The sequence below is a fragment of the Lemur catta genome, chromosome 4 (genome assembly GCF_020740605.2).
Source record: "Lemur catta isolate mLemCat1 chromosome 4, mLemCat1.pri, whole genome shotgun sequence".
NCBI classification, from domain to species: Eukaryota; Metazoa; Chordata; class Mammalia; order Primates; family Lemuridae; genus Lemur; species Lemur catta.
Window position 1 is genome coordinate 54,467,513 of NC_059131.1, and position 144,179 is coordinate 54,611,691.

General features: G+C 43.3%; 1 protein-coding gene across 2 annotated transcripts; it reads right to left on the reverse strand.

Moving 5' to 3' along the window:
* Positions 1-10,233: 10,233 nt before the first annotated feature.
* On the reverse strand, positions 10,234-110,341 carry TGFA (transforming growth factor alpha). Of its 2 annotated transcripts, none has more exons than XM_045549809.1 (6): positions 110,062-110,341; positions 74,337-74,390; positions 26,243-26,363; positions 14,826-14,975; positions 12,317-12,426; positions 10,234-11,491 (listed from the first exon to the last, which is right to left on the reverse strand). In XM_045549809.1, the coding sequence occupies exons 1-6, from the start codon at positions 110,099-110,101 to the stop codon at positions 11,484-11,486; spliced, it is 483 nt and encodes a 160-aa protein (XP_045405765.1). In that variant the 5' UTR covers positions 110,102-110,341; the 3' UTR covers positions 10,234-11,483. The 2 variants fall into 2 exon arrangements, with proteins under 2 accessions (XP_045405765.1, XP_045405766.1); XM_045549810.1 differs by having other exon boundaries at positions 26,243-26,360; positions 110,062-110,334.
* Positions 110,342-144,179: the final 33,838 nt, after the last annotated feature.

Genomic DNA, 144,179 nt, shown 5'->3' on the forward strand with positions numbered 1-144,179 from the left:
AAAAATAAAAATAAAGAATATGAATAGCAATTCAGAGAAGAGGAAATCCATATGGCCAATTATCACATTGCAAGAGCCTCATTATTGTCAGGAAAATACAAATTAAAACAACATTGATAAAATTTTTCACATATCAGACCATGTAAATATAAAAAATGATGAGCTGAAATAAAAAAAAAATTCAGTCCATTTCTTCAGTTCAATGATTTTTCCATTTGAATGTTTTTCCTTCTTTCATAATGGTGTTTTTAGTTGTCATTTTTGTTTTAGTAATAGCTTTATTGAGATATAGTTTATGTGCTGTAAAATTCCCCCTTGTAAAGTATACAATTCAGCATTGTATAGTTTACTCACAAAGTTGTATAACCATCACCACTACTTAATTTTAGAACATTTTCAACATCCCTCAAAGAAACCGTGTACCCATTAGCACTGTAGTCCCTGACCCCGGTGCTGCAGAGCTCCGCCGCTCTCCCCCCCTTGCCCCTGTCCGTGCAAAAAATTGTCTTCCATGAAATTTAGGAAGGGGGGGGTGGGCTGCCACACAGCAAGAGATGAGCGGCGAGCGAAGCTTCATCTATATTTACAGTTGCTCCCCATCGCTGGCATCACTGCCTGAGCTCCGCCTCCCCCCATCCCCCTTCCGTGTAAAAATTGTCTTCCATGAAACCAGTCCCTGGTGCCAAAAAGGTTGGGGACCACTGCATTGGCAGATACCCTCTTTCCCTTTCCATCAGCTCCTGGCAACTGATAATCTATGGATTTGCCTATTCTGGATAATTTAGGTAAGTAGAATCATACAATGTGTGGTCTATTGTGACTGGCTTCTTTTACATAGCATAAAAGTTTTAAGCTTCATCCATGTCATAGCATGTAACAATACTTCATTCCACATTCTGTACCACATTTAAAAAATCTATTCATCAGTTGATAGAAATTTGGGTTGTTTCTACTTTTTTAGCTATTATGAATAAAGCTTCTACGAATGTTTGCATGGAAATTTTTGTGTGGACATACATTTTCATTTTCTTGTGTATATACCTAGAAGAATTCTGAGTCATATAGTAACTTTATGCTTAATCATTTGAGGAACTGCTAAACCACTTCCAAAGTGGCTGTATCATTTTACGTTCCCACCAGCAATACATGAGAGTTCCAATTCTTCCACATCCTCATCAACACTTGTTATTATCTGACTTTTTTTTGCTTACCGATTTTTTATTACTATAAACAACGCTGCTATAAATATGTATTGAATGGTGGTACACATTTGCAAGAGCTTCCTAGGAGCAGGTACCTAAAGTTGAAGCTTAGAAATTGTTGAGTCACATGGTACATGTATCTTCAAGTTGTATTATCTGACTTTTTGATTCTAGCCATCCTAGTGGGTGTGAAGTGGTATCTTGTGCTTTTGATTTGCCTTTCTCAGGTAACTAATGATGTTGAGTGCCTTTTCATAAGCTTGTTGACCTTTTGTATTAATATATCTTTGGAGAAATGTCTATTCAAATCCTTTGCCCATTTGAAAATTGGGTTATTTGTCTTTTTATTGTTGAGTTATGGGTTCTTTATGTATTTTAGAGTACGGTCTCTTATTGGATATATGATTTGAAAATATTTTCTCCCATTCTGTGGATTGTCTTTCCCTTTTTTGATGGTGTTCTTTGAAGCTCAAAGACTTTACTTTTGATGAAGCCCAATTTACCTATTTTTTCTTTAGTGTTGAATTTAAGAACCATTGGCTAACCCAAGGTCACAAAGATTTACTCCTATGTTTTCCTCTAAGAATTTTATAGTTCTAGCTCTTATATTGAGGTCTATGTTCTATTTTGAGTTATTAATATATATGGTATGAGATAGGTGTCCAATTTCGTTCTTTTGCATGTGACTATCCAGTTGTCTCAAACCATTTCTTGAACAAGAATATTCTTTTCCCATAGCTAGTCTTGGCACCTTTGTCAGAGATCTGTTAGCTGTAGATGTATGGCTTTATTTCTGGACTTTCAATTCTATTCCATTGATCTATTGTTTAGATCAATTTTGTCTGTTCTTGTGCCAATGCCACACTGCCTTGATTCTCACTGCTTTGTAGTAAGTTTTGAGATTAGGAACTGTGAGTCCTCCTACTTTATTCTTTTTCAAGATTGCTTTGGCTACTCTAGCTCCTTGGCAATTTCATATGAATTTTAGAATCAGCTTGGTAGTTTCTACAAAGAAGCCAGGTGGGATACAGATTGCTTTGAGTCCGTAATCAATTTAGGAAGTACTGCCATCTTAACAATGTCAAGTCTTCCAATCCATGAATATGGGATATTTTTTATTTATTTAGATCTTCTTTAGTTTCTCTCAATAGTTTTTTTCATAGTTGTCTAAGTTTTGCACTTGTTTTGTTAAATTTACTCCTAAGTATTTAATTATTTTTGTTACTGTTATGAATAGAATTGTTTTCTTAATTTTATTTCTGGATTGTTCATTGCAAGTGTATAGAAAAACAACTGATTTTTAAAGTATTAATCTTGTATCCTGAAACATTGCTGAACTCATTTAATAGTTCTGATCTATTTATTTGTAGATTCCTTAGAATTTTCTGTATATAAGATCATGTAATCTGTGAATAGAGATCCTTTCCAATCTGGATACTCTCATTTTTTTTTCATGCCTAATTGCCCTGGCTGGAACCTCCAGTACAATGTTGAACAGAAGTGATGAGGATAGTCATCCTTGTCTTGTTATTGATCTTAGAGAGAAAGTACCTGGTCTTTTCACCATTAAGTATAATGTTAGATGTGGGGTTTTCACAGATGCTCTTTATTAGACTGAGAAAGATTTCTTCTCTTCCTAGCTTGTTGAGTGTGTTTTTGATAACGAGAAGGTGTTGGATTTTTGTCAAATGCTTTTCCTCAGTCTATTGAGAAGATCATGTGGTTTCTGTTTTTTTTCCTATTCATATGATGGTTTACATTAATTGATTTTTAGGTGCTAAAACCACCTTGCATCCCTGGGGTTAATTTCTCTATGTCATGGTTATAATTCTTACAGGTTGCTGGATTCAGTTTGCCAGTATTTTGTTGAGAAATTTTGCATCCATATTCATAAGAGATATTGGTCTTTAGTTTTTTTTTTTGGGTGATGACACATAACTTTATATGAATTATGATGAGTGGGGGAAGGAGGAAAAGAGGAAAGGAAAGAAAATTATCCAGTGAACTAATTTAGGCCTAAAGTCTTCTAAGCAAAGGAAGATTGTATTAGACAAATTTCTCAGACTTTTCCCTGGTTAGAGTGGCCTCCTGCCTGCTTAAATTTTCTGCTTGTTGTAGGGTTACTTTTGCTGATTTTGTTTTTAGTGTAAATTGGTCATTTCAACGAGATTTAAAAGTTACTAAGATAATTGATTAGCATTCCTTTAAAATTAAAAATACTATTTGTTGTCACATGCTTTATCATTTCTGAGTTTTGGAGTTCTTTATGCTCTTCATTTTTCTTGTTTGGATTTACCTGAAGTTTTTTTTTTTTTTTTTTTTAAGGAAAGTGGTCTTAAGTTTATTTATTGATTCCAATGTTTTTCCATTATTTATTATTTTTTTCTTTTTCTTTCTTTAGATATTTTGTTCTTTTTGTAAATTATTGCATTGAACACTTAGTTATTTTGTTTGTTCTTTGGTTAATTTAATTTAATAACAAAGATGATTTTACTTCTGAGTATCAACTTGGCTACAGCATATAAATTTTGATATGCAATCTTTTTTTAGAGATGGTTTGTAGTTATATTTACTATTTCTTTTTCTTGCCTAATTGCCCTGGCTAGAACCTCCAATACCATGTTGAATAGAAGTGGTGAGAGTAGACATATACCACTTATTTCTCTTCTTGCCAAAATTATGTCTTTTCTTAACAAAAACATTAAGTTGTTGCTGTTATTTTTGTAGTTATATTCATATGATTAACTTCTTGTTTCAGTATATTGTCTTTTGAGAATGTGAATTGTACATTTTTGGGGGGTTACCGTTAAGGTTTTCTCTATTTGAAAGTACAAGGCTTTGTGAAAAAAAGGTTGCATCCAAATTTTAAGATATGCCTTTTATCCTACATCACTATTTTAAACAGTCATTCAAGGAAACACCTCAGTTACAGATTAAATGCCTTGGAGATTGTTTATGACCTTTCAAAGCTCAACTCAGAAACTATTGCATTGGAATTGAGTGCTTAATATGCCTTTGGTGGAGTTACATCATTTGCATTTTCTTTCCCAGAAGGAAATAACCTGGTGTACACCTGAGCATACATTGGGAGAGTAAGGCTTGGATGTGGCCATAATTAAACCCTGTAAAGAGCAGCCAATCATGTTCAATTTAGAGATCTTTACAGTATACTCATATATTCTTAAGTAGGTAGAAGAAGGTCACAGAATATTTAGAATATAGTTCTGATCCAGTTGAAGACAGCATTACATCAACATGTAGAGGATGGAGGAGATGAAAATGACAGCCTATACTCTGTGCCAGATACTGTTATAAGCTTTACAAAATTTGCATGTTTAATCCCCACAACCACTCTAAGTATCCCCATTTTACAGTGCAGGAAACAGAGGTGCATAGACATCAAATAACTCCTCCAAAGCCACACAGCTAATAAGTGATCAAGCTGGGATTTGAGCCTAGGCAGGCTGCCTTCCAAGTTGTGCTGTCACCAGTAAGCTACCCTGCAGTGAAAATCTATGGCAGAAGAGTGGTCAGAAGACTACTTGGCTTCGGGGGAGACTACTAGAGAGCTCTGGTGTCCCTTCCTGCATTCCTACTTTTCCACCTACATTATCAAGAGGGAAACAGGAAGATTTTCAGACTGCATGTGGGAGGAGGGCTGGGAAAGTATCTGGGTTAGATTGGTCACCGTATTTTTAACATTTCCTCTTTTGCTTCAAAGGCTGGGAGCAAAGCCATGGAAGCTCCAACCACGGACTGTAAACACTTTCCCTGAGCAAGGCACACTTCTACCTTCAGGGCATGTCTCCCTTCCAGTTTTTTTTATTTTTTTGTTTTTCCCCATGTCAATAGAGATGGGCATTCCTTCCAGTTTTGTCCCTGGAAATAAGCTAAATGTCCATGGGCATAAATGTTTCTCTGCTTTCTAAACAGTATCTTACCTGTTAGGAAGGCTCCACACTCTGTGTTCATTTTTGCTTTATAATTTCTGAAACTATGTTTTTAGGTACATACAAATTTTTATGTATTTTTATATCTTCCTGGTGAATTTAACCTTTTATCGTTGTGAAACGCCTTGAAGTCTACTTTATCTTATGTGACTACAACTACACTAGCTTTCTTTCTGTTGGTATTTTTATAGTCTATATTTTTTCTATCTTTCTACCTTCAATTTTTCTGTATCCTTATTTTTAAGGTGCATTTCTTATAAGAAGTATATGTTAGGTTTTTTTTTCTTTTAAAAAAATCAAATGTTTGAATTTTAATTGGAATTTTTAGTTTACACTTAATTACCAATTTATTTGGGTTTAAATCTCTCATTTGTCCCACTTTTTAAATGTTTTTTTCTTTCCTTTTTTGCCTTATTTTGGAGTATTATTTTTCCATCCCTCTTTTTAGCTTATTATTTATACATTATTTTACTTTTATTTTAATGGTTATCCTAGAGATTACAACATGCATACTTGAGTTATTAAGGTCTAGTATAAATTAATAGGCTTCCCACTTTCCAGACAATGCAAGAGGTCTTTGAACACTTTAACTCTATTTGCTCATCTCCCTTCCCTAGTGTATGAGTTATTGCTGTTGGGTATTTTCATTCTTTATGTTTTATACTCCACAAGACATTATTGTTTTCATTGCTTTATTCAGGCAATACTCATTTGCAGTTATTTTTTCTGACACTCCTATTTCTTTCTGCATCTCATGTGTGATAGCGTTCCTGCCTGAAGAGCACCCTTTAGTGTAACTTGTAGTGTGAAGCTGCTGCTGCTGAATTCTCACCTTTTGTTTGGCTGCAAAAATGTCTTTATTTTTGTATTAATTTAGGATATTTTCAGTGGATATAGAATTTAGGTGCAAAAGTCCTTAAGAAAATCCCAATGAATAGAATCCACCCGGAGGGATTTTTAAATGTTGCTAGAGATTCTGTCCCATGTATCCGAATTCCTCATTGATCTGGAGTGAGTGATAATACCCCAGTGGAACAGGCATTGTTAGACCCAGCTTCTGTGACTATAGGCAAGTTACCCCGATTGCTAGAGGTGAAAGACTATGACAGAAGCCTCAGGGCCTGCTGGGAGTAGCAAGTCCTGCAAAGAGCAATTGTGGAATGGGATTCAGGAGATAGGGGAGAAAGGGTGCTGGTGCTGGAATTCCACATGGCTGCAGGGCAGGAGCTCTGAGCCAGAGAGGAGGCAAGGCTAGGGCCACACTCAAATGCCCCCAGACAGGGCCAGGCATGAGTCAGGGCAACCAGGAAAAATAGGAGTCTGAAATTTGGGCCAATGAGACCCAAAAAGGCTGGATCAAAACAGTCAAGAACATGGATTTCAAGTTTTCAAATGCAAGTCACCTGGAAAAATGAGGAAAAGTCTGGCTTGACTCAAAAGTTCATAGTTTCTTTTCCTGGGATGGGTCCTCCACACCCCAGACAGGCCAGTGCACCTAACTAGGACCAGGGACAGCCACTGGACCCTGGTTCTGGCAGGCAGGCAGTCTTGGCAGCAGGAAGGCTTAGAAATTGGGGAGGAAAAAAATGGAGACAAGTGAAAAATCCCACAGATTAGAAATAAGGCCTGGAGATGTCCCTGAAGACTGAACAGGGTCATGAGGGGAAGATCAGGGATGTGCAGGTCTCTTCCTCTCTTAAAAGGTGGGGAAACGTTTTATTGAGGGCCAGGCACCAGGCCAGGGAACTCAGGACAAAGTGCTGCCTGGATTTCCATCTTTCTGTAAGTTAGGCTAACCCTGAGGCCTTTGGGGCCTGGACAATAGGTCCACATGCTCATCCCTTGCTACAAAAAACTGAACCTTCTTTGGGGACCAAGATTTCACGCCATTCAGCAACTATGTCACTCTTCACTTCTTCTCCATTAGCTCTTCATACATTGCACATGTGAGGCCCACACGAGTTAGAAGTATAGAGGCTTTCCTATGGGCTTGTAAGACCCGGGCTGACAGTTTCAGAACAATTTCTTACAGTTAGAGACTGGGCAGTGGGCAATAGGAGTGGGTGAGCCTGGGGTGGGTGGGGGTATGGTGGGAGGATAAAAACTATATCCTTACACTAATTTGTCCCTTCACTGAGCCCTGTAGCACAGTGGTTCTCCAATTTGAGCATGTGTCAGAATCACCTGGAGTGCAGAGGGGGTTTGGGGCACCCCTAGAGTTTAGTAGGTCTGGGCCGGGGCCCAAAGGTTTGCATTCCTAACAAGTTCCCAGGGGATACTGATGCTGCAGGTCTGGAACCACATGTTGAGAACCACAGCTGTTAACATACACTCTCCACTTTATAATTTCACGGTTTGCATTTTGTCTAGAAAGAGTCCAGAGTTACTCTCTGCATGTCAGTTTGTCTTCCCAGACAGATCTCAATTCCTTTGGGGCAGGGATTGTGTGTTATATATTTTCCTCCAGATCAATTAGCATTGTTGGACACATAGTAGATTAAATACTTCTGCACTGGGAAGAATTTCAGAGGCTTTGATTTCTTTAAGCAGATAGGGATCAACTATGATTAGTTTTAGGATTTCCACATTTTGCAAAAGTTCATCTAATCTTTCCTCATCATTCACATTTGCAGAGAAAAATCTTCATTTGCTTCAGCAGTATCGAAATCTCATTAAAGAAAAACTCTAGTCTTGATTTAGGAAAAGAAGAGTTCATTCCTTCATCCTTCCAAACAAGGTACAGTACAACTGAACAACAAAATGCACATTACTGAAAAAAAAACTGCATCTATTATTGCTCACTACTCTTTAAGTGTAATCCAGATATTAAGGTAAAGAACTGCTAATCACATTAACATATTACAGAAATCAAAATTAACTTACTACACAAAATAAATTAAAACATTAAATATTAACCTTTTCAGTGCAACATATACAGAAGTCAGAGTAATGAGTTCTAAAAAAAACATCCAGTTTGTTATAATAAAGATAATGAAAAGCTGAACATTTCAGTAAGTTGTTACATTAGGAAAAGGGCTTCAGTCCTCTGTGTTTGTGTGTGTATGTGTGTGTGTGCGTGCACGCACCAGTAGATATTTCAGAAGCCTGATACAACCAATGGCTAGAGAGAATAGGTCTACATTAGAGCATTAAAAACATGTGTTTGTCTTGTTTCTGTGATGTCCCCTTGGTCCTAGGCTTTTAAGTCATTCCACCTTCCTTGGCTGGGCAAGTTGGGAGAGATCAAAGTCTGGAAGCTACTAAGAGGTAGGGGGTCTCCCGAGCAGTGTTGGATCCTCGTTGTCCATCCCTGCCAAATTGCCTGAAGAACAACTGGTGGCCAATGTGCCCTGAGACACCTGGCTCGGAGATACCAGGCAGTTTTCTATACCCACAAAGCACAGTCTCTCAAGAAGTTCCAGAACCACAAATTCTCCTCCCTCCCCAATGTGGGTGGGTGTCAATCCCACCTCCTCCTCCTCTCTCAGGTAAAAGGACTCTAGAGCCATTCTGCCCCCCCTCTTTCACTGGGATACAACAGCAAGCTCATCCCCTGCTCGGTTCCACGCGTGTCCAGCGGGGCCCTGTCTTCTAGACCAGGGTTGGCTGCTGTCTGTCTGTCTAAGAAGAAGAAAATGTTTCCTACCAGTATGCTTTAAAAAGTTGGAGCCTGTGGAGTAGTGGGAAAATCCAGGCTCCATAACAGATTTGGAAGCCTTTTTTTAAATGGGGGCTTTCATTGTCTCCTGAGCTGCTGGAAACAGTGTGGCTGCTTACAGGTCAGGTCTCCAGGAAGACTCTCGTTGTAGTGAGCACAGCTTTAAAAGGGGCAAGGAAAAACAGAGAAGACGTAGAGGTGGATCAGAAGATGCATTTGTAACCTGAAAAGGGACGATTTTTACAGCTAGCCAACGAATGAGCACCGCCATGAAGTGGCAGAGGAAGCCAACGTTTGCCAGTCATTTGATTTCTAAAGGAGAAATCAGCAGAGAAGTGAGGCTCTCCTAGCCTGGGGTGTGGACAACGGTCCAACCAGGCCTGCCTGGACCTCTGCTTTCAACCCTTCTCAGACCTGCTGGTTTACAAAGGACTCAGAAGGCACTTCTAGGGAGGCGTGTGCTTGAGCCCATTCACTCCACGGGTGCACAGGCACAGGGAAGGAGGCACCAGCAGCCGGGACTTGCTGGACCTGAGAACCAGAACGTTCCCAGACACAAAATCTGAAGTTCTCACAGGGAACCTCCGCTTCCACCGTCTGTCCATCCTCATCTTGTGCCTCTGCAGTCTCCTGAAAGCCAGTTGCTGATGATGGGGGTCTAAAAACCAGTGTCAACTGATTGGTCTCTGAGTAGGAAGCTACAGCCAAGCCTTAGCCCACGTATCTGTTGCTGTAGGACCAGCTCAATGAATGGAAACTTACACCTACTTTAATAGTTAAAAAACCCTAGAGCTGTGTAAACTACATTGCTCGGGGCCAGCTCTGAGCAGATCTGATTTCTGCATGCAGTGCTTCAGGCATGGCATCATTAAATCAGAGTGCCGAAGTTAAGACAGGGGCTACATAACTGTCTCAGTTATAAGAAATAAAGAGAAAATGCATAGAAATAATTCTTCCAGAGCAGAGAAGATTAGGCAGAAGACAAAATTTTCTGACAGAAATTTCAAGCCCATCTGATGTATTTTAAATGCCCCTTTCACGTTGTGATGAGCTAGCTGCACTGAAGGGTTAATGGGTGGAAATCTTTCACTTTTCAAGTATTAGTAAATAAAGAGTTTCCTCACACAAGGAGTTTATACGTTAATTTCGTTGTTATTCTGTTTCCAAATTTTAATGAACATCCCTAGGGACGCACTGCCCATCTTATTTGACACGATCCAGGGCCTCCTGCAGGCAGACCCAATGGGTCAGAACGTACCCGGATGCTCAGGAGAACAATTTCTCCTCTTCTTGAGGGAAAAGCGAGACCCACACGGTGGAGATGGCTTGTTAGAGGTTTTGTTACTAAAATTAGCAACCTGAATGGAAAAGAAAAAAAAAAATCACTGGAATATTTCTCTTAATGCTTGAAAATAAATAGGAAAGTTAAATTTCTCCTTTTAAAAATAAAGCAACAAGCCAACCGAGCAACAAAATGGAAAATAAATGACTGACTGGTCCGTCTTTAATGAACTTGGCCTCAAATGCCCACGGCTCCTTGCTAAGGCTCTACTTCTCCCACTCAAGTACTAACCAGGCCCGACCCTGCTTAGCTTCCGAGATCAGACGAGACTGAGCGTGTTCAGGGTGGTATGGCCATAGACAATTTCTAACATCCTCTCAGAGAGCTCATGAGGAAGTAAATCCATTTAATCACTGAGCAGTATAGCAAGTATTGTGTTTATACTGTGCAGACACACACAGGCACTCTCTTCCTCTCTCCCCCAACAGAGGGGACAGACCCCTGCTACTGGATTTGCTAACTTCTCTGCCAGAATGGATCAGGGCATTTGCCTGCTTTATGTCTTAAATGGCATGACCTCTGAACCCCCATCTTTGCTCCTATCAGTAACTCCTCCTTTGGTTCCATCTCCACACCCCCGGAAGGCTTTTCCAAAGCCTGATCCGTGTCAAAGAGGCCAGACATTTGTAATCAGTATAGCAGTACATACGTCATTAATGTAGATGTCTGACTTAAGAGATTAAAAATAAAACCATTCTCCATCTAATAAATAAGAAATTATCTCTGAGGGTGGCAACAGCACGGGACGGTCTTCAACATCACGTGTCCGTGGAAGATGCTAGGCTGGCTGAGGGTCCTGTGGCCAGAGGACATGGCTCGTCTTGAAGTTGGTGCCTTCATGTAACAATAGGCAGTTTCTCCTTCTCCACTTTCTTCCCCGATATGCAGATGAGAGAAAACGGTAACAACTACAGAAATCTCCCATGTTGGGCAGGATTCTGTTGTGGGGAGGTGTCCCATGAGAAAGAAATACAGCCCGGAATCCGTGACTGGCGGAAGACAGCTGCATACACCTGGACTCAGACACCAACCGACGCACACACCTTATCTAGGTAAACAGGAGGCCACCTCTTTGCAGTTCTTTTTTGACCAGTCTTTAAATTGTGGCCCACTGATGGCTCCTCTAGGTCACACCAAATAACCCCAAGCAGACAGAGTTCTTGACAGAGTTTGAAAGGCCCAGAGAAGACAAAAAGGTTGTGCGGGCGATCACAGGCGGAGTAGGGAAGGTCTGCCAGCACGTCCAGGCCCCTCTGGCGGTCCTGTCCTCAAGAAGGCCTTTCTTCATTGGGCTGCCACAGCCCCCCGGCCAAGCTCCTCCTCTGGGCTCTTCAGACCACTGGCAGGAAGGAAAAACAGGTTAAAAATTATGGGCCAGCCCCCAGCCATGTTGGGAAAACAAGTGTGGGACAGAGACTTGGAGATGGCATCAGCCGATGTCACCAAGTTCTCTGGGGCAGTTAGGCTCATGTTCAACTCCTGCTGCTTTAACCTCAGGGTCCACAACTTCTGACATTGTGCTTTCAGTGCCAGAGGAAGCCAGAAAGGCTGACTGACAGTGAACGGGCTGGACCAGAAGGAAGCGGGTGGGGAGATGCACCCTTCTGTGAGGGCCTCAGTTCAACTTAGCCTGTGCCCAGTTCCCTGGTAAGGGGTGGCGTGGTGGGCAGCTCATGAACTGGTTCAGGGCTCTGGCGGCAGAAGAGCCTCCCCTAAAGCCATTCAAGAGTGGACCCCTTTATTTTTCAATGGATGGGCCCTTAAGGGTATTATCCTCTGTGGCTGTCGTGGTGAGGCAGCATGGACTGGGTCCTCAGCTCCCGAGTCTGCCTAGCCTGGCATCTTCCTACCCTGGCCCTTGGTCCCTTCTGTGGTTCCTCTGGACGTGTGGAGGGGAGTGCCCAGGCCCAGGAGTGAAGCGCTGCTGACGTGCTCCAGCAGGGCTCCTGGCTGAGCAGCCCCAGTTCACCCGTGAGCCCTGCCACCAGCAAGGATAACAGAGCTCCCCTCTAAGTAAAACCCACCTTAGAATAACCTAGACCCAACCTGGTAGAATAAAATAGCCTCTTCCTGCTTCATCCTCCAGGAACTTATGTCCCCACTTGGGGAAGGTGACTGTTTTCTCCACCCAACAGTGTCTTCCAAAGGAGAAAAGGCCCCTTACCTGTTTCTGAGTGGCAGCAAGTGGTCCTTCCCTTCAGGAGGGCGCTGGGCTTCTCGTGCCGGCAGACAAGGGCCCGGCACCACTCACAGTGTTTCCGGACCTGGCAGCAGCTGTAGAGACAGAAGACACAGTCTGGGCAGGAGCCTGGCAGGAGGGTCTGGCTGGCACAGCATCCGCCCCAGGGGCCTGCTGGGCAGCTGGGAGTCCTAAAACAGCCTTCCCATGGGGCCTCCAGAGGGACAGGTGCTGTAGGGGGCTGATGGCCTTGTAGGGTGGTGGCCCTGTGGCGCAGACGCTGGCCAACAACAAAAGCTCCTGTTGGCTGCCCCAAAATACCAGCTCCATTTCTTAGGCCAACCTGGCTGCAGCGTCCCCAGCTGTCAGAGAGGACTGGCCACCACCCTGCTGCTTTCTCTATAAAGAACCAGGTGGGTAATTCCACAAACATAGTAATGGCTTCAGAACTGGGCTAAAGCAGCCACCTCAGGCTGGCAGGTCTGTGAGCATTTAGGAAGAGGTTATTTATCAGGTATTTCCAGTAGCAAAGCAGGGAATTGGATGGGCTGAACTGACCCACGGAAAAATGAGTGAGTCACAGATCTCAATGGCTTTGAATCCTTCTTTGAGGACTAAAATGCTCTAGCTTTGGGACATCCAATCTCTCTGTAAACCTGTATTGCTAGAGTCCCGAAGCATCAAGGTTATGAAGGCTCCTGCCTCCCTCTGTGGGCAGGAATGGACAGTTTTCAAGGTTAGCATAAAAAAAAATCCCCATTGATTCTAGAGCCATTCATGACTGCTTTCTTGCAGCCAGCTAGCCAGGTACACCTGGCCCAGTGACTTCCCATGCAGGAGGATCCCAGGGGATCAAGGCCTTCAGATCCCTACAGGATGGGATAAGCTGGTCCCAACTGGAACTCCACGACTCTGGAGAGCCCCAAGCCCAGGCAACCAGCAGCTTGGCAGGGCTGAGGGCTTAGTCTCTGGCTCATGGATTATGAATCTGGTCTCTGGCAGGGACTGGCTGCCTTCCTGAGAATGAGAGATGCTGTCTAGGTGTATAGATCATACCTGTCTCCAGAAAGTCTGTAAATTAGCTTTTAGGTTTCTCTGGGGAGGCCCACTTGGGCTTTCCTAAGTCTTGCTCCTAAGTCTCTGGGACCCTCCTGGCCACAGAAACAGGACTATGGAAGGGTGGGTGAGCGCACCCAGCTAGTTGGCCATGGGAGGCGAGGCCGGTGGCCCTCTAGCTTGTTCCTGCTCCTCTAGGGAGGGTCCTTCTGAGCGGCAGAGGCCTTGCTATGCCCCAGCCTGAGCCAGGGCTGCCTTCTTCCTGCAAACACACTTTCCTAAGACCCCTGGGAGTGGAATGGATACTGCGTGGGCAGGGAGGTGGGGCCGGGCCAGTTCAGACCGCATTCCTCACCATTTACTGCTGGCCTGGCCAGAGGGGTGTGAGCAGGCTGTGGCTACTGTCAACCGTCTGGGGCTCTAAGGGATGCCCCATTTATTACCAGAACCAGGGGCATGTGCTTCATTCAGATGTCCCAATAGCAACAAACCAACAGGACAGTCTCTTATTTATCTGTCTGAATCTTAGGCAACCTCCCTCAGAGGGTTTAAGTCTGGCTTCCTGCATCGACATGTAGCTGCTTACTCCAGCCCGTGCCAGAGTGGCCCATCCGCTGTCTCCACCATAACTTAATCTACACTGAACTGGGCGGCAGCCTCTGACTGTTCTGTGAATTCCTGGTGCATATCCAATTAGGTTTAAATCCTCTAAGAGCTTGCTGTGCGACTTAGACTTCAGATATTCCCAGGGAATAAACCTGGCATAGTGCCACAGGCTGGGACTACGGCACAGTATTCCCAGAATGTCTGACCCTGCAGAGCAGTCCAGGCAGGAGACGTGGGAAAGGTAACGGGGCTAAGACACATCTGAAAAGGGCTCCTCTCAGTCCAGGGCTCAGGAAGGCTTCCTGGAAGATGCCAACGGAAATTGAGTTTTGGAGGATGAGGAGGGGCAGAGAAGAGGAGAAAGGCGAAGAGCTGTGCAGAGGGATGGCCATTAGCTTGTAACAGTAGCGACAGTGGCTCCCAATGTGGCTTTAGGATTTGCGAAGTGTTTTCTGCAGAGAGCACTTCTGCTACTGCCCAAAGGAGGCTGGGAGCTGTTTCTGGTTCTCTCTTGAGCACCTGCCCATTTCATCACTATTCTTAAGGCTCCAACTCAACGGTGGAGGAAAAGAGCATGCCTGTTGCTGTACACTGGCTTCTGGAAGTACGTGAAGCCACTGCTGGGGACCTGCCCAGGATGCATGAGGCCTTTACACAGCTTGGCTGCCATGACATGCCAAGAGGCATCAAAGTTCCTCTTAGCTTTGCTGATGCTGCTCAGACATCCCAGCAGTAAGCTGTGCCGAGGTGGCCCTGTTATCTAGATTGCAGTAGGTGTCCCTGGTAGGGCAGTCAGGCAGGGGACCTGACCTTAGGGACAGTCAATACTCACTGTATCAGCACACATGCAATGATGAGGACAGCCAGGGCCACGATGGAGACCACCACCAAGGCGGTGATGGCCTGCTTCTTCTGGCTGGCAGCCACCACGGCCAGGAGGTCCGCGTGCTCACAACGTGCACCCACGTACCCAGAATGGCAGCTGGGGAAAAAAGGAATGTCAGTGCACTCTCTCGACAGAAGGCCTTGTCCCTGACACCCCATGGAGGGCCGGGCTGGAGGGACCTAGAGCTTGCAGGAAAAGCCCAAAGGTGCCCTGCCATCTTTTGCTATTGGAGGCAAAGGTGTCAGCAAAATACTTCCTATTCCCTGCCATAGGCACTGCTTGCTTGGAGAAGGAGAGAGAAGCTAGTCACTCTCGTCGCCTGGACGAAAGCTCCATGGTTCCTGCTACTATGGGGGAATAAAGACAGCAGCTGTGTTCATGCCATGAACTTCATTTTGGCAGTTCATAAAAACCTGGGTTATTTTTAAATCAAATGTGCATTTTCAGAATTTCCGATGACGACAAAAAGAAAACATGCTAAATCATTTGGAGACATAGGCTGTGGTTTGCTTTTTCATCTTCTTCATCATGTGTTTTTAGCTCTGCAAGTATTTACCAGGTGGCCTAGTGTGCAGGGAACCTCCTGGAGTAGACGACAGGAGGTTAAATCCAGCACCACTGCTTGGTCACTGTGGGACTGGAGAAGTCACTGCACTCCTGTGAACCCTCACCTCCAACAATACCTGGCCCACCTCCACTCCAGGCTTAGTAAAGGCACAAGCAAGGTCATGCTTGAACGTATGTGTAGCCTGTAAAGTGCTGTGCCAATACCAGGTGACATTATTCCTGGTACTGCTGCTGCTCAGAGATTCTTTGGCATCAATAACAGCCTCCTGCTATGCACAAGTGACTCTCACTTGATGGTGCTTCAGGACGTGCCCTGGCCAGAAGGAAGTGCTGGTCATTTTCTTTCACAGGCTTTTTTCCCTCCCAAGCATATGATTCTTCTCAATAGAAAATACTTAGCTTAGACACTGGTCCCTTTGGTATGGGGTGGCATTCTTTATTGCCAATAAAAATGTTTGATCACCATCTCTTTCTCAGGTGGGGTCACCTTCCCATAGAGGATGTCCTCAAGGGACAGCCCTGTATCACATGCTGGATTTAAAATTTTGTTTTGTTTCTCCCTGCCCCCCAAGATGTGGCAATGATAGCTAAAGGCCTCTGAAGAACAAGGAAAACTGAAAGGGGATTAAGGTCCTGGTGTGCCTGCTGTCGTGGGGGCTGGCGGGGCTGGCCCCAGAGGCATTGCATTTGTGACTCCCCTAACCCTGTGCCCCTGGGCTGCCAGACCCGGGATGTCAGAGGGGACCAGGAGCCATGGAAAAACATGGTATTTTTTCCTGGAGCATAGATTTTGCCCAATGTTAACACAATTTAAACATTCTAGTGTTAAAGGAATAGGTATTGTATAGGTTTAAGATTTATGGCAAAGAGGGAATGCTAAAAAAACAGCTGCTCAAGGCTACAGTCTGGGATGTCAGGGTGGACAAGCTTTCTGTCTGTAATGCTGCTTAATGGAAAAGTGTTTCACTAACGCTTTTTATTCCAAAGCCCAATTGCTATATACCACGATTAAAGGTATTTTTTAGTTTGAATTCAGGCACTTGATCTTCTGTCAAGGGTTATTTTATGTTGAACGTGTGTTTTCTCATTTAATCCTTGCACAGAAAAGTCAAATCATTTATTTGCCTGAGCACACCCTGCTAGGGACTAGAGACAAATTCGTACCCGCGTCTGCTGACCCCGCGGTCTGGGCTCTCTCGTTCACCAGGCTGCTGCCCCTGCACACTACACAGGGACGGGGGTGAGAAGGTCACAGATTGAGCTCTTTATCCAATCTGGCTTTTGTTTAGCCTCTAATCTTGAAAGGGTAAAAGATTTGAGAGTCTTAGGTTTAGCAAGGTGCAAAGGCTTTGCAGTCTTTGGTAAGTAAGGAAGCCCAGGAGGGCCAACTAGGATAAAAAATGCCACATAGGCTTCTCTACAGACCTGGGCAGAAGAGAACAGGCCCTGGATGGGGGAGGAACAAAGTAGAAAGGGGGCTGGGGATCCCTAGTAACAGGACTTTTCTGGAAAAAGGATCAGATCATATAGTCTGAATAATGACACCAACTATGCTGACTGAGGGTTTGTGGGACAGGGCCAAGATTTGTTTTTTGTTTTTATTTGGTTCGATTTTAATAACAAAATTTCATGAAGTCAAAAGCTGAGAAACAACCCACCTGGCCCTTTCCCATGAGGGGGAAGCTGACAGGGGACTAGACTGGAGGCTGAGAGGTGGTAAGTAATGGGCTTCCTCAAGTTCTCACCCTGACCCAGATGGCTCCCCCACCTTCCAGAGGGGCCACCTGAGTTGTGGGCTTGCTCCATGTGATATTTGACACCCTTTCCCTGCAGGGCCCTAATCCACCCCTTGCACTTCATCTCCTACCATCTATTTCAGCCAATCCAAGTTGTCACCCCCACCACTAGCCCAGTGTTAAATACGCTACACCTAGCAAAGTGCCTGGCACCCAGACCACAGGGGACACACCTGCAGAACAAATGAACGACTACCCTTCACTCGACCACCTCAAATCTTGCTGTCTTCTCCGCCTGGAATATTATTCCTCCTTTCCTACTTAGACTCCATTTCAAGGACCACATCCTCCCAAAAGATGTAATTTACAGAATTGTTCATTCATTTTTGTCACTGGTCCATCTACTTTCCATAGCTCACTCAATGGGTCTCCCTAACCTCGCTGCCTCCTTTGAACACTGGCAGGACTACACCTGTCTCTCCGAGGCCTCTTCTTTGCCCAGCCTTTTGCTCCTGCAGGGCAGGGCCGAGCTCTACAAAAACCTCTGGTCAACCACGGAACAGAATGGGGCTGGTGCCTGAGCTTGGGAGTGCATTGTTAGGTTTCTAACCAGGAGTTGCAGCCAGGCCAATAGGCCTTCCCGGTAGAAGGTGTTAGGACTGCTTCCTCCTGGGCAAGAGTAGCATGATGAGGATTCGCAGAGATCTTTTGTGAAAGGCCCAGGGTCTAGGAAGGCCAGCACCTCATGACAATTTCACACAGCTTGAAATATTCCTACTTTAACCAGCAAGCCCTGGAAGAGAAGGATTCTAACGCCTCACCTACCACATGGTTCTGAAAACTCTATGAATTAACAAATCAATATTGGGGACCCTAAGAAATCCCACTTAAATAAAACAGCATCAGCCCAGCACTAATTATAATACATAACATCTATTGCAGGCACTAGGTAAACTCCTAAAGAGTTCTCTTTTAATCTCAATAATCACAACTGATATGTGAGGTTGGGGCTATTATATACCTTGTTTTACAGATAAGGAAACAAAAGTTTTTAGAGGCTTAGAAACTAACAATCTCACCCATTAAGGCTACCTTTCTAGGTTAATGCTAGCTGGTTTGGAAGATACCCTGGGCTAATGATTCAATGAAAAACACAAACCAGATGAGACGAAGGAAAGATGGGCTGCTGACCATCCCACAGAAGGTTCCCTGCTGTCTGTGTGGCAAGGAGCAAAGGTGCCCCCAGACGGTGCCATCTTAACTCACCCAAGGAGATAACCTCCAGGGCTGGGTCACACTTTGCTGACTTTCCATGTTTTTCCTGCCAGAGGAGTATTTGCCATTCATGCATGCTGGGCCCTGCACAACCAGCCCTGCCTCAAAACCACCCTGCCAGAGGTCCCAGCCCTTAAAGGGAAAGTCTTCATGCCAAGAAAGCCTCTCTGTCACCCTAATGTCACAGCTGCAAATACTCAAATCCCAGTCCCACCAAGTTAGGGAGCCCACCACGCTTCTGCATGAAAGCTTCCCCCAGTGGGGAGGCTCAGGAGACTCCGGGTCATGGCCTAGCTGAGCTCCCGGAACAGCACATCTTAGCCCCAAGCAGCCCAGTGGGTCTCGACTGCAGCTGAGACCTCCCAGATCAAACTCTCCCTGAAAATGGAGCCTGGGTATTTTAAAGAAAGGGCCAAAGGTGATTCTGATGAAGCCAGAGTTGAGGACATCATGAAGTTTCTAACGGTGAAACCAACGATTCTCAACCTTGGCTGCCCATTGGAATTGCCTGGGGGAGCTTTCAAGAAAATTGATATTCAGGCCACACCCTAGATCCACTAATTCAGAATCTCTGGGAGTAAATCCTGGATATTAGTATTTTTAAAGCTCCCAGATGATTCCACCGGGCAGCCGGAATTGAGAGGTCCTTTCTCTTCCTAATCATTTATAATAATGGAGATGCTTCTCAGTTGTGTCCTTATGAGAGAGGAAAAAGAGAAAGAAAAGGTTTGGTGACTTTTCTTTTCACTTCCCAAGCATCTACTAATATTAGACTTAATAATGCCAATTATTTTCGGCACAAGTCACAGAAGGAGGGGGAAGAGTCACCTTATCTGGCTGCAAATGAATTACTCTTGACTCTGCTGCTGTCTCCTGTCTCTCAGGTAGGTGCCAGTTCCCACCTGGCTGCACATTAGAATCACCTGGGAAGCTCCAGAAAGTGACAAGGCCAAGGCACACCCTGGAGATGCCCATCCAATTGGTCTGGGCACCCAGGTGATTCTAACATGAAGGTAGGTGGGAACCACTGGAGGAGGTGTGGGGAAGCAAGAACCAACAAATTCAGAATCTGCCACATCCGCATCCCCTCTGTCCCTCTTCCTTAAACCTCTGGGCAGTGGCTGTAAAGTGGCAGATGCTGCCCCTCTCCCCCAAACCTTTGGGCAGTGGCTGTAAAGTGGGCCCCCTCATATCAGATGCTGCAGAAGTGGGAGATGTTGCATTCCCATTTACGAAAGAATCTAAACAACATAGGAGTTATTTTATCATAAAGGGGAATGGGAAATATGTAAGGCTGAATATTTTCTTGTATCGTTTGACCATTTAATTTCATCTGAGTGGGTTTTGTGATCCAGTGATTGGTTCAGAACACAAGGTTCTGGAATGCTGTTTTATCTTCATAATTCTGAAAATGAGGCTCCAGAATCACCTTCAGGCTGTTTTCCCAAAATAAGAACAAAAATAGACAGACATGCAAGAGAAAGAAAGGAAGGAATGTAATAGCGCAGGAGGGATCAGGAGCTTGTCTGAGTTGCAAAAGGAACCACCCAGGCTGGAGATAAAGTCAAGTGCTCCAGACAGGTGGGCCCTCGGAGGCCTTTCCATTTTTGTTACTGGTTAAGTCTGGAGGTTGCTTTGGTGCTTTTCTTAGGAGCAAACCTTGTGGCTGTAGGCTTCTCCCATTTTAACAAGAATGATGAAATTGTCTGTGAGATACCTTTCCCCTCTGCCAGGGACTGGGTCTTCCCTCAGTCCCTCTCTCACCTGGTTCACAGTCCCATGGTTTCTTCATTTTTTTACCTTAAGAAAAAATTTCCCCAACTATTTCTAAGCAAATTAGAAGGTACATAAATTATAATAAGGCAGGAAGAAAAAGAAAAAAGCCCACACTGTTGTACCCCCTCACCTCAAATGGCAGCCCTATTGACATGTTTTCTTCCACACTATTTCTATGTAGTTTTTAACATAGTTAAGACATGGCATTAAAATTTTGTTTTTTACAATTTTGTATCAATTTCTTATTTAATATCTCTTCACCATTTAACTATGTCATTAGAAAACACTGCAAAAATCATTTTAAATGGTTGCACAGATTTAATTTATGTACCACAGTTTGCTTGACTAAACCCTTACCATTTAGGCTATATCCACTTTTGATATCATAACTAATGCCAAGTAATTGTTATGCACACATCTTTGTTTGCATCTGAGATTATTTCCTTAGGACAGGGTCCCCAAAGTAGACAAAACATGGCACAGACGCTGCAGCCAAATTGTCATGGGTTCAAATTCCATTTTTACTGCCTGTGTGACCTTGAACAAATTACTTAACCTCTCTGTGCCAGATTCAGCATCTTTAAAATGCAACAGTAATTAAGACCTACCTCATAGAGTTATGAGCATTAAATGAATCTTGCAAAGTGCAATAAACTGTGCCTGACACAACTGGTTACATAAGGACTAAAAATGTAAATTAAAATATGGGAGCATTTTTAAGGCCATGTTATCTTCATAAGCAGTGATGTACTCCCAGGCAGGAGGCTAGCACCCTGATTTTTAGCCAAGTCTTTGGCATAGGTCCTAAGATCAAGTCTTTAATATGAGGGTCAAGGACCAAATTGAACTAGTTTTAGAAATATATTTTATACCAACTTGCTGTCAACATGAAGAAATCCCAGAGGGCTGGGGTGGGAGTGGGTGCACTAGGCCCAAAGGCACACACATGGGGTTTACCCCTTCTTGGCCTTTTGCCAAGTCCTATAACCTTCCGCTCCAGGGGCTGGGGAGGAGTGGGCTGGAGCAAGGGCTTCCTTTGCAGCTTTGATCCAAGCATCTCATGAGACAGCATTGGGTTCTGTGGTCTGTCCTACTTTCATACTCCTTTCAGCAGGACGTTACAATGTCCCTCAGCTGCAGTGACAGCAGCCACATCAGCAAACACTTGAGCTCTTAAGCTCTGCTGGGAACTGGGCTTGAATGTTCTCCAGTGCTGTCTAGTAGAACTTTCTGTGAGATGATAGAGTCTATATCTGGGCAGTCAAATACAGTACTAGCCACCTCGAGTCACTCGGTGCTTAAAATGTGGCTAGTGCAACTGAGAAACTAAATTTTAATCAACTAAATCAATTGATGTAAATAGCCCCACATGTCTAGTGGCTCTTGTCTTAAAAGCAATTGCTCTATATGCCTTATTGTTGCTGGGTCCTCATTACAATCCTATGAAGGATTAGCACACAAAAAGTTTTGTGTATATAGTTTTGTACACAAAGAAATCGAGGCTCAATGGGGCTAAGTCACTTGCATGAGAGACTGCGGGATTCTACCACAATCCATGCCTTTAGCTGCCAAGTTATCCTGTCTGGTGTGTGACCCTCACTATCTGCTTCTGGTGGGTGTAGGGGGAGAGGAAGACATGTACTTTCTCCAGACGTGGATGGAAGTGATGTCGTGCATCTTAAACCCTGCCTCTGCACCTGAGGACTGTTGAGATGATAGTAGATCTACATAAAGTGGCTCAAGTACCAACAAGAAAACCACCCCCCCATCCTGACCTCTTGGTCGCACGGGCAGCCTGCTTGGGCACCGATGGTGGTCAGGTCTCTCCGGGTGTTTAAGTCTGCTCGGATTCCACTGGAATGTCCTGTGGCCAGGGCCATGTGGAATGTTTTCCTTGGCTGACAGCAAATTGTTTTCACACTTTGCTGTGGGAAAGTTGTCAGGGAGTTCAGTCACCAGGGAGCATTTTGGACAGGTGAGAAACTTCAAACTTGTTGCCTACACTAGAACCCTTAAAACTTGTCACCTGTCTGGCTTCCTTTACCTGTTTTCTTTTGTTTGAAGGCTTCCACAGGCGGCAGATCAGCAGTTTGAGGAATCTGCCTCAGGGAAAAGGTGATGCTGGCATCCTAACCTTGCCTTTCTATAGCTTGGCTGTCTTTGGAAATTCTTTCCCCATTTGTTTCTGATGTGGCCAGGTACTGGGGGTGTGGGGTGGGGGGTTTATTAGAGGGAGCCGTAATACACAATCTAGGGTTCATCTGAAACATAAATATTTAAGAATAATTTTCACTACCTTTGTTATTTGTTTTCATTTTTTTTCTTCCCCTCATTTTATAGTGTGAGATGTCATTTTAGGTTCTCTGGAAACCTAAAGACTACTGCTCTTATGGAAGACAAAGTTGAATGACAATGTTTTAGAAAGAGCTCCCTCTCTCGAGACTCTAATCTTGGCTCCCTGTGGGTTTTCTTTATAAGGCCATGACACATGGGGCCTTACCTCAAGGAATGTCAGTTTTATTGACCAGAATGTGTGCGTGTCAGCTCCCCAAAGCTGGGGCGGTTCATAGCAGCAGGGACAGAATGTTCTGCTTTCTCTGCACAGACTCGGAGTTTCTGGTCTAATGGGAATTAATGAATCAGAACATTCTTCTAGGTGCTGCAAATATGAAAAGGTATAAGGTGTGGTCCTGTCTGCCCAGAGCTCACGAGCCAGTATGGGGATAAGAGAGGGTGGGATGGCACTTCACCCTTGGCCCCCCACTACCCTGTCCTGTCAGCATTAGAGGGGCGTGCAGAGGACCCTGTCTAGGGGCTGAGCACACTTGAGCCCTCAGGGGTCATGCAGGCAGCTGAAGCGAGCCAGGCAGGCTAGTGTGAGCAAAACAGCTGTGGCAACAGGTGGCCGGGGACCAACATCTTGCTTTGGTGTCAGGGCATAGCGGGGACAGGTGGAGAATGGAGAGCCACAAAAGGCAAGCCCCGTCTGGGGTGGTAGAGTGGGAACACCTGAGTCCCAGAGGAGTGGCTGCGTTTGGGAATTCAGGCCCGTTGCTGCCATTGTCCTGTGTAGTCAAGAGAGGCTGGTCATCTGCATGGCAATGTGGAACCTGCCTTCTAAAATATGGACGACGACTTAAAGCCATGAAAGAGCAATGTGGGACATGTTCTACTGCCACATAAAACATGGGGCTGAATACTGCCCCGAGCCACTGAGATTCAGTGGGGAAACTGAGGTAAAAAGGCAGTAATTGCTGGCATGGCTGTGCCTCCCCCAGGTAGTCAGCTTTTCCAGATGTGAGGGGGTCTTGGCTGTCTCTGTAGACCCCACACTTGGCCCCCAGGAAAAACTTAAGAGTGTGAGGACAGGACTGAATTTGGGAATGACCCCACCTTTCTCTGGAGGAAGGTATAGCTGCAGGGGATGATGCCAACACCTTTGTTGGAAACAAAAGAGCTTAGTGATTTGAGGCAAATTTTTCCAGGCTAAGGCAGAGCATCCTCTGGGCAGTAGCTGACAGCTTGGGTTCTGGGTTTGGGGTGATCAGACTGAACCCCACCTCTGCCAGTCCCTAGCTCTGGGACTCTGGGCACGTTGCTTCATTTCTTTCTCCTTCACACAATAGGGCAATAATCCCCCTGAGTGTGGAGCTGTGAGGACTCCATGAGTTACCAGATGCAGAGTGCTGGGGACCATGCCTGGCACAAACTGAGCTTTTATTGTGAACTTTCTATTAATAGTCAGATTTATAATGTGGGTGGGGGGAGACATCTACGAAAATGTAATGGTGTGTGAATGTGATGGAGAATTATCTCCCTTGGACCAAGAGCAGGGCTTGGGACCCAGACTGAGCACAACCGAAGGGCAGCTGCCCACCCCCAGCTCTTAGAGGGTTTCCAGCAGCCGAGGCAGGTCTCAGCCACAGATACGGTGATTGCCCAGCTTGCCTGGTGGCCCAGGCTCCCCTGATCTGGTGGGGAGGGCACGTGAGGAGGAAAACTGAGTTTCTGACCTACTTTTGATCAGAACCAGGTACAGACTTGCCCTGTCTCTCTAAAGAGGGTCGTCCCAACTCATAGCCCGGCACACACTGAGGCCCTGCATGCCTGACTCTGGCCCAGCACTGGGCACAGCTGGTGGGGACAGTGCCTCCTGCCCCTGTTCAGGGAGGCCTCCTGACATCTGGGTCAAGAGGCCAAACTTCCTTTAGGGCCAGCGTTTTTCCACAATGACCAGGGCACTAATGAAAACAATCCCATCAGTCCCTCAGGGGCCCCTAATATGTTAACTATTAATTATTAATAAGAATGATAATCATGAATAATGACAGCATCTGTCATCCTCATGCTTTGTTTTTACAGAGTGGGGAGGCCTCTCATCGGAGAGAGACTCTTAGCTCTGCAGACATTCCCAGGAGGAAGGTGGCCAGCGGCCTCTCCCTCTTCCTCGCCAGGTGAGGCTCAGAGGCACCCAAGGGCCCCGCCCAGGCTCAGGCAGGGGCACAGCAGGCAGAGGGGGGCCCCGCCCCCCATCTCTGACTATAGCAGGCTCTCCCGGTCCCCAGGCTGTCCTGGGCAGACGCATCTGATACGCTTAAGCATCATGGTTAAGAACTCAGCCACAGGACCCAAGAGGCTGGGTTTGAATCCAAGCTCTGCCACACGGCCTGGACACAACCTGTGCTTGCCTCACGGGGTCATTATGAGGAAGGAATGCGTAAATGCATAGATTGTGTCTGAAACAGTGCCTGATGTGAAGCAAAACCTTAAGAAATGCTAGTTTTTATTAACATTTAGTATTACTTACTGGTACTATTAGGTTGCACCATATGAAATTGCTGACTTTCAACCATTTTTGACCTATAAACATAGCAATTTCATATGGTTCAGTGGTTCTTAACCGGGGGTGATTTTGCCCTGCAGGGGACATTTGATAATGTCTGGAGACATTGTTGACTGTCACGACCAGGGGTGGTGGTGCTACTGGCATCTGGTGGGTAGAGGCCAGGACTACTGCTAGTGCCCCTCAATGCACGGGTTGGCCCCCACAACAGAAACACTGGCTCCAAATGTCAATAGTGCCAAGGCTGAGTACAGGCCCACCTGATAGTATTCTAGTATGGATAGGTTGTGTCAAAATACCTCTTTCTAAAACTTACCAGGCTCCCACTACCTAGAGAAGAAAGGCTCACTTCCAGCAGGCTCTGGCCTCCAACTTGTCTCCTCCCTGTCTCCCTGTTGTGGCCACACTGACCTCTAACAGCAGGTTCTTGGTCTGGAAAACCTCTCTGCTCTCCTACTAGTCAAACCCTAACACCTGCTTGGGGAAGCTTTCTTCCAGGGCTTTCCTCCCCCACGCTGGCTGGCCATGGCAATCACCATGGCTCTTACCTAATGTGATTCTCGGGTCCCACTCCTGCAAATTCTGATCCCGCAGGTCAGGATGGGGCTAAGCAATACTTTAAGAAACTGCCAGGAGGCTGATACTTGGCCAGGTGTGGAAACCACCATGCCCTAGTGGGCATCTTTATTTTTAAGTTGCTCCTTATTCCGTGAACACTGTGCACACTGGCCCTTTGCATGCATTTTGAGCTCATTTTACTATCAATAGCCGGACTGCAAAGATGCTGGAGGGCAAAGACCTCATCTTATCGACTCTGGGCCGTGCAAAGGCATCCAGCCCCATGCCTTGCTTTCCAGGAATTCTAAGTAGTCAATTAAACTCTAAACCAGAAATGTTCAGATTTTGCTGAACCCAGGAGTCACCTGAGATGAATGTTAAAAATAGAGTCTCAGGCTCCAACTTCCAGGGGTTTTGCCTCAGTGGCCCCGGAACCTGGATTTTTAGCTAGCTGGTTTTAAAACAGGTATCTGTCAGCCTGCTGTTCTGATCCTCCAACATGTCTGGCTCCAGGGGTCTCTGGCAAGCCTTGTGGAGGTAAATGCTCTTTTAACTGGATGCTGGACCACCCCCAGCCCCAGAACTCCAGGAGACCAGGGGATACTTACACACATGCTGGCTTGTCCTCCTGCACCAGAAACCTGCAGGTTCCATGGAAACAGAACTGCGTGTGGGAATCTGGGCACTCGTTAAAATGAGACACCACTGCTGCGGCCATGGGCGGGTCTGCTGGGGAGAGGAAAGACACCGGGCTCAGATCCAGGCACAGCGGCCACATGCACTCCTGTGGCCCCCACCCCTCCTGTCAAGAAGGTGGAGCCTCTGATGTCGGGGACTTCTGGTCCCCACCTGCATACCCCTTCCTCTGCTCTCACTTCCTAACTGCCAAGACCGGAGCTCCTGCCTTGAGTGATTTCTGGCTTCTTTGGTTTTTTGTTTTTATAGACAACAAAACAATCTGTGTAAAAGAATAGTGTAATTCAAAGATACCAGAGCAACTTTACTATTTCAACCCAAGAGCTACCTAATTTTCCTTTTGCAAAGTGACAGGGATCATTTTTGAAAGATAGCCTTCATAAAGTTTGTTTTCAAAGAAACCAGAAGAAAGGAAATAGAGTATTTTGTAACCATTAAATGAGTGCAGAGGCAGAATACTTATGATATACTGTAAGTGACATAGATGGGTTTCCAATACGGTCTGTATAGTGTGATTCCACTTTACTAAAAGACACAAATAGAAGTCTAGATATGAAGAGGTCCGGGAGGGATATACACTAAAATGGCAGCAGGGCTTCTCCCAGGTGGTGGGATTAGGAGTGATAAGGCTATAAAGATTGCTTAAAGCTCAGAAATCCATGTGAGGGTGGCACAGTCTGTCTCCAGAAAGCCATGAGGGGGATAGAGCAAAACGGGCAGAGTCGGGGCTGAGTCGTGTCCTCCACATAGACCTGGCGCCATAACTCTTGTGAGCTTGTGGTGGACACCAAACCTTGAGGGTTTTCCTTCCTTGGCCTTCAGATAGGAATAAAAATAGCCAATGTAGGAGCACTGGAGTGCACAGCACACCAACAGAGCTGCTGCCCAGCAGAAAAGGCATCACTTTGGACTGATTTTATTCCACTCCCACAGCCTCCTTTTGTCCAGATAGCACTGCAGGGCAGTAGGTAGCTGTCTCCAGATGGCACCATCGAGGCAGTTTCCATCGCTTCTTACAACAGGTCCTCTTACGCTTGTGTTTTGGGTAGTTGAGGAGTGGGTCTTTCCCACCTAGCTTCTGGGGCAAAAACTTGTTCTTGGAGCTCTTGCTCTTTGAGAAAGGGCAGAACATTTCATATTGTGGGGTTTTAGACCACCACTAAATATTAAACTCCTGTTGCTGTCTACTCATGAATTGCTTCTAGAAGTACCATCATTTTAGAAGTCCCATAATTCCAGTGGAAAAAGCAGAGGCTAAAAATACAACAGAATCCTTGATGAGGATGGAGGGAGAGTGTGTAGTGGTTAAAAGCATGGGCTTTGGAGTCAGAGAGACACGGGTTTGCGTCCTGCCACCTGGCTGAAGCAGCTGGCCTCCCCTAGCCTGCTTCTGTGTCCACAAGATGGGGAGTCCCACCCCTGTTCCTGGGTACTCAGAGGTGCAGTGAAGTAATGCTTGTTAAGTACTGCACTCAGCGAATTGGTCCATAGCACTCAGCTGTTAGCTCTCCTACTATCACTGACAATCCCAAGATACGAATGAATCCCCCATGTGATAAGACCACTGTAGTATGTGATCCCCCATAAATTCAGTGACGTGTAACTAAAAGTCCAAGTGTCCCCTTCAGCCCCTAATGAGTTACTTTCTTCCACACATGAGGACAAGCAGAGAAGCCCAAAGCCAGGGGGATGTCAACCTGGGGCTGCCGGGTTCTCTGTGGAGCAGCAGCTTCCAGGACTGCCCGGCTGATTACAGTTCCCTGCGAGTCCCGGGCCTGGGTGCCTGATGAACAGGCTCGGTCACTGGCTAACAGTGGACACTGGCATGCTGAATTGGGACCGGAAGGGTCTGGTGCAGTTCGCATCGCTGGCTTCTCTGTGCTCCCTGAACTCATCAAGGAGCAAACACGGAGAGACGCAGGGGCTAGAAGCTGTGGATCTAATTTGATTTAGATGTTCAAAAGGCTTTTGATAAGCTGCACAAAAGGCCATTTACACCACCACCTCTAAGTGGCCAGAGGAAGTCCCTTGTCAGTGCTTTGAGCTGGGCTCCTCCAAGTGTGGGCTGCGGACAGACAGCTTCACATCCCCAGGAGCTTGTCAGAAAGCCCAGGTCACGTGCCCCAGCCCAGATCTACGGAATCAGGATGTTTGAGCTGGGGTCCAGGAAGCTGTGTGCGAGCTCTCCAGGTGATTTTCTAAAAATCAGGTTTATTGAGATAGAATTGCTATACAGTGACGCTCGCCCTGTAGCGGATTCTGAAGCACACTAATGTTGGAGATGCACGGGCCTGCGCTACACGGGACACAAAGGACAGAGACTAACAGCCTCTTGGATCCCATAGGGGATCCTTTATGGAGCCAGTCATCTTCCAGCTTTTCAAACTCATGTGCTATTCAAAAGCCTTAAATCTGCTGAAATTCTTTGTGGTGAAGTATCAGGTCAACAGAAATACATTAAAAGAAAAACAACAACAACAACAAAAACCCTGGACCTGTCTTTTGGGAACACTTCTCTCCAAAACTGATTGGTGAGGAGTGGACTCAATGCCATGGGCTCATTTCACCTCTACAGATGGACACTTTGCCTCTTTTGTAAACTCAGAGGAGGCAGGAGGTGTTATAAAAATAGGTAGCATAAGAAGGGGATGCCAATGAGAAAGAAGTGTGTGTAGAAGAGAGGGAGGGAGACAGAGACGGCAGGGGCGGTGTTGAGAGAGAGATGGGAGTAGGGGGAGAAAGGGAGAAGAGGGAGGGATCCAGAGGAAGAAACAGGGAGAGACAGAGGCAGTCAGGGAGAGAAGAAGGAGAGATCAGGGCAAAGGAAAATCAGGGTAAGGAGTAGCAGAGAGCAAAGAAGTCAGGTGTCAGGTTGATACAGAAGGACTTGCATCAGACAGGCATGTACACATGTTAAAGCTGAGTGGTAAATCTAGCTCGGTGCCTCCTAGCAGTCTAAGCAAGGATTCATGAGGTTTGTTAGGTAGAAACATATCCGTTCAGCACATGCAGGACAGGCTCCACTTTCCCTAAGTCTATGGTCAGAGAGCAACTTCTCTTTTGCAGGTGTTTTTGAAGGGGACTTCATGTGCTATGGCAAGTAACATCTTGAACGATCTCCCAAATCCCAAAGAAGCATCTGCCAATGTAAACTGTCTGTGTCCTTCACTTCACACAGCTCACTAAGAAGTCAGAAGAGTCTAGGCTTGAAGAAACTCCATGCCACGGTAACAGTGAGGGCAGATGACACGTGGTGCTTCTGTTCTTTGCATTCAGAGACCAGGGTGAAAATGAGGAGTCGATGCTCAGAATGCAGCTGCTGGGCCTCCGTCACCCCACCTGTCCGCCTCAACCCGAAGGCACAGAGGGGACTGAAGGGAGCTCATGCTAGTGGACTATTACAATCATTAAAAGATTGTTTATTTAAAAAAAACACCACTTTTTCCTAGTTAAAAGTGTGATACATTCACTTTCAAAACTTTTTTGAAAGCTCCACACATTTCCTAACCACAAAAGTGATACATTTTGGGAAACTTTTTGAAAATAACAAAAATAAATAAATGGTACTTGAATAAATTAAAAAGCTTCTGCACAGCAAAGGAAATAATCAACAACGTAAATAGACAACCTATAGAATGGGAGAAAACATTCCCAAACTATACATCTGGGTAAAGGGCTAATACCTAGAATCTACAAAGAACTCAAACAAATCAGCAAGAAAAAAGATCAAAAAAACCCAAACAACCCCATTAAATAGTGGGCAAAGACATAAACAGAAGTTTCTCAAAAGAAGATAGACAAATGGCCAACAAACATATGAAGAAATGCTCAATATCACTAATCATCAGGGAAATGCAAATTATTAATAAAACCACAATGAGATATCACCTTACCAATGTCAGAATGGCCATTATCAAAAAGTCAAAAAAACCAATAGATGCTGGTGTGGATGCAGAGAGAAGGAACGCTTATATACTGCTGGCGGGACTTCAAATTAGTACAACCTCTATGGAAAACAGTATGGAGAGTTCTCAGAGAAATAAATGTAGATTTATCATTTGATCTAGCATTCCCACTATTAAGTATCTACCTGAGGGAAAAGAAGTCATTTTATCAAAAAGACAGTTGCACTCGAATGTTTATTGCAGCACAATTCATAATTGCAAAGATGTGGCAATGACCTAAGTGCCCATTTATTCATGAGTAGATTAAGAAAATGTGGTATACATATACCATGGAGTACTACTTGGCCATAAAAAGGAATGAAATAATGTCTTTTGCGGCAACTTGGGTGGAATTGGAAACCATTATCCTAAGCAAAGTGTCTCAGGAATGGAAAACCAAACACCACATGTGCTCTCTAGTAATTGGGAGCTAATTGATGGGTACCTATGGGCACAAAAAGATGTAAAGGTCATTGGAAATCAAGACGGAGGGCGGGGAAGGGGGGAGGGGTAAAAACCTACATATCAGGTATAATGAAGACTATTCAGGTAATGGGTACACTAAAAGCCCTGACTTAAGCATTATAAAAGGTATCCATGTAACAAAAACATTTGTATCCTCTTAATATTTTGAAACATAAAAAAAGAAGATACCAATATATAAGTACTATCTTAGAGAATAAAACCTACCTTTAAGCCACCATTTAGGGAGAAACACGTAAGTATACATTGCACAAGAACAAGCATATAAGCTTACTGTTTCTATTCTGTTACATGCATTCTCCCCTCACCCCATGTAATCACAAGCGTCTTAAAAACAAGCGATTTAGTTTGAGCCTCTTTGCACAGGGTCTGTCCTGGCCCCCGACCCAGAGAAGTTCAATGTGTACAGTGTGCAGGATGGGTCCTGCTTCCACTAGCATATTCAGCAGCTTTGGAGCTTGTCCCAGGTTTTCAAATAGGGGATGCGATTCAAACTTGAGAACTAAGTGGCCAGCGAAGAGTGGGCCAAACAACAGTCTCAAGGGTGAGCCACACTGCAGCCATGCTGTAATTCCTGTGCACCCTGTGGGTGAGCCAGAATGAGGGGAGGCATCGGGCTTGCCCGTCCCTAGGGTGCAGTGCAAGCCTCGTGGGCTAATGTACTTTGCTAAAGCCCCGTGCAAAATGTGAGGCCTGCAACGTGTGAGGGAGGAGTAATTGCTGTTCTTGTTTGGGGCCCTTAAAGGTGTTTGTCTCAGATTCCACCAGATGCAGCAAAGAACACCCCCAACACCACAGCATGGTCAGCCCTGACAGACAAGGCTACTCCTACTGACGTTCAGGAGGAAAGGCGCTTTGGGGAGGGGAGAGGCGGAGGAGCCACTTACTGAGTGCTTGCTAGGTGCCAGGTGCTTTCCTTACATTGTCTCAGAATGGAGGCAGGACAGGTGGCCACGCAGGGCAGGGATCTGCTCAGCACCATCTCCTCATGGGGGGTAAAACTGCCTCTAATTATTTTTATAAAAATGAGCATTATAAGGAAAACCCCAAATTCCCAGCATCTTCCCCAAGAATGAGTCTCTCAGCTTCTCTTGGTCTCTGAGTCTGTATCTCCTTTTCTTCTCTTCTGGCTTTTCTCTCTCATCCTGTTCCTTCTCTCCGTTCCTCTACTCTCTTTCCCTCTTTATTTTTTCTTTCGTCTCTTTCTGAAAACTCAAGAAAATAGCAAGTGAAGGAAGGAAAGGCCAAAATCACTTAGAAGAGGAAGGCAGTGAAGGCCTCCCCGAGACGCCACTGGAGGGAAGAGAAGGGCTGGCTCCGGCCCCCAGGGCCCTGGATCGTCTCCTCCAGGCACCGAGTCTGATTAGCACTCAGGGCTGATAGGAAAAGCAAATGTTCCAGTTTTCAGAACAGACGTCATATCAAGCCCACCAGCAGCTGGAGTTTCAAAGCTGCTCAGTTCCTGTTGCCATGAAATTTATGAGAGGCCGCTCCAACGTGTTAGCCCAACACACATCTTGCAGACACCACTGTTCTCGGGGGAAGCTGTGAAAGCTTTGCCCAGAGACCACAGACCCACTAATAGGGCCTGGAGCCCAGCCCCACTCACAGGAAGAAGGTCTGGAATAGTAATCTAGGGGCAAGGAAATCCCAGATTCAATTCACAGGAGGGGTCTCTGCAGTTCAGAGAAGCCAGGGGGGTGGCCATCTGGATAGCTCCTTCCAACTGCCCTGCTCCCAGGGGAGGAGCGTCCATACCCATGAGGACAATCAGCCCCTGGAAAAGCAGCTCTAATTGGACTTCATGCCACGCTGGTCAAGTGAACCGGCTGAGGCTGTGGCTCTTAACTCTCTTCCCCAGATGTCCAAAGTTGTGAACACGTTTGCCCGTTGCAAGGCTTAAGTCATTTATAGCCGTCTCGTAACTTTCTCAAATATCATGGCTAACTTTCTGACAATTTAATAATGACGTCTCGCTTTTCAGTAGGAACTTTCAGTCAAGGCTTTTGACGTGGGACTGAATATTTTCTCTTCAGACACTACAATGGCAAAGCCAACAAATATTTCTTGGACATCTAGGAGAAAAGGCAGTAGACCGAGTGAAGACGGGAGTGAGCCGGCAGCTCCCTGCCAAGAGAGGGAGGGTATCAATCTGAGAGGCGCACTCAAAACTCCCAGGACCTAGCACCTCCATTTACCCTAAGACCAGGATGGAGTCACTGCAGTTCTGGGCTGGGAGGCCCGCTGCAGGGCGGCAGCAGGCCCAGTTTCGAGGGATGGAACCCCAAGTTCAGGGGCGATGCGTGACCCTGCAAACTCAGCCATGGGGTGAAGGGGAGGCTGACAGGGGGGCTTACGCTGGGATGGCAGAAGTGCTAAGCCAGGGCTTCGAGAAGCAAACGGTCTAGAACTCAGGTGCCTGTCCAGATGGATGTTGGTGAGCAGGACATGTATGTATGCGGGGTCGTGAAATAATAATTCTTAGAATTTTTGTAAATGATCCCAACAAGAAAGGGCACTGTCAGCATTTAGTGTGGCAATGCTATTGACTTTTACCAGAGAGCAGTGACCCATCAAGGGAGGTAACTGACAGGGGCATTTCCTGAGCCTGTGTGAGTGGGCAGAGGGACAAGGGAGTTCTCAAACAAGCAGTGGAGGTCAGCAGAGTACAGGAAGCCATCCCGGTCACATTTTCAGCAGGAGTGGGAAATTTGTCGTATTTGCAAGCGCTACTGACTCATGTGGGGAACTCAGTTATGCCGCCTTTGGGGTTTGTGTGTGGTGGTGGAGATGATAATCACACAACTCCTTCGCTACTAAAACCAAGAACAGTGAGTATCTTTTAAATAGTAGATATAAAATAGTTTGAAAACAGAGTTTAGCTTCACATTGGAGAGAGAAGGGGCATTCATTTAGTTAAGCAACAGAAGAGAGAAAAGTAACTGGAAGTGGTGCTGCAACTCCTCTAGCCGTTCCACTTGATGGGCAGGGTGGGGGAGGACAGAGCCACTTTTGTCACTACTATCCCCAACCGCGAGATACTGAGAGAACGCCTGTACTTAAAAGAGAACATATTTTTCCTATACATAATCCCCGAACATAGATTTGTTGATTCTTCAGCAATCTTTCTCAACACTGGCTAATTTCAACTCTATTTGATTTTTACCTTTACCTGATTTTCAAGTAGCTTTAGACCCTGCCTACCCTTCCACCCCACTTATGGGAGGGGACACTGTATTATCTTACTAAACCTCAAAACCACCCAATGGGGTAGGCATTACTAGTCTCTATTTTTCAGATGAGGAAACTAATCTAAAGCTTAGATAGCCTTAATGGACACATAGCTAGAAAATACTAGAACTGGAATTTTATCTCAGTTTTCTCTGATTTTCAGAGATGGAAGAGCTGTAGAAAATTAGGATGGTATTCAAAGTCCAGTAAGACAAATCCTGAGAAGGTGCATGATGGAAATCTACATATCATGCTGGCAGTGAGGAAGGGGAATATTTCACTTGTGAAGCAGCTTCTACCAATCAGAAAGGGGCACTTTTAGGAGAAACAAGAGGAAGTATTACTTTATTTGGGGGAGGTATGGGGAACTATACATATGGAACTTATTATTCCCATGAGGCAGTAGTGACTGAAAATATAGACACAAAAGAGATTTCTGCGCTTCCAGGGATGATGGTTACTGAGGAGTAGCTGGAAGTAGGGTGGGGGCTGGTGCACAAGATGCTGCCCTGCCTTCCACTAAGCACGTCCCCAACCAGAGCCCAGACCTCTGGGCTACACAGCGCTCACACCCAAGAGACCAGGGGCCTCTGGCTCAGAGGAGGGCTCCTGAATTGCTTTTGCAGCTTTAAACAAGATGCCGCAGAGGAACCTAAGGGAACATCTGAGCCATTTGCATTCCCTCTGATCATTTCCCCCTTTGGGCAAAACCCAAGGGGCATTGGAGGTGATGGAACCAAATTCAAAGAAAGATATTGGTAAAGAAGCAGACAACTTGTTCCCTACTTTCCTACAGAGATACTTGCTATTAATAACACAGCAGCCGTGTGTGTGTGTGTGTGTGTGTGTGTGTGTGTGTGTGTGTGTGTGTTGGGAAAACAGATAAGCAGTCAGACAGAGCCACCAGTAGTATCTGACCCCAGAGGAGTTCATTCTGCTTATGCTTATTTTGAAGGCAGAGGCAGAATCTGCATCACTTATGGTACTTTTTTCTATTATCAGGTAACACAAACATAGAAATACTTTGCCAGGTTTCTATTCCATCCTAAGGACCTGGGGTTAGAGTTTTTAACCCAATTGTGGATTTTCTAAGCTTGGACTATAATGATGATGATGATGATGGCAACTTATTATTAATAGCAGCTAATGATATTATTAATAGCAGCTACTAACTGCAAGTGCTAGGCCCAGCATTTTACAGAGAAAATTCTATTTAGTACTCACTAAAATCCTGTCAGGGAGCCGTTACTACCTCAGTCTCCCAGACGAGGAAAATGGAGCTGAGGGAGGTTAAGGCTGTTCAACGCGCTCCGTCAGTAAATGGCAGAGCTGAAACCAGACTTCACTGCTACTTTACAGTGTGTGTGTGTTAAGAAACCCTTGCGGGCAGCTTCTGCACTCAAGACGACTCTTTCATTTGGAGAATAAACAAATCAGGAAGTACTGGGAAGTTTTGAGAGATATTTTAGAATTAAAAAGGCTAGAGTCCCAAGGCCAGTGGGTTTAATTAGCGAAGAGGCTTTAGGAATCGAAAATAAAACCTCGGCGAAATCATACGAAGGGTGGGCTAAAACCGGAGTCTGTGTGTATCCTTGTAAAGATGCACAACACACCTATGTCAGTGTGGCCTCTTACTGCACCCCAACTCCTGCAGGAACCCTACCGCCTCCCCCAGAAAGTGTGAGGAGAGGGGAGGCAGGTGTGAGGTTGCCAGTCTGCATTTCAAACTTGTCATGGATTAGGATGAGATGGAAACAGAAGGGAAATGCACTGGACAAAGACGATTCCCTTCCCCGCTAAGCACCTCTTCTTGTGGCCCTGTTTCTCCAGCCCCTACCTCACTCCTTCTAGCCCTACCTTGAGCCTTAGTAATTTTAAGCAAAAAAGCAATTAAGAAAATTGCAGGTCATGATTTTGCTTTGAAGATTGAAAGCTAAACCTCTCCTTTCTCTTGTAATATTTAATAATTTGATTTTAAAGAGAGAGAGCATTTCTTTCTTTCATATCTTCAAACCAGAAAGCCCCTTATTCTAATTACATCCTCTTGGGTGTCAACCAGCATTGAAAATAGTTCTCTTGCAATTTCCATTCACAAAGTAAACAAGGGTATCTATGTTTGGCTCTCATCAGCCGCTTTGAATCAGAATGTGAATGGCCCTGGGAACCACAGCCCAGTCCTGCTGGATGGGGAATTCTGGTTTGGCTTTGTTGGAGGAATAGCCCCGTTGGAGCCCAGGGCTACCTGCCTTTGCAGTCTCTGTGTGCCTCTATTCTCCTTATAAATATCAAAATTGTTAGTTAAAATAGTTGGCAGGAAACCCTCAATCCACCCTTAGGAAAAAATGCTTCCTCTTGTTGAGTCTTTGAACCATAATCCCTTCAAACCCTCCATACTATGTACATGTAAGCACTGCCCTCATGATTGTTTTTCTATAACATTTCATGTCCTCAGAACTGTGACAGATGCCTTTTTCATCTGCAGCTTGGGTGGAGGCAGCCTGGGTGGATGAAGAAAACTCATTTTAAGTGAGGAAGCTGAGGCATATGGAGGTAAATTTAAGGCAAAGCTCAACTGTCTTAAAAATGTAGAAGTGATTCTGTAGTGGAGACTTTGTCTCATGACACAAATGTGGCTCTTTCCTTTTGCATTTGAGTTTTACACTGATGATTTTTGGTTGCCCTTAGACAAAAGCCCTTCAATCAAGATTATATTCTGGAGGAAACACACTGAGATGTTAAGAGAGCAGTGGGAATATGGGCAATTGCTTTTAAAAATAATTTTCCAAATTTCATAAAATGAGCATTTTAGAGTTTAAAAACAAATGTTATTTAAAATTAAAACCTCACTACATTATAAACATAAAGTTTAAACGATTTTTCTTTTTAGTGATTTATCCACAAATAGAACTGTCATGTTATAGAAGACTCTCTGTTAGGAGTCTGGATTTGAATCTGCACAAGAAAAATCATGTTACTGTCTCATATTTTATCTTGAAAAGGGAATGAGGAGGGAGACAAAATATTTAGAGAAGACAGAAGATGCTCAGATGAAAGATGTTTGGTAAGAGATGATCTCAGGCTTGTCCTCTCAGGCCAGAAACCTCATACACACACACACACTATAAACTACAACAAAATCCCAGAAGAGTACAGCATATTTGATCCATTCCATTTCCAACCACGACACTTATGTCATTTTTTTTTTTCTTCTTTTTTTTCTTGAAAGAGCTCAGCAGAGAAACTGCTCTCTGAAGGAGGCAGGGAATATGACAAGGATAAAGTCTGGGCATGCAGACTACATTCCCCAGCCTTCCTTGCAGTTAGGTGTGACCATATAACCAGGTTACAGCCAATGGATCTGAGCAGAAGTGATAGCTTCACTTCCAGGCTTGGTCCATACAAACCTCCCTGTGTGATCTCCCTTTCTCTTTCCCAACCGCTGGATGAACGGAGAGACTTCCCCAAGGACGCCAAGGAGGAGGGAGGAGCCACAGGATGGAAGGAGCCTGGGTCCTTGAATAACCACATGGAAAGAAGTCTGCAGGGCCGAGAATACCTGCACAGCCTTTGACATGGGCACGAAATAAACATTTAGGGCTTATCTGTTACAGCAGAGAGTGTTACCCCAACGCCAAGCCTGAAGTCTGAACAGTGTTTGGGGGTTGCTTAGAGAATTTCTCATGTGGAAGAAATCCTCATAAATCATATCCTTTTCTTTCTCCCATTGTCTCTTCTGGGAACCTCACCCAAACACCAACACTTAAAACATGAAGTCAGTCTGCCCCTGATTAGAAGCCTTCACTTTTAAACCCTGCTTTAGCTTAAGGTCTGTCTTATCCATTCTCCATCCTGGAGGGGTCAGGTCAACCCTCACAAACCTCTACAGTGGTGGTAACAGTATTTTGGGGTGAGGAGTGACCTGTTCTTGCTCTGAATGTTTATGAGATTGGTTTTGTAACTGAGCAACGTACTGATGGAGCAAACTCTAAGTCTTAAAACAAAACAAAAAATAAAGCAGTACAGCCACAGTTGACAGCAGGCAGGGCATAGCTGTTTTGATAGAAATGACACAGCTGATGTAAATTTACTATGTTCTCAAAAATCCTCTGGACAGAAATCACCAAGGCAGGACAGCATGATAACTACTATTATATTAATATGTCAGTCTTCTTGACACAGAAGATGGGTGCCCTACAATTTCTCCAAATAGCCATGATCATGTATTTCACCAGCTGCAAAATCTTAAATTAATGCCACAAGAAAAAGAAATACAGATCACCATGGCCCAGAAGATCTTGATCAGATCTCATTATCACTGGGGGCTTCTCATCTGTCTTATATGTTTTACTGGTAATGTGTTACGCATCAAACAACTTTTTATAGCAGCTCCCACAAAGGGTTTTATAATTTGTTATTTGAAAGGTAACACATGTTCTTTGCAGAAATTTTAGAAATTACAAAAATCCAGAGATGGGTGCTGTGACTCACAACTATAATCCCAGAGATTCAGGAGGCTGAGGCAGGAGGATTGCTTGAGGTTAGGAGTTTGAGACCAGCCTGGGCAACATAGCAAGACCCCATCTCTATTAAAAAAATAAAAATAAAATAAAAAACAAACACAAAAATCCTAAGAAAATTACTTGCCATCTTATCACTAATAACCTGTTTTTACAAAACATTTTACAAGTGATTATTTTCCGTAGTTTTCCTTTTGTTTGCATAAAAGATCATGTTTCTGTAACCTCTTTTCCCTTGTAGTGATTTAAAATATATGTACTTTCTTTTAAATTTATTGTTGGTTTAAATTTTTAAAAAATCTAACTTATTTTCTATAATTATCAAGGTTAGGAATGAAATCTGATGTTCCATTAGGTAACAGATTTAGCATACTTTTACTTCCTTCTTGTTCTCAGTTACCAGTTTTTATTACTACACTCTGATTTCATACCCCTATTTTATATGTAACTTCTATTAAAATCATTTTGACATCTGTACTAGTGTAACTAAATTGACAACAGTTACTTGGACACATTGTCACTGTTTTTCTATACTACGTTGTTCCCATTTTGGGGCTTTTTATCTTGATATAGTTGTTAGCTAGCTGAAGAGGATCTTTAGACATTGTTTACAGGAAGGGCACATGAGAAGTATGTCCACATAATGAACTATTATATGTCTGAGAACATCCTTCTATGTTCTCATTCATGTTCACAGCTTTACATATGACAACTTGGGTTACAATCTCTAGACCCCAGAGACCTCCCACTACTGACTTCTGGTTGTGGTTAATGAGAAACCTGAAGCTAGATTTACTGTCTTCCTTTGTAAGTAACCTGCTTTTATTTTCACCTCGATGTTTATAACACTTTTTCTTTGTAATGAAAACTAGTTCAATTTACACTGTAGTTAATACTTTCAGTTTTAATCTTTTTGAGTTTAAGAAAGTTCCGTTTAATTATTCTTTGATAATTAAGTCAACCTTAGTTTGCTTTCTTTTCTTCTTTTGGAATTATTATCTACATATTGGATCACCTAGTTCTGTTTTCCAGATGTCTTTTTTTCTCATTATTTTTGCCTTTGTGTCCTTCTGAGTTCTGGGAGAAATTTCCCAGCTTTTTTTTTTTTTTTTTTTTATTTCACTGATTTGATTCATTGTCATCTCCAATCTGCTCATTACTGCATGGTAGATTCAAAATTGGTGGCCATATTCTTTCATCTCCTTGCAGCTGTTTCTTGTTTCATAGATGCAACGTCAGCTTCAGTCTTGAAGACAAAAATTAGAGATTACCCAACATCTTTGCCCATTTTTTAGGAGTAGAGACATTCATTGAAATTCTTCAAGCATCTTTTCCATCTTCAAGATACAGTGAATCTGGTCATGTGGCTGGCAATTTCTTGCATTATCTTTACAGAGAAAGATCTACTTTTCCTAGCATGATGGAGAATTAAGGTGGGTTCCATCACAGACTGTGTCCCTATTTAATATTTTGGGCCCAGATAAAGGCATATATCAAACAGCTAAGAAATCTGTTTGGTAGAAGCAGGAAAGAATAGGTGCAGCAAAGAGTTTTGTCTTTGGGCCAGAAACTTTTGTTTTTTCCCCTGTGTTTGCCAGGCACCCACGCCATGCCAGGCATGAGGGCTGAGTTCATCACTCAGTGTGGCCTTAACTGTGTCCCTTCTTGAGGCACTAACAGGCTCCAGCCCCATTGCCCATGGCCTGCCTTCACCCCCATACTTTGGCCTTCCGATGTCGGGCAGTTGGGGTGATTCTGCTCATGACAATCCCATCTTCCAGAGGAGTGGTTTCTGGACTAGAGTATGATGGCTCCTGTCTGCACATTCACTACATTCACTCACAGAAATTCTTCAGAGCTTCTAGTATTGACAGGAGTTTAGAAATAATAGTTTCATATTCCACTGATCATTCATCTCAATGAGTGTCCAAGGGCAGATCAGGCAAAGGAGGACTGAAAGTGGTATGCTCTAGTTTTCCTTCATCTTATAGACATTTTCTACATTATGTGCACAATGGTGACCACTATAACAGTGATTTACCACCCACTGGCCACTTAAAAAGTCTCCCCCGGAGGCTATTTTAAAATGAGCGCACTCTCAGTTCTCCCCATGGGAATCCCCTGCAAAGTGTCAGCAAGTACTTCTGCACACTCAAAGAATAGACTGGTTTCCACCGGTGGGTGTCTGAGCCTTACCTGGCCAACATCCCCCAGAGCTGCAACCCCATCCCTCTCTCCAAGGTCTGCCAGGACTGCCAGTGAGAGAAACTTGGTGCCAATGTTCCTGCCCCTGCCATGATCTAAAGGCTCATAAAAAAGTTGGGAATTCCTGGTTTAAATCCCATGGGCTAAGTGTAAAGCAACCACCTTGGAGCTTTGTTCTTAAAAGGAGAAATATTAGGGGATTCCAGAAACACCAGGGTCATTTTACCTCTTAATAGTATCTCTAAGCCACACTGGTTCAGAAACAAAGACCCCATGTTTCAATGAAAAATTTCTTTTCCATCAAAAGCAATAGAAATGAAGCCTGAAAGAGTCCCATTTCACAAAATTGTTCCCTACTCCAGAAATGAAATATCACAGTGTAGGAGGCGATATAGCTAACTTTCTAGCCAGCCCAGAGCCCTTCCCCTCCATGCAGTGTCCCTGAGAGGGTCACCCAGCCTGTGCTCGACTCCCCCAGTGTACGGGAGCTCATTACCCGCTAAGGTGGCTCATTCGCTTTGGGGCAGTTGTTAGGAGGTTTTTCCTTAAACCACACTGATGTTGCCCTTCCCGAAACTCCTGTCAATTGCTTTGAATTCTGTCTTTGGAAGTTACATAGAATGAGTCTGCCTCTTCTACACAGCAGTCCTTTCATGTATCTGCAGTCAGCCACCAAACCTCCTCTGAGTCTTTGTGGTCCTAAACTCCCCCTGACAGCCAGCCTCCAAGATGGCTCCCAACGATCCCCACCTCCTGGAATCCACAGCCTTGTGAAGTCCCCTCCCACTCTGTCTCAGGGACCACCAGGATACGGATAGTGTGTGGCCTCAGAGACTAGGTCATAAAAGGCACTGTAACTTCTTCTGCCCTGTTGTCTCTTTCTCTCTCTCGGATCACTCACTTTGGAGTAAGCCGGCCGCCAGGTCACCAGAACACTCCATGGAGGGGTCCGTGTAGCAAGACCGAGGCCTCCAGCCAACAGCTCTGTGAGTGAGCCATTCTCCAGCCCCAGTCAAGCCTTCAGATGACAGTGCAGCTTGACAGCAACATCAACGAGGGACCCTGACCCAGAACCTCCCAGATAAGCCACTTCTGAATTTCTCTCAGAACATGTATGAGATAATAAATGTTTATTGATTTCAGCTACTAAATTTTAGGATAATTTGTTACATAGCAATAAATAATTAATATACTGTTGGAGTTCTTATAAATGTTCTTTGAGCAAGTGAGTCTGTCAGCCTTTTACCTCAGGACAAATCCTGACATTTTTTTAGTGCCCTTCTTAAAATAGTCCACTACAGAGTAACGACGACAACAAAAACAATTACCAAATGCTTTGAGTCTTGGCCTCTGTGCTAAGGAATTCACATCTACTATTTAAGTTAATTCTTATAAAAGCCTTGTGACATAGGTTCTACCCATTTTACAGATGAGGAATACAAGTTTAGAGAGATTTAGGGCCTTGCCCCAAAACATAGGGCTAGGCAGAGGTAGAGGGGAAATCCAAAACCAGGCAGTGTGACCCCAGAGCCCTTGCCCTAAAGCTCTGGGCTATGGGAACAGCATACAGTAGAAAAAGCATCTCCCATGGCCTGATTTCTACACTAACATAACTTAAATCTCCATCAGTTTTAACTCGCAGCCCTGGAATGCTGTTGGATTATATAAGATTATGGTCAACGAAGGCCTCTTGCTGTCAAACTTAGCCTCATATCCTTCATAATTAAATCATTATTCTTAACCTAAATATTGTTAAATGTGTCACTGTTCAACTTAATTTGGTTGGTTGGCTTTGATCCATCATCCTAACTCAATACTTTTTTTCTCCTTCTGAGTCTTTATTCTGTCATCCAATACTTCAGCTATCATTCTAGGCATTGTGTCACCTCTAAATTTGATAAATTTGCCTTGCATGCCTTCCTTTGACTTGCTCATAAAATTCTCAACAGGAAAGGAGGATGAATCCTGCTGGTACAACCTGGAGGGCCCCTTCCAGGTCAACATGAATACATCAGCTAATGTTTTCTGAAGATGCCCTGGTTAAAAACTTCCTGCCCTTCCCAAAAGCTTGGTATAGGGGATATCTGGGAATCCATTCATTTAAGGAGGTCACTGTCATTGTTCCATCTTACCAATTAACCAACTGGGAATTCTTGTAAATTATATTTCTCCATTTTGTCCAACTGAATACTTTGATTTCGTCTTGTGTCTTACTGAAATCAAATTGTATTATCTTGATAGCATTATTCTCGTGGCATTTCCCTTATCAGTCCTAAAACACTAAAAAAGAAGTAAAGTTATTCTGCTGTGACTCATTTTTGGTAGATTCATTCAAGAGCCCACGTTTTCATTCTCTATCTGCTGTAATAATTTGGTCTAGAATTTTTCCGGGAGCATCACGTTTTATCATCTATATTCGAAACAATCTTCAGGCAGTTTTCATAAAGTCAGAAACATTTTTGTCTTTTTCCACTCTCTGAGCAACTTTTACATTTGCTACTATTTTTTTTCTTAAAAATCACCAACAGGGATGGAATGATTTTTGCTACAAGTTTCCTGAAGTATTATTCATCTGCACCCTTGAAAAGTAAATTCATTTGTGGCATAAATGGTCTTTTACTAGGATCCTCACTCAGCCTTCAATTTCTTATTTACTATGTTTGTCTTATTCTTCATCTTGACAGAAAATATAAGAGCAAAATTCTGTCAATATTAGTCTTTCTTCTTGTTCTGTATTAACCTTCTTCTACCTCCACAAGAAATGGACTTATTCCTACCTTTTTTTACCTGTCTGTTCCCAAATATGGGTTTAGAAAGCTCTTTTTGTGTGTGGCTGATAGCCATGTGGGCAAGCCTTAGCCTGTCCTTCAGTTTTCCTGACATTCTCATAGACATCTGCCACCTAGGAGGCACCAACAGGCTTGTTCACACAACAAAGTTTCCTTCCATACCGTTCTTTGTCACCTCTTTTGACATGTCCTTTTTTTGGTCTTCCTTGCATAACTTATTAGATGGTGTATGGAGAATTCTCTGTAGCTGCACTTGGGCTCTTTAAGTCTTTCCCCTCTTTACTTTCTCATGCACCCCCTGACCATGAACTGAGAACTACTATGAGCCTCCTAATCCCCACAGGCCATATTCCCCTTGGGAATCCTACTTATGGGATCACATCTGGTTTTTCTCTGAACTTTTGGATTTCCTGAAGTTGAACTATGCCTAGTGTTTCCTTCTTTCACTTCTATAAACTTAAAAATAGCACATATAGATACCAACTTGTTATCCTTTCCGGTCGAGACTACGTTCACAGAAGCAGGTGTCCCTGTTGTCTTCTTTGCCTTCTGACTAATACCACAACCAACAGGTATGTGAAGAATTTTTCAGGTGTTCAATTTGTGGCATGCTGAGATTTCCAGAAAAGGTACCGATCTGAAGTTTGCTGTCAAGTCACATTCTATTCTTATAACTACTTTGTCATCAGGATCCAGACCATATTAATTTCTTGGATAAGCCACCTATCCATAGAACTGATCCAAGATGATATTACTTTTGATAGTCCCTTCTTTTTATCTTGAATCAGATGTCCATGTTCTGTTGGGCACATTGTTGATTTGAGGCAAACATTTCTCCACTTCCTACCAGCACCCAAATTTTCTTTTAGGGAATTACTTCTCCCTCCACAGGTTTACACAGGCTTATCATCACGATCAGATGTCCTATCCTCCCTATATCCTCTCTCCCTGGAATAGGAATCTTGAGCAGACAGACAAAAAGATAACGCCGATGGAGTTTGTGCACTCCAACTGTGGCATGTTGAGCATTTCTGCCCTGAAATGCAATCTGCAATTCCTGATTCCTGGCTCCCTAGAATCACCCAGGTTACCGTTCATTTCTAAGTGTGATTTTCCAGCTTTTCTGCTGATTCTGTGGGCTCCCAATAGCCTTCCAAAAAGGTTGCTTTTGTTCAGATTAACTGGAATTGATTACTGCAACCAAAGGACCCTGGTTGATGTACTGAGGACAAGTACTCTTCTTCCAGTGACTTGTCATAATGCTGTTTCTTCTCGCCAATTCTCCAGTGCCCACAGGATCATGGAATCACCCACTCAACTCACTGGAACCAACTATATACTTCAGTTTTTCAAAAATGTTTCCTTAACAAGCCTGCAAGGCAGCAACTAGGTTAAAATTCCCAATCTACTCACTGCCCCTAAAGTGAGCTCTGGGTCTGTAGTTATCCGAGGTCCTAAGTACTGTTTACCGGAATGCTGGGGTCCGCATCATTACTGCTCCTCTTTCTCAACTCAAGCTTACCCTTGCTAAATTGATCAGCATAACTTCACAGCCCCTATTCGTGTTTTGTGAAATTGAAAAATAAATCCAACATCATATCTAGGGACTGAGAATCAACTCATGCTGCTTAAGTTTTCAAACTATTCCTGCCACCTTCCCCACAGCATCTGGCAGTCCCTCCCGTTTCTGTCGTAGGACATATCGATCAGCTCGGTGGCTCTTTTGCCAAACATGTACTTATTTCCCTATCTTGTTCACTACAGTCCATCTCTTGCTGAAATTCTTATAGATGTGAGTCATATCCACACATTATGTTTACGCAGGCAACCAGCCCATTTTGGTGGCTGTCTGTGGTGGCCGTTCTCCATCATGTCTCAGACGGACAGTCAAGACAGACCAGATGCTCACTAATTAGCTACACTGGGGGCAACACCATACTCTTCAGCAGGAAGTCACAATTCACAACTATATTGTTTCCTCCTGGAATTGAGGACTTCTAGAATCATCTATGCTCCCGGGTGTCAAGATGATGGCATTTGAAAGACAAAAAACTCACATATTGGGTATCTTAATGAATGTGTACTGAATATATTTTTCCTAGCCTGCCAAATCAGGAAGTCATTGCTTTCTATTGCCCACTGGAGCAGATGTTTCCCCCATGTACCCACCTATGAGATGCTTCCTGCATATGAAGAACGTCTATATTTTGCCTCCAGCCAACATGGCAAAAACGCCCTGTGTAGAGCTAGATGGAGAAACAATGAGCATTCTGATTTATTCCACAGTGGCCCTTAAGGGAAGGAGGGCACTGGAAACAAAAGCAGGATATTTTGCCTCCTTTGATCCTTGTCTGGATAATTTTAGGGTATATTCCTCTTGGTTGTACAAGACTGCAAGGGCCTAAGCTGTCTCTCAAAAACATCTAAGCAAATTCCACCCAGATTCTTACAATTGCACCCCCTGCTTTTATTTGTTTCTTGTTTTTAATAACTTTTGAAATCTCAAAGTAACATATGTTCAAGGCAGAAAACTTGAGAGAACAGAAAAGCACAAAGAAAGAAAAAACCCCAATAATCTGAAAGCCCACTATTCACAGATAACCCCTGTTAAAACTCTGAAATATAACATTTGTCTTTATTCTATGCCCCACTATGGCCCCAAAAGGGAATAAAATGATACTATTAATGAACAACCTGTAGTACAACACTCAACAGTATTATACTACAACCTGTAGCATAATACTCAATAGTATTGTACTATAGGTTGAGTAACCCTTATCTTAAATGCTTGGCCAGAAGTGTTTCAGATTTTGGATTTTTTTGGATTTTAGAATATTTATGTATACATAACAACATATCTTGGGGAGGGAACAAAAGTCTAATCAAGAAATCCACTTGTTTCATATATACCTTTTATCTTAAAGGTAATTTTATACAATACTTTAAATAATTTTGTGCATGAAACAAAGTGTTGACTGCGACCCATCACATGAGGTCAGGTGTGGAACTTAGTGGACACTTGTGGTGTCATGTTGGCACTCAAGGAGTTTCAGATTTTGAAACATTTTGGGTTTTAGATTTTTGGATTAGGGATGCTCAGCTGGTACAAGCTAATCTTTGATGGCTGAAATTTTCCACTAGTATATTTTATTTCACCAATCTTTTCATTGGGCATTGTGATAGCTTCCCAATATCTCACTTTTGTAAAGTGATATGTGGAACTGAACACATCCTTCTAAATCTTTGTTCATGGATATTTATGATTATTTTCTTGGGAGTAGAATGTGGCAAAGGAATGCTCATTTCTAAGACTATTGAGATGTATTGTCGAGCTGCATTCCAGGACATTTGTGACAATTTGCACTCCCCTGAGGAGATGAGTGTTGCTTCATAACCTTCCCAACACCAGATATTATCTTTCATTTCCCTCTTTGCCAGTTTTATGGAGATTTAGGGGAATCTCTTATATGTTAATTGTATTTTCTTGAATGCTTACGATGTGGGATATTTTTTCATATGATTAATAACATTTGTATCTCAACTCTGGTTAGCTGTTTATATTTTGCCTATTTTTCTATTGATATGTTCTTGTTTATTTGTAATCGCTCTTTAATATTAAGAATAACAACTCTATATCCTGTTATATATATTGCAAGTAATTTGTGGTTTATGTCTTCATTTTGTTTATACAGAAGTCACCTTGACATTAGAGACCTTCCCTTCCTTAAGAATATATAAATATTTACCTCTGCTTCCTTCTACTATTTTATTGTTTAAATTTAATTCTAGACCACCTATAATTTATTTTAGTGTATAGTGTGTACTTTATTATTTTCTAAACAGCCAACCGATTATGCCCACATCATCTATTGAATAGTTTATCATTTCTTTATTGATTTGAAATATTACCTTTATCATACACTAAGTACTTACTATCTGATATTTCTACTTTGTTCCATTGAGATTCTATTTCTGCACCAATAAATAAATGTCAAGGGATTTATTTATTATAACTGTAATAAACCGTGTAACAGGATTTACTATTTGGCAGTACAAATTTGTCATCTTCCCTTGCTCTACCCCCTTTTAAAAAACAGTTTGAATATTTTCACCTGTTTATTTTTTCCAGATGAACTTTAGAATCATTTAAAAGTTCTCTCCCCCATATTCAAATCTTTTGGAGACTGACATTATAAATTAACTTAGAGATAACGAGCCCATTTACAATAAACGAGTTTTTCTAGTCACAGATGTGCTATGCTTCTCCATTTATTCAGATTTCTGCTGTGTACCCTGCAGTAAAGTTCCATGGAAGTCCTGCACACAGCCACCACTGCTGGAACCATCCCTGATAGAAACAGAAAATGCCTCCAGCCACCATGGCCTGCTGCAATACCACACACTCTTGGCCATAGGGGTGTGCCAGGGCTGGAAGGATGGCAACACAAAGGACCCCGAGTTGGCAGCCTGGGTCCTAGTGGTGGCTCTGTCACAACTGTTCTTGATGACTTTGGCCAAATCCCTCCCTTCCCTGGATCTCAGTTCACTCCTCTGTAAGATGAGGGGTTTGGTCTCCAGAGCCAAGTTTCCTTTCAGATGAAAATTCTGATTCTATCACAAAAGGAGATAGTGGATGGGAGAGTCCTTTGAGGAGGATGGAGCCCCAGAGAAATTCGAGCATCATGTCTATTATCAATGGAATGCTTAGGTGCTGAAGGGGTAAAGAATAAAGGGGTGATTGTTTAAACACAGCTAGTTGAATCTGAGAAAACTTAGAGACAGTGAACTTGAACATGGGGTCTTGAAAGGCACAACAGATATGTGGACTCAGTCTCCCCATGTGGAATGTGGGGGCAAAGCTGCAGAGGCAGGCTGGACGGGAGGGGGAAGATTAGATCTGATATGGCTGGAGCAGGGACCAGGGTAGAGTCTTGACTAGAGAGCAGTGAGGATGCAGGGAAACGGAGCTTGAGCACATTTTTATACGTCTGTTTCTTTGAGCTCCATCTTGGGTGGCAGCCGTTACAGAATCCACCCCCTCAAAAGAGAGAGGGCTTAGTCAAGAAAGTCCAGACCAGTCCTTGGCTCAAAGGATGATCAAAAAATCCAGGTAAATTAACTTGGGGGTCTTGGCCTTGACTTAGACCTTTCCAGGAGTTGAGGAGGCATGGGAAGTACGGAGTAAGATGTTCTGTCCTTGCTCAGGAGGACGGTTCAGGGTACGAAGACTTTCTGTGAAGGGCCAGGTATGTGAGGCAAGGGCAGGAGCTGCCCGTTCATTCCAGGCCCCCACGAGGGGCTCAGACAGGCCGTGCACCCAGAGCCACGCCAGGGTGGCAGATCCTCGGTGGGCGCTTGCGGGCACACGCATTCTGACACTCTGTACCGCCCTCCTGCTCTCGGGGAGAAGGCGCCTGGCTCCAAGGCCAAGGGCAGAGGCTCCCTGGGCAGGTGAGCACCTTCTCCCACCAGCTGTTAGAGAAAGGTGGGCGTTGGAATGCTGCTCTGAGGCACCCTGGCCTCTCTCAACCTGGTGTTTCACACACCCAATCCTTAACCTCATTCTTCGCCCATTTCATTCCCCTTCCCACGCAGTGTTTACTGAAATCTCTCCTCCCCACCAGACAAAGCACGAGACCAGGATTCCCTAGGCTGCCTGGGGAATGTTCCCATAACTGGCAAGCTGCTGGGTAGAGAACCATGGGGTTGCCATCCTGTACCACCCACTTAAGGCAGAGAGACCCCAAACCCCACCCTGGGGGTCACTGATGTTCTCAGGGACAAGAAAATCATCAGGTAATGTCGGAGAAAGAGTGGCTTTTCCTTTGGGGCTTACAAAAGAAAAAACAAAAAAATCCTTACAGGAAAAGAAAGACAAAGGCTCTGGTAGCTTTGCTATTTGTTTACAGAGCAGTCAAGGGACAAGCGAGAACCTGTGTGGCATTTTATATTCACTGTGTCTACAATCCAGTGTCTGGCTCTGTGTTCTCTTCTATAGTCTAGGATCTTGCTGCTCAAAGTGTGGTACACAGATGAGTAGCACTGGCGCTGCCTGTGAGCGCGTTAAAAATGCAGAATGTCAGGCCTCACCCCGGAGCTGCTGAATCCCAACCTGCATTTACCCAGATGCCTAGGAGAGTCCTGTGCACACTGCAGGCTGAGATGTCCTACTCTGGGACATTGCTTTTCAGTCTCAGCTGCACATTGGAGTCACCCTGGAAAAGTACCCGTGCCAGGGTCCACCCCCACACGCAGAGATAATGATTTAATTGTTCTGGGGTGCAGCCAGGACAATGCGATTTTTTTTTAAACTCCCCAGGTGATTCTAATATGCAGCAAAGTTTGAGAACCATTGGTCTAGTATACATAGAAATGGATTAACAGGAAAAATGAGAAATCTCTTCCTGGACTATACATAGAATCACAGAAGGTTTGCAAATAACTATAGTAAAATTCATTGAGAATAAACTGAACATATAACCACCAATCTGATGTCTTTACCATATAGCGTCAATAAATGATGTATTTGGGAAGAGAAAAAGAGAAACATTGAATTGTACTATCCAGTGAAGTTAAAAGATAACACGTTCTCTCTCCCATCCTCTTTCCACCCTGTGACCAGTGAGGAAAAAAAACCCGTTTTCATATAATAATTTTCAAACCATGGCAAATGGTGCTTCAGCCTTTTTAGCACAATTTTATTTTTGCATTGGAAATTTTGGTCTGATAATGCTCTTTGCACTACAGTTACATAAGCACAGTGGAAGTTCTTGTGTTCGCCTGTAGAATACAGAGTTTCCTTTTACTCACATACTCCTTTAATGTAGTTGGACATCAATCTTTCTAGCTTAGAAAGGAGGTTTTATTTCACTGCCAGGGGATAGAACTTCCAAAAAACACAAATGTCTTTCAGCATCATGTTGAGTAAATAATCAAGGGGGTATGAATTGGTCTCTCTCTAACTTCCTGTCTTATTTTGCTTTCAACTCATAGGTGAGCTATGAAAAGACATTTGCCCTAACGTTCCAGCCGCCTAGTCAGGACGTCAGCCCCAAAGACAAGTCTCTGCTTACGGTGCTTCCCATGTTTGCATGTGTATCTGGTCCTGGACTCTGTTAACAAAAATCAAAGTGCAGATATGTCTGTGGACCAGTTAGCACCTTTCCTTTCAATTCAAGCCATTCATAAAATTGACTTAGGAATATACAAAGTGACTCTTGGTTCAGGTTCCCCAGTCAGATCAGGTTTTATATATGCTATGACCATATTCAGTGGGAATTGACAGCAGAAAAACAGTCAATATTTTGTATTCTGAGGCCACGGAGTTCACACACCCACCTACTCACTCTTAATTAACTCCTACAGAAGGCACTGTTAGCTCCCACGGTTGTACCAGAAACTCAGTAAGTTCACTGAGAATGGGGCTGAGGACAATGGGCTGAGATCCTGGATGTGCCTCTTTCAGGCTACTCAGCAACCAGGTGAGCAGTGTCAGGAATGGGGCTGGAGTAGGGTCCCCCAGGACAAAACCATGGTAAGGCAGGGCAACGACAAGGTGTTGGGAGGTTGGCCCAGACCAGTGGCTTTCAGTTCAGTCAAGTGCAGGGGACCAACAACCCTCCTGACTTGAACCAAATTTTCTAGTTGGCAAGATCCAGAAGTCATGTCCACTATGCACGTGCAAAGGAAACTCACTCTGCTCAAGATGGCTCCACCAAAGCCCACCTGTGCTTCCATGAGTCTCCTTGGATTGTGAAGTGGCCTATGGGAAACTTTGTTTTTAAAAAAGTTCATTCCCTTCATCTTCTTGAAAATTCAAAAAGAAGAAAAGTATACACTGTGAAAAGTCTGCCTCTCTCCCTGTCCCCAGACAGCCAGACTCCCTTCCAGAGACAGTGGCACACAGAGTCTCATGCACATGACCATTGACGCTGCCTTCTTTCTCAGAAGGGCTGTTCTTTGCTGAGTGAAGGGCCCTCTTTGGTCTCCTCTGGCTCCCTAAGGAAAGGTTCACATACAGCTTCCCTGCCATGTGGAAGCTTCCATGCCTCTGTCAGTTTCCTGTACTCGTCCCTTGGGAAGTCCTAGGGCACCACTCCATACAGCATGGAGTAAGAGTGCATAAAACTCAGTAAATGAGCCACACGAGGGTGCATCTCTAGCTTCTTGTAGGTGGGACCTTCAGTTCCACAATTTTTTTTCCTACCAAATATTAACTGAGCTCTTTCCTTATGCAGGAAAACTTGCTAGATGTTGCAGAAGAAAAAAACCACGAGCAGGTCATACCTTACTTTTATAGGATCTTAGACCTGGGTGAGGTTAGCACCCACACTCCAACTTACAGTGATACAAGGGACAGAAAAAATTATTAAGAAGGGAAGACGTGGGAGAGGGCAAGACTACAGACAAAATCTTTGAACCCAACACAGCAAGGGGCTGGGAAGGGGAAGAAGAGAGAGGGAGCTGGTCCCATACTGATTTGAGCCACTCCATAGCCCTGTAAGTGCACCCTAACAGGTACCTGAATGTGGCATTTCCTTTCCCACACCTGGCCGAGGTAGAGCCAAGAGGAGAGGATTCTAGAGCAGGCATTAATGGGCTGTCTTGGATCATGGTCAGTGGAGCATGGCCCTGGCATCTTCTCAGCCAGGCTGTGGTCCCTGGAGATCAGGCGTGGACAAGCTGAGTGGCACATGCCCTATTTCTCACCATCACCAGACAAATGGGTATTATTTTCCCATTTCATAGACAAGTAAACTGACTCAGAGAGATTAAGTGACTTGTCTAAAGGTGTTCTGCTGGTTGGCAGCAGGGCCATGTCAGGGACCCAGGACTGCCTGGATTTGTTTTTTCTCTCACTGTGCTAGGCTGTTTTGTTCACCTTGGTGTTCCTTGATATCCCTTTTGATTACTGAACTGAATTTGCATCCAGTAGGGGGCTTTCCATATTCTCATCTTTAACTTCAAAACTCAGGTTCCATTTCACAACCTTTCTACACGTTAGTGTGACAAGGTATAACCATGACCCCTTGGTGTTTCTCAATCACTGATTGTGCTTCAAATGTGCTCTGAAAAACAAAGGTGTCTTTCACGTTATTCCCTGATAAAAAACAACTTTACTTTTGGTATGAATGCTAAGTTCCATAGCAATTTGTTTCCAATGGTTATAAGATTAATTCATTTTCATTTTTAAATGTAGCCTTCATTCCTTATAGGCACATACACGAATTTGAAAACTACATGTATATATTTATCTTTTTAATATATTCAAACTCAAACAGCAATGAATACTGACTATAGTTCTTGTGCTCATATGTATTAACAGAAGAAAGGATGTGCATGATATTAATAAAACTCAATGCCCGTGTACTACGTTATTAAACATGCCACACACTCTGTAGTATCAAGTGGTAACCCTGACCATTAACATTTCAGTTTCCTTCAGCAACGCTGACTGTTGCTTTCTGTGGGCCAGAGAGCAGACAGCACGTGCGCACACAGAATAAAGCCCACCTCCCCTTCTGGGCCAGTGACTATGGAAACCCGAGCTGTTCCACTGCATGGCCTTGATATGAGCCTACAGCCTCAAACTTCTCCTTCTGTATGTGCGAAACCTTGCAGTGATTTGGAGTAGGAGTCTGAGTAGGAGGGATCGTCTAGGAAATCCTTCTAGAAAGATCTAGGACCACCATGAAAGGCTCTGTGGGGCCTATGTGCCCAATTTCAGGTGCCTGTTGGCACCCATTTGTCGTGGTTCTCGGAGGGCGTCTAACCTGTGTACGCCTTCGTTTGCCTTCACGGCACTCACCAAATGTCCCAGGATCCTCCGTAAGAGAACACAGCACTCACCCAAGAACACACCCCAAAAAGGAAAATGCTAACAATAGCGTAGCCAGCTTCCAAAACAAACAAACTAAAATCTACTCCTCAGCCTCACCCTTACTTATCAGTGTCATAACAACGATGTAGCTAATGAGGGCAAACAAATGCTTAAGGAGGAACAGAACTTTAGAGCAAGGAGAGAACCTCAGGGGCGAAGAAAATGAGATCTAGAGAGGTGACTTCCTAAGATTGTGACGAGAACCCGGGTCTCTGAACTTCTCACTCAAGACCAACCAATGTATCACTATGTTATTCATTAGTACAAACTTGACTTTCCCTCTTTTTCCAAACGTTTTAGTTTCCTATTGCTGCTATAACAGATTACCATGAACTTAGTGACTTAGAACCACCCAAATTTATTACCTTATAGTTCTGGCGGTTGGAAGTCTGAAATGAGTCTTCTGGGGCTAAAACCCAAGGTGTTATCACCCTCAGGGCTGGTTTCTCCTGGAGAATGTAGGAACAGTCTCTTCCAGCTTCCAGAGTCTGCCTAAATCCTTTGGCTTGGGGCTAAATCACATCTCCTACATTGACTTTGACCTTCTTCCCTCCTCTTATGAGGGCCCTTGTGATTACACTGGACCCGCCCAGAGAACCCAGGATATTCTCTACATTTCAAGGTCCTTAATCTCATCTGCAAAGTCCCTTTTGCCATGTAAAGTAACATATTCACAGTTGCTGGGGATTAGGAGGACATCTTTAGGGGGACCATGTTCAGCCTACCTCCCCAAACAAAAAAATTTCCTTCTGCTGGGTCAATCATCTGTTTGTTGTCTGTAGAAAAATATTTTCAAGTTTGATGTCTCTTTTAAAATGCAAAACTAGGCAGAGCAGTAGGAAGAGGAAATCTACACTTTCTGTTCACACAATTATAATTTACGGGCCAACAGAAGTAGAAATTCAAGCAGATGACTATGTCCAACAGAACTACAAAAACCTAAGCAAGTATAAAATGTCAAAACTGAAAATAAGAAATTTGGCCCCAAACTCAAAGTAACTTGAAAGATATGGGCTGGGTGCGGTGGCTCATGCCTGTAACCTTAGCACTTTGGGCGGCCAAGGCGGGAGATTCACTTGAGACCAGGAGTTTGAGACCAGCCTGAGCAACATAGCAAGACCCCATCTCTACAAAAAATAGAATAAATTATCCGGGTGTAGTGGCACACACTGGTAGTCCCAGCTACTCTGGAGGCTGAGGATTGATTGAGCTCAGGAGTTTGAGGTTGTAGTGAGCTATGATGATGCCACTGTACTCTAGCCTGGCCAACAGAGCAAGACCCTGTCTCAAAACAAACAAAACAAGAAACCCAAATGAAAAGAAAACAAAAGATACAAACTTGAAAAACTTCCATCAAAATGGAAAAAAACTCCAACCACCCGAAAACAATAAACCACCAAATGCATCATTGCCATTTGCATGTATGCCTCATTCCCTCTCAGCCAGCGACTTGAGCACAGGATGTTCCATGTGGTCTGGTGACAGCGACACAGGCCCTGCTCATCCATTCCAAAGCAATTCTTACCTGCCCCAGCAACTCTTATCGTATCAGCGCTTGGAGTTTTCCTGATAAATATCTTGCTGTAATGAACACTCTCATAGCTAAGTCTTGACACAAATCCACTTATGCTTATTTTCTTAGGATAAATTCTTAGAAATGATATTTCTAGGTCAGTGGGTAAGCACGGCTTAGTTTATAGACTTATAATGAATATTACCAAATGGCTCTTATAACAGTTGTAATATTTACACACCCAACAGTGAGTCTCTATTCTTTTTTTTTTTTATTGGCCCAATACATGCATAGAGAGTCTCCATTCTTATCTGCTTTGTACACCTACACTTATTTTTATCTTCACTAATTTGATCAATGAAAATGATGTCTCACATTAATTTGCATTTTTTTGATGACTAACAAGGCTGGACATCTTTTCAATGTTTATTGGCCATATGTATTAGATAGTTGTCCTTTTGTTACTTGCCTGTTCAAATAATTTGCTCATTCTCTTACTGGTGTGTTTCTGGTACTAGTTTGTAAGAGTACTTTATATATTAAGGATATAAATCCTCTTTAGGATTCAAATATTGGCAAATACTGCCTATGGATTCTCTTTATAGTGGTTTTTTTTCTGTTGGTGTTCAGAAAATTATAATTGTTTTTATTTTTAAATTTCAGAATATTATGGGGGTAAAAACATTTTGGTTACATATACTGCCTTTGCACCTCCCAAGCCAGAGCTACAAGCATGCCCATCCCCTTGACATTGCGCTCCGTACCCATTTGTTGTGTGAATTTACCCATCTGCTCTCCCCCCTCCCACCTGCCCGACACCTGATGGATATTACTTCCATGTGTGCACATAAGTGTTGATCAGTTAGTACCAATTTGATGGTGAGTGCATGTGGTGCTTGTTTTTCCATTCTTGTGATACTTCACTTAGTAGAATGGGCTCTAGCTCCATCCAGGATAATATAAGAGGTGCTAGTTCACCTTGTTTTTTATGGCTGAGTAGTACTCCATGGTATACATATACCACATTGTATTAACCCACTCATGTATTGATGGGCACTTAGGTTGCTTCCACATAGAAAATTATTTTTATGTATTTTCCTTTATGGTTTCTGTCTTCAATGTTTTGATTGGCCTTCATGTTTTATAAGCTATATAAATATTCACTTATATTTTCTTGTAAACATTTTATGCTTCCATTTTTTAAATATTTCAATCAGCTAGAACTTATTTTAGCATGTCATTATGTTTTTATATCTAAATTTGTTTCTTTTTAAGTGTTTAGCCTAACATCTCAGAATCATTTGTGACATGATCCACTCTGTCCCTACGGATGTAAAATACCACTTTGCTCACCTGTCAATTTGTTGTATATAATTAGGTCTCTTTGGAGCTTCTCGTGCTGGCTCACAAATGTACCTATTCTTGTGCCAGTGTTGTAATGTTTTAATTATTTCAGCTTTTTAATGTTTATTAATATTTGATGGTACAAATCCCTCTACATTTTTAATCAGCATTTCTTTAGAATCAGTAAGTTCTCCTTATTCATTATGATCCCATGGAAAGAGTAACTAGAACTGCCTTAGATTTCTAAAGTAATAATGGAAATGTTACGTATTAAATAGATTCTGACACATCTTTCAAAGATTACTCCTAGTTAATCCATAGTCTATATTTTATAACTACTGTGAAGGTCTTCTTCTCTGGTGTATTTTTTATTGTTGCTATGATTATTGTTATTTTGGGGGGATTTTTTTCCCCCTTAAATTTTTAAGTATGCAGTATAGTATTGTTAACGACAAGCACATGTGTTGCACAGATCACTAGAACTTTTTCATCCTGCATAACTGGAACTTTATACCCATTGAACAATAATTCCCCATTCTTCTCCCTACTCAGTATATTTTTAATTGGTTACTGATTATTTATAGGAAAATTACTATTTTCTTACTTGTGCCCTACTGGATACTCTTGTTATTTATAATAGACATTCTGGTGGTTTGTGTGTGTTTTCTTGGTACATAATTATGTAGCTAGGAGAAACAGTGACTTATCTCCTTTGCAATGAGAATTTCCTAAACACTGAGCAGCCTGGTTAGTGCAGAAATCTCAGCAACGCTGCACAGCTGCTGCTGCACCCACACGTGTGAACCTTGAAGTTCCTGCGACTGGGGGAAGGAGGTGTTACCAGAGCATCCTCATTGTTGTCTGGAGCTTGGCCGTGCTTTCCAGTTGCTGCCATAATTATTTTTATTGTTTTCCAACACCTAGACTTTAAGATGTACATTACTTCTCAAATAAGAATCGTCCACAATCCTCATGCTCAAGGCAGATCTCTATAGCTCCCTCCCAAATATGCTTCTCCCAGAACACTTCCTTGTTACAACCAAGTTCTTTCGCAGAAAACAGTAGGAAAGGACCTATTTCAAAGGCCATGGACAAAATTTTGAGCAACAGGAGAAAACAAAATACCTCCTATCAATATACCTATGGAGATATAAAAAAACGGCAAACACTAAAGACTGAACCACAACCTCAGACCCGACTGTGGCATGAACTTTCACAGGCAGGTAGACCTGAGATCAAATCTTGGCTCTTGGCCGGGCACGGTGGCTCATGCCTGTAATCCTAGCCCTCTGGGAGGCCGAGGCGGGTGGATCGCTCGAGGTCAAGAGTTCGAGACCAGCCTGAGCAAGACCCTGTCTCTACTAAAAATAGAAATAAATTATCTGGACAACTAAAAAAATATACATATAGAAAAAATTAGCCGGGCATGGTGGCACATGCCTGTAGTCCCAGCTACTCGGGAGGCTGAGGCAGTAGGATCGCTTAAGCCCAGGAGTTTGAGGTTGCTGTGAGCTAGGATGATGCCACAGCACTCACTCTAGCCTGGGCAACAAAGTGAGACTCTGTCTCAAAAAAAAAAAAAAAAAAAAAAATCTTGGCTCTTTGTCATTTACTAATTCTGTCCTTGGGCAAGTCACTGAAACTCCTTGGGCCTCAATTTCCCATAGCATCCACAGGGAATGTTAAAAAGAAGCAATGAGTGATACAAAGCACTTAGTAAGGTGCATAATAGTCCTTCCTTCCTTCCTTCACTCACTCAACAAAATATCAAGTGCCTTCTCCGTGTCATGCACTGCACTGGGCACCGGGGATACATTAATGAACTAGACAGACGAGGTCCCTGCCCTCAAGGAACTTAAGTCCAATGAGGGAGGCAGGCAAATGACAGGTAAATAAACAAATCGCAGTCATTACAGACAGAACTGAGTGCTAGGAAGGAAATGCATGGAAAGCAGGGGGGACATCTCTGAGATGGCTGAGATGGCGAGGCACATCCAGACCCCAAGGACATGAATGAGTCAGCCATGGGAAAAACTGAGGGAAGAGCATTCCAGGCAGAAGGAAGAGCAAGTACAATAGCCTAGAGGTTAGACACATCTGGGAAAAAGAAATGAGGCCCGGGGGAGTTAAAGAGCAGGAGGTGAGGGGGAAAGAGGTGGGAGCGACAGATGGAGAGGGAGGGTGATGCTCTCTGTATCTGACAGAGCCTTGCAGGGCAAGAGAGAGCTTGGGTTTTACTCCGAGAGCACGTTACTATGGCAGTTGTTCTCGTAGGTGTTGTTGATGTGGGAGATACGGTACTGGGCTTGCCATTTAAACCAGAAGCTTGCATATATTTCCAACTATTTCCTTTGCAACAGAATATACCACAGAGACCTTACCTTTGGAGGCTCATTTTAAGATTGCTAAGCTTTTCTGTTGAATTCAGCAAATCTCTAATGTTTACACCAGGACTAACACCAGACACAACATAATAGAAAGCATCTATCTACTGCACTTACTATGTGGGAGGTGCTAAGAAAACCCTGCTCGAGTGACCACCCTGCCTATAAGAAGCTAAGCCCCCTGAGTATTTTCTCCTTTGGGCACCACAGCCAGCCCTGCCAACTCCTGATTAAGAACCAGGTGTGGAAAGGAGGCTCAGGCCACCAGCTTTTGGAAAGGCTGTGGTGACCTGTAATCTGCTGCTTGACATAAAACCTCCACTGCCAAGAACCTTGGCCCTATCAGCTGAGTTTGACCAGTAAGAATCATTTTGAAGGATCTATTTCACAGCCGTCCAGGCTGAAGGATTCTTTCCGTCATTTTTAAAGTCAACTCATATCAAATGCACAAATCTGTATTTACATAAAAGGTGTTATGTTTATTTACTGACGTATCCTTGCATTGTTCTGCCTTGAAAATTGTTAGGCACAAGAGGAAAAATAATTAAAAACAGCTTATTCCAGCATTAACTCAGCTCTGCCAATGAAAGAAGGCTGACATGGTATTTTTATAACCAAAGAAAACTGACTTTTGGTGCAATTTCCAGCTTACAGAATGGTAGCATTCCAAAAGCTTGTTTGCAAATCAGCTGGTGAGATCTCAGAATCCAAAGGAAATGGAATATTATAAATAGTGGGTGCGAGTGCTAGACCAGCTCACAAGAGCTGATCTTACCTATTGCACACTTCCCTTTCAAATAGCATGCTGCTGAATCTGCCATTCCTAACAATACCACGAGGGATGACGTGTTGGGCACAAGTATTCTGAGAATATGGATTCCCTACGGTGCTCAAGCCATCAGCAAGCAGGCACGGGGCTCCCCCAGGGCCAGAGCACGCACTGCCTTTCCTGGCACAGAACTGGGGTGTCAGGTGAAGACGAGGCCACAGGAAGTGGCTGGAGACTGGGTTGCAGAGGACCAGAGGTGGGAGGCACAGGTCTCAGGTTGAATGGAAAGTGAGAGGAACGGGGTCTGGGGTAGAGAGGATGGCAGGATAAAACCTCTAGGCTAAGGGTTTTGGAACAAGCTGGAGGAAGGAAAAGAAAAATCAAGACAAGGAAGGAGTTTTTTCCTTCTCTTCTCTTCCTTTTATCACCAAGTGGAGGGGAGGAGAGGGAGAAGGGACCACACATTTACTGACTATAAAAGGAGCAGGTACAAAGCGTGGCAGATGCTACCCTTCCACCCTGGCTTTGTGTGGGGGAAGGAGATCACCTCCTAGGTATGTGTCAGCTTGCACAGATCCAGTTCGTATAAAAGTCCACAACTGCCAACGTACCATGGCTGATATTTGTTCCATACTATAGTTGACAAATACTTTCACATTTCTTTGATCTTCACTGCCATCAACGAATATGCAAAGCAAGACAGTGCGTATTAGAATCAGGATTTAAGGGTGTTCTTCTTCTTCACACGGGTGGTTTTTAACCCTAGCTGCATACTGGAATCCCCGGGGGAGATATACAAAATACTGAGGCCTGGACTCCACCCCCAGACCATGTAAATTAGAATCTCTGGGGTGGGGTCAGGGTATTGGTGTTTTTAAAACTCCCTGGGTAATTCTAATGTGAAGCCAAGGTTGAGAACTCCTGTCCTACCCAATGGTGCCCAAAGATAGGGTGAATATGAATTACCAAGGGAGATAAAAATGTAGACTTCCAGGCCCCACCTCAGAGATTTGTGTTCAGCTTGTGCAGCAGACATTGCTACTGCTTGCTAACATGCTTACCTCTACTTCTAGGGATGCAGAAAGCTTGGTGTCCCCCATCCCCTTGGAGTTAGGTACAGCCATATGAGTTGGTTCAGGCAATGAAATGTGAGCATTGTAAAGTGACACATATCTGGGCGGGAGCATCCCACTCTGGTCCTAGACCTTACATCCACTTGCTGACAGGGAGGTCCGATTTGAACTATCAGTTTCTCTGGAGAATCACCGAGGGCACAGCAGACATCAAGTGAGCAAGAACTAAACTTGCTATTAAGCAAAGGATATTTTGTCACTGCAGCAACACTCAATAGTTGAGTTCCTTACACAGGCTTCCGCGTAACCCTTTATCAGATGCATGGTTTGCACATACATTCTCCCATTCCATAGGGCGTCTTTTCATTCTACTGATTTGTTTCCTTAGCTATGCAGAAGCTTTTCAGTTTGATGTAATCCTATTTGTCTATTTTTGCTTCTGTTGCCTGTGCTTTTGAGGTCTTACCCAAAAAAATCATTGCCCACAACAATGTTAGGAAGCTTTTCCCTTTGTTTTCTGCTAGCAGTTTCACAGTTTCAGGTCTTACGTTTAAGTCTTTAATCCATTTTGAGTTAATTTTTGTTTATAGTGTGAGATTAAGGTCTTAAGTATGTGAAAATGCACGTATCAATTAGATTGATTTAGCCATTCCTCAATGTATACACATATCAAAACATGTTGTACATCATAGATATATATAAAATTATTTTTCAATTAAACAAAAAATTTTAAAGTGCTATTTGCTAGCAAAAAAAAAAAATTTTTTTTTTTTTTTGCTTCTCCAGGCAGCCTTCTTCAGTGTCCTCAGGCAGAGGACAGCTCGCACCCAGCCCTTCCTAACACCAATTTGTTTATAACTCTGGTTAATTCAAGTAGTCATTTAATTCAGGTAACGGTTTACACTTCTACTCCTACCTCCACCACTTAAAAGAGCCTGAGGGCAGCGACTGTCCCTTGTTCATCTCTGATGTCCAGTACAGCCCTCTGTAGTAAGCCCTCCTGTTCAGTCATAAAAATACTTAAAAAGAGACCAGTCATGGTGGCTCACGCCCGCAATCCAGCACTTGGGGAGGCTGAGGTCAGGAGTTTCAGACCAGCCTGGGCAACAAAGAATGTTGTGGCATGTGCCTGTAGTCCCAGCTACCCTCACGCCACTGTACTCCAGCCTGGGCAACAGAATGAGACCTTATCTCTTAAAAACAAAAAAACACAACTTAAAAAGAAGGAATGTCAACTTAAATTGGGCCAAAGAGCCCTTCGGTATAATATCATCCTTTTTCTCCGGAGGACCAAAGACCTTTTTCTTTTTTGAAAAGATCGGTTTTTTTCCCCAGGTTGTCTGCTAGATGGTTAAGAATTTAATCCCAAATAGCTCTAGTTCCTCAATTAGCTATACTCTCCATGTAATGATCTAATTATTTTTCCACCTTTATGCATTTCTAACCTGTACTCCCACTTCAATTCTTACAGCATTAGCATCATCAAAAGGGGAATTAGGAGTGAACTTTTCTCACATAAATTGCTATGAATAGTCCCCACCCGTGATCATCAACCTCTCCCTGAACCCTACTCTCAAGTGAGAACAACCCGTTTGTATCTCAAACAATGGCGTGGCCGTGCTGTTTCCACCTCTGTGCTCGTGTGGCAGGTGCCGGGAGCTGGCTGGGGAGCTGAGATCTGTCGTCTTCCCCTTCCCTCCCTCCTGTGCCGTGGCTTCTCTGGCCATCAGCCTTTCCGCCCCGTCTCCCTGGTGGTTCTCTTCAATTTCTCTCTGTTCCTCCTGAATCTTGCTGCTAGGAATAGGGTGCAACATTCCACATCCCCCGCAAAGACGGTGGACCACTGAGGACGCAGACTGCGTTCCTCTGCTTTGGGTACCACAATTCTAAAACAAAGTTTAATTTTTTGGCATCTACTGGAATAGCAGGTTCCATAATGCCACTTCCTAACAGGCAAAGTGGGGCTCCCCCATTCCTTAAGTGTCAAAGGGGTACTCCTTAGCATTGAGTTATGCGATTTACCCTGTCAAGGGCCTTTACAAGTTTAAACTCTAGTCACATCACTGCCACCAATTGGCTCAGGCCATCTTGGCAGTTCAGATACCATCTCTTACCTGTATGCTCTTGTTTTCTCACTTTCCATCTTTGTAAGTCTAAATGAAAAGATTTATACAACAAATACTTACATAGGACATACCTGGCCCTGTTCTAAGCACTTTACATATATCATCTTATTTAATTCTCATGACTAGCCTGTGAGACAGGTTCTGTTGTCATCTTGGCTTTACAGATGGAGGAAGTGAGGCACAGAGGGGCTAAGTAACTCACCTAAATCATAGTCCCCAAGGGGCATAGTTAAGATCTGAGCCCAGGCTGCCTGGCTCCTGACTTTAACTACTGTGCTAGCAAAATACTTGTGGTTTTTATTTTTATGTACCTTTTCATCAAGCCAAATTCAAGTGATAAAAAAGTATAGTTCCCTTACCTGCTAATGAGAAGTGGAAATCAAATAAAGCGAAAGCTCTAACCTAGAGACCACCTCCACTGGCCATATACCTAATGAGGCCAGCAAATGGGAGCACAGAGCACATGATAAGGCTAAAGGGTGGGAGGTCTGTGTTTTTATCCCCCTGACTTTGTGACTTGCAGTCCTATAGGTTTCATCCCCTGTGCTTCATAAGCCTATTAACACAGTCATCTTAAATAGATTTATTAAAGAATCTTTCAGGAAACACCTATCCGTGATCAGATCTAGGCAAAAACACTTAAAAGGATTTAGACACTCAGAACAAAGTCCATCACAGGAACTGAGTCAGTCTTTGTTGATGGAAGAATATATAAAGGAAGATTCCATGGTTTTGTGATAAGATAAATAAAAGCTTACATATGCACATGCGTGCACACACAGGTACACTCACAGGTACACAGGTATACATATGCACACATGTGTACATACATACTAGGTCTGGAAAGTATGCAGCCACTGTTAATATAACGAGAACATGCTACATGGCTGCATACTTTCCAGACAGCCCTCGTACATGTAATTATACACACACATACTTTAAGATGTATGTCTAATTTTTAATGAAACAGAGGATTAAAAACCCAAGAAAGTAATTCCCAATCTGTCTTAGAGAAGCGGAAGAAAGAGTCACAGAGTTCTTCAATGCAAAGTGTTTGTAAATCTCCCCTCAGATAATATTTGTGGTCTGAATGAGATATGTGTGCGTCTCTGTGAGTATATTTTTAAAGCACAGTGGTGAAGAGCTTACAACTCTGCAGCTAGTTACCTGGGTTCAAATCCCAGCTCTGCCACTTTCTAATTATGTGACCTTGGGCAAGTCACTTAACTTCTCTGTGCCTCAATTTTGCCAATTTTAAGATGGAGCTCATAATAATACCTTCTTAGAGTTGTTGTAGGAATTAAACGGGGATATAGAACAGTGCCCAGCATATAGTGAGTACTCTGTGTTAGTTCATATTATCATTGTGTGACCCTATTGTGGTTGATAAAATATAAATTCATTTTAAAGTGTTACTGGGTTCTCATAGCAGCTTTTAGCCATTATGTATATTAGTTCATTTAATATAATTTAATACTAAAGGTACAACTACTATCTGTGGGGCTGCACACACTTTTGATGTTAAAAATGGATCTTTATTTTGAAAAAGGTTGGGAAGTACTGATCAAGGGTTAAATCCTTGGGAAAATGCCCACAATGACAATTCCAATCTGGTTATCATTTGGTCAGATGTGCATCTAGGTTTCTAGAGCCTTTCACCATGCTGGGCTGTGTTTATTTAACAGGAGATCAGGTGGAAAGCCTGCTAGAAACAGAATTTTATAGAGTGTTCTTTCCACAGGCTGTTACGGGCTTCATAATTATATTTCTATTTGTCATCCCTCAGAGCACCAGGAAGGTTCATTTGTGGCAAATGTCACAGCAATCTGTGACATCTTCCACTTTCAAGATCTCAGAAATACCTTCCTAGACCTTCCAAGCAAGGCAGGGAGCGATGCTCATTACATTCCAAGCCCCCAAAAGTCAAGATGAAAAATGACCCAGAAAGAGGGATTCCTCCTCAAGCTGCTAAGTGACAAATGCGAAGAAAAAACTCAGGCTAAGTTGCACCAGCGTGTGAGCAGAGTCGAGACACTCCATTCCATTCATCTTATCCGTTTTCCCCTGTGTTTTGGTATTTAGGAAACATTTTAGTCAAAGCAACCTGGTGTTAAAATGGCCAGATATGTGAAGTCAATTGGGCCATACCTTTCAAGACAGGAAACTAAGAAGGGAGATTCTGGATGAATCTGTAAAACAGTTGCAGAGTCGGCTAAAGGGGCCATCCAGGCTGGGCTAGAGTAAAACAGCTGAAGGTCTCTTCAGCAGTAAATAACCAGGTGCCCCAGGCTGATCCTCACACACAGAAACCTGAGGAGTGGGCTTGTGCTCTTGGAAAACAAAGCTGACGTTTCATCTTAAAGCTGCTGTGTTCATCATTTCATCACAATGAGGCTAATGAGAAAGAGGATGTTTGAGGTGATGGCTCAAGTTCTGAGGTTTTTGACTTCTCTTTACCAAAGTCCTGGCAAGTGCCAGAAAGTCAGCCCTGGGACACACCATTTCACGGACTCCCAGAATCCAGCACTGCCCAGCTGAGGGGGAGCAGGAGCTCCAGGGATGGCACAGTGCTGTCACCTTGAGGTGACAGCATCTCAGCCTCCAAGGATATGTGCCACTCAGGAAGATGGAGCTCATCTTCCCCTTGAGCTCCAACAAAACGTGGTTGAGGACTAAAAATGCAGATTTCTGGGTTGCATGCTGGTAGGGGCCCAGGAATCTGCATTTTAACACAGTAGGATGACTGCTATGTACATTGAAGTATGCGAACCACTGCCTCAGGGCTTGACTCCAGGTGATAAACAGCCCCATAAAGACACAGGTTTGCTTTACAACATATACATCACCAGTAAGGGTAGTAACAGTAGCAGCTAACACTTAGAGTAGCTTCCATGTGTGCCGTTTCAAGTGCTTTATATATAGTAAGCTCTTAATCCCCACAACCACCCTATGAGTAGGTCCCATTTTACAGATAAGTCAAGGCACAGAAAAGTTGAGTAACTTGCCCAAGGTCTCACAGCTTCTAAGTAGTAGAGGTGGAATTTGAACTCAGCCTGTCTAGTTCCAGAGTGTTTACATTTGAGAGACTGACCCCAGGGCTGGAAGCCCAGAAAGGCCCAACTTGTCTGTTGAAACCTAGAAGTATCAAGTACTTAAAATTTCTGCAAAGTGGATCTTGATTTAGGAGCCACAGGGCTACTGAAGAAGAGTTGAATGAGCATCCCCTGAACTCTGAAGTAAATTAGTGGCTGTTGGGGCCAACCTATCCAGACAACAAGGTCCCTGGGAGGCTGCTGCGCAGGGGAGCGAGGCCTGGGTGCCACGCTGCAGAGATTAGGGTGGCCCTCATGTGAGGCCAGCGTGGCAGGTCCCCATGCTCCAGAAACAGCAGCACTGCATGAGCCTCAGTGACAGCTGCAGCCACTGGACAGCAAGACTGACAAACAGCACATGGCCACTGCCTCCTCTTTCTTTCTAGACACTGTGCGAAAACAGGAAAGTACGAAGCAAATGAAAATCACTTATATTCTCATTAACCAGAGAAAATTAATGTTAACACTATACCATATGTGCCCTGTATTCTTGCATCTGTGTGTATAGTTTACAGATTTGAGTTATAACATTCAATTTTATATACTATTTTTTCTATGTACACAGTGTGCATTTTCCCATATCATTAAACATTCCTAATCAAAATGATTTTAAAGAGATTATATAGTAGCCTATCTAGCTGCTGTTCTAGAACTATTTTCCTCTTGCTGACATCTAAATTGACTCCTTTTCACTACAATGGATAGTAATGCGACATCTGATTATTTTTGTAAAATGGATTCCCTAAAAGTTCAATTATTGGGTCATAAGGCATTCATAATTTTAAAGTTCTTGCCACTAATACAATGGAATTAAGTTCACCTCTAATGCTGAGCTATTTCTCAGAAAGGTTATGCCAATATCCACACCCATCAGCAACATATGTAGCTGTCTCATGCCACACACGCTAGTGTCCAGTATCGCCAGTCTTTAAAATATGCCGATATGATAGTTTAAGAGATCATATTACATCTATCTTTTCCAGGGAAATATAAGGTCCTTGAGAACAGGGCCTTTGTTTTGATCAGGGCCTGGCACATAATAAGTGCTCACTAAATATTTGTTGATGGAATGAATGATTCAAAGACTCAGTCTGGACTAGGGATGCTGTTCTTTGTCACCTCCAGGTCTATTGAGGAACTCTGCCTTGCCCAAGGCCTAGGCTGCCCTCTGGCACCTCCTTTGCCTGTAGCCTTCCCTTCCCAAACCAACCACAGCTGCTGACGCCACTCAGCCAAAAAAGACAAATCAATCTGATTCTCTCACACTGTGAGCTCAGAGGCATGGAAATGGAATGAGCTGGTATGAGAATTATCCTCATGGTAGGTACAGAGTAAATGGCCACAGACGGCCACAGCTGAGACCCCTGCAGTCACTCTGACTCCTGCACTGCTCGGGGCCTGGCTGGGCAGCGTTTCCTTGGATTCTCTGAGGGCTGACTCCTTAAGAGCAACCCCCTGTTACCTAGGCTGCTGTGTGGTCGGCTTCTGTTCTTGCAACACAAGGTGCCTGCCAGAGATACCCTCTTTGCCAACTTAACAGATAACAGCCACAGGCCAGAAAAGTGATTGATCAGACAGAACACTGACCCAGCACCAAACTGAGCAAGAGGCAATATAACAAAGAGAATGTAAAGTATGTGGTTTGGAACTAGATTAAAAATGGAAGTCTGAATACGGCAAGAGTGCTGTTTTCTTCAAAGAAATCCATCATGATAGATCATGGCTTTGTCTGTGCTTCTGATTTCCCTTTGAGATGTCAAAATCACCAACATTATCTGCTTGACCTGATGGCCTCTGAAGGCAGGGCTCATGTTTAATTCTCATGTGCACCTCCAAGGCTGAACACAATGCCTATATGAGGTAGTACCTACGTGTGTATCAAATAAGTGTTTAAAACTAAAAGTGGGAGAACACTAAGGCTTCTATAGGCCTAGATTTTTAAAAATCCACAAGTTTTGTCATTTGCCTTGTTTCCTTCAAAGATGGTAGAGGCTTTCTTAACTGAGCTCTACTTCAACCAAGCCCCTGACTTACCCAATCCCATACTCTCCATTCCTTTGCTAAAGTATACACCTTGCCCTCAGCATGCAAAAGCTCAGTTAGTTGGCTACTCTAGTTTACCGGCCTATGCTGTTCTAACCACTTAGCCTGTATATTTACCAAGAGGTCACTTGTATTTGTTCCCAAACCTGTTTATGTCAGTTGTACTCATTTCTGTATTTACGTAATTTAATTACATATTATGTAAATTAATGAAATATCTGTGCATAAGGAAAGAGCTGTTGTTTCCATAAGTTGAGTGTTCTGGAAAGACTTGATGAGGATGAGTACGATAAAAGAACTGCTGTCAAATTAGGGGTGGACCAGACAACTATAAAAGACGAGGGGTGTTTGTGTAGGGGAAACGTACAGGTCTAGAGAGATTTATGGCACTTACTCTGCAAGCATCTAAGCTCTTACTTATGAAGAAATCAAATCTGGAAATTATAAAGCTGTAGTCCCCAACCCCTGGGCCATGGCCCAGTACCGGTCCAGGCCTGTTAAGAAAACAGCCATGCATCCCCGCCTGGCTCCGTCCCTCCCACCCACTGCCCGCCCTCACTCCCATTTGTGGAAAAATTGTCTTCCATGAAACCGGTTGCTGGTGCCCAAAAGGTTGGGGACCACTGTTCTATGGATGCAATATGGACATAATTTATGCAAGTAAAATGATGCAGAATGCGAACATATGAATCTATTAAAAACTAAAACAAGAGTATCATGAAATGGTACCTGTCCTTCCTCCATGCAATTCGCTCTGAAATTTTCTATTCTAAGCTATTCAATCTCATTTTTTAAAAACATTGGTCATGACCCACTCAAGTGATTTTGAAACTCAGAGTTTGATAAGACACGAACTCAATGCCACTCTTTCATCTTATTGATGGGAGAACTGAGGTTCAGGAAGATTTAGTCAATGTGTCAGAATCACGATTCTTGATTCCATATCCTGTGTTCTGTCTACCACCCTGAGCAGCCTTTGCTCAAAAAGCAACAGACCCAGCACAATTTCCTTTGCAAAAAGCAGAAGGTGAAATGAGCAAGTGAATGACAAGCATAAATTCTAAAGAGGAAAGGAAGAATCTCTCATTCTTTCTTAAGGCTCTTGTAAGCATTTGCGAAAGCAAGCACATGCAGGTGTATGCGGTTTTATCCCCAAACTAAGGCACACCACATCTCTCCTGTTATAGACACATATTTGGAGCAGGTGAACCATGTACCTGGGTACAACACGTGAGCCTTCTAATTTTAGAATGACTTCAGCTCCACGTGGGAAAACTCTAGACAATGGAATGGGGAAGCAGTTTGCAGTTCTGAAAAGCTTTTGTTAAGTGACAGGAGCAAAAACCAGATCCTGCACTTGCTGGGTGACGCACGTTCTACCTGTTTTCCAAACAAGTAAAGGCTTCAAAGACTTTTCGTGATAATATGATCTGCCCTCCCTTTGTGCACCTCCAGCCCAATCTTGCCACCTCAACATATTTAAGCCCAGGGTCCCCACCAAGATCTGACCACCATCTCCCCAAGCCAGATGATAATGGTGACATTCCCCCTGAATAACCCTACTGTGAATTTTCCATGTTCTTTCATCATCACCTCTGAAAAGTCTCCCAGACACTAAATTAAGCAAGCCTTCAAACACGCCCCGATTCCAGGTGGGTGCCATTACACACAGGCAAGGGGAAGGAGCAGAAGTTCAGAGGTTTAAAGACACCCTGGGCCCCCAGATCATGCAAGGCAGATAGCAGAAGGAAGCCTGAGGCCTGGCTCCCAGGTGCCTGAGCAAGGCCCTCACCACACCCCCTCAGTCATTAGAGTGAGTCTCATGAAAATATGAGAACCAGATGGGCAGCCTGGGAACTGTGCAACATTTCTGAGGGTTAAGCAAGCAGCCACCCAACAACTTTTCAAGCAGGGTGCATTCTGTCCCTTTTAAGGGGCATTAAAAAGTGCCTTTTGAAGATAGGTCATAACTCCTTCCTTGGGAGGGTGTGACACGTTCTGAGCTGTAGGCGCTGCCTCCCTTACCCTGCCTCTAGCTAATGTTTCTCTGTGTGCTTTACAAATTGACAACCAACCAGATAAAAATGCTGTCTCAAACCCCAGACTGTTGAGTTTACTCCCATAGCAATTATTTTCTAAATCATGCACTAACAATCAGCTGAGGTTGCCAATATCATCATGACGCTCTCCCTATGGCTTCCCATGTTGTCTTCTCACCTGTGTGGTGGGCTCCCTGAGGGGAAGGCAGAGAAGGCCTATTTCTTTGTATAGTTCTAGCAACCAGAATGTTCAAACCTGAATGTGAAATAGCATCTAGTTCAGGAGACTCAAATACGTGGCAGTCACACCACCACTTCCCTACCCTGGGCCCACAACAGGCATCTTCAATTGACCTCTGCGGTACTTCCCAAAAGCCTGAAGGTAGCCTGATGTCCTTCGCAGCACAGCTCTCCAAGTTATCTCTACCAATCTATCAGAGTTGGCCACATGAAAACTCTTATAGGCCCAACAGATGAGCAAACTAATTCAAACAGGAACCAGATGAGCAACTTGCACAGGGACTTAAAAAAACTGAAGCCAAGTGGGCCCAATGTCCAGGATTCCTGACACCTAGCCTAAGACCCTCCACTGTTCCATCCAAAGTAGATGTCTGAGAAGCATTTACTGATGACCACACCAGTTTCCTATGACTCTGGCATCATCTACCCTCCATATTTGGGGATCTAAGAGAAAGGAAGAAAGGAAGAAACCCCAACAAGGCAGGCCAAGGCCAACTGTCAAGCAATAAGAACATGGACTTTTTTTTTCAAAATGCACAAGAGAGCCACATGGGTTTGGCCCCATGATCTTTCAAGACCACATGCCTCCCCTGATTGGCACACAGAATTTGCAATTTTCTCTCCATGACGTTCCATTAAGATGTCAGGGCTTCACCTGTGTATTCCTAGCCCGCCTTGCTCCAATGCTGTCATTAAGGAATGTATCAAAACTTCTCTTACACCCATCTTTAGTTCTCATTCTGGTCAACTCTTAGAATGAAAAGACTTGCATATTGATGTCATGGTAAAGCCCTTATAGCATTTTCCCTACAATTACCCATCTCTATACATAGATGGTGTAGACAGTTGTCTACCATTTTACGTGGTTCTGGATGGTTTGGTGTTGGGATTTAGTAAACGAGCCCAGCAACATGCAGAGACTAAGGAGTTAGGGGCACTCAGATCTGAGAGTCATTTTGCACATAAATGAATACGTTTTATGAAAACTGTTCACCTGAAAAGGAATAAGTAGAAAGCAATATATGAAAAAATTAAAGTACGTGTAAATTAAAATGAAGTGCCACAAAATTAAGTACAGCATCATCTACTGTCAATATTTGAGGATATAACAAAAATGAATTATTGTTGCCTTTGTTGATGTGGTAATGGAATTGTGGTTATGTTTTTAAAAGTCGTTATCTGTTAGGTACACCTATTGAAGTGTTACGAGTGAAATGTGCTTTGCTTTAAAATACCTCAGCACAGGGAAAAATAAAAAGGGTGAGGGAAATAGATGAAAGGAAAATGACAGAGTGAAGCTGATTGTCAAAGCTGGGTGATGGGTATTCAGGGATTGGTTTTGCTATTACTTCTCTCCTAGAAATGGAGATGTCTATTAATATAATACAATGTTAGCAGATCATTTTGCTTATTAAATTAGCCATGAGTTAGACACACATGCACCCTTGCTCCAGCGCCAGGTAGGGAGTGTGGCTGGTGGGGGTTGATCCCCAGTCTGAGCTGTGCCCACTACAGGATTTCAGCCCCGTCTGGTGAGGACAGAATGGGTGGGGTGGGGTGGTGAGGCCTGAGCAGTCTTCCAGAAGATAGGAAGGTCACCCTAAAGGAAGAGACAGTTAAGCAAACAAGCCCAATTCGGTCACAAAGCCCGAGACTTTGGAGGGATGACTTAAATGCGGTCATCACCATTTAGACTTTTCTCTTTACCCAGCCCTCTCTGGGTTCATGTCTGGGTTTCACGGGGCAGGGCAGAGAGTAAGTAAAAATGGAAAGAGCTATGTTATTAATCTCTAAGACACCAGAGCACAAGTTTGGTAGCTAAGTGACCCATCAAACTGAGAGCAACACAGAGGTTGGGGGCAGCCCACCTCCCTTCTCCACAGACTGGCAGCCAACTCTGGACATTAGAGGTTGTGGCCCTGCCTCTGCTCCCATGCACCATGTCAGGCCGTAGAGCGGCACTCAGCCAGGTACAGGCTAATGTGCAACACAGCAGGGGCTCAGCTGAGGTATTCTGACCACACGTCATGAGGGAAAGTAAATCTCAGTTACTTGTTGACGTTAGAGACAGTCCCATATGAGGAAGTCCAGAAAGGAAAGATGGAACAGAGGTTGGTCACTACTGCGGCAAGGACAGCAGTTTTCTGGACAAATGTATCAGGTCTGCCTAGGACAGCCTGGGAAACCCCAAAGGGCCTAGGCAGGAGCCGCACCAGGTCTCTACGGAAAGAGGCTCATGTACAACATCCCTTACTGAGGCTTTTCTTGTGCATACAAATGGATGGAGACTTGGAGGAGGGAGTGGAATAACCAGGAGTACCCCCTGCCCTGTGGGTGGCAGCATCAGCACTTGCCATCATTGCAACTTGTCACCTAAAAGAGACTCAGTAGAGAACCTTGGCTACCGGGTCCTACAGTAAGGACCAGGAGGGGCTGGAGGGAGGCCTCTGCCAGAGAGCCGGGGACCCAGCGATGGAGACCTGGGGACAGGCCTCCACCTCACCCATCTGGCCTAACATCAAGGCCTTCATGCCCCAGTTCCACCCAGTTTGGCCTAGAAGAGAACAGGAAGGCCAGGGAAAACATAGGAAGCATCTCAATCCATGGAGATGTCTGGAGATAATAGTGACAAGTATCAGAACAAATGGTAACCCCCAGTTGGCCCAGGGTCCAGGTTCTCTCAAATGATATCCAGTGTGCAAGTGCTGCTGCAGTATCAGTACCTTCCAGTGTTTGGGCAGGTCACCAGAGGTCTTTCTGTAGGAGGGTCTGAAGATGCACCTGGGGGCGAGTGCATCCTAGGGAAGCGGGTTGGGCAATTCTGAGAACAGCATGGTGAAGTCACTAAACTATCCTCCCCTTCCCCACACATCCATATCTGAGCCCTCTGTGGTGTGGGAGGTAATTTAATGCCAGCTTCACTATTCCCTTGTTAGCATAGAGTATGTTTCCCTGACTTCTGCTCCCAACTGTCACTATTTCATGGAATTGCTTCCAAGAACTACTCCATGGAAACCTTGGACTCCGGAAGTACTGCTTTGGGGTGGACACACTCACACCCTTCCACCTCCAGCCCCAAGAAAGCATGACACAGAATCATGGACCACCAAGTGGCTTGGGTACCATAAGGGTCTAAGTGTATCAAGGATAACAGTACTGGGGGTGGTGGGGCTCTGGGGCTGCAGAAGCAGTGGTACCTGGTGGGTTTGGAGGGAAAGGTCTGGAAGAGAAGAGCAAAGCACCAGGGACACTGTGGATTGGTTAGAGAATTTATGAATATATTAAAAACCCACCCCATCCCAGTAGAACCTCCCTGAAATAACACAGGAGACATACCAGGGGGCTACTGCAGCCACAGACGGGAGCAGAAGTCAAGGAGGGAGGAGTGCTAACGAGGGAGGAGTGAAACTGGCATACTCATGCGCTGCTGGTAAAAACCAGCTCAATTCACTTGGAAAGCTATTTGCAGTTTGTCCCAAGGGTCAAAAATGTATTTATTCCTGCTCCTAGAGTTATATCCTGAAGAAAGAATCCAAAAGAAGGAAAAAGCTTCCAGGCATGAAGATGCATTAATAGCACCATACCGTAAACTGGAGGCACCGCAAATCCCCAGTGGGAAATGTTTCATTAAATCACACGTATCCATTTTAATGGGATGTTGTGACATTTCAAAAGAATAGATTTCAATACTTCCCAGCAACATGGAAAAATGCACAACTCCAACATTTAAGTTTAAAAAGCAACAATCAAAATAGTTTCCTCACCAGGACTAATCGTATCAAATATTAACACACACCGACAAAGGCTAAAAGCAACCCGCCAACGGAACGGTGGCTGCTTCCCGCAGTGCTATGATCGTGGGCAGTTTGCCTCCTACACTTCCAAGCTCTCCAATATGTTGACTTAGGATCTTTAAAATGAAAAAACTAAAAAGAAACTATTATTACAGGTATTAAAATAGAAACCAGAAAATAACTAAACAAAGATCACCAGGCAAAGCCAACAAGGGGATTCAGGAACCTAGGCTGTTCTTTAGATAACTATAGTATGTGAGCTGGAAAAAGATGGATAGCTCTGAGCTGCCCGGTCCTGCACACTTGCCCATGAATTGTCTGAACAGCTGAAGAGAGAGACACAGGGGAGACGGCAGACCCTGAGGGAGCAGGGACAGCCCCCCCGGGGACTGCAGTGAAGAGCTGCCCCTCGGCCCTTGAGGAGGGGGCAGAGAGGGCTGAGAGACAGGTGTGGGCTCCGTGTCAGGAGGCCATGGAGGGAGCTCTTCAGGTGACAGCCCGCGCCCTTCACACGCCACACGCCCGGGCCACTGTACTCACCACTCTGGGAGGACGTGCTGTTCTCCAGGGCTTGGCACATGGCCAACACGACACCTGTGAGCGGGAGAAGAGAGAAAAGGTAAGAGTCTGTTCAGCAGTGGACGATGTCCTCAGAGCCTTCCAGGGCAGGCCCTCTGAAAGGCAAAGACTAGGTAGTTTCACAAAGTGGCCAACAGACAGGCCCGGCTATATCACTTGTAGGGCTCAGTGCAGAATGGAAACCCAGGACCCCTTGTTCAAAAAGCAGGAAAAACATGCACATTAAAGGCACTAAGATATAAAGCTTCTTCCTTCCTTCCACAGTGGCTCTCTCCATCTGTCATGGTGGGGTTTTTTGGTTTTGTTTTTTTAACACCTTATAAATATATTCTTTATCGTGAGAAAATATACATAACAAATTTACCATTTTTAAGTGTACATTTTCAGTGACGGTAAGTATATTCACATTGTTGTGCACGTCATTATGTTTTTTATTTACTACATATGTCATTGCACTCCTTTGGGCATGAGAATACTTGCAGGGTGAGTGCAGCCCCTTATAGGTGCATGGGGACCTCAGTGACAGAGTGTGCAAGTGAGCAAGGGACCCACTGACTCTGGAGTTTTCTCTCCAGTGAGCAGCTGGACCAACATGCTGTGACCTAGGTGGGGGTGAGGAAGTCTAGTTAGGTACTTCTTCTTCCCAGGGACTGGCTGCCCCCACCCAAGATGGGTGATCCCTAAGGGTATTGCACCCTCCATGCCAGGATGCGCTAGGTACCTGGACCAGCTGCCCACTGAACATGCCATGGAGCTGCCAGCCCAGGATGGGGATAGTTGCCACCATGGCCTGCCCCAAGATGCTATGGGGTGCACGCACCTAACCCCAGCCTTTCTTGTGTCAAGGCCCTGCTAGGGGAAGAGGGTAGCAGGGACAAGAACCCACTCAGGGGAGGCAGGAAAATGGCAATAGGCAGGATCACAGGAACCAAGGCTCTAGCCCCCACTGCACACTCCACTGTCCTACCAGTTTTACTTACAAGACACAGATTCAGAGATAAAACTACAAGAATTCTAAGACTGCAACTGTAAAGCATTAAACCCTAAGCTTAGGGGTCCCTGTGAGCGTGGGGCTCTGTATGATTATACGGGTCACATGCCCATGAAGCTGCCCCTGCCAACAGACGACCTTACGTACCCTCGCATTACGGTACAGGAGTTTTCTGGAAACAGAGCAGCAAACTTCCACTGAAAAAGGAACCTCTCATGGGTTATGAAATCAGCATGAACTAAACTAGAATGACTTCCCAAAACTGAAACACAAAAGGATGCCACAGTAGCCATGCAAAGGGGTTGGGCCTTCTGGAGGTCAGCTTAGATGGCAGGTGAACCAAGTCAGCACAGAAAACCTGTTACAGTTGTGGTCCCCAACCCCAGGCCAAGGACCATACTGGTCTGTGGCCTGTTAGGAACCGGGCTGCACAGCAGGAGGTGAGCAGCGGCTAGTGAGCAAAGCTTCATCTGTATTCACACCCACTCCCCATCACTCACAGCACCACCTGAGCTCCACCTCCTGTCAGATCAGTGGCAGCATTAGTCGCAGGAAAACAAGCTCAGGGCTGCCACCGATTCTGCATTATGGTGAGTTGCATAATTATTTCATTATATATTACAATGTAATAATAATAGAAATAAAGTGCACAATAAGTGTAATGTGCTTGAATCTTCCTGAAACTATGCCTCCTGTCCCCACTACCACTACTAGTCTGTGGAAAAATTGTCTTCCATGAAACCAGTCTCTGGTGCCAAAAAGGTTGGGGACTGCTGCGTTACAGGAAAGATGCAACCCTCCACTCCGCAGACTGTGGAAACTCCTAGCCCCTACACCTTAGGGTGTAGACACAGAAGTCCTGACTCTCAAAGGAAAACCACACTTGGAACAGATAAAGCAAACATGCTCACAACCTTCCTTTTGGCCTTTGAAATGAGAAACATCATGAGAACTTCAGAATGCTTTCCCTGGAGGTCTGGCACGGACTTCCCCATGACTTTCAGAGTCCTGAACCAGATATTTGGTTCTGGAATTGGAAGTTGGGGAATGGGGAGAGAAAGTCAGTAAAATCACACACCTCTTCCCTGTGCAATTTTTTCTTTTTTTTTTTGCATTTGTCATTTATTTGTGTTAGGAATATTCCAATTCCACTTGTTTAGTTATTTAAAAGCATACCTTAACTTGTTGTTGATTATAGTCACTTTGTTGTGCTATCACATACTGTTCATTCTAACTATCCAACTATATTTTTGTGCCCATTAACCATCCCCACTTTATCCTCTTGCTGCACAATAGATGCTAATTTTGGAAACGAGGCTCCTAGGCTTCCTCTAGACACATTTGAAAGGATAACGCTGCAATCCACACACCGAGTGTGAAAGTGAGGCATTCTCACCCAAGCCAGGAAGAGTCTTAGTGGCTGCACACACAAAGCAGGGGAACGGTCATATTCTGACTTTGCTGGCACCACCGCAAACCACTCTGGGCTAAAGTCAGCCAGTGACCCATAATAATGTCAAAGGACGAGACCGGGGATGCTTTGCATACCTCTCAAAGGGAAGCGTGACTGGCCTGTCACGATCTGTTCCTTAACTAATGAATTATCTTCACATCTAGTTCCCTGCCCCACATCCTGTCAGTCAGGGTGAACAGTCAGCACAGTTCCTGGGCTCCACATCGACCTCTGCTTCAGCAAAACCAAGACAAGAAAGCTACGACTGTACTACCACGTCGAAGACAGCACAGACAAACACCTGCTCTCCAGGAAGACGAGGGTGTGTGATGGGCACCTGCTCCCCCAGCCCTGGGGTGAGTTCCTTCACCCCCTCTGCTCCTCACCTGTGAGCCAGCAGCTGCCAATTCACAAGGATGTTTTGGGAATGAATTAAAGTTTGTAAAACCACCATGTTCCACAGATGAAACATGCTGGGTTTTTATGTATAATTTGAGCCACACGAGAAGAATGGTTCCTTTCTACACCTTCACATTTCCTTGGAAAACAACTGCTGGCTGCCCTGGGCTTTTATCTGCAATCCTGCTTCATGCACGACTTACGTGGGTGGGGGCCCTGCGTTGAGAGGTGAGGCCTCTGCTTCCTTGTCGCGACCCAGTGGGCTCCCCAAGAGGGCCCTGGGTCAAGACGACAGGAGTCAGGCCCCTGGCTCCTCAGGCGGGTGTGCAGCACTTATCGGGCATGCACTGGTTCCAGGCCCGGCACTAAGGTTTGCATGTGTTGTTATCTTACTCAATCCTCATGGTAACCCATGACATAGGCACTTCCCAGCCTCCCTGCCTTCCGGCCCAGCTGGTGGAAATACCCAAAAGAAATCTGCCCAAGCTCCTGCAGCAATTCAAGTTCAAACTCAAGTCTGTCCAACCCCCATGCCCAAGACAGTGCTTAATTACCATCCCACAAGACAGCCCTTCTGACCCTGAAACGCTGACGGGTGCGTGTTGAGTTACAAATGAGTCCCCAGATGAGTCCGCACAGCACCTTAGCAGGCCCCACAGTTGAGGTGTGACCCCTCTCTTCCTGAGGCCACGTCCACTGCCTCTTGGGATTTTCTCACTGCCTCCGATTTCTTCCCCACGAGCAAGGTCTGCTGAGGGGCAAAGGTGGAGTGTCCAGGCTCACCGGCTGCCCCATGCGCATAAGACCAGGGACCTGGCCCTCCGGCCACAAGGCTGTGCTTGGAAACCCAGGCTCTGTGAAGGCCCTCTGGAAATGCGTGGCCTCAGCTGGCTCCAAGCCTCATCAGAAACAAAGCAAAGGCGAGGAGAGGACAGCCACAGGGACCACCATGGCACGCAGTGGCTCAGGGAGACAAGGTACACAAGGCTTGGTGGCCTGCAGCCACAGGCTCCATGGCCTGAGTTTCAAAGCTGGCCCTTGCCTGCCACCGGCCCTGGGGGTGGGGAGGCAGGAACCCCTTGCTCACAGGCTGCTCCTGTGCATCCCATGTCTGTTTAAAACAGCTCCAAAGAGGGGAATCCCAAGGGTGGACTTCAAAAAGAAAAATGAAAAGAAGGGGGTGGTGTCTAGGGGAAAACCACATGCAACGGAAGCAAAACCTTATGGTTTCCCAGCCCCCAAAATAGAGTGGGAACCCAGAGCTGGCCTGAAGGGAGGACAAGGGTTGCCATGTGTATAATTCAGCTGTTTGGGACTCAGATAAAAGTTCCCAACAAAAACAATGTAAAAAGCGAGGCTAGTCTATTTATCTTGTGAGTTTCTGAAACCCATCCACTGAGCTGCCAGTGGGAAGTGCTGTTGAGAGAGGCTGGGCACCCATCCCTGCGGGCCCCAGACCAGGGCACCCCCACACCAGCCCCTCGCTCATACATGGGACCAGCCGTTCTGGATGGAGACCAGGCTGTGCCTTCAGTGTGGGACACTCTCAGTCCCCAACCACCCAGCAGCCTGGTGACCACCTCTTCTGTGGACACTCAGCTGTGGTGCCTGGACCTGGGGGGAGCATCTTTGGGCCCCTGGCCAGCCCAGCTGAGTGGGCCACATCCTGTTCTGGCCCGTGCTGCAGCCAGTATTTTCTTGCAGGCTCCTACCTACTCCCTGGTGTGGACCAGGTGTTCTCTCTATAATATTAAGAGCTTCATTTCTCCTCTGTTTGGGGCTCCCCAAAGCCAGGCTTCCTGAGTGAAGGGGTGAAGGGTGAGGTTTTGTTGTCAGGAGACGTGGGAAGGACGGAGAGAGGTTGCAGCAGGTCCTTTTGGCTGAAGGATGCTCTGGATTCAGAGGAGGTGGCGATGAAGGGCTTTTGGGTGAAGAACAAATTCGGGCTGGGAGGAACGGGAGTCGTGCTAGAGAGCAGGACAGAAGGGAGTGTGGGTGCTCAGGGGGCAGCCAGGTTTCCTCCTTCCTCTCCTGCCACGCTCAGAGCTGGCAGGTCATGAGGACAGAGCCAGGAGCTCAGGAAGCAGTGGGTGGTACCTGCGGGTGGGCACCCTGCAGCTCAGCTCCAGGTTTGCAGGGACACTCACGAGGGCACAAAAATATAGGTAAATGGGTCACACAGAATGCAGGGCTGGCCAGTACAGGCTCGTGGTATCTTCTTTTATGAATCACATCCCAACGTTTAAATTTTATCTGCAAACATAGCAGAATTTTAACTGCATAGCAAAAACTGCCAAATTATACAATTTTATCAATATTTTTAAATTCAAGAAGTTGATAGGCAGATGAAGGTGCTGACTTCAAGGGCAAGAACTGATTAAGAAAAAAGAAAAGGCAGGGAAGGGCCATGAGGGAAGTTGGCAGGACCGGGGCCCCAGGAGCCTGCTCCCCTTGGCACTGCCCACACCCTGCTTAGGCTATCAGGGCCCAAGGCAGCCATGTGACTTCCCTGTGGGAGGACGGCCCTCAGAGAGGCCAAGTCGCTCTCCCAGGAAGAGGTAGGTGACAGTTCACATTTGCCCTTGCTCACAGCGATGCCAGTGCACTGGCGCCAGAGGATGTCGGGCACAGCTGCAGAGGAGTGTGTGGAGGCATTGGCCAGGTGGGATTAGGAAACTCTGGGAATGGCAAGGAGTGGGGTTTAGAAACAGAGAACCTAGGATGGAATCCCTTGGGCAGATGGGCCTATGGGCCAGCAGGCTCTTGCTGTCACCCTCTGGCCTCTGGAACAGTCCTTTCAAAACGCAGCTTGGACCCTGCCCGCCAAGGAGAGAGTCTTTCAGAGAGATAACTGAGGAGGTTAGTGTTGGGTCTCAGGCGGCAGGTCCTGATGCACAGGCAGGGGCCAGCTTTTAGTGATAAGTCCCCATTGGTGAGGGCCTGACCCCGGCTCCCAAACACAGCCATGGGATCATGCAGGGTCACCAGGAAGACATTTCTGTGCCAGGGAGGGAGCTTGATAGGTCTCCCGAGCTCCCTCCTCACATTGCTCGGTCACGGGATTATTACCGTGGCCGGTGCCGTGCTAAATCATAACCTAGTCAGCACCTATCAGGTACCCTACATCATCTTGTTCAATACTCAAAGTACAGAATAGGTACTAATGTGTCCCCATTTTAGAGGTAAGGAAGTAGAGGTACAGGGGGTTAAGTAACCTGCCCCAGGTCACCTCATTTATCAGTGACAGACATTGCGAGCTCACGTTACCGGGCTGAGTTGGCCCCACTCTGCTTCCGTTTGCTCCTGCAAAGTGCAGGCACTGAACGCGGGCGTGCTAGCAAAGACCAGCTCCTCCTTTCCTCACCTGGATATAAGCAGATACAGCAATACGATAGCGTGGGCTAACGGGGGAGCCCAGAGACTAAGGTTTCTATGAACGGTGTTACCGTTAGTAACTCATTTCACTCCGTTCAAAATCAGGCTCTTTATCTAAATGGTAGAGTTGGGCCAGAAGATCTGCCAAGTCCCTAAATGCCAGGCACCTGTGAAGATAGGAGGCTGTTCCCCTTCCTCAAGCATCTATCTGGCCAGGAGAGCACTGGCCTCGCTCCATCTCCTTGTAGGTGGATTCCCTGCCTTGGACCAGGATCAGGCAAAAGGCAGGCTGCACGTGCACTGCTGCAATGAGTGGGCTTGCTTTACAACACTTTTGTCTTCCAGTTTAAAATGGCATTGATATCACAGAAGATGGATGAGATCCTAAACCAGGGAACTTTCCATTTCTACATTTTCAATGCAGCCTTAATGTTGGCTCGCCAATATATTCCAAGGTCACAACCCAGGAGGGAATGCATCTGGGTCCGTGAGCTTGGGACCCCTCGCTGCCCTTCTCAGTGACCCCTGGGGTGGCCACAAGCAGCAAAATCCAACTTGATGAGTCTAAGGCAATACCTCATGATCATGACATCACAGAAAATAAACCAGCATTACCTGAAAGCCCATAGGAACTTTCCACATCCATCTACATATAGCTGGAAGTGGGAAAAAAACAAAGCATTCAGAATGAACCTTCACGATCAGGGAGGCAGGAGCGACGAGCAGATGGGCACCTGCACCACCACCCTCTACCATTTTCTACCTGTGACTCGGAGTCTGCCACGGCAGAGCAGAAAGGAGCTTTGCCAGCAGGCCTGGGTGCAAATCCTAGCCCTGCCACTCCTCCCCTGAGACCTTGGCTCTGTCATCTAATCTTGTTGAGCCTCAGTGTCCTCATCTGTAAATTAAGGATCACATCTCTTCACAGGACTATTGCAAGGATTAAATGAAATGAAACAAAATAGAGGACACAAAGTCCTCAGAACACCGCGAGCACCCACTAAACATGGCAGTTGATGGTGCCTCATTCTGGCTTTCCTCCTTGGCTTGTTTCATCGTAACTCCCAGGACGTTCAGGACAAGAAGGAGGCGGTCATGATCCCTATCCCTGCCCTCCCTCCAGAACCCTCCAAGACGACTTCATCAAGGGGCTTTACTTAAGGCCCCAGGGTTGCTTGGCTGCAGCCCACTGATATTCCATGGACTGATCTTGAAATATTATATCTTTTGAGGGTTTAAAGAATTGTTATTTACTTACATTAATTAATCAAATATTTATTGAGCACCTTCCTGTTGTGAGTAAATTAAAAGAAAAAACAGAAATCTGAGACTAGTGATTTATCTATAAAATGTCCAAGCCACACAGGACAGCAACAATATCCACACTACCAGAGAATAGTGGAATCTTCCATACCGTGGCAAAGGCAGACAAGCGGGCTGCTGACGTCAACGCTACAGACCACCAAAGACACTGGCCTGATCCTGTGTTGCCATGGATCTTTTCCCGGCCTCCATGCCCCAAACACCACCTCCAACTGCCCCACTCTCCTGTGCTCCAAGTCACATGCTCAAAATTAAACTCACCTCCTCCCGCCTCCTCCTTGATCCTGGGCAGGGCTAAAGACTGGACAGCCACTGTCAGCCCCTCCCTCTCCTCTGTCACATCCAGGCCAAGCCCTCCTACACACCCAGCCTCCACAGAGCCCATCTTATCCATCCCCCTGCATCTCTGCTGCCACTGCCCCAATTCAGGCCTCATCATCTCTCCCTTGGCTATCACAGTAGTTGCTGAACTGGTTTTTCTTGCCAAGAGCTTTTTTTCCCCCTCAACCTTTGCTCCTGCTGCCAGAATGAGCTTGCTGGACCAAATCACCCCTTTCCTCTAAACTCTCCATGGGCTCCACACTGCAGAGCCCAGTGCAGAGACAGAACCCAGTCCAAAGTCCTGAGCAGAGATTTAAAGCGCATAACCTGGCCCCAGACCCGATTTCCACCTAAGCTCCTCCAGTGCCCTCCACCGATGCACTCTGACCCTAGCTGCCTGGCACTGCCCCCTTTCCCTGCACCCACCCCCAAGCTTGGCGTCTTGGGCTCAGGCCACTTAGATCCTGATCCAAGTCCTTTCAGCTGCTGACCTTTGTTTAGCCGCCTGAACCTCAGTTTCCTTTGCTGTGAAAGGAGATAAATGTGTCTCCTGCCAGGGGATCTGTAGAGAGTAAATGAGGGGATACACAAGAACCGTACAGCATGTTGAGTGAGGGATAACGAACATACAACAAATAGTAGCTGCTGTTGACAGTCTTCATTAATGTTATGCTGAAATCTTAAGTTGGCATGCCTTGTCCTCTAGCCATGGGAATCAAATCTGCCACAAAAGCCTTGCTCAAATGTCAGAAATAATCATTTCTTCCTTAGAGCAGTCTTTATTTTATTCTGCCTTGCAGTTTGCACGTTTTCAGGTCTCATCTGTCTCCCTCTTCTAGTTTGGTCAGGAACTGTGGCTTATTCATCTCCATCCTCACAGCTGGCTGAATGCTGTCACACCTACTTAGGTTTTTAATACACATGTATTGAACTGAATTTCTCTAAGAGGTCACAAGCTTAAAAACAGAGTTGGAGGAGAGTGAGTACTGACAGTATGCAGATGGGAAATGGGAAAACCAGTTGATCCTCAGGAATTCCTTTCTCACTTCTATTCTAGATTTCTGCAGCTAAAGCTTTAGGTCTTGTTTTCTTGTTTGGGTTTTTTTTTTTTTTTTCCCTCATAGAAAAAGTCTTGCTCTGTTGCCCGGGCTAAAGGGAAGTGGTGTCTTCATAGCTCACAGCAACCTCAAACTCCTGGGCTCAAGCAATCCTCCTGCCTCAGCCTCCCCAGTAGCTGAGACTACAGGTGTGCATCACCATGCCCGGCTAATTTTTTCTATTTTTAGTAGAAATGGGGTCTCGCTCTTGGTCAGGCTGATCTCAAACTCCTGACCTCAAGCGATCCTCCTGCCTTGGCCTCCCAGAGTGCTAGGATTACAGACTTAAGCCACTGCGCCTGGCCTAGGTCTTGGTTCTTATTCTGATTTCAGTGGAGATGGGGAAGGCTTGAAGCTTGACATTCATTCATTCAACAGGTACATACTGAACACCTAACACACCATATGGCAGACATTGTTCTAGGTGGAGAGCCAGTGATGAGCTAAAAGTCCCTTCTCTCATAGCATCTACAGTGCACTCTCCCCATGAGAAATAATCCTAATTCTTGAAAACCATTACTTTGAACTCCATTATAAACAGCTGTACCATCATTCAGTTGGGTGGCAAGTTAAAAATGTGTCTTCTGTTTAAATGACATTAAATAGTCTCACTAGGACATCCATGGAGGAGTAAAGGAAGTGTCAATCTTATCCAAAGTCTGGAGTTATGTATGCTGAACTGGCCTGCCAAGTTGATCCTGAGTTGTTTGGTCACCCAATGAGATGACCTCTGAAATGTTTTGTTTTCCCACCCTTAACTCATTTTGTAGGCTTTTCCTGAAACTTTTATGAGAAAACAAAGACCTGCATGCAGTGACCCCAAAGAGGCCTGACCATATCATGAGGAGGATAGGATGGAGGCAGTGAAAGGGGGTGTAGAGCTCATTAGATGGCTTCGCAGCGGGAGGTTACCCAGCCCGATGGGCACTTCCTGCGCACTGTGTGTCCAAGGGCTCTTCAAGCAAAGGCAGGACTTGCCACCAGGAGTTTATAGTCTAGATGACGGGAATAAACACGCTCAGTGGTGTTGCTGTAGTCTCTCCAATGCTCCTGATTCAAGCCCTTTCTTCCATCCAAATGTGTTTATCTGGTCCAGGTCTCCTAGACACACTAACGTCTTCTCTCCTGCGTAGAAAACTTACCTCACTGCCTGACCTCGTTTCTACCCAGGCTTCCGATCCCCAAGTCCTCCGCAATGCTCTCAACCGCTCCGCCAGGCAGGCTCTCTCTCTGCACCTCCTGACGCTGTGAGCACTGGGCTGGAGGCAGAGCCCACCCAGGTCCCCACATAGACCAGTCTCCCTGTCCCTCCCCCTCTCAGCCTAGACATCCTTTCCCACCATCTCTGACTCAGGAAAACCGATTACTATCTTTCTTTCCCTACTTCAAGGGACAAATGAGAGTATTCACAGAATACTTGGAGCTCTTTAGAGTCAAGGCCCTAATAAATGCCCAAGATTGACACCATAACACAGGATCATCAGAGAAGTGACGCAGCTACAAAAGGAGGTGATGCATTCTTCCTGACATCTTGAAAAACATACAAAAAATAAACTAAATAAAAAAGCCACCGAGGTCCTCTCAGGAGAAGCTGGGCACCACCTTTAGAGACACTTTTGTTTTTAAGGCCCTGCAGGCAACACCTCACTCTGCCACAGACATCTTCCTCTACTCTCCCAACACGCTTACCAAATTAAAAGCCGTATGGAACAAGGCTGCCCACTGATCTGGTGGTCTGAGAGGACCCCCTCCTATAAAGCAGAGCAAACAGCATACAGAGATAAAACAATTTTAGCCAACAACCAGTTAGTTAGCCAGGATGCTCTGGGCATCTGTGTGGGGTAAGGAAGGCCCTGTGCTCGCTCCCACCTGTGCAAATCTATGCCACACCCTTTTTTGCTAGGAGGAAGCAGTTGTCTTTCCCACAGAGTAAAAGCCTTATCAGAGACCTGGACCAGGGGCTGGGTACTGAGTCAAACTTCCTCTTCCCCTGGGCCTGCTCCCAGGGCCCCCATCCAAGTTCCTGGAATTGCAAGAAAACAGGGTGAGTATCACTGAGCCCTCTCGGGCTGGCTGGAGTTCCCCAGCTGCTGAATCACCAACAGGCTCTACTAGGGCCGAGCTCTGAGGTTGCGGAGAAGCTGTGCCAACTTGAGGTGCTCGGGGCCCTTGGCACTGGGAACCAGCTCAGCAGAGAGCATCTGGCTGCCAGGGAGTACAGGAACCAAACGCCAGCTCTGGAAGAGTCCATGGGGACATTGCAAACCCCTCCCCGACCGTCAAGGCCCACTGGCCCCATTTCAACAGCCATGGACTGTGGTGGCCTGAGAATTGCCATCCTCTGGGTGCAGGTCAGCAGTGGTTCTGCTCATGTGGACCCCAGGCCAGCAGAGTTAGCCTCTTGGAAGCCCCAGTCAAACCAGGCCCATCCTCTCTGCTCAGTCAAGGCCATGTGTAGACATCACTCACCTGAGTGTCTTAGAAGTAGGGTATGAGCAGGGAGGAGGTAAAAATAAGCAACCCTTGAACTGTGCCCTATTTCCTCCATGTGAATAGCTTGGTGATGACAGACCCACTCCTTCCCCCTGCTCCACCACACTCAGGACACCCTGGAACCACCCTGCAGGAGGCACTGAGAAGCTTGGGCTTTGAGCCAACATAAATACCAGTGTAACTCGGTAGGATCCCAGATCAATCCAGCATCAGCCTGGGGTGGAGCCTGGGGAAGGGGTGCACCAATGCCAGTCACCACCATCCACCACGGAGTCTGGTGGACACCCCCGGGAGCACTCATTTGACCAGATACGGGCAGCTGAATAAGAAGCAAGGTCAAACCGAGGAGGAAACAAATCCCCGGAACTGCAGATTTTCAAGAGTTAAGGGGAAAACACCCTGAAGTTCTTATAGCCTCACATTTCTCAACCCACATCATGCTGGGGACTGGCAAGATCTCTAGTTCTCCTCTTGGGCCTCAGAAGCCGGAGGCAGGAGGAAGGAGAAGAGGAAAGAGTAGGTGAGAAAGGCCTGGGTGACAGGTGCAGGCTCCAGCTGCTGAGGGGCCCAGGGCAGGTGTGGGGGTGGGCCGTGGATTTATGCCCTTTCACTGGGAGACCCCGACCAGACCACCCCATGCCCAGGGGCTGTCACTGCTTGTAGCACCCCCTGGGGGGAACTGAGAGCATGTGGAGGTTGTTTTTTGATTATCACAACAACCAGGGCGGCACTGCTGGTATTTAATGGGTGGGGCCAGGGATGCTAAATTTCTGTAATGCACAGGACTTTGTCCTGCTTAGCATACTAATAGTGCACCCTGTTGGAAAATTCTGGACCGCAACAGGGAAAGTCCCTTCAGCTGCAGGTCATTGAGACTCCAACTGCTTATGGGCAGAAGTACCCAAAACTCAGGGGAAACGGAACAAACTGGCAGTCACACGAGCTGACCAGGCCACTCATTAGAGCCTTGCAAATGGCTGTAGCGGGACCTCCATGATCCGACCTGCCTGTATTTACCCGGAATGCTCCTTTCTCCTGTCAGCGCTTCTCTCTGTCCTTCTGTCCCTTCTGCCCATGCCTGTCTGTCTCTTTATATTAACCCAAAGCATTCAAGGTTGCACAACATGAAGCCTGTTTATAAAGTAACAAGACTGACAAGTCACAAACAAAACCCGCTCCCAGTGTTTTATAGCTGTGTGGTTCCAAAGAGATTCGGGAACCCCAGGAGGGAGGAAACACACGGGGTGATGCATTTGACTTTCTCTTGGTCCACTGCTCGATTTTAGGGCCCCTGTCCTATCTCCTCAGGCTGATGTGTGTTCTTATGGCTGTGTGTAGCAGAGCTGCTCGGCGAATGCCCCAAATGCATTTAGTCGTATGGGGCAGAATTTCCTTTGCTCATTCTGGAGACAAACCAGTGAGGAACGAGGCATGCCGTCTCCATGGTTTCAGGGCAGAGAGCATCATGTACCTTTTAGCAGTTCCAATTTAAAGCATTTTAAAGGAAAACAAAAATCCTGGAGAAGACACAATATAGCTCTTCTATGGGAAAACGGGAGTGGGATCTTCCTACCAACTCTGCTCTTGCCCATTTCCCTATTTACCCCTTGGACTTTGGTGTTGGGGGGGGGGAGAGCAGAAATGGGAAGCAAAAGGGAAGAGGGAGCGAGGAAAAGAGGAAATTTTCTGCTGGGATGATTTCGCTCTAGTGAGAATAGGAGGACCACAGAAGGAAGAGGGAAGGCGGCTGTGCCTCATGTTTAAGTCCCACATAAAAGCACAGGGAGAAAAGGGTCTTGGATTATTCATATTCAGTGTATTTCTGAAGTATTTTCTAGAAAAATTAGACTAGTCCAAATGAAAGTGGCTTAGGAATCAAAACCAGCTGATGAAGTACTATGGATACTTTAGAAGACAGTTTGGCAGTTTCTTACAAAACTAACCATACTCTTTATCATGTGATCTGGCAAAAGTGTGCCTTGGTACTTACCCAAATTATTAATAGTTAAAAATTTATGTCCACAGAAAACATGTGCACAGATGTTTAATAGCAGCTTTATTCATAAATGTCAAAACTTGGAATCAACCAAGATGTCTTTCAAGAGATGAATGGGTAAACAAACTGCGGTACGTACAGACAATGGAATGTTATTCAGAGATAAAAAGAAATGAGCCATCAAGCCATTTCATTGGTGTCATCACTCAAAGACATGGAGGAACCTTAAGTGCATATTACTAAGTGAAAGAAGCCAGTCTGAAAAAGGCTGTGTACTGTGTGATTCCAACAGTATGACATTCCAGAAAAAGCGAAACTGGGGAGACAGTAGAAAGATGAGGTGTTGCCAGGGAGTTGGGAGGGTGGGGAGAGGGATGGCTAGGTGCAGCCTGGGGGACTGCTAGTGACACCACTCTGTATGATGCTATGATGGTGGACACACATCATTATAAATCTGTCCAAACGCACAGAATGTACAACACCAAGAGTACCTTAAGCCTCCCTCTCAAGCTGGGAGTATGTCAGAGGAGAGGAAGCAGAGGAAAACCTCGATCCCTCTGGAAATAGGCCACAGAAAAGACAGTGGGGGGTGGGACAGGTGGGGAAGGAAGGGTAGGACGATGTGTGAGGGGTCTTCCAGAGAAATCTTCCAACAGAGAGGTTGACAGGCACACAGTCAGGAATCTGGAACAACCTTTGGAAGAACCAAGAAAACCCAGGATCTTCATTTCAGGGCAACTGGCCTTGCTTGTGTGGTTTCTCATATGAAATAGATGACATACGTCAGGCGAGCTGTCTCTCAGCTGGGGATAAGTTATCAACACAATTTTCTCTCTGTTGCCAGCGAGCTCTGTGACTGAGGGAGCAGAACATCAGAAATGTGGCTGAACTCAACTTCTTGACCCTGCAGTTATATCTAAGACAGGGCTCTCCAGTGGGTATCAGACACAGCCTTGATCACAACATGAAGCAACAGAGAACTCTTCCACCCTCCTCCTCCTGTCCATTCCTACACTTCAGGCAGAAAAGGAACAAGAGGGCACTTGCCCAGCACCTGTGAAAATGTGGTATGAGATCAGGAAGCAAGCAGCTCACTCCTCATTCCCGGCTTTATCTTTGTCCACAGCACTGTCACAACCCCGCATTTTCCTGGGTATTTATTTGTTTTCTGTCTCCTTGGGACCAAATGGGGTATATGGTAGGGAGGGGAGTACTTGGGGGTTCACCATATTCTCAGTGCCCAGAACAGTGCCTGCCACATAGACAGTGCTCAGCAAATACTTGCTGCATGAACTCAGTTTCTTTTCAAGCTAAATCTGCAAGGCAGTTTCACAGAGAGGCCCAGGGAGAGTGAACCAAGGAAGACAACACTTGAACTCCTATTTGAGCAGGAGTCCTTTCGAAGGACCTTGTGGGATCGAGATACATCCATTCTAGAATAAGAAGATACTGTTAGAACTTTTCTGTGATGATGGTTATCTAAGAAATAAGAGAAACATTGGAGCATTTTCTTCATCACAGGTGTGTGCAGATTGATAAATACTGTCATGATGGTTGTCCTTTCCAAACAGGTGACATTGGACAGAGACCTGAATAAAATGGGAGAACCAGTCCTGAAAATATCTGGGGGAAGAGCATCCAGGGCAGAAGGAACAGCAAGTGCAAAGGGCCTGAGGTGGGAGTGAACTTTGCCAGTCCCAGAAAGAGCGAGTGGCTGGTGGGGTTGTGGAAAGGCGTGCTGGGAAACGACGCTGGACAGATGTCCCTGGTGGGGGCCGCCAGGCATTATCCCAAGCTGGACAGCCCCTGGAGGGTTTTGAGCAGAGGAGCAATAGCACCAATGTATATGTTAGAAGAGTCACTCAGAGTGCTGGGGACAAAAGAGGCCTTAAGGAGGCAAGAGTGGAAACGGGGAGAATGGAGTAAGACCACCGCAAAAGTCCAGGTGAACGATGAAGGTGGTGGCCATGGAGGACATGAGAAGTTGTGGGATACAGAATGTCACTGAAACAGAGCCGCCAGGACTCACCAAGGGACAGAGTGTGGGGTATACGCTGGCCTCATTCTTCCCTCGGCCTCTACCTGCTCTGCCCACTGCCTTCCCTTCACCTCCTAGGCCATGTTGGACTTTCAAGACCAGTTCAAATAGCAACATCTTCAAGAACCTTTCCTGACCAGCTCAGAGGTTCCTGTCTCCCTCAAAAAATTAAAAAGCAAACACCTGAATAAATAAGAACCTAGGCTTAGAGACATCCATCAGCAGGATTGACTCCCATGTAAGTCAAATCTACACAAGCAAATCTTGTCTTGGTCCTGATGATCTACAACTTTTCTAAAGAGCCTTTGCTAAGCATTCCCTTCCAGGGTCTGGCTGCTATCCCCGAGATACTTCAATAAATGCCACCATCTGGAATGGTTTTGTCCCTGGTCATCCCCATATAGTTCCTAGGAATCTCAGTCTAAGGCTTATTTACGTGACACACGTTATACACCCAGGATAAGCTAGCTTTCAGATGATGACTGCTGTCCCTAGGTTTTCTGGACACTCACACAGTATCTCATCCCACTAAGCCTATACCCAGTGCTGGCCTGTGGGCGGCCTGACAGTATCCCAGGCTCAGCTGTGAAGGGCCCACAAGGAGCAAGGCAGACAGGCTCAGTGCTGACCTGCGACCACAGTAACAGAGCATGTGCAAGTGACAAGTACACAAACTGTGCTCTGCTCTAGGATTGTCTGTCCTGAGTGGACCGCCTCTGCAGTGACCTCTCAGGCCCCATGAGGGCCTGGCTCAGGTCCTCACTTTCTTTCACATCCCCCCACAGTGCCTGGGAGGGAATTTAACAGAGATGGCTGCCCCCATTGGTGTGGATGTCACAATGCTGAGATGGCTGCTAGGGCTGGAGCACTGTGATATGTCACATATCATCCAGAGAAAGGAGTCCTTCCCTCTAAAAAAAGGTAGAAGGCCGTGTTCCTTCTAACTAGGAGGCAGCGAGAATACTCCTGCTAATAACTCAACAAGCGCCTGAGATCGGCAGATCTGAACATCAACACAGGTTATCCTGCATTAGCTCTGCTTTACTGCTTCTTATTTTGAAGGGAGGCAAATAACCCTAGTGTGTCCTGAAGGATGACAGGACAATACCAGTCCACACCCTTACAGGCTCCTTGCCTCGCTGGGATGCCAATCCTGTCTAATAGGACTCAAAATGCTTCTACATGGCTATGGTATTAGGTTTATGGAACACCTTTTAAAAACCCAAGGACTGTACTAAAAAAAATTTTAAAGCATGACATGTAAGCAACATAAGTGGGAACACCTTAAACTAATTCTTGGAAACACATCTTTTTCTCATTCTTAAGAAAAATGGCCTAACATCTCAAGCAGGAATGCAAATACACTGTATTTATATCACCACCCCCCTGCTGAGCCCACAGCAGACATTGCCAATTGATCACAGCACTAATTCTCACTGAACTCAGATGCAGCCTCCAAGTCCTTCTACACAGCCACTGCCAAGTGATCACAGTTGGCCTAGAAGATGAACTATTTCCCACTTATGCTAAAAAAAAAAATCTGCTTCTATATAAATGACGTTATGGGAGCAAGGGGTGAGGGGTGGAGAGGAGAAAGAAGAAAAGAGGGAAGTGACGAGAGACACTGAGGGGAAATTATTTGTCATCAATAAAAACATATTGGTCAATGTTACTGTAGAAGTTGAACATGGGGCAAGAGGAAAGGCGTAATTAAAAAAGTCCATAAAGTAGGAAATGAAACCTGTAGATGAAACACACACAATGTGACAAAATTATTGTCAATGGAGCAAGAGGTCCTCCCAAGACACCCATCGGCATGACTGCGGAATGCAAGCAGATTCTTTCCCCCTCAGTCTAGGGACACAGTACATAATATCAGCAGCTATTCAAACTGACTCATCCACCTCCTCAAAGCAAAAGGTTTTTATATAAACAAAGCCCCAGATTTTCAGAAAATTTCTTCCTGTGAAGCCTCTGAAAATAGCTCATTGGGTGACAAACAGCCCAGGTGAGAGCAATGACTGAACCATTTATGGAAGAAGCTAAAATGGAGAAAACCAAAGCAGCAGGTAGCTAGGTAGTTTAGAATAATCTAGATTTCTTCAGTGGCTTCTAATTACTTTACTGGGAGCTTAAACATGCTTTTTCACAAAAGTTAATGACTTTATCTTCAAGGCCACACAGGGAGGCCATTTGTCCACTTTTGCTCTGCTCCCGGTGGAGCCAGATGACATCACAGCCCCCAGAGGGCATTCCTGGCTGAGTCAGCACCAGCCTCTGGGGCCTTGGCAGCCACTCACACAGGGATGGGGTGAACCTTCCATCCTGACCCTCCTCCCCATTCACCAGGGCAGCTGGTGCCTACCTTGTTTAAAGTATACTCAAGGGAAGATGCATATCGTATCCTATTTTCTGGGATTATAAGACATAACCCCCCCTCACACACACACACCTGCGGTTCATTTCTCTAAGGCTGGGAGCTCAGATAAACTGTCCATCCTCTCAGACCGTCCACCTCCTTCCTGGGCCTGCGAACAGCCACTGCTGGGGCAGAGTCCTGTCCCTGCTCCAGGCACTTCCTCCCACAGAGGAACCGAAAACAGCTGGAAAGTGCTGCTCTCTGATTGTAGGTGAAGCACATCTATGAATAATGAAGCAAGTTTATTTTCTTTACTGCTGGAAAACAACGAGGCTTATTTCACCTGAATCTTTTCCTTGTCATCACTCACTAGCTTGTGCAACTTGGGTTCCTTGGGTTCTGAGGTGCGAGCTGAAAAGATGAAGAAATTTTGACCCCAAGGGACTGCTCTGTTCCAAAAGGTTAGACCTTTTGTTCCCCTCTCCACCTGAAAGTTGCAACTACAGTGCATCATGAGGAAGAGGATGAGGATGAGGAAGAGATGTTAGCTAGGGGTCACCAAAAGATTAGATGACCCAAATGAAGATCAAAGAAGCCCGGAGTACAATGTGGAAAAAACCCTCGGAAGATACAAGGAGGGCCTCCGCTCTGGGAGCAACAGAATTCTTATAAGGAGCTGCCGACTGTGTGTTCAAATCTCAGGAGACAGTTTAGTTTCTTGGCTCCCCCAAAACATCAACTCTTCCTCCCCCACGGACCAGCAGGATGGGCTTCTTACACAGTCACTAACTAGTCAATTTTGGGGGAGGAGGAGGCCACTGCAGTGGGTGTGATCAGCTTTAAGCAATGCAGTGATGGGAATGATCTGGATTAACAAATGAAGGTGAGATTGTTCTAGAACAGGATCATTAAATAAAGTCCTTTAAATAAGATGGATTTTTAAAGCCCCCCCTTTTTTTTTTCAGATGCTCACTTGTGCAAAGAAGTCTGTCCTATTGGCTGTTTTTTGTGTTAGTAATACATTGTTTGCCAATGTGTACAACTCCCCTACCTTTACCTAAAGGAAAAGTAACCTCACCTTTAACAAACATTTGTAGAATGTCCACTTTGTGGCCTTGCTCTGACACATGGGGATACAGACCCGAATCAGATATTGAAGTGTCTGTCTACTGAGAAGTACAAAGGCCATCAAAAAATGCTGCCAGCTGAAAGAAGTTCCTATATACAAGTAACATAGCAAATGCTCTTTTTTGTTCTTATCTGCTATTCTACCAAATCAACAGAAATGCCTGTGCTTTTTGTAGGTGCAAGTCTTCACTAAAGTTGGTGGGAAAAGAGTCTGAAAGTGAGCCAGCCATTAGCAACCGTGCTAACGCAGGTTCTATCTTTAGTCGGACTGTGAAGAACTAAAAGTGTTAAAGTAAAAGTGTCAAAGACTCTGCTGCCTTTCACCATTATTCGGGGGAACCGTTGACAGGGGACTCGATGACTGGGGAGGTGCAGAAGTGAGGTGAGGAGCAGGTACAGCCAGCGCCCCAGCAGCCAGCCTTAGGGGCTGCAGCTCACGTGCTCTTTCAGGCATGTTACCCGTTGGGGGACAGACTGCCTGCAGCAACAGAAGAGATCGCCCTTTAAATCGCACACCTTTTTAAAAATTTATGGCAAAAAAATAAACAGCCCCCCCCCCCCGAACAAATTTGCTATTAGAAGTTCCCTGGTCACAACAGAATATGTCAAATAGCATGCCTCATGGATTAGCTGTCTTCTGAACAAATGAACTCTTGACTGAAGGAGGGGAAAAAGCACTCTACCATACTTGTTTCTTTACGATATATTTCATAGCATTGGGAAGAACAGAATTTCTTTTGAACCAGCATGAATGTCACCTGCATGAAAATTGCTCTCAACGTGGTAAACATGTAGGGGAGTGGCTGTCTGGAAGCCTGACTGCATCCAGCCCAGCGTCTGCCACACAATGGTGCTCTCACACATGAGCAACTCCAGGCACCTCAGCATCCACAGCCACCCACGGCTGGCACGGGATCAGAATGGCGGGGTGGCTATGATGTCAGGCAAAGGTCCTCTGTTCAAATCCTCATCCTGCCATGTGCTGGCTATGGGGGCTTGGGCAAATTACCTAATATTTTTGTTCCTCAGTTTTCTCATCTATAAAATGGTGATACTCACCATGTCTTGTAGGATTGCTAGATGGGTCAAAAGAGTTTGTACAACATGTAAGGTACTCAAAGAATTTACTATGAGCCAGGCACTCTTCCTAACTGTTGGCCATCATCTTCTCAAAGAAAGTACCCTGGCCCCATCATACCAAGAACCACCCTTTTGAGCCCAAGGTGCCCACTGTGTACCTGATGTCATATTGTGAAAAACTATGTTTGCTTCTGCCACAATTTACAGGAAATTCAGGGGCTGGGAGCAAGGGCTAAGTCATGGTTCTGTTTGCATTAATATCACCAAAGCCGGCAGAGTATTGGGTACACGATTAAATGTCTACTGAAGTGAACAATCCATAAATAACCTAAGCAAATATATACATACATAGGATCGCTCACTTTGCACTAAGAGATCTTATTTTTGTCATTTATCCCATCGGCTCTATAATATAGCATTTTGAATAAAGTAGCTGCCTTGGGTGAATTAAGAACCAAATGTTGGTTTCATTAGGCCTAGTTCACAAAAATCACAACTACCGTTTGATCATTTAGCTATATCCTACATGGGATGATAGCTGAGATATTCCACATGCCTCTGCTCTTACTATTAAAAGAAAAATGCTGTGCCTTTTATCTGAAACCCAAAAAAATCCAATTTAGTTGAAAGGACTTTGTTTATCTTTCCCTCTGTTGCACAGGATGGGAAAGAGACACTTCACAAGCCAATAAGCTCATACTACATAGTGAGTTGATGCTGTTTTCCTAAGCATAAATCTCTAACTTTCAAGTGGTTCACTGGTGTGCAACCAGTCCATTAGCCGAAATTTTCTACAACCCATAGAGGGTTCAAAAAAGAACTTATTTGAAATGATGACCTCAATAAAACAAGGTCCCACTACCTTGACCCTAACAGAGCACATGTCCAGGAAATTGGAGTAATGCCTTTTTTTTTCTTCTACAAGGAAAGTTAAAATAGAGCAGTGTTCTGCTTAAATCAGGAAGAAAACACAACTCATTGGAACTTCCCATTCACAGGTAATAATGGGGACTTTGTGTCAACTACAGGTACCACATGGGGATAAAGAGTTTATTAGCGATGACCTTTAGGCCCTAGGAGGCCCTGGAATAGCTTCTGAATCATTAAAGGATGATGAAGTTACACAACAATTCTTAATGTGGACATGTGCGTATCTACGGTGTCAAAATCCATGAGACAAAAATGATAGAACTGCAAGGGGAAACAGATGAATCCACTATTATGCTGGAGACGTCAACATCTCTCTCTCTCAGAAATGGTTAGATCCAGCAGGTGGAAATCAGTATAGACATAGCTGAACTCTTAAAATAGTAGATGACACGTTCTTCTTAAGCTCATGTGGATCATTCACCAAGACAGACCACATCCTGGGCCATCAAATGCACCCAACAGATTTAAAGGAATAGAAATCGTGCAATGTATACTCTCTGACCACAGGGGAATTAAACTGGAAATCAATGACAGAAAGAGAGCTGGAAAATACCCAAATACTGGAGATTGAACAACGCACTTCTAAACACCACATGGGTCCAAAGATTCTCCAGAGCAGTTAAAAAATATTTTGAACTGAATAAAAATACAACATCAAAATTTGTGAGATACAGCAAAAGTGGTGCTTAGAGGGAAATTTACAGTATTGAATGAATATTTTATAAAAGAAGTATCTAAAATCAATAACCTAAGCTTCTAACTTTAGGAAACTAGAAAAAGACGACCAAATGAAATATGAAGTAATCTGAAGAATGATGAAGTTATTCATTTTAGTTACTGTTTTTCCTCCATGCTAAGTATCTGAAAACCAGGCATCCACATGGGATAGCACGGTCATACTTCATTTTATTACACTTCACTTTATTGTGTTTCACAGATACTGTGTTTTCCATAAATTGAAGGTCTGTGGGATTTATCGGCACCATTTTTCCAATAGCATGTGCTCAGTTCATGTCTTGGTATCACATTTTGGTAATTCTCACAATATTTCAAACTTTTCCAATATCTGTTGTATCTGTTATGGTGATCTCTGATCAGTGATCTTTGATGTTACTATTGTAATTGTTTTGGGGAGCCATAAACCACGCCCATGGAAGACAGCAAACTTAGTTGATAAATATGTGTTCTGACTGCCCCACTGGCCAGCCATTCCCCTATCTCTCCATCTCCTTGGGCCTTCCTATGCCCTGAGACAACAATATTGAAACCAGGCCAATTAATAACCATACAACGGACTCTTAGGTGTTGAGGTGAAAGAAAGAGTCCCACATCTCTCACTTTAAATCAAAAGCTAGAAATGATTAAGCTTAGTGAGGAAGGCATGCTGAAAGTGGAAATAGGCTGAAAGCTAGGCCTCTTGCTCAAAACAGGTAGCCAACTTGTGAATGTGCAAAGGAAAATTTCTTGAAGGAAATTAAAAGCGCTACTCCGGTGAACACATGAATGATAGAAAGCAAAACAGCCTTATTGTTGATATGTAGAAAGTTTTAGTGGTCTGGATAGAAGATCAAACCAGCCACAACATTCCCTTAAATCAAATCCTAATCCAGAGCAAGGCCCTAACCCTCTTCAATTCTATGAAGGCTGAGAGAGGTAAGGAAGCAGCAGAAGAAAAGTTTGAAGCTAGCAGAGGTTGATTTGAGGTTTAAGGAAATAAACCATCTCTATAACATAAAAGTGCAAGGTAAAGCAGCAAGTGCTGATGTAGAAGCTGCAGCAAGTTATCCAGAAGATCTAGCTAAGATCATTGATGAAGGTGGTTACACTATGCAACAGATTTTCAATGTTGACAAAACAGCCTTCTATTAGAAGATGCCATCCAGGACTTTCATAGCCAGAGAAGAGAAGTAATGCCAGACTTCAAAGCTGCAAAGGTCAGGCTGACACTCTTCTTAGGGGCTAATGCAGTTGGTGACTTTAAGCTGAAGCCAATGTTCATTTACCATTCCCAAAGCCTAGGGCCCTTCTGAATTATGCTAAATCTACTCTGCCTGTGCTCTATAAATGGAACAACAAAGACTCATGACAGTATGGCTGCTTACAGCATGGTTTACAGAATATTTTAAGCCCACTAAGCTACTGAGCAGTAGCTCAGAAAAAAAGATTTCTTACAAAATATTACTGCTCGTTGACAATGCACCTGGTCACTCAAGAGCTCTGATGGAGATGTACTAGGAGATTAATGTTGTTTTCATGCCTGCTAACACAACATCCATTCTGCAGCCCATGGATCAAGGAGTAATTTTGACTTTCAAATCTTATTATTTAAGACATACATTTTAAGGCCATAGCTCCCATAGATAGTGATTTCTCCGAATAATCTGGGAAAAGTAAATTGAAAATCTTCTGGAAAGGGTTCGCCATTCTAGATGCCATTAAGAACATTTGTGATTCACGGGAAGGAGGTCAAAATATCATCAACATGAATAGGAATTTGGAAGAAATTGATTCTAACCATAATGGATGACTTTGAGGAGTTCAGGACTTCAGTGGAGGAAGTAACTGCAGATATAGTGAAAATAATAAGAACTAGCATTAGAAGTGGAGGCTGAATATGTAACAGAATTGCTGTAATCTCATAATGAAACTTGAACAGATGAGGAGTTGCTTCTTATGGATGAGTGAAGAAAGTGGTTTCCTGAGATGGAATCTACTCCTGGAGAAGATGCTGTGAACGTTGGTAAAATGACAACAAAGGATTTAGATTATTACATATACTTAGTCAATAAAGCAGCAGAAGGGTTTGGGAGGACTGATTCTAATTTTGAAAAAACTTCAATTGTGGATAAAATGCTATCAAACAGCATCGCATGCTACAGAGAAATCTTTCATGAAAGGAAAGTCCATTGATGCTGCAAACTTCATTGTTGTCTTGTTTAAGAAATTTCCACAGCCACTTCAGCATTCAGCAACCATGATCTTGATCAGTCAGCAGTCACCACCACTGAGGCAAGACCTTCCATGAATAAAAAGATTACGACTTGCTAAAGGTTCAAATGACTGTTTGCATTTTTAGCAATAAAATATTTTTAATTAAGTATGTACATGTTTTTAGACATAATGCTATTGCATAACTTAATAGAATACAGTAACTTTAAACATAGTATTTGTATGCACTGGGAAACTGAAAAATTTGTGACTTGCTTTCTTGTGATATTTGTTTTATCATGGCAGTCTGGAACCAAAGTGGCAATGTCTCTGAGGTATGTCTGTACTTTGCAAACTTTTCCACCAAAACTACCAAAATGGCAAAGAGAAGAAATTTGTATCTATCTCTCTAGTTGGGGAGCAGTCGGAAACAATCCAATAGAAAAAAGAAAATTGATATGAAGTCTTATGTTTTATCCTAAAAATTAACTTTAATATTTCAATCTTGCATTCTTTTCTCTAACATATCTGAGTTTGATATAGAAAACAATGTTTTGACTTGCCAGTTAAGTTCCTTTTTGATTCTCTGATTATCTTCTGTTCCAGAGAGATGTCCCTGGTTTGGTCTGTGGTTCCACATACACCATGGCATACTCCACAATGGTACTCCCATTTGAGATGGGGTCATGAAAAAATACACTCCTAGTTTGCCAGAACGTCATATGGAGGACCACAGGCTGCCTCGTGACCCCCAACTCCTGCAGAGCACAAAGTTCCAGAAAGAACAGGAGAGAGTGTATGCAAGGTCACCATGTCTTCCAGTACAGTGGAACCCAAAGCCCATCAGTCTCTAGCCAAGCTACGGAAAGAGGTAAGTCATCCTTTCTCCCCAGGGAAAGAAACATGCTAAGTAATCATTCCTTTCAACACCTCCTAGCTGGGAAGAAAATGTTAGTCTCATCATGAAGGTGAGAAATGATAGATATCCACTGTTTACCTTCCTGGTTCTTAATATTTTCTGCCCCAATTTCCTGGTGCAATGACACATTTCAACTCAAGAGTCGTTTGTTACAGGGACGATCCACAGATCAATGGAACAGAACAGAAACTCCACAAACAGACCTAAGTACTCCTAAGAATGTATCAAGTGACAAGGTGGGATGTGGAATCAGTGAGTGGAGAATAAATTATTCAACCAATGTTCTTAGAATAATCGCATCATTGTTTGACAAAAAGGCAAATTAGATCTTTAGCTCACATCTTACATCAAAATGCATTCACAAAGAATTAAAATTTAGATCTGAAAAGTAACAACAAAAAAGTACAAGGGTTAATCAGATATCAAAGAGTCACAGAAAATCCCTTTCTATCCAAGACTAAGTATTATACAAAAGTAGAAATCATAAAAAAATTATGAACAGGTTTTAAGTATTTAAAAGTTAAAACCAAAACCAAAATCACACTTTCATAAACCCAAACATAACCCACATAAATTTAAAAAGCAACATGAGACAATATTTTCAATGTAGAACATATTTTTGAAAGCTGCTCACAAATAAATAACAACTAACCTACCTAAAACATAGTCTAAGGACACAAATGGGTAACTCACAAGAAAATAAATTCAAAGACTCAGACGTGAAAAAGCATTCACTCTTACTAAAAACCAAAGAAATACAAATTAAAACAATGACATATCATTTGCCAACATAACTAGCAAAGTCTAAAACATGATAATATTCACCATAGATAAATTTGTCAATAAATAGGCGTTCACACATAGGTGACAGAAGTATAAGTTTGTACAGCTTTTCTGGAGAGCAGGTTGTCAAAACACATTAAGAGTGTGAACCTTTTGACCTAGTAATCCATTTCTGGGCATTTATCCATAGAAAATAATTAAAAGATGCTGACAATGACTGAGCTTTAAGAATTTTCATTTCATATTTGAATATTTAAAAGTGTGAAGTAATCTATATCTCCACCAATAAGGGATGGATAAATGTTAGAGTAGTATCACAGAATACATTATAGCCATTAAAAAATAGGTTTATATTTATATGTTTGCCACAGAAATATTGTCTCTATATACTGTAAGTGAAAAGCAGATTTTAAAACAGAATCTACCAAATGCCATTTTGGAAGGAAAAAAAAAGTGAATATACAAATGTCTGTATCCATGCCCAGAAAGAGGGTGGTAGGACACCTGGTAGTTAAAACTAGTCGGATGCCTCTGGTGAGTCAAATTTGTGGGTGTTTAGACTCTTTTGTTTGTAGATTCTGATCTGTGTTTCAGTTGGGGAAGAGAATGTGTAGGATTTAACCAAGCTGGTGGAAAAGGAGTATGTCCTAAACAACCCACGTAGGGTGCACATATTCTACGAATTGGAAGTGGCCGGCACAAGGGGTGTGTTTGTTTTTGGGGTTTTCTTTGGAGGGGACAGTGGTGGATGAGGTTCAGGGAGAGTTCAAATCCAGAAGGATTCCCCATCTGTGTGATCTATGAGTTTACCTCACATCCCTAAAAAATGCTCAGGCCCCAGGCTTGCTTTCATTCCAGTTCAGGGACCTGTGATTCATCCCCTGAAACCCTAATTATAACACCCAAGTCTGCTATGTGCAAAAAACATCTGTCATTGTTTAAATTTGCTGGCAGGGAGTGTGTACAGCATGCAGACCGGCCTGATGATGCACTCCTCCGATGCAAAACTTATAACCCAGACACCATTCCAAGGTGAGAAGGGTTCAAGCCCAAAGTTTCCAACTGAGCTCAGTGGCAAAAAAGGTGACCTGGTTATGTCATCCGTAATTCATATACCAATTCCTCAGAGCTACTACCATGGTAAAAGTTACAGGTCTTAAGCTCTTTTTGTTAACCAGAAAACATGTCCTAAATTTGAGTTATTCTTGTTGGTTGCCAAGGCCTGGCAGAGGGAAAGGAGCAAAGTGTGTAATTGCAAACCTCTCATTTATCAGCTTTGGCTGCTTTTGTGTCACCACATTATGTGGACCATTTAGCCAGTTAATCTCCTGTGCCTCTTGGAAGTACAGTAATTACACAGAGGATGCTTCAAACCTGGCAGGAGATGATGAATGAGAGTAAAGGCACTTCTATCCTCCACGCACCCAGGAGAATTGTCTACTGTCCTCATTCAAACTCAGATTAAAGGCCCTGAAGAACTCAAGCTGAAGATAAGGTCTCTTGGTAAGAATATATGATTTTTACCTAAAAGTACTAATCTTACAAAAAAAAAAAAAAACCAAAAAATTGTCTCATATAAGCATTGGCTGTGCTATTGTAGCATTTAATGGACACAATAGTGTATTTGAAAGTTTTTAAGCTTTTTAAAGCTTAAGGAAGCAACAGGATGCTACTTAGAAGCCTCTGTTAGAAATTACAATGTCACGTACCCTCCAAATCAGAATTGGCATTATTACACTAGCTTTGGTATATGCAGTTATGCGAACAAACGAACGTTACTTCCCTGGGCTTTTGGGAACACTATTAACTATAAAACTTTTTCTTGATTTTTAAAGTTTTTTCTAAACATCATCAAGAAAAACAAACTTTAAGATATATTTTATTTTGGGGGCCTTGGTGCTTGCTTTGTCTCATATTTGTTAAAGTCACATTAACTGGGGCTGCAGATGTAACAAAAATCTTTAATTTAAAGAAGATCATTCATGAATGTATGCTAAAAATTGGAGTTGAATCAACTGTGAGCAAAATACATAATTACCAAAACTTACTCAAGCAGAAAACTTGAACTGATCACTAAAAAGCGACCAGGCCCAGAACCTTCATAAACAATTTCTTTCAAGCCTTCACAGAACTGTTGGTTTCAATGATATGTCAATTACCAGAACATATAAAAAAAGATGCTATTAAAATTTATTTTATAAAGCTGACATAATGCTGATATCAAATCCTAAAAAAGAAAACAAGGCCCTGAACACTTCACAATGGATCAAACCTAACAGTGTATACAGAGAATACCACATAACCAAGAAGGGTTTATTTCAAGAATTTAAAGATAGCTTTAACATAATTGAATCAATAAATGTCCTCAAAACATTTGGGAAACAAAACCTCACATATTATCTCATCCTGCTTTAAAAAACTAACAAAATGCCAAATATTTTAGTAAATTATAAAGAGAAGTACATTTCATTATCTAAAGATGTATATACACCTATATACACATATATAACCAAAAAGTTAGCCTCATATTTAACTGTTAAATGCACAAACATTATCAGTATAGCCATGAAAAATACAGTGCTATTTACTGCCTTTTAAAAAATGTTGTTCTTAAAGCTCTAATCAGTACTATAGGAAAAAGTAATGAGATAAAAATATTAAAAGGAAGAATAGAAGGTTATCTCTATTCAAGATTACATAATCACCTACCTAGAAAACCTAAGAATCAACTAAAGAACTATTAGAATTAACAAAATTCATTAAAATATAAATATCAAAAAAAGCTTTTGTATTGCAGCAATAACCAACTGGAATAGATAGCAGGGGGAATGTCTCACCCACTAGGACACTGCTCCTGAGAACGGGGCCACTGCCTCTTTCTTGGCTGACTTCCTAGCATGCAGAAGTGGTCTCAGCACAGGGCAAGTGCTCCATAAATATTTGTAGAATACACGAATGAACTAATTCACAATAAGGGAAAAATACAAAATAATAGAACTGAAATTCCATAAACAGATACAAGTATTTATATAAGAATTTAGCATATGATAAAAATGGAACTGCAAACCACAGAGGGAAGGATAGGTTATCCCATAAATGGAAACTGAGACTACTAACTGGTTGACTGTTTTTAAAAAATGAAATATGAGTTGTATCTCGTACATATCCAGAATAAATTATAGATAAAATATTTCAACATAATATGAGACCACTAAAGAACGAGACAGAAAAAAAAGAACATATTTGCCTTATCTTAGGATAAGAGATGGTTTTCCTAAATAAGTAAGCAAAAGGTAGAAAGCTTAAGGGGAAAGATTTATAGTTTCTGCTATATAAAAGTAAAGATCTTAAGTATATAAAAATACCACGAACAAAACAGTAAGAGATAAACAATAAATGGGGGAAATATTTGCAATTTATGACTGAAAAAGGATTAATATCCTTTTTACATGAAGTGTTGTTATAAAACTCCAAGAAAAAGATGGTCAACAAACAATAAAAAAGTTTTTTAAGGTTAAGATTCAAATAACAAAATGACAAATGGCCAAGAAATTTACTCACCCTAACAAATACGAAATACAAAAACTGGGCTGAGATTATTTTTCTCCAACCAGCTTGGCAAATGGTAAATCTAATTTACAGTGTTATGGAAGATTCAAGAAAGTGAGAGAAAAGGCCAATTTCTAGGAATTTATCCTAAATACTCAAAAATGTACCAAACATTTATGGACAAGAATGTGACACTATTTATCTTGACTTTAGGCATTATAAATTTAATATATATATGCTTGCTATAAAAAATTAACCAATTCAAACCAAGGTACTGTACTACACATATAGTTCTGGAACTTGTCCTTTTAAATCTAGTATATCATGAAAACCTTTATTCTTTTAAATAGCTACACAAATCATTGCATTGATATATAAAAATAATTTATTTGCAAAATCTCCTTAAATAATTATAGTAGTGTGGTACTGGCAACCTACTTGTTATTGCAAATAATTCGACAATCACCATCTTTTACATTTTCATTATACATTTCGATAGGTATTTACGTAGGCCATCTCAAAAAGGGGAGCTGATGATTAAGAAATTACGTCCACTTAAAATTGATTGCTATTGACACACTTACTTCCAAAAAATATTGTATCAATTAATATTCCCAGTAACAATGTGTGGATTATTCATACTTTATAGGAAAAAACCTATGAGGTGAAAGTGCCTCAAAATTTGTCATAGTCAAGGGACTATTTCCCAGTCACTAGAAATGATGTTGTAGATGAATGTTTAATGACATAAAAAATGTTTGTTATGAAAGACTATTAAGTTATAAAAATGAATTAAACTGTGTGAGCTCATTGGAATTCCTATGTGCTTTTAAAGAATATCTACCTATACATTCATCCATCAGGTTCTTTTTTTTTTTTTTTTGAGACAGAGTCTCGCTCTGTTGTCCAGGCTAGAGTGCCGTGACATCAGCCTAGCTCAGAGCAACCTCAAAGTCCTGGACTCAAGTAATCCTCCTGCCTCAGCCTCCCAAGTAGCTGGGACTACAGGAACACGCCACCATGCCCAGCTAATTTTTTTCTATTTTTGGTCACCCGGCTAATTTTTTCTATTTTTAATAGAGTTGAGGGTCTCGCTCTTGCTCAGGCTGGTCTCAAACTCCTGACTTCAAGCCATCCTCCCACCTCAGCCTCCCAGAGTGTTAGGATTATAGGTGTGAGCCACCTCACCTGGCCCATCCATCAGGATCTAAACCAAATATTAATCAGTTAACTTTCAGTAGTGGAATTATAGGTCATTAAGACATCCTCTCTTATGCTTTTCTTAATTTTCCAAATGTTTTAGAGAATATATATTTTTACAATCATAAAAACATTAAATCATAATCTGTTCTTTTAAAACACCATTCTGAAAACAGTTGCATCTGTGATGTAAGAATTTACATGCAACCACCCTCGATTATGATAATAAAGAGTTTTTCAGGATGAATGTTAACATAGCCAAGTGTTTGCCAAGTGAGTCTATACTTGGAGTGTCCTGCACTGGGCACACTAAGAGGTCATCAAATATTTACTGGTCCCCACTGAGCCTTGGCCTGTGCTCAGAGGTGCGAATAGCGGAAGACGAAGGAGCCCTCAAACTGGCAGACAGAAGTCAAGCACTGACCAAGTCTCAATCCAAGACAGAACTCAGAGGAGCCAGGGCTCTCTCTGCCACTAGGGTTCCCAGCTGGAAAAGTCAACACATTTGAAGATTAAAACTCAAAAAGGCAAAGCAATAGCAGGCTGACTGTTACACAAAGAAGTTCCTTCTTGAGGAACTAACCATCTACAGGTACTTTAAGAGTGCAAACACTAAGGTGGGAAAAACAGAAAGCCTTTCATGGTAAGGGGACAACAAAAAACAAAAGGCAAAAGTGCTGAGCGTAGAATTCACTTGACTAGAGGAGAGACTCCACGTGAAAAAAATGTTTCCTCTGACTTAAGACAAAGCACTAGCCAAACACATAAATTCCATCTCAATAGACTTCCAACTTTTTCTAGGCCTAGGTAACAACTATTTCTTGTCATACTAAATACAATAAATTCATGATGTTTCAAAAGAATTTACCCAGATTTTAGAGCTGGTATAAAGGGAATGTGCCTTGTATTTGAAATGAAGAACTCCTAAGAGATGATTCGGTAGTCTAGATTTCTGACTTTCCTGATTCTGTGAAAAACTTCTATACTTGACATTTCATAGGGGGAAAAAAAAAGGCTAAACAAAACCAAAAGGCACCATAAAAATCACCCAATCTTCCTCTATCTAGATGCAATCTTAAACATATTAGCCCTTTAGCATTGAATTATGTTCTTACTTTAAAATTAAGTGATTTGAAATGGCAGCAAAACAATGGTCAATTTTTGGCAATCCAAATAAAAGGAAAGTATGACACGATTAGTGTTGGTAGGCTTAAGTTCATTACATTTTCCATGGGTAAAGTACGGATACTTACAACAATTGAGATATCTCAGCAACAGTTCCAACTGCCCTGGTCAGCAAGACAGACCTTAGAAGTGCCTTTAATAAGGGCTTATAAATCCACAGTGGCATTTATAAACATCAGAACATACTGATATCAAGCCAGAAGTTGCCTTCACAGTGAATGACTGAAGAGCAGTGGTTCTGGAAGTGTCCCTCCTCGCCACCAGCAGCATATGCCACACCTGGAAACTTGTTAGATGTTCAAACTCTCCCACCTACTGAATGAGAAACTCTGCGGGGAGGGCGCAACAATCTGTTTTAACCAGTTCTCCAAATGATTCTGATTTAAGGACTGCTATAGAAGATTCTACAGAGATTTTTGGGTGTGAAACCAAGCACAAAAGGCCCGATTCAGGGTGTGCAAGTCATTTTCATTTTAGTTGACCCAACCTATTCCCACTGCCTGTCCCTTTTTGTGGGCAGCGCAAAGAGTAGGACCTGGTTCAAAACACACTTTGAAAAGGTCCTTAGATAGGTCTAACGGAAAAGTCATCTGTTTCACATATGTTACCACGGTAACAGTGACACGAAGTATCATTTATTCTTGTAAGAAAAGTCCCCTTTGCAGGGGACATTGAGTGTTTACGGAAAGATCACTTTATCCCAAGGAAACCAAATTTTGGAAAAGCAAATACAGGAAACTTAGCCTCTAAGACTTTCGTATACACCTTTACAGCCCACATTCTAAGTGAACACTAATTATGGCTGCCCAGTGTGGAAAACATGTGTCCTAGGAAAACCTCCACCGTCTGCTCAGAAAGACATCATTTCCATGTAATGGAGAAAAGAAACATCTTACTTCAGTCCTCCTTCTGGTCCCTCAGTCCTGAATTCCACAGGAAAGGTTACCTATTTCACCTCTGCCATCCTTAATGCCACCTCGTGTCCTAGGGCATCCTTCCTTAGGTCTACATTCAGTCCTCACTTACGGGAGTTGTCACAAAAATAATAAGGTTTATCTCTGGATTATAAAACCTGTTTCTGTATCATAAAATCAATGCTATTTTGTGTATAGCCTGAATTTTCATAGTTTATAAATAGCTTCCATATCAATCATCTCATTTGATTCTCATAACAGCCTGTGAAGTTGGCACAGTTTTATTATTCCTACTTTACAGACAAGAAAACTGGGACTTAGTGCTGACCTCAATAAATAATCATTGAATATTAAAAAGGAGTTACAAATGCTTTGCATAAAAAATTAAAGAATTCATGATGTCCAAAAGAACTCTCAAACTTGCTTGAATATGTCATCTGCCAAATTCACTAGAAGTCACCTAGGTAGGTGTTTAGGTTGGGTGATATTTTTCTGGATTAGGAAGGGTAAAGAGCAGGAAGATGAGATAAATTAAAATGGACAAACTCTCCCAGTTATGGAAACCACATAACCTGCAATGATGCCTGGAATTCAATGGGGCTCAAAGTAACAACAATGATGATGATGGGACTAAGATGAATCAAGCTCTTACTACGTGCCAGGCACCATTCACATACATTAAATATATTCAAAAACCCTACTAATCTCCCCATTTTACAAATGAGAAAAACATGACACCAAAATTATACATCTTGCTCCCTGAACACAGAAGAGGACATACAACTGGAAGTGCCAAGCCCCTGTGAGGTCTGCCTGCCAGCGATGGAAACCTGACATGGGAGGGCAGCCACCACAGAAACCTGGATCATGTTTTCAATGCTGTCATTTGGGCAACAGTCTCCACATTCTTTCACTCAAAACATTAATCACTGCTCAGGTTCCAAGTCATCAAGCATCAGCTGAGACTCTTAACAGTCTGTTCCTTCTCAGACAATTCCTACGAAGGTTTTCTAGATCTTGGTTAGTGGCGAACACTGGCTGATTTGCCTGGAACTGCCTTCAGCTATTTAAGAAAAATTACAGAGAAAAGCAGCTTTGGAGGAAACACGCAAATTAAGGATGCATGTGGGAGGCAGCAGTTCCACTAAATGCACAGAGCTAACGGCTCTGATTTTCCTTTTAAAGAAATATAAATAAAAAGGAGTCCTCACTGGTATAAATTACTCCTGCTTTTCTCTACTTTTTTCAACGGCTTACATTTTGGAGCTGTATGAGCCAGCCAGCTTTACAAATATTGATCAGTCTTTAAATTTATACTTTTTTTTTTTTAAGAAACAAAGATCAAGCTGAAGAGAACACTCCTAGGCAAAAGAGAAAAATTACACGATTAATAAATGTAGTCTTCATGGGCAAGTATACTACGATGAGGATTGGGGACAACTTTCAAAGATTTCCTCAAATTTGCTTACCATCATCATTTCCTGCCTCTACTTTTCACGGAATAACCACCTTGAGATCCTAGGAGTTCGAGAGAAAATCCAATTTAACAGCAAGCTCCAGGGCATACCACATGATCTCGCCTTAAGACACAGTCCCAAACCTGGGAGATGGGACTATACTGACCACAAATGGAGTGACTTTTCATACTCACACTTCTTCCATACTCTTTAATACTCCTGGTCCAACTACTTACAAACTCCGGACCCTGTGTGCTTTACTTTCCTCTTCTATAAAATGCAATGATAATAATACCTTCTTCATCATGTTGGTGTCAAGACTAAATGAATTAATAAATGTAAAAACACTTTAGAACTCTGCCTGACACAGAGGTTAGCTATTATTAGTATTCACTACTATTGTCTGCAAAAACATTACAACAGAGAATCGTATATCCAGGAGGCTTCCACTGTATCGGTAATGTTTTATTGCTTTTTAGAAATTTTGAAATAAAAACCATCATCAAAATACACTAAAAAGTTAGCTCTGGGAAAAAGGACGGGCAAGGAAAGCTGCCCGTAATCATGTCACCTGTTGGTGAGTTTCAGGTGGGGGTGCAGCTGGGAGCATCCGGTTCCACGACTGCCCTGTATTTGCCTTAGGCTTAGAGGATGCCTCTCCTTCAGCAGCGGTTCTTAATCCGCGTTTCAAGGGCGGGATTACTGGCGGGTCCACGAACCCCCTGGAATCGTACGCGGAACCGGGTGAGGCTGCGGCTCTGGGCATTTTAGGGGAGAGGTTCCATGCCTTTCCATAGACTCTAATGACCCTGTAGCGAGCAACATGCTAGACAGGGTTAAACTCGGTAGACGCCGACCGAACAATTCACTTCACGGAAGGCTGCAGCAATAACCGGGACACCTGGGCTGTTGTTAATCAGCCACCTCAACGCCAAAATGACCCGACTTCACTAGCAGCAAGAAGCAGGCCAGGCGGCGCGCGGCACTGCGCCCCGCGTCAGTTACAGACAGAACTGTGGACTTCAGTCTTGGAAAACGCACCCGCTCCGCAGACCCGATCTGGCTTTGCGGGGTTTAACTTCCCCTCCCTTCTCCCCTCCCTCGTTCATTTCCAAGAACAAACTCAAAGGAAACTGACAACGTTCTAGGGTTTCACTCCTGCCCTCCGCTGTCACTGAAACTACTTCTCCCAAGGAAGTTGATTAAAAGAACAATTAATCCGCACAAAAATCCAAAACCTACCCCAGCGCTTAAGAGATCTTAAAGTTAGAAGACTGAGGGCGCCTCCGCTGACCGTGAACATCTATCTGTCTGTCGCTGGGCTCAGGGCTCGGCAGAGGTAGGAGAGGCAAGCAGGCAAGACCCGGCCAGAGGGTCGGACGCCCGCCACGCGCTCCGAAGCGGCTCATAGACACACCACCGACGCCGGTGAAGACGGGCTTGGAGGCAGCCAGGGAAGCAGGTAGGTGTGGGCATGTGTATGCACCGACGCAGCCGCGGCAGATTAAAGTTCAAGCCTGTTCTCACATCGCTTCCCCTTCCCAGGCGTTCTCACGAACGGCCCAGGCAGCCACTCCCCGGGGAAAGCCTGGGCGCTCCACAGTCCCCTTCTTTGTAATTCTTAGGGACTCCCTTTTTCTCCCAGGCACCAACCCATTAAAAGCATTAGCCTCCCTCCACTCGCCTAGGCCGGAGCAGAAACCCCCCAGAAAAGAGAAACGGAGGGGACAGGGGAAAGCCGGGGGCGCGCAGCAGGCAGCGTACGTACCCAGCGCCAACAGGACGAGCTGTCCAGCCGAGGTGACCATTTTACGGGCGAGCGGGCAGCAGGCGCTCCAGCCTCCCGCCCTACCTGCGGTGCCCGAGTGGCGGAGCGGCGCCGCGCTGCGGGGGAAAAAGGCGCGGGCGAGGCAGGGCCGGCCCCCGGCGCGGGCGGGCGGAGGGAGGACCCAGCACCTCTCCGCTGGCACGCACCGCAGCGCTGCCGGCCGGGCGGAAATAGGAAGGCGGTTACCGTCACCTCCCCGCCACTCGGCGTGTGGGGCACGGCTGACCCCCTCCCGCCCCAATGTGGGTGCCCCCCTAAGGGCACAGGGGGTGGGGGTTTGGGGCTGGGGGCGGGGACGCTGAGCGCACCAGCAGGGCGCGGCTGGCAGGGCGGGGCGACCCGGGATCCCCAAACCGCGCAGCGCGGGCCGGGCACCCGGGCCAAGGAAAAAGGCAGGAAGCGCCTGACTTCAAACACCACCCCCGGATTGCCCGCGCAGTACGCCCGCGGACTCCAGCGTGCGGGGCTGGCAGAGCCTGCGCGTCCCGGGGCGCAGTGGCAGCTTCTAGGCTCTAGGCGGCGGAGCGGAGCCGCCCGGGCGCCGGTCACCTGCACCGAGGGCGGCTCCAGCGGCCTCACTGGGGCCGGAACAGGGATGAAGCCAGTAAAAGGACCTACGACCTTCATCGGCCACCTGTCAAGACCTGGCCCCAAGTCAAGGACAGTGTTTCCCAGAATCAAGCAAAGAATCTGTTAAACCGGGTTTCCCACCTGTGCCCCATCCCCATCAATTCTGGGGATGCCTGTTGCCTGGGCACAGCCACCCTATGTCCCCAGGCGGACACATTGTCAAGATCAGCGAATCTTTGTACTTCTGGCCTGTGGCTGATGATGAAGACGGTCTCTGTCCACGAGGAATCTGGTTATACACCACCACCACTCCCCCACCCTGCCTGGTGTGTGCCAAGAGAGGGCTGTGTGGGCCAGAGTCACCTGGGTGGCCCTTTCAGGATCTGTGGCTTTCAGCTGACCCCTGGTGCTGGAATTTGGGGAGGCAGTGGGGACAGAGGGAAGGCATTTTGGGTGGAGAACTGAAGATCCATAGGTTCTTTGGGGACTGTGAGTAGGGGACAGTACACCCGGGGAGTAAGTGACCAGCCATATTCTCCAGGTGCCCCTAGCTCACGGACTGACCCTCTTTGCCTGCCTCCTCCAGCTTAGCTGCTCCAGAGTAGATCCACTCTCCTGGGAGGTGGGGGGGGGTGTCGGGGTGGGGAATCTCTTACTGTTCCCTTGGCAGGAGGCTCAGACTCAGGATTGACCTGCCAAGTTTGTTTCATATGCCGGGAGGGGCCTGGTTTCAAGAAGGAAGCACCAGGCCGTTGGGCTCCACATTCCAGCAGGAAGCGCCAGTATAAAGGGATTTTGAAAAGGGTGTAAATTTACATTGATGAATCATTCCTTTCAATACATTTGTCAGAGGATACTTTGTTCTTTCAACCGCTAATAACTCTTAATGATCGTCAGAGAGAGCTTTTTTTTCCCTCTCCTATTGGGATCCTACTCTGTTGCTTGGGCTGGAGTGCAGTGGCACCATCGTAGCTCATAGTAACCTCCAACTCCTGGGCTCAAGCCATCGTCCTGTCTCAGACTTGCAAGTAGCTGGGACTGTATAGGTGTACCACCATATGCAGCTAATTTTTAAAAATTTTCTGCTATCTTGCTATGTTGACCAGTCTGGTCTCAAACTCCTGGCCTAAAGTGATCCTCCTGACTGGGCCTCCCAAAGTGCTGGGATTGCAGACATAAGCCAGAGCCCCTGGCCTCAGGGAGAGTTTTATGATAAGTTCTGGGATACATTTTTCCCTCATTGTACCCAGGCATGTACACGGCACACTTCCTTTGGATTGGTCTTGACCTGTTCTAATGGCTTCCCTGTCTCCTCCCTAGACTAGCCTGCCTTGGCTGCAGGTTCTCCAAGACTGGCAAAGGGACCTGTCACCCTGCTTCCTCCTGGAACATGCACGGCAAGCTCACTGTGGATGAGGGTTGGCTGCCCAGCCTGCTGAGGGGCAGGTTCAGCAGTTTCAGTTTTTCTGTCCGCTGCCCACACACAAAGTTGGGGGTGAAGGGAAGTAGCAGAGTCAAGCTGATGAGCCTGTCCCCTTCAGGATTAGAAAATCTTTTTAATCAAGAGATAATTTTCCATCTTGCAAACTGAAGAGTACCCAAATCAAAATGCATCCTAGTACTTGAAAATCATTAATTCTCCTCCAAGATTTTCAAAAGATGGTTCATATCTGTGGTTTTATAACCTTCCAATTCATTCAAGTCAAACAAATGATCAGGGTTTTTTTTTTAACTTAAACATCATTTTTTGTGAACTGAACTGAAATGATTTTTGAATGTTTATTCATAAAATTAGGAAGAAATCTAATATCCTAAATTATTGGCACTCTGCCTATGGCATTTTATATATCTCATTTAATGCTCACAACAACCTTATGAGATAGATCCTTTCTCCCTTTTATTAGAAAACAATTGAGATTGAGAGAATTTAGTAACTTACCCAGAATTACACAGCCAACAAATGGTAGAGCCTGATTTTGAAAGCAAAACGAGCTGTTCCCAAGGCTCCTGTGTTGGAGTCTATGCTGTACTGCTTCAGTTTCCACATTTTTAATAAGGATGATGCCTAACTCATTGGGTTGATGTGAGGACTACATACAAGAATTTATTTGCATGCTTAGCACAACATTTGACATCAACAAAGCTAGCTATTATTTAAAGAAAAAAAACCCTCAGTGGATACACCTTTCCCTTCTCTCAGTTCCCTAACATTCTCTTTCTTTATCATTTTCATATCAGTTCCTTCACCTGGGCATATGTATGCATGTACACGTGCACACCCCTTCCCATGGGAAATAGTTTCACAGGTAAATAAGAAGCTATGATTTTTTTTCTCAGCCTGTGGTGTGAGAGGAATGAGAAAAAAATTACAGAATGCAATTTAGAGCAAAGAGATCATTTTTCCAGAGAGTAGTGTGACATTTTTGTATTTTAGCAATACAGAATACCTTGCTCTCTGAGCTGAGTGAAATTCCGGGGTAGCCCCTTGAAGCTGTGTGGAGACTCAGGTGTTCCTTCACCTACAGACAACTGCACCTGTCTCGCTTGGTTGCTGAAGTTCTATTTCTCTGCCCGTGGACCCTGGTGAATATGTGGCCTTCCCACTAGGAATATGCCTGCACTGCCTGTGCATACACTCACTGCAGCTGGCCTTCAGCTCAGCATAATCCCTCCTGCAGCAAGCCAATCACAGCCTCTCGTCCCTGCGCAAACAAGAGAACTATGTTATGTCCTACTGAGAGGCCAGTGTCATCCCACTGTCAGTTTTCCCTTTCCTTTTTTCTACGTGCTTATTAGAGAGGGTATGTTTAAAGAGTCCCCTTCTTCACTGTAATCAGCCTCCCCCTCCTTCCTGATTCATTTGTGGAAGTGATTGTGGAGCTACAAGCACCAGAGTCTTCCCTGAGTGATTCAGGACAGCTGAGTTTTCTGTTTAGCTCGGCAATTACCCAAGACACTAATGAGTAAACAGTCCAGACATTCTTAGGGAGGAAGCGCAGCCATGGGCCACAGCGAGGAAGGAATTACAGTTCCTGCAGACAAGCCCCAGAGAGCAATGACCCTGCTGGCTTCAGGTGGCTGCAGCAGACGGCGGGGAAGGGGGGCGGGGGGCGGTGCTCCTGGTACAATAGGAGGGCAAAGGCAAGATTTCATCTGTGTATTAGAAAGAAAGAGAGAGAAGTTTTATAAAGGACTCTGGAGAACTGTGTTTAGGCAGAGTGAGGAGATTTTAATGTGTTAAGGGATTTGGAAAAAGAAATCTAATCCAAAGTAAGGTGCTGTCCAAGTATCAGCCCCCACTGAGGCCTCAGCTATTATCATGCCCCTTATCTCTGGCCAAAGGAAAAAGTATGCTGAGCTCATTTTTACACAGTTTTCATTACCAAATAAAAGGCATTTGCTTTTTCCTCAGCTACCTGGGTAATTTTCATCACCAATGTTGTCCAAGGACTGGTCTGACCTTCTGCTTACCATCTTCCATTCCCCAGCTCTCGGGTCCACCTTTGGAAAGCACATTGAAACTGTGGGTTAATTTTGAATCCTCCTTTCAAGAGGATGGAGATTTGTTCCACCTGACTTTCCTATGGTTGATTTCTGCCTGCAGCACTTGTCACAATCAACTTGGGAGCATTACTGGATTCCTTTCCAGAGGAGATATCACAGAATGGCTCTAAAGCCCAGTATTGAAGTCTGGAGGTTGGTGGTTCCATGGGCAGTCCAAGTAGTTCCATGTCCTCGTCAAGGCACTAGGTCAGAGTCTCTAGGACTCAGGGTCACCAGATGGTGGCCACAGTGAAAGACATTATATAGTTCATGAACTTCTAGATGACCAGGATGCAGTAGAGGTGCCCAGAGGATTCAGCACAGCTGGTGTCAAACCATGCCATTAAGCATGCTTGGAGGTAAAAGAACTATGCGTTCAGTTCTGTCTTCTTTGTCTTTGCTGCTATCCCCCAGCAACCTCAACCATACAGCCATGCCCTTCGAAGACTGGGAATATTGCCCCCAGAATTTTCAGGAGTGCCCATGGGAAAGCCCCAAATCAAGTGCCCAGAAATCCTTAGGTAAGTGCGCCTAAGTGATGTTGATGGAAGAGAGTAGTGATGACTAATGAAAGCAAGAGAGAGGAAAAAGAAAATATAAAGGAAGGAGAAATCAAAGAACTATAGGGAGAGCTACAAAGGGGCTTAAGAATTATTTTTCAGAAATTCTCCCCAAGCTCAGAGGAAAAGTGGAAAAAATCTGAGAGCTAAGATATGAGACAGAGAAAGACAAAGCCAGGATATCCAAAATACTTTAAAGAGGCATCTCAGAAAGCACAGAGCTGAGAGAAGAGAAACTGTTCTCACATCCCACAACGGGAGGGATTAGTGATGAGAGGAGGGGGTATACATCCCATGGGTGTGTCTGTGAGGTAGAGAGGGTAAGGACAGACTTCCATTCTGTGACAGACATCCAGACCCTCACTTCTTATCCCACCTCCCTTCCAAACTGCCATTGAAGCACCAAAGGAAAATAATGATAGGGGAAAATCTGTGTCATTGTTCAAAACTGAAAAAGGATTCCACCCACCTACCAGACGTTTCAAGGAATTTCTGTAAGACTTCATGCAGATGAGACCAGTTTGAAAGAAAGGTTTGACAACCTTCAATTCACCTCCTAGAAGAGAAAAGCCTCTTTAGGGAGGGACCCCCTTCAGAACCCAGGAATGCTCCCAAGTTTGTTGTGACAAGGGCTGCAGGCAAAAAATAAACCACAGGAAAGTCAGGTGGGGCCACTCTCCATCCTCTTGAAGCATCCAGGAAGTACCCAGACACTGGGGTGCATATACAGCAGGGATCCCACTGTGGGGGGCTCACATTTGGTGCCTGGCACAGAGAAAACATTGCCAAAGTGGGGGAGCAACAGAGGCTCCCAGCTAGCTTTATGTGCTTACAACACTCAGGGGAAAGAAACTCTTCAATGTGAAGGTAAAACTCTGCTCTCTGGGGAGTCCCCACAGACGATTAGCTCTTAATAGTGTTCTTCCATCTATTTATTCTACAGGTGCCCTTTGCAAGCCTCTTGTGTTCCAGGCACCGAGTTAGGCACTAGGGATTCGACAGTGGACAAGGAAAGCATTTTTTGCTTTGTGGAGCCACTCAGGCAGAAGAATTGATTACCTTCAAAGTAAAAAAAAAAGAAATCATAACTGACATTTGCTACATAAATGCCAAAGACAAAGCAGTATCCATGGAATTTTGAGGGGAAATGATTGAAACACAAATTTCTGTTTCTTATCAAGATATATCAGATAAGAAGCTATGAAAAAGTAAACATTTGTGTACCACCCCAACTGAAAAAAATAAAAAAGAATCCACAGAAGCTATTTCAGCCAAGCAAATAAATTCAATAATGTAAAAGCAACGTCAGTGAATAATGAAAGCAGTAAGACTGAATTTTGAGCCTAATCCCTGACTTTTAATATGTGACAACACTCACTGTTGGTTGCCAATAGGGTGGACATTTTCCTTTCATTCCTGCTAACACAATCCCAATTTTGTTTGATTGACAGAATGCCTTGTCCCACAGGATGAGAAATGACAAAATTTGGCCATTGCTGATGATTGGCCTGGGGGGGGGGCATGTGACTAAGTGTGGCCAATGCAATGTCAGGGGGAGTGTCTGTTAGGCTTCAGAGGAGGAATTTGCTTCTTGATTAAGAGAGGCAGTGCAGTGCCTTGACTTTTCTTCTTGCCTTGAAGTTGGTTGTCTAAGGATGGAATATCTGGAGTTGTGGCGTCCAGCTTGTGACCATGAGGAGAAGGCCAAGAGCACCCGAGAGATGCCACCCACCACCCTGGCATTGAAGAGCTGCTGAACCAGCCCTGGACCTGCTTCCTTCACACTCATCTCTGTGTGGTATAATCAAATGTCCTTAATGTCTGAGATATGGAAGACAATTCTTAAAACGCATATACATGGATTAGGAGTTGGGATTAAATAATAATAATGATAATCTAAATCTAAAGGTCCAGATTATTGTCATAGAAGCTGGGAGTACAGGGTGGCATCAGAGAAGGGAAAGTAAAAATGTGCTTATTTTCTCATCTTTCATTGAGGAGAAGTAATAGCTACTGTGAGATTCTTTTCTCTGTCAGAGAAATATATTTAAAAAATTTAAAGATGTAATAGAATAAAAAAGAACATACAACATCCAAATTTCTAAAGGAAAAAAAGGAGGGAGCAGGAGAAAGAGAGAGATCGCATGTAATATTAAGATGTAAAAGCTGGGAAGCATATATATACATATATATATATACACACACACACACCCATCTCATGGCCTGGACACTTAAATTAGAACTTAATAACAAAAGGACAGCATAAACATCCAATTACTTAGAAATAAATTTTTTTCCTTAAATTACTCTTGGACCAAAGAGAAAATTGAAACTATGCTGTAAAATGGTTATGAGCACAAAATCAAAACATCTGGGATTCAGCGAAAGCTATATCAAGAAATAAAACTAAATAAAGTAACAATTTCACTGAAATAGAAAAAAGGAATAAAGTAAATCTAAGGAAGGCAAAAAGATGGGATCACAGTTAAAGCAGAAATTAATGAATTAAAAATGCAAAAATTGGAACATAAATGCAAGAGTATTTTTAAAAAGAACAATAAAACCATGAAAAGACTAATTATGAAGAACAATGAGAAAATTTAAAATGTATAGTGTTGGGAATGAGAAGTGGGATAGAACATACGTGGAAAAGTTACCTTAATTACAAGAAAATAGTATGTATAATTCAATGTTAACAAATTTGAAAATCTTATTAAAATGAATACATATTCTAGGAAAATATAATTGCCAAATTGACTTAAGAGGAACTAGAAAACTTGAAAAGACTAATAATCAGAGAAGAAAGGGAAAGGTTGCCAAATAAATAATTGTTCCATAAAAGAATTCTGCTTCATAGAGTTAGTTATACAGTGGATTTCTTTTCTCACTCAAGGAATTTAATGTTCTTGCTGTTTAAAATGTTCTAGAACATAAAATAGGATGGAAATGGCCCCATTTCAGGTTTTCAAACTAAAGTAACCCAAGCTAACAAAATTAGCAAAAACAAACAAACAAAAAAATGAAAAACAAAACAACTTCACTTAAGAGTCTAGATGAAAAAACATAAATAAAATGCTTAGCAAATCAAAAACATAATGTTATTAAAAATAATACACTATGACCAGATAGAGTTTGTTCCAGTAATTCAGGTAATGTTTTATTAATATAAACAATTATATTTTTAAATCAAAGATAAAGCATATCATTTTCTCTAGAGTGACTGGAAAAGTTGTTCATTAACTAGAAATAGGATACTTCATTAATGTGAGGAGTAGCTCTGTCAGTCAGCATTCTTCATATTAAACCATTAGAAGCATTCTATTAGAGGCAGGAACCAAACAAGGATTCTAATTTGACCACAATTATATAACATTTTCCATACAAGCTGATTTGATGGTGAAGAATCTTAAGGTTTTTCGATACTCATTACCTTTATGCATTCTTTCTCCACTGATTTGAGGTAATACCTTTATCATACTACAAATTGTTTTATATTCTTGGTCTCACCCTCCCACCCCCCTGCCAAGATTTATCTTCTATAGTAATGATTTGTTTGTCTATCTCTGTCCCCCCAACTTCACACTGTTTTGCATTATTTTAACTTCATAATATATTTTATGGCTCTTTTAAATCTCTCTCTCACACACGTGTATCCAAACTGCCCCACAGAAAAGTTTTATCAATTAACATTCCTACTAGCCCTGTGGTAGACTCTTTCCAACGTTGGGTATTTTTCCCAAGCCACGTTAATATAAATTGCAGATTTTTTAGGTTACCTACACCTTAGAGAATCTGATGAAAACTATGAACTGTTTTGCCAGCTCCCCCCCCATGTCTCTATTATATCTATGTCCATAGCTCTATATGCCAAATTGCATATGTAAGTAAAGGTGTTTATAGACTCTCTGAAGTGTATGCATGGACCCCCAGGTTAACAACATCTGAAGTAAATGTTCATCTGTATTCTAGCACCTTTACATTGAACTCTTTAATCCAATGGAAATTTATTTTGATGACTATTTACAATACATCCCTAAAAAATGTACAGTATGATCCAAATGTCCCTCCCCCCATAAATATGTTACTGTATCTGCATAGAGAAACAGATAAGAGGCTACAGATATACCAACATGTTTCAGTACTATGGATGGTAACATTGAGTGATTCTTTGTCCATTCTGCTCTGCTTTTCTTTATTTAAAATTTCCACAATGAATATATTTCATTTTTGGGATAAGAAACAGACTCATTGCTTCCAGAAAGAAAGGCAGCAAGGGCAGTTTGGTGGGTTGTAGAGCTGCGGGGAATGAGAGCTGGGAGGGTTTCCCTTCCTTGGTAGAGGTCAAGATGATTAGGGTCATGCAGAGACGAAGTTTGAACGTCAACTGTTTGTGCTACCGCACTGGTGCGGGCAGGAATCCGTGCCCATCTCACAGCCTGGACACAGGCGCCTCAGTGTGAGCTGGGGCCTGTGAGGGGCCGGTGGGGCTCCTTCCGGGAACAAGGGCCCTGTGTCTTCCACTGTCCAACACAAAGGACAGAGGTCCCCTGTTTACTTTGGATTAGAAATGTTCAAATGAGAGACAGCAAAAACATTTGAGCTTTCCCTCTTTTCAGTTTCCTACAAAATAACAAATTGTAGTAAGTCAGGGATTTTTTTGGCATCTTCTGTGAATAAAAATCAGACCAGATTGCTGAGAGAGTCTTAAAGAGCTTCCCTTGTTTACTATGTTTTTTAGATTTATGGCTTAAAGCTTAAGAAGTAGCAGTGACTGACTAGGCCCCTGAATTGTCCATTCATTTCCCAAGAAAATGGGGCATTCCCAATTCCTTGGTCAGCTGAGCCAAGTGGCCTTTGCCCTTTTGCAATAAGCTCATTATAGGTTGGAAGCACCCACATAATCCTGTACACACTCCTCCTCCCTCCCTCTAACCTCCCACACATTGGAATACTCCTCTCCTTTCAGATGTTCATTCAAACCCCTTTCTCTTATGAAATAAGACCTTCAAAGGGATAGAAGTTTAATCAGACATAGGAGTCTTTGAATCATAAAAGCCAAGGTGGTCCCTGAAACTGTAGGGAATAAGACCTTGAAGACCATGGTGGCATGCTGGAAATTGTATGGACTTTTGTGATTTTGTGTTCAAATCCTAGCTCTGGCACTAATGACCCAAGGACAACTTTCTGAACCTTTCTAATTATTAATTTCCTTATCTGTAAAATGGAGGATATTATAATACCCAGTGCAGAGTCACTGTGAAGACAAAAGGAGATGATGTGTGTTAAAGGGTATAAGTCAGAGCCTGGCACATGCAAATCACTCTGTGCATAGTGGCTGTCATCACTGCTATGACTTCCAACTGTTGTCACCTTACATGGAATAGGCAGTTACAGCATTTGCCCAGTACAGCAAGATGGGGCGAAACTGGTATATGTATAGGACTGGCAAAGTACAGTTTTCCAGGACAGCAATTTTCTGTCTGATGTTGGATTATTCTTTAGTAACTCCCATAATATCAGTAATTATCACAGAAAGTGGATATAGAAATTTGGGGGAGAGGCTTTTGTACTCCATGTCTGACCCTGTCCTCAGTGTCTGACTTGCTCTTGCAGCAGTGTGAAATTGAGAATGGCCACCTGTGATGACAGGGGTGTGGTGTGCACACGAATAGTGTGGAAAGGGGAAAGGTGAGCCTGCTAATTTAGATCCATTTTATCATCCTCTACCTTGTCAACTCTAAGTTGTTACTAGCATCATTGGGGTAAATATCTGAAGTGACATTTGTTGTCGTATTCCAGATCATAGGGGTTTCTCTGTGTGATTTCATTTGTCAACTTGACTGGGCTAAGGGATGCCCTTATAGATGGTAAAACATTATTTCTGTGTATTTCTGTGAGGGTGTTTCCCGAAGAGATTAGCATGGGAATTGGCACACTGAGTAAAGAAGATCCACCCTCCTCAGTGCAGGTGGGCATGGCCCAACCCATTGAGGGCTTGACTAGAACAAAAAGCTGGAGGAAGGGCAAATTTGCTTCTGACTGAGCTGGGACATCCATATTCTCCTGCTCTTGGACATCAGTGTTCCTGGTTCTTGGGTCTTTGGACTTGAACACAGACTTATACCATTGGCCCCCCAGTTATTAGGTCTTTGGACTGAGACTGGGTCTTGCAACATGGGCTCCCCGGGTTCTCAGGCCCTTGGGCTTGGACTTGAACTGTGCCACTGGCTTTCCTGGGATGGCAGATCTGGGACTTCTCAGCCTCAAGTGTGTGAGCCAAGCCCACATGATAAATCTCTTTCTGTATATGTCCATATCTCGTATTGGTTCTGTTTCTCTGGAGAATCCTGACTCATACTCAGTCAGCCCTTCTGGGAGTGCGATTCAGTGATGAATCTCTGAGGATCTGACACAAAGCAGGGGAAACACTGAGCACCATGGCAGCGCCTTCCCACTTCCTTTTATCCCCAGTTTCTATTGGTCACCACCAGGAATGTAGAAAAAAGTCCAGTAGGTCCTCACTTAATGTTATCAATAGGCTCTTGGAAATAGCAACTTTATGAGAAGCGATGTATAAGGAAACCAATTTTACCATAGGATAATTGACATACACAAGAGTTAAGTCCTATGGCCTATTTCTGTTCACGAAGACATCACCAAACTTCTAAATAAATATCAAAACATTTCTAATATTAAACATTGAAACAGGCCAGGTACAGTGGCTCACGCCTGTAATCTTAGCCCTTTGGGAGGCCAAGGTGGGTGGATCGCTCTAGGCTAGGAGTTTGAGACCATCCTGAGCAATATAGCGAGACCCTGTCTCTACAAAAAATAGAAAAATCAGCCAGATGTGGTGGTGCATGCCTGCAGCCCCTGCTACTTGGGAGGCTGAAGCAGGAGGTTCACTTGAGCCCAGGAGTTTGAGGCTGCAGTGAGCTATGATGATGCCACTGCACTCTACCCCAGATGATAGTGTGAGACGCTGTCTCAAACAAACAAACAAACAAAAAAGGAAATAAATGCGAGCTATGATACATTTACACTTAAGAAAGATTAATAAAAACAAGTAAGATCATTATTCCAGTTCAGGCTCGGGGGTGGCCAGAGCCTCTCTGGGCAGCTCAGGGTGTCAGGCAGGAACCAGCCCCGGACACAAGGCCACCCCATTGCAGGTGCACTCACACACTCACTCAGACTGGGACCACTGGACGCACCGATGAACTGAACATGCACATCTCTGGGATGTGGGAGGAAGCCAGAGCACCTGGAGCAAACCCACGCAGACATGGGCAGAAGGTGCAGACCCCACACAGACTGTGGCCCCAGCTGGGAATCAATTTTTTCTTTCCCAATGGTATAATGAAACAACGAAACGAGGACCTGCTATAAGCCAACAGATTTTAAGATATAGCCAAGATCATACAAAAAGAGTCTCCCAAACTTAAGTCATTCCTTCACACCTCATAATATTTTCCGAGTTCCAGTGGAAGCAAGCATTTACTTCCCAAACAAGTAGATGAGTGATGTTTAGGGCAGAAGTGACTGTTCTGAGAAACCATCAGAAAACCGAAGTCAGTGACGGATTTACTTGGAGATCTTTGCTTCAAGACAAGAGCAGTTACTTTGGTTCCCCGCCAGCTGCAAGACTTTTGCTGCTTCCTCTCTCCCCTGCTGTTTCCTCTCTCCCCTTGCCGCCCACACGTGCCTGGCTCCCTGTCTTGCCCTCCTGCTGTCGACTCTTCCTTTCCCTCTTTTCCGTACTCTGCCCATTTCTCACCTTCTCCCTCCACTTACCAGCAATAGAAGAAACTAAGCATCCATATGATTTTTTATTAAATTTTAACGTCCTTCATTTTAAGAGACTATGTCGACATTTTATCCTGCTTTAATCGAAACACCTAAATTTAGTTGACCTTTATTTAGATGTGATTCACTTGACTTTTTTCCTTTCTGTGTGTATGGCATTTTCAATGAACAACAATCCTTTGACTTCCATCCTGGTCTGAAAAATACTTTAGCCTGCCGTTTTATTTCTTAGATAACTGGACCTCTGGTTTTAATTTTGCGAGTGTTTGTATAAAGTTGACAGTACATGTTTGTAAGTATAGTAGTATTTAAGAAATATCTAGACAGGAGATATCAGCATAATTCAGTTCCTGCCCATGACACAGCCTCCACCTATGCCCTGAAACTGCACCCCAGTTCAGAGAAAAAAGTACCTGCCCGGTCCTTGATTTAAATATCACTAGAGATCTGGCCAGCCAGCTAGCACAGGCATCTTTCTGATGCCAGACAGAAGTCGGGCAAGTAACCTGCTTCTCCATTTGGGCAGGACTCTGGAATTCCCTTGGATGGGACTTCTAGGTGGGATGACACTGCTATGACACTGCTGTTGGATCACCCTGAATGACAAAACCAAAATTTATTTCTCATGGTGCCACTTACAAAGAGCTTCTGAATAACTATCTCATTTGATCCTTACGTCAGCCTTGTAAGGTGAAGCTACTAACGTTATCCCTAAACTAGGTGAGTTGTGTAGGGTCACATAGCCAGGAAATGTCAGAGCAAGAATTTGAACCCTGACCTTCGGAACTCCAAATTCAGGAGCCCTGGCACAGTGTGGACTCAGTAAACATTTCTTCTTCCCATCACACCTGCCACAGGCTAAAGAAAAGTCATTGCTTCTGTCTCATAGGCCCATCTTTCCAGGATCCCTGGCACAGAGGAATTAGTCTGGTCATGTTGTGACTATTCACTATTCACTATTCACATCTCAGAACTCTCCTGGCCCCTTTGATCTCCCTTGCCAGCTCAGCTGCTGAGACCACTGTTTTATGTACCACCTGCATGAGAAGGAAAGGGATCCCCCGTTTCTCACAGAGGATAACAGTTGGGAGTCATTAGCACAATATAATAGAAATGTGAGTGACCAGATTCATGGAAGGACTCAGCAGCCCTCATGACTTGCCAAAGGCTGTACTGCTCAGCTGTGCTCTGCCCTCTCTGTGGTTGGTGGGGCAGGGGAGGGGTAAGCTAAACAGTAGTGTCTGACAACAACTGGGAAGGCTTTTTCTTTTTAAATAAATAACAACAGAATTGGTGTAATTGGAAATGAAGATAAGGCTTGGAACTAAGTTAGAGAAGATTAAGTGTACATAGAAGGCCAAGTTTTAAAATATAAAACTCAGTTACATTATTTGTGAAGGCTCAAACTTGTGAAGGCTCAAACTTGTGAAGGTTAAATACCATAATTTTTCCATTTGTTCTGTATTTTGATTCATAAAAGAAAGTTGGCTTTGGCCATTTCTTATTGTCAAAACTTGAAGGAAAAAAAAAAAGAAGAAAGGGACAATTTTTAAAAACTGCTTGAAAACATTACAGCCGAAAGAAGCTACAAAGGAGCTGGGCAGAGAAAACAGTGACTAAGAGAATGAGGAATGACAAGTATGTCCTCCCTAGGAGGGGCTCTACCTGTGCAGCTCTTTACACACAGAAGTCTTGACACCAAACATGTTCTAACATGTATGGTTGTGGTGAAAGATCTGAAAGTATTCATAGAACAAAGAGCCTGGGACATGTTTAATGATTTACTCCTGGAGATCATTCTAACTGACCCAAAATTTGGGAGGCATTTCTGAATCCCCTGGCTCTTGCGAATTCAGCAAGGCATTAAGAACCAACACCTTGGGAATGTCTCCAGAAGTCCAAAGAAGATAAGAAATTTCTAGACATGAGATTTAGTTGTAATTGTACTCATCCAGCTATGCTTACAATCAAAATGTCATCCTTCTAATTCTGTTAACTTCCCACTCTTACCACATTCTCACATTCTCAGAAACACACACACACACACACACACACACACACACACACACACACACACACGTGTGATACCAAGTTTCAATCTTTCCTGGTTAATTCACACTCACCCTTCAGGGCTCAGGTGAAGCCTTACTTCCTCAGGGCAGCCTCTCTTGATTCCTCAAACACAGTCAGGGACCCCTGTGAACTCTGATAGTGCCCTGCAGGCTTCCCAGTGGTACTTGTAGCACATCCTTTCTCCCCCTTTCAGGGTGTTTTATTGGACCCCAAAGTGCAGGTATGGATGCCCTTCCATCCCAGTGTACCTCTCACTAGATTCTCTCGGCCTTGCGAGTATCCTGGGGTGTGAAGTGGAAGGATCTCCAGAAGGATCTGGAGGCTGTGGGCCTCCTGGATGGAAGCGGTACCCAAGCTGGGTGGTGGAACCATGGGGATTGGGCCTGGAGGAGAAATTTGCTGATTCTGTGAGCCCAGGGGCATGTAATCATCTTCTCTGCAATGGCAGAGCCTTAGATGGGGAGCGGCTAAGGTGCTGTGCAGTTGAGGCACCAAGCCCACCAAGTTGGGTCCCTCAGTGGGAGCTCACCATGGTAAAGCTTGGAAGGAGAAGTGGAGCTTCCTGAAGAACAGGCAGCTGCTGCAGGGCAGCGTGGGCCAGGTAAGGGCCAGCGAAGTGGGAGCCATCCAGCCTGAGCCGTAGGCCCACCCCACTCTCCTGCACGACATTAGCTCAAGGACAGCAGGGGCCACCTGGATGAGCTTCATCAACCTGGGCAAGTAGCTTCTCAAGCCAGATTTAATTTGATTTTGGAAAAATAAAGGGGCTTTTCTTTCACCTAAATTCATAACTATTATACCCATACAGCAGTAGTAATTACATAAGGACTGCCAAAGTTGTTGGTTTTTATGTCTACCTTTCCTTGTTAGAAGTTTTATCTACCTAGCACAAAGTCTTGAAAGTGGTTGATTCTCAATTTTCATTCAATGAATGAGTGAATTAATCTTTGAAAAAATCCCTAAATCTTTCAATAATCCCAAGTCCTTTTATTGGAAGCTTTTACCAAAACAAAATCCTTGTTTTAATGTCAGATTTAACAGCCTGATCAAATGGGTTTACAAGAATAAACTCAGGTAGGAGACTTGTGAAACAAGCAGCCAAGACTGGAGTTTTCACTTTGCAGAGAACTTACTGAGTGGAGATGAACATTCTAGGAGGTTTCAGCTCATGCAAAAGACACTAGTGCAGTGTCCAATGGTTAGAAAATGTGACCTCCCAAGAGGGGGTAGGGGAGGAGAGACAGGAAAGGAGGTCCCTTCATATTGAAATCAATGCAATGACATTTGATGAATAGAGAAAAACAGGTCCTGTGTAAATATGTCATTATGAATGACAAGATAATAGCATTCCCTGATGTTTAGACTCTATTTCTTTATGCCATTCTGCCCAACCAAAAACAATCCTATTTTGCAGATTTCTGGCACTTTGCCTCTTCCCTTAATTACAGTTCCAAACACATATATAAAAGTAGGTGGCCACAAAGAAATGACTTCTGGCTTTAAATGCCATTTGGGTAGAAGTGTCTCAGGCAGCCTCTCCCAACTTTCCTTACGATATTTTTGAAAACGAAGAAAAAGACAAGAACTCAAAACAGCAAACACCAGAAGCTTTGACTAGATCATTGCTTATCCAGATTCTTGGAGGGATTTTTATCAATTTTAAAGTACACATAGGATCGGTACAAACCCATCCAGGTTATGCCTAATGTAATAGAGGTCAGAGGGAGGCCAGCTGCCCCTACTTTTTGTTACAGACACTGAGATTCAAGGTATGTACCAGCTAGAACATTGGGCGGGTGCCCATGTGCCCTGAAAGTGCTGCTTTTTCAGGATGCTAATACTGCATCTATTTGGAGGTGGCACCTCCCAGGAAACAACTGGTCAGGAAGCATGTGTATATGTGTGGGGGAGGGGGAGGAAGAATGGAACCCAGCAATTTTGTACTGTATCCTGGGAAGGGCAACCTCTACAAGCTAAACACTACAGGCAAAGGTGGGGACAGGAAGATCTCTAATAGCAGTATGCACTATCAATTGCAGTTTTTCAGGTGACTCCATGGGTCAGAGGAATAGAGAACCAGGTGGGGAAATGTGCTACCTCAGTAGAATGCAACTGTGTTAAGTGCATGCCTGCTAGGAACTGAACATTGGTCCAGACCCATGCATGTCAACTTGTACTCCAGGTCTGAAAGGGGATGCATATGTAGATATGTAGAAAATGCAATAGAATATACAAACAATTAGGATTAATAAGTGACCTTAGCAAGGATGCAGAATACAAGGTCAATTAATTTCTATGTACTAGCAATAAATAATTTAAAATAAAGTAAAAATACTATATACAACACCATAAAATAATCAAATACTTAGAAATAAATATAACAGAAGATGTTTAAGATCTTTACATTGAAAACTACAAAACATTGAAGGGAAAAAATTTAAAAGACCAAAATAAATGGAGAAATATACCATATTCACAGATCAAAACACATAATATTGGTAAAATGTCAATTTTCTCCAAATTGGATTACAATCTCAATCCAAATTCCAAATCCTGCATGTTCTTCTACAGTGTGATTTTGCCACTGCCCCATCAGTAGAGGAAATCTAATTTTTCTGTCTTTGAATATAGATGGGCTTGTATGCTACATAGCTTTCTAGGCTGGTCATGGATGGCAGTGAAGCTTCAACCTGGATTACTGGAATACTCACTCTTTAGACTTCAACTGCCAGGTAAGCAGTCCCACTATGCTGGGGCACCATGCTGTATGGAAGCCCAAGTAGCCTATCTAGAGAGATCACATGGAGAGGCCTAAAGACCATATGAAAAGAAAGCTATAAATGCTTGGCCAATCCCCAGCTGCTCTAGTTCCTGATGCTCCAGCCCCAGCCATTATGCAACCACAATTACATGAGAGACCCCAGCAGCATACAGCTAAGCCCTTCCTGAATTACTGCCCACAGGAACCATGAGAAATAATAAATGCCTGTTTTTGTTAAGTCATTATATTTTGAAATGGTTTGTTATGCAATAAGAATTACCAAAACAGGGACCTTGGAGTACTCAAGATTTCTTTCTTTTTTTTTTTTTGAGACAGAGTCTCGCTCTGTTGCCTGGGCTAGAGTGAGTGCCGTGGCGTCAGCCTAGCTCACAGCAACCTCAAACTCCTGTGCTTAAGCGATCCTACTGCCTCAGCCTCCCGAGTAGCTGGGACTACAGACATGCGCCACCATGCCTGGCTAATTTTTTCTATATATATTTTTAGTTGGCCAGATAATTTATTTCTATTTTTAGTAGAGACGGGGTCTCGCTCTTGCTCAGGCTGGTCTCGAACTCCTGACCTCGAGCAATCCACCCCCCTCGGCCTCCCAGAGTGCTAGGATTACAGGCGTGAGCCACCGCCCCTGGCCAAGATTTCTTAATCAGGACACAAAAAGAACTAACCATAAACTTGCAAAAATGACATATTAGATTTTGTTAAAATTAAGAACTTCTATTTATCCAAAGATATTAATACCATTAAAAGAGTGAAAAGGTGAGTGATAAACTGGGAGAAGATTTTCACAAAACATATCCAACAAAAGGATTTGTATGCAGAATGTAAAAGAATGCCAAAAATGTAATAAGAAAAAAACAACAAATGACCCAATAAAAAAGTTTGTAAAATCCTTAAATAGTGACTTTATAAAAGAGAATGTTGCTAGGCACGGGGGCTCATGCCTGTAATCCCAGCACTTTGGGAGGTTGAGGTGGGAGGATTGCTTGAGACCAGGAGTTTGAGACCAGCCTGGGCGACATAGAGAGACCCCCGTCTCTACAAAAATTTTTAAAAAATTAGCCGGGTGTGGTGGCACACACCTGTAATCCCAGCTACTCAGGAGACTGAGCCTAGAGGATCATGTGAGCCAAGGAATTCGAGGTTACAGTGAGCTATGATCAGGCCACAGCACTCCAGCCTAAGTGACAGAGTGAGACCCTGTCTCTTAAAAAAAAAAAATAAGTAAAAAAATGAATAAAATAAAAAAGAATGTCTAAATAGCTAATAAGCGTATATAAGGTTATCAATATCATTACTCATTAGAAAATAGGAATTAAAACCACACTGAGATACCATCACACACCCAACAGAATGACTAAAATTAAAACTAAAAAGATCAAGTGTTAGCAGTGATGTGGAAAAATTGGAGCTCTTATATACTGTGGGTGGCAGTATAAAACAATGCAACCTCGCTGGAAAATGTTTGGCAATATCCATTAAAACTAAATATTAATATATTCCTACCCTATAACCCAGAAATTTCACTGCTAGGTATGTACACTGTAGAAAGGAGTGCATATGTTCACTGAAAGGCATATACAGCAATGTTCATAGCTCCTTAATTGATAATATCTGAAAACTGGAAACAATGAAAATGTTAATAAACAGAAGAAATAAATTATGATATATTTATATAATAGATTACTACTCAGCAATAAAGACAGCAAACTACTGATATCGATATCATACAAAAACATCATTGAGGATCCCAGACAGTATGTTCAGCCAAAGAAACTGGGCACAAAAGAACGTATACTGTATGTTTCCATTTACGGTAGTCCTCCCCTTAGCCACAGTTTTGCTTTCTATGGTTTCAGTTACCCATGGTCAACTGGGGTCTGAAAATAGGTGAGTACAGAACAATAAGATATTTTGAGAGAGAGGGAGGCGGAGAGAGAGAGGGAAAGAGAAAACATTTGTATTTTTATTACAGCATATTGTTATAATTGTTCTATTTCACTATTAGTTATTATTAGTTTCTTACCGTACCTGATTTATAAATTAAACTTTTTTCTTTTTAAATCTTGTCTTCATTTTTTTATTATTTGGAGACAGGGTCTCATTCTGTTGCCTCAAACTCCCGGGCTCAAGAGATCCTCTGGCCTCAGCCTCCAAAGTAGCCGGGACTACAGGTGCATGCCACAACACCTGGCTAATTTTTAAATTTTTTGTAGAGACAAGGTCTCTTACTATGCTGCCCAGGCTGGTATTAAACTCCTGGCCTCAAGCAATCCTCACACTTTGGCCTCCCAAAGTGCTGGGATTACAGTATGAGCCACTGCACCTGGCCATAATTAAACTTTATCATAGGTATGCATGTACAGGAAAAACATAGTCTATATTGGGTTTGTCTCTACCTGCAGTTTAAGGAATCCACCAGGGGTTTCAGAACGTATACCCTGTGGATAATCAGAGACTACTGTATACGAAGTTCAAGAGAAGACAAAATTAATTTATGGTGATAGAAGTCAGAATAGTGGCTATCTTTGGAGGGAGAGATAAGGCAGCTTTCTGGGATGCTAGAAGCATTCTGTATTTTGATCTGGATAGCAGTTACACATGTGAAATACACAAGTAGAAATTCATCAAGCTATACATTTAAGATTAGTAATTTCACATACTTTACTGCATGTATATTATACTCCTAATAAAAAACAAAAAGAAAAGCAAGAAAAAAATATGCCAGGATAACAAGTGTACAACCAGACTGTTCTGAGAAAACTGGGATAGACCATCAACCTATTCTTTAGGGAAAGGAACAAGAATGATACAGGGAAGGTTTTAATGGAAACTAAAATGTAATAACCAAATTAAAATTCACTTTGAGTTCACTAAAAAGCAGAATTGGTGGTGAAGAAAACTGAAGTAATTATGAGAATGAAAAACCAGGAAAAGCTATTTCATGATGTAGAGGATGAGAAAGAAGATGATGGGTATAGACAAAGGAAACTGGTGACCAACCTTCAGCTAACTGACAGTACTGAAGAAGAACCAGAACAGAGTAGACTAACAATAGTCAAAATGGGAGGCAGCTTCCTAGCCAGGAATTACATTTCCCAGGACCTCCTGTATCTAGCATAGGCCATGCACTAGTTCTTATCAATGAAATTTACACATACTATTTCCAGACCATTACAGTTAAAAAGTCATTATACTATCTTCTCTCTTTTATACCAGCTAGATTTTGATGTCCAAGATGGTCTCAGAAGCCGTAAGTTGAGGATGACACATGTTCCATCAGCCTTGGTCCCTGAATGACTGTGTGGAGCAGAGCTTCCTCCTTGAGCTCCATCACAAACCAGAAACTCCACATTAGACACTTCTATGGTGTTAAGCTGCTAAAATTTTTGGATTTGTTTCAGCAAATATGAAGCAATGAAAACTCTCATAGATGGCTGATTGGAGAGGTACAACTACATTGAAAAACTATTTAGATTACACAATAAAGTTGAACACGTACTTACCCTGTGACCCAGCAATTCAGCTTCTAGTTACATATTTTATAGTTAATGAATGATTACAGCATCGTTGTTCATAGTGGTGAATACTAGGAAATCACCCACATTTTCACCAAAGGTAGGTCCATTGAATTGTGGCATATTCATACCAATAATAAACTGCAGCAAAAAAAAAAATTACAGATATATACAGCAATATGGATGAATATAAAAAAATAATGCTGAATTAAAGAAGCAAGTCCCATAAGAATACATACAATATGATTCCATTTGTATGAAATAGATCAGGTAAAAATAAGAAATATACATATATCTCTTGCTTAATGACTTTAATCCATTCTTGAAAACTCTGTTGCTAAGTAAAAAGCCATTAATAGAAAATATATTTTCATTAACTTTAATTGGAAAAATTATGATGTACTCCATTGCAACTCAAGATACCCAAACAAATTTTATAGGTAGAAAGTATATTAGGCTGAGCTTGGTGCCTCACGCCTGTAATCCTAGCACTCTGGGAGACCAAGGCGGGAAGATTGCTTGAGGTCAGGAGTTTGAGGTTGCAGTGAGCTATGATGGCACCACTGCACTTTAGCCAGGGTGACAGAGAGAGACTCTGTTTCAAAAAGAAAAAAAGAGAAAATATATTGATCAAGTAATGAAAAAAAAAAAGGTCCAAAAGTAATAAACAACAGTTTAAAAGGAAATAATGACTGTTTGTACCTTAAATGTAATGTAATGAACATTTATTGCATTCACAAAGACTGTAGAGAGGTCTATCACAGAAAATTCTCATGTCATTTGGATGATCTTAGAACAAGAAAGGATGAAACATTTTCCAGTGCATTTCTCAAAGCTGGCACAACCCTAATAATTTGACAATGACTATGGGAAAAAAAGAGTACTTCAAATTATTGGTTTTACTTATGAATATATATTTTTAAAAAATCATAAATAAAATGCTAGCAAATTGAAATCAGCTGTAATTTGAAAGAAAATACTACATGACCAAGTAGACCTTGTTGAAGTTATGTAAGAACGGTATAAATTTGAAGCATAATAGTTTATCCCATTTTTAAGGCAAAGAGAAAAAATGATATTAATGGATGTCAAAAGTAATTTGATAAAAGTCAATATTTATTTTTTATGAATCCTCTAATAAATTGGAAATAAGGGATTCTTTCTTAATATGATAAAATATATTTAAACAAAACCAACTGCGAATATTATTTTTAATGATGAACACTAGAGATATTCCATTCAAACCAGGAAAAAGACAAGGAACACCCTATCACCAACTCTTATCACTTCCTGGAAGTTCTAATGGATGCAGTTACATCTTTAAAAAAAATAAGAAGTGTAGATTGGAAAGGCAGAGAAAAAAATGATCAGTTTAAATATATGATCAAACTTTCTACCTGGAAAAGTGTTAGATGGATGGGGTGGTGGGAGCAGCCCTTCCTGAGCGTAGGCAATACAAGGATGTATTGTTAAAAACAATAATAAATTTACTAAAAGTCTGCCTTCTTTTTATTATCAGTTTACAGAGACAATTCTAAACAATGTCAATGATAAAATACTCTTCCCTCTAAAAAATAATTTGTTTAACTTCTAAACAATAATGGTTGCAGTAACTGTTGAGTTTTAATATGTAAGTTTCAAGTTAGCAGATTTTCATTACTTATTCTTTTAAATTTATTTTTTATTTATCTATTTTTTTGATTTTTTGAGACCGAATCTTGCTCTGTTGTTCAGACTAGAGTGCCGTGGCGTCATCGTAGCCCAGTGCAACCTCAAACTTCTGGGCTCAAGGGATCCTTCTGCCTCAGCCTCCCGAAGTGCTAGGATTACAGGCATAAGCTGCTGTGCCCAGTCAATTTATTCTTTAATAAACATTGTATCACATTGTATCCTACATGGAAATTAATAGAGACCTCCTAGGTAAACAGCCTGACACACATAGATTTAGTTACACAGGTTGTTTGGAAAGTAAGTTTATAACCATTTAGAATCATTTGATACTGCTTAGGGGCACTTTGTGTCTCCAATTCTGTGGCACTACATAGTCCTAAACTGAAAGAGTAGATTTGCAATAAACAATAATGGCACAGTGACTGTAAGGACAAACAAACAACTCGAATTACTTCAATTTGGCCATGTGACCATTGACAAAGAATTCAAAAGGGCAAGGTATGAATACCTCAATCGTTTTCACCAAGAACCGGAAACTCATTCAAAAGCAGTGGATCAAATCATGGTAATGTGTGCTATCATTTACCTATTTTGTACGATTTTTGCATGAGAAGAAAAACTTCATAATTTTTTATAAACTACAATAAAAATTTATGATGAATCTCCTGGTGAAGTTATTTTAATGAAAGCATTGTTGTTTCTGAAAGTGCAATTTCTACAAATTCATCCTTGTCTTTTAGACTTTTCCTAACTATTTGTGTATCTGGTGCTTCCTGTGACAAAATCTTTTGAAATTAAAATAAATAAAAAGTATCCTTTTTTCAACTATGAACAAAGATAGGTTGATAAATCTGACCATACCATCCAGTGAATATGAACATGCAAAAAGATCATTTTTTATGAAAACAGTGACAAATTTGTAGAAGTTAAGTCTCAAAACCAGGAACTGTAATTATTATTATTTCATAAGTCAATTCTGTAGCAGATCAATATGTAGGTATATATTTTCTTTTCTTTCAAAAAAAATACATCATTGTAATTAAAATGTATCTATGGATTTTTCCTTGTATAGTAATATTTTATATTAATTTTTACTGGCATGGTCATATAAAGAAGTTTCAATAAAAGAAAATTTCTTCTGTCATTATTATTATCCTTTGTTTCATTTCATGATTATTACTAAAAATAATTTTATTATAAACCAGAGGGGGGATTAGAAAATACAAACACCCTGCTATAGATATCAAATATGCTAGGTATGTCACTGCCAGTATTTTTAGGATGTTGCACTAATGAATGACACAGCTTTCTCTGAGGATCAAGCCCAGTACACTGATTCTTTATCTCATACTCTTTATTATCTGCACAGAGCTACAATACTTTAGAGTTCTTATGGGTTTTAAAGATCCTTGGCTGTTCTTCCTGAATGTAGAAAATGGTTCTTGCTTCCAGGAAATCCCATTACCAACTTTATTGGGAGCAATTTTAAAGGGTCAAATATGGCAGATGTTTAAGGTTTAAATCTCTATGTGTATCTAGCCCCTGCACCGTGACCTAGCGTCCAGCTCATTTTCCAAAGCGACAGTTGTTCTACAGTGCAGCATCTACTGTAATACTTTGACTGATGTACAACAAAGGCAAATTTTCAAAATAGCACACATGAATTTCTGAATGAACAAATACATGTCAAAGGCAACCTGCACCCTTGAAGATTCCTGATGTTTGCCCTTGAATGTATGTGCTGCACAAACCATTTCAGTTTGCCTGGAACTGAAGGGTTCCAGGGAGACAGGACTTTCAGTGTTAATACCAAGGAAGTCCAGGCAAACCAGGACAAGTTGGCCACCCTAAACGTAAGATTAACTCACCTGCTCTGTACGTATATTTGTGAAATTTGGGAATGCATTTGGTGGCTAGCAATAGGAAACCTCCATAACTGTATATGCAAAGTGGATATTCATTTTCTTACATCACAAACAGCTGGAGGTTGGCAGATCAGGCTGCTGTCACCCTCCACAAGGTTATTTGTGTTCCAGGTCCCTTTGGCACTTGTGGTTCACTGTGCTGCAAATTTTTTTCTTGTGATTTCATGTTGGCTAGAATGTCTGTTATCGCTCTAGGCACACTTTTTATTCCAAGACTGGAAAATGGGAGATAAAAGGGAGACAGATGACTCCAGCAGACTTCTCCCTATGTCTCCTGGGCCAGGTTATGTCCCTTGGGGCCCCCTGGCTGTAGGAGTAGTTGGGAAATCTGGAATTCACCTTACAGCCTCTAGAGCAAAGGTAAGGGAGAAGAGACAAGGGGGCAGGAAATAGGTTCCGAGTGAGCCAACGCCATTCAAAGCCCTGCACATATTTATCTACAGATCTTCATCTTTGATAGACCCAAGAAAACTGAAGACTTAGCATGTTTTGGAAAATGTTTAGAATAGTTTTCATAGCACAAACCATGTCTAAGTATGACTCTTAGAAGAAACGTATTTAAATATTTTCTCATATTTTTGTGGCAGCTCCCACATTTTTGTTTATTATCAGACAGAATAAAAAGTCCTAGAGTGGAAACTGCAGCAGAGCACTGGGTCATATGCTTTTCAATTTGTTGATGATCCACAGTTATGGAAAAATATATGCAGTGGTTTTAAGTTTATGTCCCCAAGTGGAATGACAGTAATCATCCCCATAAGTGCTCAGAAAAGGCTTTTTGTTGGGGACACCTTGATGTTTATGAGGTAAAAGCATAAAAACCTTTTGGACTGATATTGACTCCCATAGAAAAATGTTCCTGATCTCTCTGGGTATTGAAAAACATGCCAAATGCACTCAAAAAGAGCCATACCACTCACCCTGATGCACTATGATTGACAAAGTTAATGAATTCATTAACACAGTTATCAATGTCGAGCACCTATTATGTACCAAGCATTGTTCTAGGTGCTCAGGACACAGCAGTGGAAAAAAAAAAAACAGATAACAATTTTTACCTTCATAGAGCTTACATTCTAGTGGAGAAATAGGTGATAAACAAATAAAATATATAGGATGGTGATAAGTACCATGGAGAGAAACAAAGCAGAGAAGGGGAGAGGAAATGAGGGGGTGAGTGGCTATTTTGAAAAAGCCAGTCAGGGAAGATTTTGTTTAGAAGATGACATTTGAGCAAAGACCTAGAAGAGGTGAGGGAATGAGCTGTGCAGACAGATGGGTCCAGGCAAAAGAAAGTAAGTGCAAAGTCCCTGAGGCAAGAGCATGCCTGCCTCTGTGAGGGACAGCTGGGAGGCCTGTGTGGCTGGAGCAAAGGGAACGGGTGGGCAGCAGCAGAGATGGAGTTGGCAGTGGGGGCAGGCTGGATAGGTCCCTGCAGGCCATTGTGAGGACTTTGCCTTTTAGCTGAGTGACGATGGGAGCCACAGTAGGTTTTAGGCAGAGGAATGACATGATGAGATTTATATTTGAAGAGGATCACTTTAGCTGTGGTGTTGAGAAGGGAATGTAGGATGGAAGAATAGACACAAAGAAATCAGGGAAGAGGCTATAGCAATGATGCAGTGGAAGGAGAGGGTTACTGGGAACAGGATAATACCAGTCAAACTGGTGACAAAGGGTTGAATTTTGAAGACATGTTGATGATAGAGATGGCAGGGTTGGCTGATGGATGTGTGTGAGAAAGATTTTTGGCCCGAGCAACTGACACTTACTGACATGAGGAAGAAAATGAAAGGAGCAATTTGGCGGTGGGATGGGGGAGTTTACTTTTGGACACGCCAAGTTTAAGAGTAGATAGCTAAGCACAGATGGCAAGTAGGCAGCTGAATGTACAGTCTGGGCTGGAGGTATGAATTTTGAACCTTCATGAAACAGGAGGGTCTGCTTCATGAGCTGGGATTTCGTCCTATTCGTGTTGGAAATCAAGCAGGGGAGGACAAACGATCAACTTCATAACTAAAACCTTTAGGATGAGGTGACCTGGTTTCTATCACGACAGTAAATAACAGAGAGCATTTATGCGGGTCCCACCTGTGCTTTGCACCACAATGGTGTCAACCTTGACATCCTGGGGAATTGCTCTTTTGCTCTGTGGCACATTAAACTGTGACTAGAAACATTGTTAGTATCCAGTTTTTAAATAATGTGATTTTAGTGAGTTGTTTACATCAGAGTGATGCAGCTGACGCTGAAAAACACCCTCAGGACCAACATATTCTAGCAAGTCACCCACAGATGCTCTAGGTCTTTGTTATGGGACCTGGGCTCATCAAAGAAACAAACGGAAAAGTTTTTAATATGGTGGACCAAATCTAAAATTGTTTTTGTGCCTTTTTCAGACTTTTTCCCTTTAAAAAACTAAACAGGAGGGGCAAGGTCAGGGTCAGAAGCCGTCCAGTAGTCTGCGGTGGCTATGGTGGATATGCCTGTGGGTGTCCCCAGTCTCAGCCTTGCTGTCTCTGGCTTGTAAAGCCTGCTTTGGGTACCAAGGGCAATACTAGGGTTTCCTGAACACAACTGTAACTTGCAGTGAAGAGCAACCAGAAGGACAATTTGGCAGCCATGGAAGATGTGCTGCCACCTGAACTTATGAATGGACCACTTTTTACATTTCTACCGACATTCTATGTGGCCAAGTTTAATTTGCATTTCTTTGTATACTAGTGAAGTTTATCATTTTCTCAATATAGTCATTGGCTATTCTTTTTTATTCATTATATCCTGTCACTTTTGACCAAAATTCTTGACACATGTAGTCTATTGGCTTTATTTCTAGTAGAGCATGTATTGAAATTGTTTACTCTGTAAGAGTTTCAATTTGTTCTGTCCTGTTCTAAATGGTCTCTGAATACACCCATAGTATTCTCTGTTGAACATTTTATTTCATTTCTGGTAGTAGTAGTTTTTAGGTGTATCCTAAAGATAATAGACATTCTTGCCCTTGCAAATGCTAAAACAAAACTATACCAACCAAGGGCACCATGATCCCACGATTTAGGTAATGCCATAAATTCTTTAATAGATAAGTGTAGCATTCTTTATAAGCTCTCTAGGATGTTGTTGAAAGCTTGCTGATAGCATAAAAGAGGACAACTGAACAATAAGAACAAAAATCCAACTTTCATCACCATAGCAGAAAGAATGGGGTATTAGAATCTCTGAGAATAGTTCTGCATTAAATTGACAATCTGATTACCTGGTGCTAAGACAGAGAGAGAAAAAAAGTGGTTAACATTTTACATTTATGAAACCACTTTTCATTTTGGGAGCTGATGTTTATAGACACCCTGATATGACACCAGTGGGGCACGGGGGACTTCCCTAGCCCGGTGAGTCCCAAGATGAAGTCTCTCCCAATATCTCTCCATTCTGCTGCTTCTCAAATAAAGCAACTTAATTGAACTGCATAAAGTTGATCTTTATTCTAATGTGCAGCTTGAAAACTATCCTCACTATCCATCTCTGCATCTGTGCCAACAAAAGGAAATATATATATATATTTGTAAGCATATATGTGCTTATAAGCATATATATGTATGTATGTATGTGCGTATACATCTATTCTCCCCCCCACCAACCTATAGGATAATAATTTTTTTTTCTGCCAAACTTCAAGCAAATGTTTAAAGTCTGCAGATAGTTCTAGCTCCAAACATCACCCAAGCGTAGTACTATAGTCCTCCAGGAAGCATAAAGATCACAGCTGATTCAGTGATGCAGGATGTAGAATGAAGAGGAAACTCTAAAAATCCCAAATCAGAAGACAGAGCTGAGGCTTGTTAAAAAGTTCCTGACTTTATGTGCATCTTTAGATAATGTTTTTGGAAAGAGCAGCCACAAGCCAGACATTGGAAACCATGGATGTCATAGTAGTTTGATTTTTTAAAGTGGGCTATGGGTGTCTTATAGCGATGGTAGAGAATGCAGCAAGTCTGTGACTTGTAATAAGGTGTCACATGGGCACCTAAGTGGTTTTTCTACCCACTTTCATCTAATGGAAGCCACCTTTTCTCTCTCCCTTCCTTTCTCTTTTCCTCACCCTTCCTCCTCGTTGGTCACATTTTCCAAACATTGTGCTCCGCAGGTCCTGTGTTTCCCGTCAGGTGACCCCTCTCAGCACACAGAGCAACACTCAGCGTTTCTTCTGCACATTGTAGCTGCCAGGTGACCTACTTATCTACCTCAAACCCTTTTCTGTGCCTCTTCCTTATGATCTGCACGATGGAGAAGCTACAGCAGGAGAGATGCGTGGACGTGAGGGGGGTGTGTGGGGAGGCGCTGTTGCAGACGCACATGCATGGGGGGGGGCACACACCAGGGAGGCCCAACTGGCTAAGACCTTCAAGTAAGATTCTAATGGTTTACAAATCCCCATGAGGACTAAAAAATTGTCTTTATTTCTACTTTTCTGAGCATATTTTTAAAAAATCAGAATTTGTGGTTTCACACTTAGGAGTGTGATGTGGTTTTCTTGTCTCTTTGGAAAAGCTTCTCCCTCTGAGGGACGAGCGTGAGGAAGGACAGGTGTAGGCAGGAGGGAGGGAGCAGAGTCTGAAGCTTCACATTTTGTTTAAAAATCAACTTCAGGTTTGGTGTGACACATTTTTCTCAGAGTTTTGGATCTAGCTTTTCTCTGTTTTCAAGCCTTTTGGAAAATGTCATCAAACAGCCAAGGTAAGAGAGACAGGAAGGGAAGGTGGTTTGAGGTTGGTGAAGCCCCAGGTCCAGATGTAAACCCCAAAGGGACTTAAAACCCTTTCCTGAGCTTTATTTCTACTCTCTGGAGGGGTTACTCACCACTCACCCCTATCGCATCCCCAGAAATAAGTCATTTCAGATTCATGGGGCAGGAAGCATTTTCTGAGAAACGAGTTGGGAATATAGTTTTTTGTAAAATCTTCCAGCAAGTTAGGGCTGGAAGAGACCTTAAACATCTTGGTTTAGTTTAGACATAATGGCTGCAATCTTATTTGTGGAATGAAGATTTAAAAACATAAGCAAAAAAATCATGTCTGGGGGCAGGCTGAAGTGGGTAGCTGATTAAGAGATTAGCTTGATGATATTAAGATGAAAGTTAAGGGGTGGGGGGAGATGACTGGGTTAATTAAAAGCACATGGCCAGCGTAGTACACTACAGATGTGTTTTCAGGGTGCAAGACTTCTCTTTCTGGTAGGAGATTTAATTTGAAAATGAGTCTTCAGGATATAGTCATTTGTTCTGCAGCTCCTTGCTTCAGTTTATGTATTCAGCAGACAGGATAAGAGCCTCCTTCGCTGGGAAGTGGTGGTGGTGGGGTGGTGGTGGGAAGTGAGCGTTGCCCATGGCAATACTGGTCTCTATTTCAGGACCCACCCAAATTGTCCCATCCCATTCTCCCTGCCTCCACTGCATCCCCAAATGCCCTGGACATGGACTTGGGAAGGCTTTTATTGGCCTCAAAATGTCGCATGAAGGGCTTCTGCCTAAGACACCCGGCACCCCTCACAGTGATGTAGGGCTGACATTATTCTCGAATTGGCATCATGGATGACAGTGTGGTGAGTGAGGAGTGAGGGCTTCATTTTTAAATCTCTCAGCAGCGTTCAGAGGTAAATCACGGGTCCTATCCTCCCCTAGGCTTTGATGGTCCCAGATAAACTGAATGAAAGCACACCAAATGCTCATTCAGGAGCACATTGGCCACCTTATTCCAAAGCTGCTTGCAAAGGTATGGGAGGAGATTGGCCTAGCCCGGAGGCAGCCAGGCATAGAGAGGATGTGGCATCGCTTTGGCCTTTAGCCTCCTGCAGTCTCTAACCCTGAGTGTCTTAGTCTGGTTGGGCTGCTATAACAAAATGCCTTACACTGGGTAATTTATAAACAACAGAAATTTATTGCTCACAGTTATGGAGGCGGGGATGTCCCAGATCAAGGTACCAGCCAATCTGGTGTCTGGAAAACGCTCACTCTCTTTTACAAATGACACTCATTTCATTCATGAGGACTTAATCACCTCCCAAAGGCATATGGATACTGTTGCATTAGAGATTAGGTTTCAACATATGAATTTTGAGGGGACACATACATTCAGACCATAGCACGGAGTTAGCCTGGATTCTTTAGAATTGGGCCTTTTAGAGCAGGCAACAGTGTTATAAAGTTTTTAAAAAAGGGTGTGGAGACAATGCTAGCCACAAAGATGATAAGAGACACCCTAGCTGTGGGATCCTGCATTAAACAGAAACCTCAGAGGCAGGTAGGAAGGGGGGGATGGGGAAGTGACTGGAATTAGGTATGGGGTTTCTTTTTGAGGTGATGGGAATGTTCTAAAATTAGATTGTGGTAATGGTTGCACAACTTTGTAAATATACCAAAAATCATTAACTAAAAATTACTGAAAATCATTATGGTATGTGAATTATACCACAACAAAGCTGTTGAATAAAAAAGAAAAAAGTTGGATCACAGAGAGATGTTATAGATGCAAAGAGTCATTGCTGCTGTTTCTCCTTCTGGAGGGACAACCACTGGTGACTCTAGCATAATCCAGAGCTGCATTAGAAAACTGGAAAAATTCTGTTTTCTCTGACCAAAGCTAGTAAGCAGAAATTCCAGGGACACAGATTTTCCTTCTGACGATGACAAAGGTCCAATAAGAAGATGGAAGGCCTTATGTGAGTAGTGCCCTCCCAGGCCCTACGTTTAAGCTCAGTGGCCTACCAGGGATGGGGGATCAGGGACTCTGCACTGAGCTGGGTGACATGATGCCTCCTAAGATGATTTTGAGGTCTGAGATTTAGGGATTCCACTGCTAGGATGTGGCAAATCCCCTTTCCCTCTGAAGCTCAGTTTGTCCATCCAAAAGCTGGGCATGGTTTTTGCCACATTTCTAATTTATCTGGATGGGGGTGTTTATGTGATGCTCTGAGATTTGCTGATCAAAGAGGCCAGAAGAACACAGACTCCCTGAAGACTTAAACTTAGGTAATAACAGGAACTCCGCACCTGACAGACTACAATTGTGTGTCCATAATAATAGTAATTAATGCAAGAATAATAACTTCACTCCCTATTTCCTATTGCCACTTTTGTTCTGAATGGCTCACAAGCCCAACACAAAGAATTTTAGCCACTTCTGGGGTGTGACCTTATAGTAGCATTTTAATGTTTGTTTGTTTTAGCAGTTATGGTTTTTAAAAAGTATCAAAGTGCTGTGTTTCCTGTAAGAAATAGAAAAGGCAGAAAGCAATGAAAGATAATATAATATAAATTAAATCTGAGTCCCATAAGCCAGTAATAACTACTCTTGACATAAATCTTGTTGTATTTTGGTGTATTTCTTTCCAATCTTTTTTTAATCATATAGAAATATATTGTTTTATAAAAATAAAAATGTTAGTAAACCAATTTCTAATTTTACAACATATTCCAGTCTTTCCAAGTCACAAAGTATGCTTCTAAAAATTATCTTTAATGGTTCCATAGGATTTGACTATACAATATGTTTCTATATTAAAATATAAAGTTATTTAATATATTATTTATTATATTTAATATTTATATATTAAAATATAAAAATGCATTATATATTATTTAATATATTTAATATATTGTATACTAAAATACAAAATTAACATATCATATGTTAATATATAAACATATTAATATATTTATTCTCAATCATTATAGATTTAGGTTGCTTCTATTTGGTTTTGCTATTGACAATGAAATTTTTGAGGTCAAATTCTTGTGCATGGCTGGGCGCAGTGGCTCATGCCTGTAATCCTAGCACTCTGGGAGGCCAAGGCGGGTGGATTGTTTGAGCTCAGGAGTTCGAGACCAGCCTGAGCAAGAGCGAGACCCCGTCTCTACTAAAAGTAGAAAGAAATTATCTAGCCAACTAAAAAATATATATAGAAAAAATTAGCCGAGCACGGTGGCGCATGCCTGTAGTCCCAGCTACTCGGGAGGCTGAGGCAGTAGGATTGCTTAAGCCCAGGAGTTTGAGGTTGCTGTGAGCTAGGCTGACGCCACGGCACTCACTCTAGCCCGGGCAACACAGCAAGACTCTGTCTCAAAAAAAAAAAAAAAAATTCTTGTGCATATTTGAATATAAATGCCCTGGACATGGACCCTAGATGTGGAATTTCTGATTCAAAATGTATAAACATTATTCAGATTTTTTATGTTTATTTCCAAATTGTCCTTCAAAAAGTTTGTGTCTATTATACATAAGCCATCAGGGCATAAGGGTATGCATTTCTCATGTCTTCTTTAATTTTACTTATCATTATTAAATATTTGCCAATGTGGTAGTTATGTATACAATGGTATCTCATTCTTTGAAATTTGTGTTTTCCTGATCGTTCTTCAATTTGTTCACTTATTCAGCATCAGTATTTGTTTATATTTCTTCTTTTGTGTGTTGCATACTCATGTCCTTTGTTCATTTTTCTGTTGGACAATTTGTCTTTTTCTCTATTGATTTATACATATTATGGACATCAAATCTTTGCTTCCTTTACAAGTTTCAAATATTTCCACCCATATCATTTTTTGCCTATTAATTTTTTAGGGAGAGATAAGTTTATTCTTTTCCTTTTCATTTTGTTAATTTTTTTATTGAGGTGAAATATGCATGTATAATTTACCATCTTTGCCATTTTAAGGTATACAGTTCAGTGGTAATAAATACATTTATATTCTTTTTTTCCCTTCATTGCCCTCTCCCCCCACCTTATCCAGCCTGCCTTTTTATTTTATGTAAGATGTTTTTTAATATACAGATTTTAAAAATATTGTCAAAATCTAATGGTCTTGTTTACAATTTCTGTCATTGGTATGATTCTTAGAAAGTACTTCCCTACCCAAAATGTATATAACTATTTCTTTATTTGCCTTCATTGTTTCTGTAATTTCACTTTTTACAGTCATATCTTTAAGCTATTGGTGCTGATGTTGATTTATTGCATGAAGTAGGAACTTTATTTTTTTCTAAATGGTTAGCCATTTGACCAAATATTGAAAAATTTCCTCTTTATTTAGCTAGTTGGAAGGGCCACTTTTATCGTGTATTAAAATTTCATGTATATTTTTACCTGTCTTTGGACTTTAAATTCATTTTTATTAATTTGTCAGCCTTAGCCTATGTTGCTCCCAGCCTATCTCAACTAATGTTATATATTATGTATTATTTTGTTTCATGTTGTAACATCTGGTAGGACAAATTGCTGCTCATTTCACATGAAATTTTTTCTAGATATTTGGCAATTTCTGTAGCTATGGTCAATGGAAACCTTTTTTCCATGAGATAGTTTTAACTAGTTATTGCTAATGTATAGCAAAACCCTTCTTTTTAAAACATATGTTTGAGCACATCACAACTAACTAACTAAACTGTCTTATTAGTTCAAGTATTCTATATGCATGTCTTTCTCTTCTTTATCTCTTTTTGTTTGTTTGTTTTACTGTATTGGCTAAATATTTTAGATTAATGAGTAAACATCAAGCAAACAAAAAGCAGAAAAAAATTTGTGTTCTAAAAGATGACATATTCTAGACAGTAATTCCATCATA

Coding starts and splice junctions, on each gene's coding strand:
- TGFA (XM_045549809.1), bottom strand. CDS start 110,101: ATGGTCACCTCGGCTGGACAGCTCGTCCTGTTGGCGCTGG. Junction 74,391..110,061: donor GCTCGTCCTGTTGGCGCTGG/GTACGTACGCTG, acceptor TCCCGCTCACAG/GTGTCGTGTTGGCCATGTGC. Junction 12,427..14,825: donor ATTGCATGTGTGCTGATACA/GTGAGTATTGAC, acceptor CTGTCTCTACAG/CTGCTGCCAGGTCCGGAAAC.